Consider the following 144,179-nt stretch of genomic DNA (forward strand, 5'->3'; position numbering starts at 1 on the left):
TTTTCATGGAATTTATTGTGTAGCAGGACACCATTAGAGATGTTTCTGTGCTTAACAAGGAACTATTATGTACAAAAATCTACCTGGGAGAGAAAAACATAGTTGAAGCAATCAACAAAAAAATTACCACTTATTGTATTCCTGGTCCTTCTGTGCCTTTGAGATGAAGAAGTTGCATCTCCTGAAGTCATGTCTCTCACAATTTTGCATGTACCTCACAATTTTGCAAAGATGGATTAATTTGCTCAAATAAGGCACAAGGCAACTATTGGTTGTCTAAATGGTTGACATCCAATGGGATTGGGCTATATATTCAAACCTCACCCCTTCCTAGCAGGCTTTTGCCACCTGCTGCCATGCATTTTTTCTGTAAAATACTTCCTAACTTTATACTTTCAATATGTTTCTGTGTGATGGTGGGGTAGTGTCTGCAAGAGAACAGCATGCCATTGTGAATAGACTGTCATCTTTGATCTGCCAATGGACATGTGCAAACACCACTGATTGCTATACAGAGAGAGTAAATGAGCCAGTCTGGCAGGTCAACAATCAAACATACTTGGTTCCTACTGACAAAGCATCCAAGGACACAATGAAAGAATTTCAAACACTTTTATCAACTCCCTGCTTTCAAAGAGTTGATATTCCCGCAAAAAGAGCTGATATATAATTAATTTAGCTTATTATCATAACTATGGCTAATTCTCATAGCCATGTTTAGATGGTACAATTCTCATTTGTTGAATTTTTCAGAAGATTTGGTAGTGATTTGAGCACATAAGTGTTCTAATGTGTTGAGGCCATAACCATCTGCATTCTTGCTCAATTCTCTTTGAAAATCTTCTACATGGTAATATGCATGCTTAAGCATGCACGAATCTGCATGCTACAGAAACCAGTCAGAACAAATTATTTGTACTGCAATGCAAGTGCAAATTATTGTGGATTTGAAAGGGCTGAGCTAGAATAAGGTGGGTATAAAAGTAGGAAATGTGGCCTTGTGGTAAGCTTGCAATATCTCTGCAGTGTACAGAGAATCTGAATGGGGGAGGTGGATAATGTGAGGAAGCTCAGATATTGTCCCATTAAGTAGAATGAATGAGTGCTCATTTCAGTAACAATTGTAGAACATTTGCCCAGTACTGTAAACCGAGAACAGTCTTCTTAGGTGTTTTTTGATGCGCTCATCTCAGATTCGCAGAAGAGGTACATATGAAAGTATTCTTAGATTTACATTCTGAGATTTTATCGTCAAGAGCAGAAGGCCAAACTGCTAAAGGCTTATAGACTAATTAATTAACTGATTTAGCAGGTAAAGTAAATACAAATTTTATAGCAGCACATAGATTTGTTTAAAGCAGTATGAAGAGTAATATGACTTCACTATACTGATTTGTAGATCTCTAACCCTTAACCTCCTTGTGACTTCCATTTATCCTGAAAAATGCTAGTCAACTCATGGTATGAACGATGCCTACATTAGAATAGTCTTTGGATATTCTTGACTTGCAGCTTCAAAGATATACTAAAAGTGATGGATCTCCTAGCTTTTGGCACAATGTTATTGTTCAGAAACTTACTATTTCAAAACAAACCAAAAGTCTCATATTCAAATTCAAAATATTTACAAAGGAAATTTAAATACAAAAACTACACTAATATGAGAACATGGTTGTGCTATAGTGCTCTGAAAAAAAGATCTATTTGACAAAGGCAGCAAATTATTCCACCAGATCATCAGGGTTGTTTACCTAGGATAATGACATGAAAAAGTAATCTTAAGAATTAAGAATTAGACCTTCAGTGTGGCTTACTCCTGGGAAACTGCTGCCTTAGCAGACATTCCCAAGATCTGGGGTCAAATTTAAAAGGTTTCTTCCTTTGAAAATATTCCAATTTACAATACAATACAATACAATACCTTTATTGGCATAAAGCAGATAAGCAGGATAAACAAAGTTAGTCAGGATACGTCAGACAGTTTAAATTTAAAAACTGAGGACAGAAATTCAGCCGTAATAAAAGTGACGTTGGCATCCTTATCACTCAGTAAAAATTGGCAAATCAGGTCTCTTGAATGGTTTCTCCGTTTTGGTATGAGAGGTATGATGTGCCTTCTCTGTTCAGTGAACAAGGGACAATCCAGTAGGATATGTTGGATGGTGTCAGGAGAACTTGATTCACAGGTGCATAGTCTGTTTTCGAAGGGGATCTTGGCAAATCTCCCTTGTAATACTTTAGATGGAAAGGCGTTAAGCCGAGCAAGTGAAAACGCTCTGCGATGGAGGGGATTTGCCAAGTTATGGAAATAAGCCGGCATTATCCCGTGCTTCACTTGGAGACCAAGCGCACAAGGAGAGCAGATTGCTGGCACAGTGGGATGGATTTTTTGAAATTCCTGATCAAGTAGCCTTTGTTTGATCTGGTACATAATGGAGGATTCATTCAGAGATAAGATGTAATCGTAGTCAATGCCAATTTGTTGGAGTGTAGTCAGGATGGTAGAGAACCATTTAAATTTAAAAGTGTCTCTCAGTAAATAGGCCAATAGACTATCTGATCGAACCCTAAAATGCAGTTTTAGCCAATATTTAAAGGTGAAAATCCAGGCCTTAATTTCGAGAAGATTGTGTCCAGTTTCAAGACATAAAGAGGAGTAAGGGACGCAATTTGGAGTTCTCAAAATCTGCCGGAGAAAGGCAGACTGTAACCTCTCTATGTTTTTGTTAAAACCTGAAATCCACAGAGGGATACCATATAAAATTTGGGGAAGAATTTTAGAGTCAAACACATGACAGACAGCTGGGACAAACTGATTGCCTTTAAGGAAGAAAAAACGGTTTAGATGGGTAATTGAACAGTTAGCCTGCAAGGTAATCCTATTTCTGTGTTTGGTCCAGTGCAAATTATGTTGGAAGGTGATTCCTAGGTATTTGAAACATTTGACCTGCTCGATTTTATGACTACCAATGCGCCAGTTTGAGGGAGACCACTTCTGTGCAAAGACCATCACTTTGGTTTTTTTAAAGTTTATCGATAGGTCATTGAGTTGGCAATATTTGTGGAAAGCATTCAGATATCTATTCAGACCAATTCTGGAATGGGAAAGCAAAACGGTGTCATCAGCATACAGAAGAAGTGGGATTGGCAGTTTACCTAGTTTGGGTGGATGACCATTTATGAGTCTTAGGGTTTTTGGGAGATCATGTAGAAAGAGGTTGAATAAGAGAGGAGCAAGGACGCAGCCTTGTTTAACTCCTCTCAGGATGGGAATTTGATTAGTTAAATGACCCTTTTCAGTAAGTTTAACCTGACAGGTATTGTTGGAATGGAGGTTCACTAGAAGTAGTAATAGGCGCAAATCAATATTAAGGTCTTGCAATTTTCTCCATAGTAAACACCTGGAGATAGAATCAAATGCACCCTTGAGGTCAACAAAAGCTACATAGAGTTTCCTTCTACCTGTATGGAGATATTTGTCTGCAAGAGAGTAGAGGGTTAAGCAGTGGTCTAAGGTGGAACAGTTTTTAGTGAAGCCAATTTGTTCAGGACCTATTAGGTCATTTGAAGTCACCCAATCTAATAGCTTAAGTTCTAGATGTTTGGCATACATTTTGCTGGCAATGGATAGAAGGCTAATAGGGCGGTAATTTTCTGGAGAGCTGGAGCCACCTTTTTTATAAATAGGCACAATGATTGAGTTAAGCCAGGATTCAGGGAATATTCCCGATTGGTCGATGGCTGTAAAAAGGGCAGCCAGGAGTTTTTTCCACCAGTTAGAGTTTAGTTTAAATAGTTCAGCTGGTAGACCATCAGGCCCTGGAGATTTGCCTAATTTTAGTTCTTGGATAAGGTTTTCAATTTCATCTAGGCTAACAGGAGGCCAGCTAGGAAGAGAATCAGCAGAGGGTAGGCTGAGATGATTGTTTTGGATTGGGGAGGCAGCAAAAAGTGTAGAAAAATAATTGCACCATGTTTGGGAAGGGATGGAAGATTTAACTGGCCTGTTGCTTTCACCTAAGTAGTTTGCGATCGTTTTCCAAAAAGAGCTGCTGTTGTTAGATTTAAATGTTGCTAGAAGATGGTCCCATTTTGCCTGATAATAAGATCGCTTCTTAGTGTTTATTAAAGATTCATAGTGTCTTTTTTGGAGTGTATAGTTTTCTAACAAAGTGAGGTCTTTGGACAGACGAGCCTCATGGAATGACTTCCTCAGAGCAACTTTTGCACAGAGGCAATCATTATCAAACCAAGAAGAAGGTCGGGTTGTAGTAGATCTTAGGGGTTGGGCCTTAGTTCTGCAGGCCAAAGCAATTTGATCAAATGTTCTTAGAATCTCAGAAGGGGAACCAGTTCTAGTGATATCCTGTTTTAGGTTAGTCATCTGAGCAGAGTTAAGGAATAGGGTGAATTCACTGCCAACTTTAGGTGACCATCTAATTCTATTAAGGATCATAGTGTTTTCCAGGGGAGAGGGTTGAGTTTGGTCTGGAGTAATGGTATAAAGGGTTCGGAATGAGAGCTGGAGTGGTAGATGGTCACTTTCAGTGCGTGAGCCTATTGACAGACAATAAACTGATGCGAAAAAATTGAAAGAACATAAGCTATAGTCAAGTACACTCCTACCACGGGTTGTGCAAAAAGTGAAATCCTTTGAACCGGGAAATTGGTCGAGACCATTTAGAACAAGCAGATTGTGTGCCAGACAGTATTCGATCAATTTAAGACCTGCCCTATTCAGTGTGACATCCGAGGATGACCGATTGAAAGAAAATTGAAAAGGTATATGATCTTCAATGTCAATCCCCAGGGAGGAGGCTAGGTCTGAGTTAGATGCACCTATGCGAGCAATTTAGAGTGTCAGTCTTTTCAAATTTCAGTGTCTTGTACTCTGAAAGATATGTTTTAAATATGTACACTTTTCCTAACTTCTCACATATTTTTTAATTGGGTATCTGTAGTTGTAACTTTCTCATGAGAAGCACTCTTAAAATCTCCTGATCCTCATTCACTGCTGGCTTTTAATGTGCATTGTTATAAACAAACATACTTTGCGGGAACAACTCTAATTCCACACTTTTCATTTCCTTGAATTGGAATGTTACTGTGGTGATAATTTTCATCGAAGAGTCAAAAAACCAAAAGACACCTTCCTTTGGTGTTTATTGCCATGGCCCCTGAAGCCTTGCTGCTATGCATGTACAGTAGGTGAGATAGCTAATTATTTGTTTCTACAACTCAGAGAAGAGTCAAAACTCTACCATTCTATGACATAATAGGGTCCAAACACTACATAATCAACGTGAGGTTACACCAAGTCAGTTGAAATGAGAAAATGATTGGTGCTGTCAAGTTTATCCTCTGATCATCTGACCTTTACAGTCCCATCCTAGGCAAAGTTGTACCCTTCACAGAACATTAACTTTCAAGGGTCTTGGAACAGCTTGATTCTGCGTAGGATTGCCTTATTAAAGAAATCAAAGTGTTCCACATTTTATTTATTTATTTATTGCATTTGTATACCACCCTTCCCTGAGGCTCAGAGCGGTTCACATGGAACATAAAGAACAATACATCGAACTTAGTTTTGTGTCACGTAAAATGCAGCAATAATAATAATAATAATAACAACAGCAAAGAATAACTAATTAACAGAACAATCAAACAGGTCCATGGTTCAGGTACATGGATTCCTGGGAGGGAGGTTCAGGGGCCAGTCGACCTCAACCAAATGCCTGGTGTAAGAGCTCCCTTTTGCAAGCTCTGCAGAACTGTTTTAGTTTTGTTAGGCCCCTGATCTGCTCTGAGAGCTCAGTCCACTAGGAGGGGGCCAGGACAGAGAAGACTCTGGCCCTAGTTGAGGTCAAGTGGATTCTTTTGGGCCAGAAATCGCTAGCCAGTTGTAAGTGGCAGAGCGCAAAGCTCTTTGAGGGGGGTAGGCAGAAAAGCAGGTACACTGGTGCTCTGACCATGTATGGCCTTGAAGGTCAGAACCTTTAGCCTGATTATCTGGTTACTACAATCCAGTAAAATTAATATCTTCCATATTCTGCATGTGGGGCATTGACTGAAAGACAGACTTCTGTGCCTATGACTACCGATCAAATTCACATCAATAGTCAAAATCAAACCGGAGACAACTTGACCCCTGACTCTCAGCCACTACATCTCAGCCAACTGTTCCCTCCAGCATCTACTGGATTATAAATAATTCAATTTTATCTCTATTACTTAAAATAATAGCATAATAATCAAACTATTCAGTGCCTAAAGGATTTGACAGATTGTCTTCATGAACTCTCTCAGTACCAATCACCCCAGTGTTGCTACTGATATAAAATTAAAGATGACATCAAATTTAAGTCTATCTTACAGAACCATACAAGCTCTTTTCAGTCATTTCATCTTACCATACATCTCTGATTAAAATATTGCAAAGGGGGATGTAGTAAGGTACCATCAATATATATTTTACTATCGCTACAGTTGGTTTCTGTTTAGGAACACAGCAAGACCACAGGATCTGTTACACTGCAGAAAGTAGTCTATAGTGCTGGCGCCTCTGCCCAGCTCTCTGTCTGAATCTTCTGAGTGACAGGCTGATGGGCTGCTTTCCAAATTTCTCCATGATCTCTTTGATTCGTGCCAGGTTGGTTTTGCTGATGGTGAAGTCACATCGGGTTGCTCCCATTTCATAGCCCACAGCACAATTTTTGGTGGAGGCAGTGTAGCCCTCTGCTTTGGCAGTGACCACGTATTCTCCTGGATTTAGAAGGCGCCAATAATCTCCATCAGTTCCTGTGAAAGAATCAAAGAAAAAAAAAATAACACCTTTCTGTACACTAATATCTCAGGGTAATAGCTCAAGGCAGTTCTTTCCTTACACACTAATTAATTATTTCTGGAAGTGAGAATTCTCTCCCAGACTAAGTTATAACCCTGGAGATTGTTAATCTGCTCTTTAGTGTGCAACACAATTCTACGTTTTAGCTAGATGCCTTTTGGGCCTAGGTTTTATAAAATCAAGTTGTTTTATATGTTCCCTTCCCTGAGCAGTTGGAATTTCAAAAGACATTTTCTTTTTGATAAAAGAAGGCTGGAAAAGTGTGGTATCATTTTGCTGTCATACCTATAAGCAAATTTACAAACTGAACATGCATGGAAACCAATGCACAAGTAGTATGAAATTCCCCTTAAATCAGCCTCCAGACTACAAAAGACTGCTTCTCCCCAGCTCACCTTGCAAAATTGATTTGAGCCCCTACCAGGATACAAGACTATGACTTAAATTCCAGGTATTGAAAAGGCTACCTGCCTGTTGCACTATTTTGAACTGCAGTAGGAGGAAGGGATTGTCAGCCTGTGTCTAAGGCAGAGATACAGGTATTATACACTTGAGGGTTTAAAAAACACACTGTGTAAAACTCTGGGTCATTTCTAATTGCATGTGAAGTAATACTTAAAGGGTGGCAAATATCAATAAATAATACAGTCATAATAAAAACAAATATTATGAGTGGAGGATACATGCATTATGAGCCCAGTATTTTAAAACATCATTCTCCAGATTTCCCCTTGAGAGTATCCACTGAAAATCAGTTTTGGAGGGGAAACTATTTAATCTCTCCAGTGATTTTTGAGACACATTAAACTACACCCAATGTTAATTACTGGGAACACTGTTTTAGGGGCCTGTCACTATGCCTTAACATTTTGTGACACTTTATATAGGTTGAACAAAGTCCATTTGGCGTGACTAGTTCTATTCATTTGTTTATTTAGGTATTATTTCCCACTTACATCATTTGGGTGTCCTAAGATGCTAGGAGAAATGCAGGAATATAATATTTAAAAAGTACCTCCTCCATTTTATTCTCACAAAAACACTCCGGTGATATTGGTCAGGCTCAAAAAGAGTAACTAGCCTAGATCTTCTATAACAGAATGGAGGTTTGAACCTGGGTCTCCAGATCCTAGTCTGAAACTCTGACCACTACATAACGCTGACCTTTATCATTGAAGTATTTAAGAAGGAAAATATATAGGCTAATAAAGGTACATACTTGTAAATAAACAGTTTCTTTATACGTGGGGTAGCCAGTCCACAGCTGGGCCCTGGGGGTCCCCTAGTTTGGCATTTCCCCCTCTGCCTCAGGGGTTTTAGAAACTTGGGGAAATCTCCTCTCAGACCCATTATGCACGGAGGTTTTAGCGCACATTCGGGGTGGAATGGCGGCGACTAAAATCACGGATAACGCACGGAGCTGGCTGCAACCGGCTGCAGCTTCGGTGCATGCCGCCGAAAAAGCCACGTCAGTGAAACGCGGAAGAAAGCGCAGCTTCCGGGTGAGCGGGGCGCAACCAGAAGCGGCGCCCGGATTGGCGCGTGCATAATCGGTTACTCTGGGTTTTGCCGCCGTCGCGCCCCGCCCCGTGTATAACCGGTATGCGTCGCGTCTTCCCCCTCCGCGTTTTCCATGTGACCCGAAATCGCCGTTTCGGCGGCCGTGCATAATGGGCCTCAAACAGGCAAGAAGCCTGGAAAAAAGGGATATCACCTAACGAGGAAAAGTGGGATACACGAAGTCCAGCTAGGCATTGAAAGACGTAGGGTTACCTTTCCTAGCATTCTCCAACACATGGAGCATGTTCCCTGTGGGAAAGCAATATAACAACAAACTCTGAAAACTGGCTGGCTTTCATTCATCATGGGGAGCTGATGGGAACAGCTGATGGCATGCCAGCTGGAAGCAACTGGGTGGAAGTGGGGGCAGGTTTTTTAGGGAAATGTGCTGGCATTTTGGAACACTTGCTCCCTAATGTGCTTATGTCACTTTTGGGTTGACATCATGAAGCATGAAATAGTCATTGGCACGCCACGATTTTAAAACAGGAAAAGTCTTTGGCATGCCACAATCCTTACAGCAGTTAGAACATTTTCAAATGTAAATGCTGCGTTTTGAAGTATTTTCTATATTTTGGAGGCTTTTTTCCTGTGAAAGCCATGATGTATTCTATAGTTTACCTGGAAAGCCTCCTGAGAGTGCTTGTCAAGTGTTCCTAGGATGTAACACTATATACAAGCATAAACACAGAATCTCCCACAGGAAGAGTCATTTTCACACTCATGCAAAATGACACTGTTACTATTATTTGCTCTGCCCATGGGTAACTTACAACATCATGTACTGCCATAACACCAGGCGTTAGAGAAAAAGACTGCCTTTTGAGAACTGTGGGGCGGTTTGTGCTGAAATTGGTTCACATATGGGATGCTATATTTATGAGGATTAGAAATGTGACTCAAAGGATAGGTAAGCAATATGCCATGAGTCTGTGTAGCCTCAGTAAAAAATAAAATAAATCAAAGGGAAGAAATTTGCCTGGTGCATCTCAAAGCAATCAACCGAAGGCTGCCCATTACTGAGATGTCAAGCAGACAGACTTTCCACTGCATCTTGCCCAGTTATAGGCTTTGCATATCCCTCATATGTTTGGACCATTAAGTAAGTTGATCAGAATTCTAATACATACTTAACATCAAAACAAGCTTGCTTTTTTTAAAAAAAAGAAGCTGCATACTTCTACATTAATATTCCCCAAATATTTAATATTTGAAAGAGGTCCAGGGCACCAAAAATCCACTTATTGAAGAGCTCATAGGCCATGAGGAGTGTTGACTTAGGCATCTAGACATTGGTGAAATGAGTGAAAATGTAGAGTCAGGTACTTTTGACTAAAAAATCCACAATCAGGCATTATTGTATGAAGTAACCTAGAAAGCCAATAACTGCAGTCTCAAAATAATGTGGTGGGTGGAACTGACATTCCTTGGCACTGGAATTTGATTTGGTTGGGTCTTAGTTGTTTACGGTATTATGAATGGATACAGGCTGCTGATCAGTCAAATTATTCAACAAATTAGCCAAACATATTAGGGGGTTCTATCTTGAAAGAAGAGCCTCTTGTGGCGCAGAGTGGTAAGGCAGCGACATGCTGTCTGAAGCTGTCTGCCCATGAGGCTGGGAGTTCAATCCCAGCAGCCGGCTCAAGGTTGACTCAGCCTTCCATCCTTCCGAGGTCGGTAAAATGAGTACCCAGCTTGCTGGGGGGTAAACGGTAATGACTGGGGAAGGCACTGGCAAACCACCCCATATTGAGTCTGCCATGAAAACGCTAGAGAGCATTACCCCAAGGGTCAGACATGACCCGGTGCTTACACAGGGGATACCTTTACCTTTACCTTATCTTGAAAGACCTGAAATATACATGGACAATTCTCTTTTCAGTTGTTACAATGATTTCTAAAACAGAAAATACCAATTCAGGACTCTTAAGATTATGAAAAGAAATCAGATACAGCAAGGAACTTTGTTTTATGAACTAACAGTCAGCACTCTCCTGCTAGATTGCTACCATTTCCCTCCTCTCATAGGAAGCAGTTTACAGGGGTCAGTCATACCCTATTATGCATTCTGCTTGAAACCATGGAGGATATTAGATTAGATGAACAATATTTGGTGACAATAACTTTAAAAACAGCTGCAACCATCCCTCCAATTTTAAAATAATGGACTTGAAATTCTAGAACCCACCCAAATATATAGATTTAAATCCTGAACTAGTACTGTTCCATTTGAGAATTAAGAATAAACCGGTGCAGAGTTATAATGAACATTTTCTCACAGCACATCCTTAAAATATATTCTGCCCATAGTAGGAAGGATACAGGGCTAGCCTTAGATATGTCATACTCTACTTCAGGGGTCCCATGTATTAAAGGGAATACATAAATATATGTTGATGCACAGTATTACTTGTAGCAATAACCCATTCACAATTAAACAGCCCATTAACTAAGTTGCGTCCTTTTAAACTCAACGTCAATTGTGTTTTGGCTATCTTTTCCCCCTTTCCTTATAACGCATAGCTGCAGCATTACCTGTACGGATGTCATGGTTAACACCTTCTACAGAAATAATGGCATTTGGAATTCCTTTCCCATGTAGATCTCTCACAATACCTTTAATGCCACGGTGTACCTGTTGGTAAGATTAAATTAGCAAATGTATAAGGAATAAAAATGAAACAAAAAAAAGGTGTGTGTGGCTAAAGAACCTGCCATTTCTAGTCTGATACAAATAAAAGCTATCATATACACAATAAACAATGGAGTGGACCCAGCTTCTGCACTGAGCAAACTTTGAAACTTTCTTCCAGCAGATGTTTTTCTCCAAACTAAATGGCTACTCTTCAAACATGTATAAATGTATGCTTTCCCCCAAATGTTATCATTCATTTCTGGGTAAAATGGGAGTGCCTACTCATAAGACCTTCTTTCTTGTTAAGAGGTGATCCTTTAGTTATGCCAGTGAAGCCATGATCATAATGCCATGAGGATGCAAATTTGGCTACAAGCAAGAGGAGGAGCTTCTCATTGGTCACTTATACTCCATGTGGATAAGAGACTACAAATATCTCTTGGGAGCAATGAATTCCCTGTAAGTGAAGTAATAAGATTAAGTCTCTGCCCTGTGTACACTGCCCATCAGTGTACACAGAGCCAGAAAAGAACAATACCACCTATTTTTTACCATTTCCACTATGCACGGCAGCAGCCGCACCAGACTGCGGCCGATGCATTGCAGAAGAACAGCACGCTCTACCATTTCTTGTGTCCCCAAGGGGGATGCATGTCAGTGGTGAAGATGGTCTGCTGCTTTCTTTGTCCCGGCAGGGGACATGTTTTGGTGATGGAACAGTTCCACTGTTGAAATACATCCCCCCTGGAAATGCAGACATGGCAGAAAGATTCTGCCACATGGGGGGGGGCAGGGGGCGGGTTGCAGGAAGATGGGATTGCATGACAACACAATCCCAACTTCCTCCAAAATTACAACAACAACAACAACAAACCCTTTAACTCCACAGAGCCAAGTGAGGCATTTTCAATCCCTCCCCAGCCACCATAGAACAGGGCCTGTGCATGGGCCTGGCCCAACCTGGCTGCTGATGGTGGCTGCAGCAAAAAAGGGAATGCAGTGTTCCCTTGCTGTGAGCCATCAGAGGCCCTAAAGCTGGCCAGGACTGGGAGGGGACTGGGCCAGCACTGTTGTCATGCATATGTAGGGATTAACCCCACTGCCATGCAAGCACCAGTCCAGCCTTTCCTGCCCATACATTGTCTTGAGCTTCACTATCAGTTCCAGTTCAGCAGTCTTTCTAATCTCCCTTTGAAATGTTTTTGTAGAAAAAAGTGGGTAGTTTTGTGAGGTCCTTGGATTGGCATGGTTGGGTATGGCACTGGCAGCATGTCAAAAAGACCATGATTGTCTACAGGAAGTATCAAGAGATGACAATGGGAGTAACACTGGGCTTGGAGGGGAAGGTTGCTGTGTAGCAGGAAAAAAGTGGAGGGGGGACTTCGTACTGATAACAAGAGTATTAGTGAACAGTGGTATCTAAAGCTAGTTACTGAAATCTACCTTGAAAATGTTTATTTAATAGGATGAAATGTGAACTAGATGCTGCTTCCCGTATCACTTTTAGAAATACATGGACAAGACGCATGGAAATATAATATGGGAATGCAAGTATTTTGGAGAATAGAAAGGAATGAGGAATATCTGCTATTTTTTACCATTTCCATATTACATTTCTTCAATTGCTCCTGTGTCTTCAATAAACAATGTGAGATCTCAGAGCACCCCTGATCTTGCCCCACTAAAATGATTTATTATAGCTGTTTTAAAATATCATGTGCCAAATGCTTACCCTTCCTGTTTTCTGTGATTCAGGGTTGACCTAGAATTTCCTCCTCACTTTGACTTTTTAGGAGAGCTAAAGGGCTTATAATCACAAGGCATCTTGAATATATGTAAACAGAATCAGTTATACTTCTCTATGAATAATGTAAGCTTTGAAATACCACTGTTAACATAATATCAACCTCAGAGGCATGAAAAGCTATTAAATTCACTTGTTCATTCTTACAGCTACTCTGCTTATCTAGATTTGTGGAATCCCGATAAAGCAAAAATTAAATTCATTTTTATTTTAAGTTTTATTTATCAATACACTTTGAGATGTTAACATGCATTTTTACTTGCAGCAACTGAAAAAGCCTGAATTAAAAATTATTTGCCATTGTTTATGAAGGATAAGGTCTCCTTCCTTTGTGCCAAAAAACTATTGACACAATCCAAATACAGATAATAATTTGAAACCTCTCTGGGAAAGCATCATGCACAGTTCAAATGCACCAAACAGAAGCCGGGGCAGCTATCTGAGATCACAAGGACTATGTGGAGGACAGGCAAACTTTAGCAAACAAATTCTTTATCGGTTTGCTTAATGCTGTACGGTATTATATGGAGAAGGGGCACAAACGTTCAGTGACTAGCAAGCTTGTATCCTAAGGAAAATCAAATTGAATTTTCATGAATTTGGATTTAATATAGAAAGGCATGTGCTTACTGAGGGAGATACTTTCACTGCTGATATATTTTTCATAGATATTTTGCTTGACAGATAATGTAATTGACACTATTGATGTGCTCAAAGATGATGGTGTTCTAGGTTTCCACACTGTTGCACTGTTTTCAGGAGCATTCATGCTATGTTGCCCTTTTTTGTCATTTCCCCCAGTTTGCTGTAACTTTTCTGAAACCTGGTTTAGTGCAATATACTTTGCAGGTCAGCAGAAAGGAAGAAGCATCATTTCCTTTGCCCCAGACCCTTCTGGTGCAATTAATTGGCAACTGGTAATTAATTGTTATGATTTAAAACATTTTAAAGCTGCCTCTATATACAACTTAGAGTTCCAAAGGTGGCAAACAATAAAACATTAGAGAAAGCTTGAACAGGCATATATTTATATTTAAAACGAAACACAGAGACCTGAATGGGAAGGAGGGTCAATGGGAATGAGTAAGAGAATGCCAGGCAGAACAGAAAGTTTTCACTTGCTACCAGAAGGGGATAGATGAATCTTCCTAAGCAAAGAATTTTGCTGCCAAAATTGAAAAAAAAAACCCTCTTGGATTGTCACACAGATCTTCAGATGGTGGAAGAACCAAAGATCTGCAGTGTTTGGTAGGTTCATATGGGAACAGACTGTCCTTAAGGTATACTGGCTCCCAGCTTTATAGGGTTTTAATGGGTAATATTAGCTCCTTATACTGGAACTGGAAGCACATTAGGAGCTAATGTTGGCAGAATAAAATTGTAGTGATATCGACTGTATAACCACTCCATTAAGAATTATGGCTGCAGCATTCTAGACCAATTATGGCTTCTAGAAATTCTTCTAGGACAGTGTTATTTATACTGCAGTGGTCTAACCTAAATATTATAAGGCCATGCACCACAATGGCCAGATATTTGTGGTTCAGCAAAGGCCACAGCTGGCTCATCAGAAAAAGCACATGGCTAAAATTGCGACTTGCTTTTCCAGGAGGAGGCCTAGGTCCAATAGCATCCTCAAGCTATGAACCTGCTTCTTCAGAAGGGAAGGTAATCCCACCCAGAACAGAAGGCATCTGAATTCCTGGGCCAGTCCTTCCTCCCATCAGTAGCACCTCTGTTTTGTTGGGATTGATGTCAACTTGTTAGCAGTTATTTTTGCCAAAACTGTCCCCAGCTACCAGTGGTTTCCACATTCTTAGGTTCTTCTGGAAATGGATAAAGCTGAGTATCACCCATACATTGTTGACAACCCTGTCTAAATCTCTTGATAACATCTCGTAGTGACTTCATTAAGAAAAGAGCAAGATGGAACCTTTCAGGAACACTTACACCAGAGGTCAAGGGCCAAACTGCAGTTCTTCAGCAGTACCTTATGAAATGAAATGAAACTTCCAAGTAGGACTGAAATCACCACAGAATGAAATCTCCTAGTCCTAACTTTAAATGATCCAGGAAGATACCATGATGAAAAGTATTAGAAGTTCAGGAGAATCAATATGATCAGCTCTCCTAGTCCACCTCCTGTCATAGGTTATTCACCAGCAACTAAAGCTGTTTCAGTCCCCAAATCAGGCCAACCCATCAAAAATGTTCAAAACAATTTGTTTCACCCAATTATCCTTGAGCTGTCCAACCATCAGTGAGTCAATTGCCTTGCTCATGAATGGTGTATTTGAGACTAGACAGTAATTATTCAAGTATCCTTGATTCAGAGTGATGATGATAAATTACTGTTGCATTAACCTATTGGTTCTGAACAGCTGTACAATGTGCTACAACAACTGACAGAAATTTGGCTATGACCAGAGTGATGTGTTCTTTTGTTTGTCTTCCAGAAGCCACATCACCATAGCAGTGGTTGACAAACCTTCAAGAGGAATAATCAGCACATTTCTGTACTCTGAACTGATGCAGCAATCAAGTGGGATATGGTCAGTAGCAGGGTAGCTAAACTTTGGTTTCTCCAGATGTCCATGGTCTACACTTACCATGAGCTCCTGCCAGCATCATGCAGTCCATGGATATCTGGAGAAGCCACAGTTTGGCCACCCCTGGTCTATAGACGCTATTTTCCCACTGCCCCACAGGCTTAACCTTTCTGAGTATGGTTGGTTTATATAGCATCTGCTGGTAACTGCTGAAAATAGTACATATAGAAGTCTACATGTTAAAAGCTATTCTTGAACCTGTATGACAGATCTGACCCCCCCATCAGATTTAAGCATCCAAGAAAGCCTTTACCATTTTAAAAGGAAAGCATGTCAAGGACTTCTGTTGGTACAGGGGGAACTGAGGCAAGGAAAGTGTAGGAAACACCATCATATACCCACTACAAATACCTCTGTGGCAAATCATTCCTGTGTTGAAGCAGACTAGGAAAGATGCTCCAGATGCCCTTGATCAAAACAGATTGTTCTCATAGAACTCAGGATCAGCAGAAAGCATTTTTGAAGATGTTTAGCATCCGTTATTGACTACTGGATGCATGTTATTACATTTTTACAGAACTGGCGCAATTGTTTCTATTTGGTCAGGGTTCCTTGCTGAGCTCTCTATTCCTGACTCATAATTTGTTACAATTTAATGAGTGTGGGTCAAGTTGGCTCTCAGTTCTCTGCTAGTTCCCAGTTCTGACTAAACTACGTTACATTGCTAAGACTTGGTTTTCTAAGACAACCTCATTTGGCCAGGATTTGAAAACAACGAAGGGCTGGAAACCAAACCTAATTAAAGGAAAGGAATTTGTCATAAATAGATTAAAACAGGCAAAGTGTTTTATTTCATACCTGCTCCATGAAAACAATAAGGGATTCTCGGTTGTTTTCCCACTCTTCTGGTAACTCACTTTCATGAGGATATTTATCACAACCGACATATATAGATAGCTCAAAACAATTTGTATGTAGATAGCTAAAGTCATTTATACCTGTCAATGCAATAAAAAGATAAATAAAAATGAATGCAATAAAATCACTTTTATTGCATTTAGGGACTATACAAGATCATTCTTAATTCAAATTGTTCTAATACTCCAGTTTAAATGGATGCAATGAAAAAGCTTTTTGAGGGAAATGCAGGTATTTTATATAGACATCAATAATTTAAAATGAATTCATACAACATTGTGCCGATACAAGTGCTTTGAAAGTGGAATATTAAAGTATAAAATGTAGCTATGATACTTGATGCAGAACTTTCTTTCCTTTTAATATTTGAAGACCTATTTTCATTTTCCACTATTCAAAGATGCTATACAATGAGTACAATAACAATGCTATTTCCAACATTAAGGGACAAACTTTCCACTAAATCCCTAAGCTTATGTGTGAAAATCCTTGTGATAGTTTCTTAGTTTTGAGCAACTATTGAAAATCTGGGTCTGAAACATATTTAATGTATAAGCTGCTTTACATAGGAAAAAAACTTTTGGACATATTGGTAATGGTGGAAAGGACACCTTTTATCCTTTCTATAAGTTGCTCCCCTCTCTCTTAAAAACTCTGTTAGAATAAAACAGTTTCCTGAGGGTTTGGAACAGAGCAATAGTGTGTAGGGGAAGGGGTAAGCCCATTTCATAAATGATTCTCTACTCAAAATCCCCACAAAAACCAACTACATTTAAATTCACACATGGTCTCATTTCTTCATTTCAGTAACAATTATAATTATACAAATACTTAGGACTAACACATAACTCTGTGCCCCTGTTACCTGACCTGGTTTTAACATTACATGGAAAGATGGGCCTCCCTCAGCTGAAATAATATCTGTACTAAGTTCGTTCCAGATAGATGTCTTTGAGAACATCAACCGTTTACACACTGGGAATTTCACTGCCCCAGATTCTGTGCAGGAGCACAAATCGGGGGCGGATGAGGCACACTAGGCCAAATGCTCCCCCACATTGGGCTCAGGAAGAGGTGATGCAACCTGTCACTACTAAAACTCTAGCCTGCAGCCCAGCATGGAACCTCCAGTGCATAAATGGTCTTTGAGAACACCTTAGAGAATTTACGCTGGTTTCGTCTTGAGGCATCTGTTGAGTACTTCAGGATCTGGATCAACTCCCCAAACACCTGGGATTCTAAGGTGGCAGTGATCAAAAAATATAGTTTCCATTTGTTTGGTAAGCCTTTGATTTAATTTGAACTAGCCTGACTTTCCTTTCAAAATGGAGGATCACTGCAGCCCAGCCCTACCAAGGCAAGGGTCACTCACCACATAAATAAATTACTATTGTGTTTTAATAAAGTGTATTTTCCAAGAAACATTAAATTTACATATTCATTTATTAGTACTCTTGATAAAAATACAACAAATAATAATTGAAGAGAAGATCAAATGAATGAACTATCTGCCTGTCTGTGCAGGTTTTCTTGTATGTGGGGATTATAAGTGTTTTGTTCATTATCAAACTGAATTTCTAATTATAAGACAAGTTTTCTGCTAAGGGACAAATGAAGCTGAACAATTCATTTACTTCATAATAGCTAAAATGAAAGGAAAAAATGGTTGCAACTAATATGTTTTGAGTGAAGAGAATGGGGAGAAAATTCTTATTGACTTACTGCTTCAGTCAAATATTTAATGAGCCCCCAAATACCTTCTGCAGGAGAATTATGTAATAGAGATGTTAAGTTTGTTGATGGAGGAAGATTAAAGGATCAGCAATATGCTGCTGTGTTCTAGCCTTTCATTTTATAAGTTCCCAAACATTTTTGCCTACTAGTCATGTTCTGAGTGAATATTTTGCAGAAGGTAAATTATGTACTAAGTTTTAACAGCCTTTTTCTTTTTTAAAAAGAAAAAGAACGGAATGTCATGACAAACAGCAAAGTGATGTTGTTTCTGTCTTTCATATCCACCCAAACACATCAAGGAAAAAACTTATTTGTTGTTTACATCCAGATTCTCCAAAGCACACTGCATACAACCACCTCCTTTTTTATCACTCCTTAAGTGGAAGAAAACAAGCAAGCCCATGAATGGAACTTCATGCCACAGCAGAGCCATTTATTGCACATGAGTTAATTAACATTTATTTATGTATTGATTGATTTATTGATTTATTTCCTTTGATTTCTAGACCGCCCCTCTCCAAAAAGGCCTTGGGGCTGTTTACAACATAAAACTTTATAATAAAATCTTAAAATATTTAAATATGGAATCTTTTCAGATATTCAAGTTTTTAAAAAATGATTAAAGGATCTTTTACCAAATGAATGTGGTAGTTGAACTAATTTTGCCCTGGAGAACACAGCATTGGTATTTGGGAAACCAAAGCAAGTTTTATTTTTCCCAATCCTCACTACTCTACCAAATGTCTCTGGTTAGGGATGCCATTCACTTGCTGGTGGCAGGGGATCCCCCATTGCCAACAGGTGCTTCCGTATTGAAGAGTGGAAAATGGCAGGAAATCAGAAAACATTGGCAACATTCCAGTGTCCATTGATGTCACTCCCCATGCACTGGAAATGCCGCCAGTGTGTCACCAGTGGATGCTCTGGCTTCTGAGCAGAACTTGACTTAAGCAATGTAATGGCTAAGGAAATTTTCAGGACAATGAAAGGTATTGGAATTGTTCCTTTTGAAGTGGATGATCTGGTCAGGCCAGAAGTGATCCTGTGTGCCAGTATTTGCAAGCCTTCAGGTGAAGGTGTTTGAGGAATCAGTGCTAAGCAGCTCTGCTTGGTTCCATGTTATTCAGTGAGGCTTCTCTCAGGAAACTGTCCTTAGGATGCAGTCTTCATTTTTCAAAAGTAGAGAATATCAGTTATGGGCTTGGATTATTTCCTGTTATCCTAGAATGAATTAAAATATTCAGGACTTGGGAACAATTGTACTATGAGCACAAATCCCAAAGTAATGGTGCTAACTACTGGGAAAATGTGGACAAAACTTTATGATTTAACAATAGAGTTATCACCAATTACAAGTATTGTGCTTTGTTGGAAAACTTGTTGCTAACCAGATGCACATCATGAGTTAAATGTTCCAGGAGTTCCACAAAATAGATTCTTAGATTTATTGAGCACCTGCTGTGGTAAAAGCTGCTCTCATTCAATTAACATCTCTAAGCTAATTCCCTTTTATGTTCATTAATCTCAGATTTTTCCTACTGTATATCAAAGTAACTATAAGCAATATTTTAGAGCCCTCATGGCCCAAAGATCCAAAATATATTACAGTCTACATCTACAAGATGTAGATTGTTAAAATAATTCAGAATATCATATAGCTGTAAAACTAATTTGATGAATTAAATCCAGTGCAATAATTGCAGCTAAAAAATCAGACCATACTTAGCATTGGCTAAAGCCAGTTCTTCATTGTTAGCCAACGGCAATACAGCTAAATTGGATCAATTCATAAGTTTACACAGCACTTAAAAAAATTAAAGAAATAAATTTAGTGATCAGACAGCCAGTTCTGCATTTATAATGCACAGAATATGAGAGAGAGAGAGAGAGAGAAAGAGAGAGAGAGAGAGAGAGAGAGAGAGAGAGAGAGAGAAATACTTATGCAAGGTTTTAAAAAGTACATTCATAAAAATCTGTCACCACTTCAGACTGAAAAAAGATATTGTACATACTAGCTTCTAAATTCTTACATCCATAGCAAGATGAACTTGTTAAGGTCCAGTGTTATAAAATTAGCTATCACACTTTAAACTTGTTATTAAAAAATAATAAACCCTAATTTGCTGCAATTGTATTCTACATATTAGCAACAGAGATGTTCTCAGGCACTCAAACCCATTCATTAATTTGTTCATTCGTTCATATATTAGTCTGTTCATTTGTTAGGAGCACGGCCTTCTAATCTGGCAAGCCAGGTCTGATTTCCCGCTCCCCTACATGCAGCCAGCTGGGTGACCTTGGGCTTGCCACAGCACTGATAAAGCTGTTCTGATTGAGCAGTAATATCAGGGCTCTGTCAGCTTCACTACCTCACAGGGTGTCTGTTGTGGGGAGAGGAGGGGAAGGTGATTGTAAGCTTTGAGACTCCGTCTGGTAGAGAAAAGTGGTACGTAAGAACCAAATCTTCTTCTGTTTATTTACATGAATCTCTAGACTGTTGCTTGCATTATCATGCAAGATTTATTTATTTATTTATTGAGTAAATTTTTATCCCACTATTCATCCAAGTAACTCAGGGCAGTGTACACCATTTCCCACTCTTCCTTTAATCCTAACAAACCAGTAAGTTGGTTCGACTGGCTGAAAAGAGTGACCACAACAAGGTGATCCAGTCAATGTCACCATGGGGATTTGACCTTGAGTCTCCCAGTTCCTTGGACAGGGATCATGGTAATTGTGTCCATGGACCTCTGGAGAGCCACAATTTGTCATAGTTCAGCAAGCTAATGCTACAAAATTTCCTGGAGGTGCTTTAGTTTCCCCCCCTCTTTAGTGATAAGCCACAACAAAGTTTATATGTAGGTAAGTTGGAAATCATAGCAACACTTGATCACTTCAAGTAGATAAATCTACACACACCTAATATTTTCTGAGGGCAATTAGTACTGTAATATGTTCCTGATTTGGTTTCCAGTTGAGTTGTCAGTCAAAGTATAGAAGAATGTCTCTTCTCTGTTTTGCTGTGAGGTAGGAAACAGAAACTCTTGATGTGACTGCTTGAGCTGTGGTCAGCTGTGGTTGCTGAATGCTCATGAGGACACTTCAAAATAAATTGGAAAGACCTTTCATCAAGGCAGAATGGAAAAACTTCTCTCTTCTCCGGGTCTGCATACCATTCAAAATGTATTTTAATGTGTGATGTGATGCAATATATATTACTCAGCCTTCTTTGACATTTTGAAGTTATTTAAATACATGTACTTGTACTAACTTGTACTTGTACTTGTAATAGAGCCTCTTGTGGTGCAGAGTGGTAAGGCAGCTGTCTGAAAGCTTTGCCCATGAGGCTGGGAGTTCAATCCCAGCAGCCAGCTCGTTGACTCAGCCTTCCGTCCTTCCGAGGTCGGTAAAATGAGTACCCAGCTTGCTGCTGGGAGGTAAACGGTAATGACTGGGGAAGGCACTGGCAAACCACCGCGTATTGAGTCTGCCATGAAAACACTAGAGGGCGTCACCCCAAGGGTCAGACATGACTCGGTGCTTGCACATGGCCCATTATGCACGGCCGCCAAAACGGCGATTTTGGGTCACATGGAAAACACGGAGGGGGAAGACGCGAAGCAAACCGGTTATGCACGGGGCAGGGCGCGACGGCGGCAAAACCCGGAGTGGCTGGTGTCGAGGCGGCGATGCGGAGCCAAGGGGAAGCGAGGTGAGTGCCCCGCTGCATTGGTGAGAGGCGGAGGCCAGGAAGGGCGGAAGCAGCCTGCGCAGGCGCAGCCCTGCCGGGTTTGTCAGGCACGGAGGGGGAGGGAGCATGTTTCCCCTTCCCCTTAGTTTACTCCCAGTTCGCCTCTCCCCTTCTTTGCTGCCCCGGTTCCTTTGTATTGTATATCTGTGCTTTGTTCATTCACACTGTTTTATAAACTTTTTGTATTTTCTTAGAGACCTCGCCTCCGTTCTTGTTTGTGATTGGGGTGTGTGTTTGGAAATGGGTGGGAGGTGGGTGGCTGGCCTTTCTGCCATCCTTAGCCGCGGTGATCCCCTCACCCCCCTCCACTGTGAGCTCTCCAGCCACCTTTCCGTCCGTGTTCCCTTGGGTTCCCCCCCCGGCCTGCACCGCCGTTCATTCCAGCAGCCGCTTGAGTGGTCGCACCACCTCTGACCCTCCGGCCTCACCGATTATGCACGCGGTCAATTCGGCGCCGCCTCCGGTTGCGCCCTGATTGCCCGGGAAGCTGTGCTTTCTTCCGCGTTCCGCTAACGTGGCTTTTTCGGCGGCGTGCACTGAATCTGCAGCCGGTTGCAGCTGACTCCGTGCATTATCGGTGATTTTAATCACCACCATTCCACCCCGAACGCGCGCTAAAACCCCCGTGCATAATGGGTCCAGGGGATACCTTTACCATTACTTGTACTAACAAAGGCAAACACACATGTTTTGAGATGTCAGGGATGTCTCCTCCAGATTTCTGTTCTGCTAAGCAAAACCTATGATGCTATAATCTTCAGGTCCCCATGGTGAGGGAAAAATTATTTACAAGCCACCTCATCAGGAGGGCATTTTTGTAAAGGGAATATAGATATAGTACAAAGGAATTGTTCATGAGGATGCTTGTATAAAGGCAATAGAGTTGTAGTTTATTGCATTGTTTTCTGAACATATTCATTTCTTTTTATTGCACTGTTTTCTAATTCTGCAATTCAATTTTATTGAATATTTTTCTATATGTCTCATACTGTTTTTCTGGCATTACTATTAAATATTATAATCTGCCTTGAGTTGAAGGAAGGAAGGAAGGAAGGAAGGAAGGAAGGAAGGAAGGAAGGAAGGAAGGAAGGAAGGAAGGAAGGAAGGAAGGAAGGAAGGAAGAAAGAAAGAAAGAAAGAAAGAAAGAAAGAAAGAAAGAAAGAAAGAAAGAAAGAAAGAAAGAAAGAAAGAAAGAAAGAAAGAAAGAAAGAAAGAAAGAAAGAAAGAAAGCTCCAGAGCTATAATTTGCAAGGAATGCCTGCCCCAGTGTTCCTTAAATTATGATATTAAGACCAAAACTTTCACTATCAAGGAAAGCCAATTTACCAGCATCATAATCCTCTCTTCTTTGAGCCCCAATTTACAGCTCATTTTCTCCCTTCACCTTCACCCATGAAAATACTTTTCACTGTTAGAATGATTCCATAGATCCCATGTCTTCTTTTTGGAGATTTTTGAGTGAAAGCCTTTAGAATCTTATAAAACCACCAGTGTTTGAACAAATGTATAGCTCCTGCTCTATTTAACCTATGCCAGGTATTCTTTAAATTCAGCACACTGAATAAATGAAGGCTGTCATGCAAAGCAGTGGGAAGCTAGGCCCTTTGTGATACAGATTTGACAGCTCCTTGTCACTCAAGCGTCACCTTGCAAAACACAATGGGACAGAGTGATTAAAGTATTGTTTCCACTCTGTGTAGATGAGTGACAACCTTTAGATTCAAAGCACAAATAACAATCGAATTGGGGGGGGGGGGAGACACTTACTTCCTGCAACTGTGTGCCATGATGCTCCATTAACAGTTCCATCTTCCTTTTGAAAGTCCTCTGTGTGGCAAACTCGTCTCCAAGCATCTGTCATTAGTCGATGAGTGGATGCATAGGAATATGCCAGCCATCGAAATACGTGATCATCTGGGGTAGGAGTGTGCTCCTGTGTTTTCCATGTTGACCGCACCATATCATAGGGATAGGCAACAACTAGCTCTCCTCCCTGTAAGTTGCCCCCAAGCACAAATGGGTTTTTTTCCATCCATGCTATCACTGCTCGTGTTTCAACTGCCACCTAGAGGGCAGAAAGAAAAATAAAGACACCACAGAAAGGATGGTGAAGTCATCGCAGAATAACTGTCCCATCAAGTGAAGCTCAAAAAGAAGCAAAATCACAGTTTTTTTTTTCTTGTATTAGGGATTCGTGAAAATTCCCTATTTTGTTTCTGTTTATATTTTTGTGTGCAGTTTTGTGTTTGTTCCATAAATATATTTAGGAATGTTATACAGCTTTGACATGAAATTCCTGGCATATAATCATGCAACACACAACAGTAACATGTATAAAGTACCTACAATTTATTATACTGATTTACTGACACATACAAACAAATACATTTCTGACAGGACATCAGGTAAACAAAATGGCACTTTTTTTTTTTTTTACTTATCACCATGTGGATTTGTACAGTGAAATAGCATGGATAAGAAATTCTAGTTGATCTGTTTCTCATAAAAGAATCCTTAGAAATTCAGTGTGTTAAAATCAGGGTGTTTTTTTTTGTTTTATTGAATATTACAGAACTAAGTCCTTTCACTATAGATATATTACAAAGCTGAAGGAGCTACCGTATATACTTGCATATAAGCCAAGTTTTTCAGCCCTTTTCTAAAACTGAAAAAGTCTCCCTCGGCTTATATGCAGGTTTTTTTTTTTAAGCTGCCAGTCTAGACATGAAGGTGAGGTTGGGAGACAAGTATACTTAACTGAAGAAGCAGAGGCAGGAAGAGACATAGCAAGCCCAGGAGGGACAGTGGGAGGGGAGGGAAGAGCAGTCTCTGCCCCCCCTTACTGCCTTAACGAGGATAGTACGCTAGCACGAGGCTAGCAGGTGCTGCTGCTTCTGCAGGAAACTCTGAAGCCTCTGTCTCAGAGGGAGAGCAGAGAGCAGAAGTAGGAAACGCCCCTAAGAGAAACAGAACACCCAGCTAAGAAGAAGGGAATGGGATAAGAAGAAGGATTGGATGTAAAAAGGCAAGAGGGGTCAGAGGGAAAAAGGGAGGAGGGGGGAAAGAGGGAGGAGGGGGGTGGGAAGAAAAGGGGGGAAGATCCTGGCATGGAGGGGGACAAGTTGGACTCAGCCTTTGTATGTGGTCAGTTTCAGCAATAAAGCATTCTGCGTAGCCATTTGTATGTCTCTTTAATAAACTTCAGAAAATTATTTTTAAGACTCAGAATATGCCTTCTTGGGGAGAATTGCCATGGGACATGATGCTTTGCCAGTCAAGGACATTTTCTTTTCTTTCACAAAGTTACTCTATCTGCTCTTATCTACTCACAAAGAAAAAAGAAGAAGTGCTCCCCTACACTTTGCAGGTTTATATTCCAAAGGCAACTGGCATCCATTAATAGTTCATTTATTTACAGTTATTTTGGCCAGCATCAGTTAGGACCAAGCATACATTCATGCCTTCACATCACATTGCTGTGATTTCAGCTAAGAAACTGTGAATAGTAAGCAGCCTGGAAAAGAAATATCCACTGAAATTAATGTCTTTTACAAACCGTAATGTCATAATGTCAAAAAACCCTATAAACTGGATTTATATAAATGTTCCCCATTTATTTCACCTAATGTTTAGAACCACTGGAACAAATATTTAAACAGGACATGCAGAAATGAGGAACTATTGTTGCCCTATTAATTAAATGTTATGCAACAATTGAAGCCTATTAATCTGCAATATTAATCTGCAATATTATTATTAAGCCTATTAATTAAGCCTATTAATCTGCAATATTATTATTAGAAGATTTGCTGAAGGTTTTTTTTCCCCAGTAAAAGCTTTTCAGCCAGAATTATGCTTTGTAAATTAATCTGAAGTCTAGAATTCAAAGCATAAAAGGAAAGGGAGAAACCAAATACACATTACTGACTATTCATTGATCAAAGCCCTGTACTGCAGTGTAAGCAGCTATAAGAATTGCAGATTCATTCTCAATGAAATAAGTGAATAAATCCCAGTAATATAAATGATGAGCATTACCATTATTAGTTTTTTAATACAAGCCAAGTATTACATTAAGAATTCCATTTTGCACAAAGTTTCTGAGGAAAGAAGCAGGATGGTCATAACCTACTTCTTAAAAGACTGCTTAAAAGTTCTATGAGAAGGGATCATTCTTTTGTCTTTATCTTTGAAGATGCTTCTACTTACTGTAGCATTTTCAGACAGATACCAATCTGGAATTGGTATGTGATGATTAGGGACCTTCCTTTGATGCTTCCACCGATCTTCAGCTTCCCAAAGTAGAGTGTTTAAGTCAGGGAAATTATTGTTGATATCAATGCCATCCTCAGTCCACCGTCCTAAAGACCATCCTCCTAATTCTGAGCCCTGGAAAGCAATTATAAAATAATTTGATTTAAAATTTGTTATAAAATAATTTGATTTAAAATAGCCACAATTAATGATGCTATAGAGGCACAATCTTGGTTTAGCCATAAAATGTCTGCACTCAAAGGCCAAAACAACTCTGTCACCTTTTACTGGCAAAAATTAAAGCCTGAAGGCTGGTAATATTGTTATGGTTACTTAGCAACACCACAAAAGGAATTAATTCTTTAACGCTATAGGTGATGCTTCTATAATTTTTGAAGACTTTTAGCCTTCCCATTTATTTATTTTTCTTATTTTTCTGCCAAACAGGGGCTTTAATTAGGTTTGTAGAAAGATTTGTCCTGCCTGTCTGTGTACTCTTTCTCCAGATTTAAGTATCAATATATGAGGTCATACTGAGAATCAGAAACACTGATTGTAGGAATCAGTGCTTTTAATTGTATTTGGAAACAAACCGGTGAAGATTAAGTGTACTGGGGGTATAACTAAAGTCTGTGTAGATACTGTTTTACTTCAGAGTTCTATTACTTCGGAAATTTCACCCCCGATTTCACCTGACCCTCTGCGGAATAAAATATTTTTGTTAATTTGGAGTTTCAAAACACCTTGTGTGCTGTTTAAGTTCAAAGGGGCTCTCGATCCTTCCCTCAGGTTTCTGGGCTGGGCCAACAGTCAAAATATCATACTGTGACAGGGTGGGAAAGCCAAAGTTCATCAGGAAGAAGAAAACAGATACTCAGGGAAGTTCCATCAAAAAGGGAAAGAAAAATCGAGGGAAAACCCTGTCTCTGAGGGAGGGGGAGAGAGGCATCATACCTGCAGTTGCAAATACCAGTAATGCAAAGTGTCAGGAGTGAAATATACATTTTAAGGACACCGGAGGTCACGGGATATGTTGATTTCGATGGAACAGAGGCAAAAGGTAAATTCAACACAAACTGTTAAGTGTACCTCTACCCATGGTAAGCGAATGTCTGAAGTTTATGATTTTATGGATGACAGTAAAAACACTGAAAGTGGTTAATATGTTAATTAATATATTGCAGTTTTCTTAAAGGAAAAAAAATCTCTGATGCCAAAACTCACTGTTTGTAGATGGCATCAATTATTGACTTAATTATAACTTGAAGAGAAATAAACTCAATATCACTTAACTTTTTTTTAAAAAAATCTGTTTTAAGACTTTCTCTTGATTACTTCACTGAACCACTCTTATAAATTACACAATATCCTACTAAGGCATTTTAGTACTAAAGAAATGCTGATGCTTTGACCATGCTGCCAGTTTGAGTGAACTGCTGGAAGAAAGACAAATCTAAAAAGTAGCAGTTATATCAAACCAGGGCTGCAGGGGGAAAACACACAATTTCCAAATTTAATGAATATACAACTTTCAGATTTTGGATTTTGATATGGAAATTCTGACACTTGTTTTTTAAATCTAAACCTGGTCATCAAAACCTGAGTTGGGGGTATGTGAATGAATGAATGAATGAATGAATGAATGAATGAATGAATGAATGAATGAATGAATGAAATCTGTAAAAAATTCCACAGTCCTTGGCAGCTATACAATTCTGTCAAAAAAAAGATAATAAAGAAAGAAAAACAGAGAAAAATTGTTTCATTTTACACTTTTGGGGAGGGTGGTATATAAATAAATAAATATGACATTTAATATTATATTATATAATTTCTCACCTTATGTGTTTTCTAGGCTGTGTGGCCATGGTCTGGTGGTTTAAGTCAGTGACATTTCACCAGTAACTATGGCTGGTATCTTCAGAGGTAGGAGTTAGCCAGGTGGGAATCTCTCTGGGCCAAAATGTGGAGTGTATGAAAAGTTGATGGGCATTTTATTTACTTACTGGTGGACTTGCCAATAAACTCCACCCAGACACAGGTACACTATTTCCTGTTTCCAGTCCATTCCCTGGAAGACGCCCAGATAAGACAGGAATGTGATATGTTAACACACAAACACCCTGAGAAGAAAATAAAATACCTAGCAGCTGTTCACACACTTTACATTTTGACATGGAGAGATTCCTATATTGCCATATCCTACCTCTGAAAATGGAAGCCACAGTTGCTAGTGAAATGTCAGAGACTAAAACTATGAGATCACAGCCACAGACCCCAGGGGGGGGAAAAAACATTGATTCATTTTCGACAATTCACCAGTTCAAATGCTTTCCCCGCATATAGGAAAATCAATGTAGCCTGATTTTCATTATGTTTTTCCAATTATTCAAAAACATTCAACACCTTTCTAAAATTGTCCTTTACATTACAGTAATGCCATGATATGTTACAGAGCATTTGATGCCATTGCACTATGGATGAAGGAACTCAGAGCCCTAAGCAGACCTTGATGAGCACTGGGAAGTATGCTTGTCTCTTATTATTTGTCATAAGGTTTTAAAAGGTATTTTTTACATTAATAATGAAAGAAAAGTGTTTACTTCAACTTTTTAGGCTTAGTTAAGACAGGCTGGACATGCCTTCCAAAGATGGGGAAAATGAATGCACAGGCCAGCTTTCCTCCAAAATGGATCCATCCTCATGCTGACACTGCCAATAAAGTTGTGATTAAAGAAGCACAGAAAAAAACGGACACTCATAATAGCATGACTATGGGAAAGGTGGATTGGTGAAGCCATATGCAAGGTGGCTGAAGCAGTGGAGCAGATCTAGTTCAATCCCCTGCCACCTGTTGGACCCTGCCCCTACTAGGATCCTTGTGATTGGCCAAGAAGTTGGGGGGGGGGAGACAGAAATCAAACTCCACCCCAGTCAGGCTTCCTGCCCCATTCTGAACAAATAGGCCCCCGAAGTATGGGTCCTTGCTTCCGAAAGTCTGATGAAACCTGAGCCAGTTTGCTGAGAGGGCAGCATACAAAAAATAATTTTTAAAAATAAGCATGGCCAGATTTTTGTCTTTAAAAAATAACCTCTCAACTTAAAAAAAATTACACCAATATGAACCTAGTTTAGTCAATTTTCATAATGAAAATCACTTCTGTGTCAGTTTTAATGAAGTAAATTACTCCCTTCCTTACCACTTCATATGCTTTCTCATATCCATCTGGGTTGATTGAAGGAAGGAGATGAATTCTCGTATCTTCAATGAGGCGTACAATACGTGAATTTCCAGCCAGATATTCCTGGCACATGAACTGCATTAACAAAAGTAGCAGCTCTCGCCCAAGCACTTCATTCCCATGAGCCCCTGCCATGTATCGGAATTCAGGCTCACCTGTTCATAGCCAAAGTAAGATGTAAGCACACTGAAAACTGCATCTAACATTCACTAAAGAAATGGAACATTTCAGCCTAGAATTGAAATTTGAAAAGAAAGGAATATCCCAGTTCCTATATAACTTCCTTACCTCTCTAGTATTACATAAGAGTGATGGACAACTATAGGCCTAAAGGCCCAATCCATCTCTCATGGCTTTTCAACTATCCCTTAAAGTGTAATCCTTAGTCAATAGTAAATCCCCTTTTACTCCATGATGTTTATTCCCAGCTGAATGTTCTTAAAATTGCACCATTTCACATCAGAAGAACACTCACCTCCTCGCCTTTGCTGCCTTCAGGCAGCAAGTCAGGCTTTCCAGCCCCGGCATTGTGCTCTTGTGCGTGCACACGCCCACGCTATGATCACGTGAGTACACGGGAAGCGCAGGGGCATTCTGCCCCGGCGCAATGTCTGGCAGCAGCCCAGCATGGCTGCTGCTGTGCATAATGGGTCACGCTGAACAGGAGTGAAAAACAAGTCTCTCTAGCTCCTCTTCCTCCAGTATTTTCTTTCTTTTTCTGCTGTCAGGTTCTCTGTGAGGGTGGTGACTGAGGGATGTCAGGGAGGGATGCCAGCATCATGTGATGGTTGATTGCTTTCATATTTGGTTGGTGGGGGAGAATTGTCGGCATGCTACACTGATTGGGATAAGTGGAACATACGTTGCTATATTCTCAGCTCCTTGGAGTTGGATCTTTTTTGTTATTTCCTTTTTCTGCTGAAATACCACAGGATATGGACTAGCTAAGCCAGTGCCTGAGGCATAAGATTGAGCTGTAGAAACCTTACTGACTAAGGATCCACTTGACTACATCTGACAAAGTGAACTCAAGCCCATGAAACATCATGCCACAATAAATCTGTCTTCTGGTGTCAAAAGACTCTCTTTTTTTGTCTTTGTTATGACAGACTAACACAATTAGCCCTCAGGAAAATATCTATGATTATCCTAAACCATGAAGCCAAAATCCTTCATACACATGACTACATTTTGAAGTAGAATTCATTTTAAAAGATTCATCTGTCAAGAATATAAACAAGAAAAGAAATGACATTAAACAATCATTGTCAATGATGAAACGTACAATCTTTCAAGAGGAGCTAGTAAAGAAACAAGGGAAAGAATAGACTACATTCAATAAATTGAAACAGCTATCTTTGAAATGCTTTTCAATGACCAGACCCAATATAAACCTTTGATTTTGGGCATGCCAAGAGATCAGCAATGAATGGTTCAAAGAACCAGTTAGAAGACTGAGATGATACTTGCTAGCTGTGATAATTCTGGCTCATATTGTCTATCATGAGCCAAACCTAGAATTTTGACTGCTTTTTAGGTTATTGGTATACTTATGATTAATGAATAGATATGTACATAAGTTTTTCCAGCATTATCTTGTCATCCCAACAGTGACGTATTTGTAGTGCTTTAAAAATAAAATATAGGAGTACTCAAATAAGCAATTGGAAATATTTTGAATTTTCTCTAGATATAGAATACAGAATAGAATATAGAATACAGAAACAAGGATGGTCAGCATTGATTTTTCTAGATTATACTACAGTCACTTTCTGGTCTTGTTTCAGTTAGAAAAATATATATAATCCATGGGCACCAGGAAATCCGATCCCACCTCTTGGATGGTTATGATTTATGTACATTTTTATCCTTTAAACAGAACAATAACATCAAAATTCGCCCCTTGGGGATTCGCTGCCATGACTATTATAAGCACTTCCCCTCAGTGAATATATGGGTTTCTAAAAAGAGCAAACATTTTAAAGTTCTATCCAGAAGCCCAGAAATGGATTTTTATAACATATAATCCTAACCAACTTCATGTTCTCCTGGGTTGTCTGAGATCTCAACAGCATACAGTTTTAGTCCTTGATGACTCTTCCCAATATTGTAAATTCTTGTGATATTTGGACACATCTCATTTACAACTTTCATCAGCTGAAAAATAAACAAAGAAAAAAGTTATATAAAATAATAGACTGGCAGATACATATCTGGTATGAAAAAAACTGGAGGATTTCCTGCATGCAGAAAAACAACATACGTACAGCTAGAGCCTTATAAGCTCTTCCTCATATGTGAGCTTGTTTACTATCTATAATCTTTAACCGCTCCTAGTGGAGCGGATTAAATAATTCGCTAAGGGCCCCGGTGGCGGGCCCTGTCCGTGATGAGGAAGGGTGCCCGTAGGCCCCTTCCCCCGGACTGCAAAGCACCTGCTGATTGTCAGTCTGGCGGCAAGGGACCAATTGCGAGCCATGCACAGCGCTGGACTGACTAATCGGGAGGTGCAAAGCGCCTCCCAATCCACCCCCCTTCAAGGTCGCCTGCAGCCGCCCGCCAGCCGCCATTACCTGCCTCACCAGCATCAGGGCAGGTCACCTCCTCCCAGCCCCAACACGATGGCCTGGCGGCCGCAGCCCTATCCCCGGCACTGCCTCCAGCCACCGCATCCTCCAGACCTTGCCCCCACCCTGCACAGCAGGCGGCAGCCCACGACGCCACCCAAAGATCCAGGAAGCGGCTGCGGCGCTGGCACCCACCCCGCTCACTCCCACACCCTCTCAGCTGCCGCGCGACGTCGCCCGCCGCACTGCCCGCTGCAGGTACATTGCCGAACCTCTGCGGCCCTACAGCCCGCCCCACCCCTGACCACGATGCCGGCCCGCCATGCCACCAGACAACCACCCTGAAGACGGTGCACTCACCGACAGCTCCGCCGCCATTCGGCCCTGGATAGGCCGTGCCGCGGGCAGGGGGGGCAGGACGAGCCGCCTCCAGCTCATGCAGCGCCCCACGACCCCCCTCGAGTTTGGCCCCTCGCACAGTGCCCATGGACAGCCGGCCCCTGACACTCCCAAGCCCTGCTAGTGCCCGCTGCATTCAGAGAGCAGCGGGCTTATTTACTAGTAATTATATAAAAAGTAGAACATAAAAACGTAGCAATTGTGATATTATCCAAGCATATCAAATTAATTCATTCTACTTGTGCCTATGAAGAAAGGCAAATGAAATCTTGTCCACTTAAAAAAAACCTGCATTATGCAAGGGATTGATTTCTTTTTTAAAGCAGTGCAAGCAGAATAAGAAAGGGATCAATAATTTCAACAGAGAATCTTTACCTAAGTGGGCTTTTCAGATTTAACCCTCAGGATGTTTATTCAATGTAGAATAAACAATAGAAAGGATTCTGTGGGAAATTCTGATGTGTCCATTGATTCCAGAAAGTGCTGACTGGATATATTGGGCCACTGCAACATCATTGCCCTATATACCACACAAGACACCCACAGACCCATTATGCATGGACCAGAATGCCCATGCTGGCAGCAGCAAGGCATAGGAGAAAATCCCCAATTATGCATGCCCCCACAGCCAGCGCGGGCATGGCCCGGCCCTGGGCCACCGAAGGCACGCATTATGCAAACGCGGGCACTTTTGCAGTCCCTGGGATACCATGGGCACCGGCAGGGGCTGGGGCAGGCTGGTGCTGTGCATAATTGAAGCACCAGGCCTTTCGGCCCACCCGGCCCTGACCTACGGTGTCCCTGTAGGGACACCGCACGCCCCTGCAAGCTCCATGGAGTTGTGGAGCCAGCAGGGGCATTCCCCTGCCCCCACTGTAGCATGTGGGGGGCCTGGCCCCTCCCCACTCCTACCAGTGTCCTCGACTTCCTGGCCCCGGTGCACAATGTATGTGCACGCGCTACGCCAGGGCATCCCCATGTGCTGGGGGAACCCTGCCCACAGTGGGGCATCCTGCCCCACCGAAATGGCACAGCAGCTGCCCAGCATAGCAGCTGGCGTGCATAATGGGTCAATGTCACACATTGTAGGGAAAAGTCTAGATTAAGAGAACTGAATACAGCAGAGAGTATCCTTTGGCCAGGGTCAGATTGAATGCAGCAAGGGAAAAGTACAGTGGAATTAGGTGTTCTCCCTGGACCTGAAGCAGCATGTGAGTTCTGATGGCTTCTCTATATTTGTATATTTCATTGGGGCAAATCTCTGCATAGTGAAAGATGATGTGTCATGATTATTTATTTAGGATATGCCCATTTTATGCTTCAATTGAGCTCCTTGGATTGAAGATATAAGGAAGATTATATGCTATTTTATGCCCTTTGGCAACCTATAGAATAGAGAACTTTAATGTGTCCTGTGGTGCTCAGAAAATGGTTCAAACAAAACTTCAACTGTGATCAGAAATGCAGATTGAACCTGCACTTGCCCATAAAGCACTGGCTTTCTGGAAACAATTAAAAATGCTATTTCTCACATCTGGTGTCCTTATTACTTGATGGACTGCTGCCCGCAAAATATTCCATTCTATATTCTGAGTTCGTCCTACTTCATGTACTCCTAACTTCTAATGGAAATACTACATTTTTTTCCTTTTCTGGTTCGCCAGCTGTTGAACTCCATAGTCAAACAGGCTCACCTGGTAATTTTTTTTTAACTTTCAAGAGGTTGGTGGAAACCAAAGGTTATTTTCCAAAGGTTATTTCCTTTTGGAATCTTGACATGATTCTACTTAGAAACATAGAATCATAGAGTTGGAAGGGACCTCATGGGTCATCTAGTCCAACCCCCTGCAGGACACTCACATCCCAATCGCTCATCTACTGTAACGTGCCACCCCTTTGTCTTCACAGAATCAGCCTCTCCGTCAGATGGCTATCTAGCCTCTGTTTAAAAATTTCCATAGATGGAGAACCCACCACCTCCTGAGGAAGCCTGTTCCACTGAGAAACTGCTCTGTCAGGAACTTCTTCCGGATGTTCAGATGGAATTTCTTTTGAATTAATTTCATCCCATTCGTTCTGGTCTGTCCCTCTGGGGCAAGAGAGAACAATTTGCTCCATCCTCTATATGGCACCCTTTTAAATACTTGAAAATAGTTATCAGATCCCTTCTCAGTCGTCTCCTCTCTAGGCTAAACAGACCAAGCTCCCCCAGCCTTTATTAATATGTCTTGGTCTCCAAACCCCACAGCATCTTTGTTGCTCTCCTCTGGACACGTTCCAGTTTGTCTACATCCCTCTTCAATTGGGGTGACCAAAACTGAACACAGTACTCCAAGTGAGGCCGAACCAGAGCAGAGTAAAGCGGTACCATCACCTCCCTTGATCTGGACACAATACTCCGTTTGATACAGCCCAAAATCCCATTTCCCTTTTTAGCCACTGAGTCACACTGCTGACTCATGTTCAATGTATGGTTTACTAAGACTTCTAGATCCTTTTCGCACATCCTACTGCCAAGACAAGTCTCCCCCATCTTATATTGGTGCATTTGGTTTTTCCTACCTAAGTGCAGAACTTTACATTTGTCCCTATTGAACTTCATTTTATTCAGTTTAGCCACTTCTCGAGCATATCAAGATCATCCTGTATTCTGTTGCTGTCTTCAGTTGTGTTTGCTACCCCTCCCAGTTTAGTATCATCTGCAAATTTAATAAGTATCCCCTCTAATCCTCTACTTATTAGCTTTTATTTGACTAGATAGTGAAATTTCATATAGCTAGAGTGGTTTTGATTTTAGAATTTGTTTATTGTTCTAGCCTTCTTTTTGTGATCTATGTTTGATATGTTATTGGTTGTTTATATATTTGCCACTTTAAAAGCTGGGTAAACAATGAGACAACTTTTTAATGTGATAAATATATTCTATTTAAATAAATTCTGAAAAAGGTGTTTTTTGTTCATCTATATTGGTAGCTAATGATATTGAGTCTTTTATAATAATTCAGTGAATTAAAGTTGTGGGCACTTTTCCTTCTTATTTTTCATTGCTGCATAAATTGCATATTTGGCAGATATTTTGCCTCTGTTTGCAGAAACAGAGTAGCTTCTGATAATATGCAATCACAGCTATTAAAAAGCCCAAGATTATAAATCATTCCCAGAGTAAATTCACTAATAGACAATTATTATGAATTGTATGCAACAACTATTTATTTTATTAATATTCTGTAAAAAAAAAACCCTGCATAAATCCCCTAACAATATAAATTCTGTACTCAGAACAGTTTACTTCATTATGTAGCTGATATCTTTAAAACAATACCTCAGAAAGCCAAATGCAACACTGTTCTCTTGTCTGAATATTCCTTTCTAATTCCTCTTAATATCACAATCCTCAGAATTTACTTGGATTGACTAGGTAGACAGGCAAAAAAAAATCATTTTGTATTGCTCCAGGCCAGGCCTATCAGGGAGGAAGGAGAGGACACCTGAGCCCATTATGCACATGTTGCATAATGCACTTTCAATTATCTTTAGAAGTAGAATGTCCACTTTTGCACAAGAAAATCCAGCTGCAAAAGCACTTCGAAAGTGTATTATCTGACATATGCACAATGGGACCTACCTGATCTGATGAAGAAATAGTACTGAAGTATCAGCATGCAAAAGAGGCAATGGTGATGAATGGTACTATATATGTTAAAAAAGTGATTAGCAAAGATTTTTCTGGAAATATTTGAGCCTCTCTTTTTTGTCTGAAGATCCAAACAGGCAGAAATTTGGCTCAGTCTATCACGATATATACAAACATTTCTGTAAAGAAAAATAGGGCTATGCAGAATGACTACGAGTGGAAAAGAACAATGGAGGGCCACTTAATGATCCAATTACAAAGTCAGTCAACAAGCAGGCTACATAAGAGGCCACAATGAAGGGCATAATTCTCTATTGACCAATTACCGCATCCACTACTGTTTAATCCCATTTCTCTTCACTCCTTATGTAAGATCAGAGGAAACAATTTTCTCCTGTTTTGAGTTATTAGTTTCTCTGAAATATATTTCAAATCTGAGCAACCTGCCTTTGCACAATTAGGATCTAAAACCACATTTAACTTTATTGTTCTTGACACTAATTATGCCAATTGAGTTTCTACTCATCTAATCTGTCTGCTGCAAATATAGGCCATGAAATCTCTTGTGAGCTCAGAGTGTGACTCAGTACACAAATGCTCAATAAAAAATGAATTATGAGTCATTCAGTATAAATATGCTGAAGATTCAGCACACCAAACATGATTCACATACTTCAAGTCCTAATATATTATGTTTAGATATTTGAAGACAAAATCAGAAAGAAATATCTTTAGTATGTTTTACACCTACATGTATGGCAATAAAAATCTTGATTTTTTTGTTGTATGCTTTAAGTTAAGGGGAGACAATAATAGTTGGTAAATCTAAGCTTAGACTGGCAAATGTTCATGCTCATATGAATGTTGGTCATTTATATGCACTATCCTTCTGCAGTCAGTCACATTACCTGTCAATTCTGGATGGAATATGATTCATGTCTATAGTAATATATAATTACAGCTGTAGAAATGAAAGGCTGAAACTTTCTGAAGGTCATCTAGCATGAAGGTCATCTGGGCATGAACCTGGAAAATGTGATTTGGTTCATGGTACCCCAGTCCACCAATTATGAACCATCACAAACATTTTAGAGCTAAGTTTCAGTTCATGAGGTTTGTGGTGCAATAGAACTTGCCCCCCCCCCTCCCAGTGTGCTAGAGATACCACATTCACAGGTAATCTCTGGCTAACTATCCTCTAACTGCTCTCAAAGGTTGGTAAAGATTCAGGGGTCCAAGTTACAGCCTCCCCAAAAAGGTACAACAGGAAAGTACTCAGCATGAGCAGAGATACAGGGTGGCTCAGAACCCTGATTCCCCCGAACACCTAAACTCCAGAAGGAGAGTGATGTTCACAATCATAAAAAAACTGAACATGCTCTGCTTTTAGCAAGTTTGCTGCCTCTCTATCTAACAGCTACCAGGAAACAGAGGAGAGGCCGTGGAGCTGAGGCTATGTTGTTGTTGTTGTTGTTGTTGTTGTTGTTAGATTTATTTCCCGCCACTCTTGAATTGGCTCATGGCGGGTTACATCTCATAAAAACCCCCACTAAAACCCTCACTTAAAACATAATTACCAACATGGTGGAAAACCCCTCCCCACCTCCCACTATTAGAGCAAGAGGAAGGAGGAAAGATGGATATTCATACCTGGATACTCATACCTGGAGGGGGTGTGTGGATCTACCTCACCGACCCCAGCCTCAACCATAAACCTGGAGGAAGAGCTCCATTTTACAGGCCCTGCGGAATGCCGTATATAGCATCCTGACCCACAGAGCAGAATGGGAACTATGTTATTGGCAACTAGCAGTGCCTGCTAAGCTTTGGAAAGCTCCTATTGGTGTTTCCAAGGCTGAAGAATAGAGATGGGCATGAGTGAACTCACAGGTCTCTGCAAACCCACAAAACTGGGTAATTTATGAGTCATGAACCGGGCTCACATGGACATGCCCCTGATGACTACACATGGCCACATAGGGTCTTACCCCTGTGAACATTCATGGGCTTTTTGGGAGGGGGGCAGAGTTTTCTCCTTTGGTGCATGTGCGTTGAATGTGGGAAATGCATGGAAATCTCTCTGCCGGCATAGATGGGGCTTGGGAGGGTTGACTTTTGATTTCTGTGGCTACTCCAATGATTACCCATTTAGCTTGATTAGAATCCTCATAAGCCAAGAGTACTGCTCCCTTTGGTTTCAATGAAAATGCCTTGCCCATGTGAGAGCTCATTGCATTCTTTTGCTCTTGGAGGGAGAGGGTGAAAGGAAGACATACGTAGCTATTTGGAGGGAGATAATTTTGCGGGATGGGTGGCAGGTTTAGAGATAAGGAGCACCTTCAGCATTACCTGTGGGTCTTCAGCTGCTGATTTCTGCTTGGCATTCAGCCCCCCTCCCCCAAGAGGCTGATTGCCCATCAATCGGTGCCTCAATGAGTGGAGGCAGATGACTTTTATTTTTTGGCTTGGGGAGGGGATTTCGTCTTGGGGGGAGGATTTCCTGGAAATATGTTCTGGGTTAACTCTCCTAAGTTTTCTACAAAGTGCTTTTGGGAAGGTGTGGGTAAAAGCCAGATCTAGATGATTTCAAATGGATCCTCATGATTTCATATGATTTTTACAATGAAAAGAAATAAAACCACATTCATTCTGTAGAGCATTTCTTAGACTATAGGCAACACCACAAATGTCATGCATCTACAGTGTCATGGTGCCACAGTGGGGCAAAAGGGGTTAAAATACACATATCCTCATGGATCTTCATGATTTTTGCACTGGGACACCCCAAATTCACTATAAGATCACTTTTTCTATCAATAGCCACAGTATACAACACAAAAATAACAAATCCACACCTTCCAGGCCACACCATGGAGAAAAAACAAGGTTCCAAAGATTGGATCCTCAGGATTTTTTGCATCCAGTCACCTCAAACTCACTCTAAGATTATCTATTCTGTCAACAGCCACAGCATATACCACAACAATCAACAAACCTTTTGGGCTACACCACATAGAAAAAACATGGTTCTGAAATGAAATCCTCACAGATCCTCAGGGTTTTTGCATCTATTCACCCCAAACTCAACATAAGATCACTTCTTCTATTGATAGCCACAGCTAACACCAAAAAATCATAGATCCATGCCTTCTTGGCCATGCCCTTGAGCAAAAACAGGGTTTCAAAGCATGAATCCCCTGGAAACATGGAGTTTTACTTTTAGTTACTCCCAAATTATTACCCAATTACATATCATGGCTATGGGTTTGGGCACCTTTAGCATCACAGAAATCTCCAAATGGACATCTCTGCGGCTCTGCCATGGTGCTAAGATTTGATCCATATTATCCTCATAGATCCTCAGAACGTTTGTGTCATGTCAACCAAAACATAACTCCACCTATTATTTTCTTTGCCTCATATTTCTACGTAGGAAGCATGCTTTGTGCAGTTGCTATGGTGGAAATCCATAGTTTCAAAGCATAAATATTAAATCAGAATATTCCATTGGTTCATATTTCATATTTTGTATTTGTCTAGTTTGCATTTCTTTAGGATGTCTAATTTCTTTCTCCTGGTGCTGCAAATCCCCCTTCGCCCATTCCTTTTGCTTGTCTGTGCATGTGTGTATAAAGGCACAAATAGAAGAAAAAGATAATACAATAACAGTCCCTTCTCCAACCATTTCTCTAAGCTAATACAGTTATTAACCTAGTTTTCCATATCGTCTATCAGAAGTGCCAATGTTCTTGGAATTCGTCAAAAGCCACTTTGCCTATTCCTTAAGAACTTTTGGTTGTGCCCTTGCAGAAAAAGCATTCCCTTCCCTCAGGAAATTCAAACCAATGCTAAATTTGATTTAAAAATGGGTCATGGAACTGCTATCCTTACAGTGTGAGAGAAACAGCAAGTGCCGATGCCTTCTGCCTAAAGGGGATGCAGTCCTTTTTCTTATTTAATACAAATCAATGAAGTAAATGCTCTCTATGGACAACATGGAACAAAGACACAAGTCTGAAGTCACGAAAACCACTGGGCTTTTCTTAATGGTACTTGTGATTACAGCCCTTCCTTTTGTTCCATGCAGATCACTGGACCCAAAGGGTTCTACTTACTTGTATGGAAACAATTTGACAGCTCTTTCAATACTTTACAGTGTGGGGTACTTCAACAATTACAGAAGTCAGCCATTCTGTCCAAATTCAGCTTTTGGGAACTTTACAAGATAAGTCTCATTTTTTTTTCCTTTTTAAATAATGAAATTATCCCAATTATTGATGAATACAGAAAGCCAATCTTTGTGTAAGTTTTTACACAGCCTAACTAAAGTTGTTTTCTTTGTTTTCAGTTGTACAAAATCCATAAGATACAGTGCAGGTGACTTTTGATAAAGAATTATAATGTCACATTGAGAACGCAACATCTTTTCTGAGCATGCTGCATTTACAAAACTTTTCTCTGGTAAATGGGAGTGCAGCACTATTGATCCACTGTTACACATGATAAAAAAATATGCATGCACACACATTCCTTATGCCCTACCTGCCTCATTTCTTTATAGTTGTGGTGCTTAAAATCAAGGTTGTCTGTTGTCATCATTTCATTTCTTCTGTGATAATAATTATTTGGATCTGTGATACAAATATTAATATGATGGTTACATTTGCAGAGGAAATATAAAGGGACCATAATGATCAGTCTAAAATATGATCTCATACAGATAAAAGACTTCCCCTGCTCCTCAAGAATTATACTTGCTAGCAGTCATTTAAAGAAGGTGTGATGGTTGCTCCTTCCTTCTGATTTATTTGTGGGAAAGCCTGCTGTTTTATTGATATCATGTTTTAGATATATAAGATTGTTCTCCATTCTGACTAGACCTCTGTGAGGTTAGTCTGTGAGGGACTGGCCCACCATCACCCAGCAGGCTTCCATGGCAAAGGGGGGGGGGGCTTCAACCTGAGTCCTCTTGATCCTAGTCCACCACTCTAACCACTTCACTACACTGGTAAAAATCCCCCTTTCCTCAGTATGCACAGTAATGAGGTAAAATGTCCTTCTTTGTTATATTTAAATTATCAGTTATTGGCTGGCTTTAAAGAACTGGAGGCTCACTCACACAGGGCTTCTTTCCCACCTCCCTCTTTTTGCTGCAGCTGTCTGATCCTCTGAAATGAAGTTTTGAAGTCTGGAGGATACTTTGCAGTGGTATGGGATGCAGCACAGGGATATGCAGTGGCAAAGGGGGAATCAATAGAAATTGCAGCCAGTCATCCAAGCTCTCTCAGCCTCACCTACCTCACAGGGGTGAATAAGGGTATTGTAAGCTGCTTTGAGATTCTTTTGGGCAGTAAAAAGCAGGGTACAAAACCCCAGATCTTCTTATATGAGTAGAAGTACCTCTCCTCAAGTGGAAGGATAGCTTGGATCTAACCCAGTGAGTTCTAATGCAGAAGAGTGTTTCAGTCTTGCCTTTTTTGCAATTCTTCACAGGACTGGTAATGTATATTCTTAATAAAATAATAAAACAGTTTTAATACAATTTAAACTTTCCATGAAACTTTCCCGAGACTGGTGCTTACTTGCAGTTTACATTTGTTCCAGAGGTTTTCATTAAAGGTAATGTTTGAAAAAAACACAGCAAATTTGAGTAAAGCATCATCTGTTATATGAGATTTAAGATTACATTGTCAACTGTTGACAAGATATGCATTGAAAAGGAAAGTGATTCACTTATACCCCTGGTTGAAATAACATCTCTTAGACCCTTATACAATAGCCCAAGAATGGACAAACTTGACTTTATTCTTATAATCTTTTCAGTGAGACAAGATTATAGTTGACTTCTTTCCACAGACTAAAAGTAATGATAATGTGATTGTGCACGTAACCCAAGGGGGGGGGGGTGGAACTAAAACAATTATGTTGTGGTTTTATGTACATATTGTCCATATACATAACTGTTTCCCAAAATGGAAAATAAAATCATGCTAACAAAGGAACAGAAAGCTTTGACCAGACCAAAGTACATCTGTCCTGTGCAGCAGTTTTTGCAAATCCAGGCCACAATGATGTTGTTTGTTTGTTTGCCATCAAGTCACAGTTGACTTACGGGTTTTCAAAGCAAGAGACATTCAAAGTGGTTTGCCATAATGACCCTGGTATTCTTTGGAGTTCATCCATCCAAATACCAGTCATGGCCAACCACTCCACAAATGAAAGCAGAGATCTGGAAGGGATTTCAAAACAGGGACATTTGGAAGTATTGCTGCCCTAAGCACACTACAAAGGTTGTGGTATTTAATTTAATTTGAAATTTTCTGCTATTGAGACATGTAATATGTGGGAAGTTACAACAACTGGTTTGGAAATCATACTCTTCAAGGAGCTATATTATTCCCCACTAAAATTAGTGAAATGGAATCCACGTAAGCATTTGCAAACAAAAAAAATGCAATCATTGGTTTATCAGCAAAAAGTACACAAAAAGAGGATGTGAAAATCAGAATTAATATGGTTGATTCATGAAGAGCTTATGTCAGGGAGGTCTCAACTATGCGTTGCATTTACCCCTTTTGTGGCAGGAGACCAGTCATGTGTTTTCTCCTGGAACAATTCAGAAATGCTGCATTTCTGGTAGTGGCCATGGGCCAGGGGGAGGAGGGGTTCCTGTTATTCCCCCCATGAATTTGCATCCCATACAGACAGGGCAAACAATTTCCCCAGAGTCATTTATAATCATAGTTGGAAAAGACCTCCAGGCTCATCCAGTCCAACCCCCTGCAGAATGTAGGGATTTCATGTCAGGAACAGGTGGGGGAGGGATGGAGAAGGAACTCCTTCTGCCTCACATGGCAGTCCCAATCCACATTGGGTCCTGAGGAACTTCTGAATTGAATTCCCACAGGAAACTCACAGCTGCTGTCATAGGCCTATTATGCACGGCCACTGAAACGGTGGCATGGAGAACGCGGAGGAGGAAGAAGCGAAGCAAACCGTTTATTCACGGGATGGGACGCAACGGCGGCAAAACCCAGAGTATCCGATTATGCACGCAGCTACTCTGGAGCCGCTTCTGGTTGCGCCCTGGTCCTGGGAAGCTCCACTTTATTCTGCATCTCACTAACATGGCTTTTTCGGCGGCATACGTTGACTCTGCGCCCAGTTGCGTGTATAATTTGTGATTTTAGCCACCGCCATTCCACCCCGAATGTGGACCTTCCACTCCGCGCATAATGGGCCATACTGCAAATCTCCATAGTATATGTAACACAGTTTTGACTGAGATTAAATACCAAACATAATCTGAGAACAGTAGCCTGGCCACTTTTTTGCCATTTAGAACAGTGGCAGCCCAGCCTGCAGCCTGCAGCTAAAGTAGGATCTAAATGCATGTTTAACGGCAACTGATATCTACTGGGTCACCAGGTGTCTACATGCAGATGAAGATTATCATTCTGGGAAAAATACCATTCTGCCTTGCAGCAAGCTCTCCGACAGTCATAAATAAATCAATTCAGTGGGTGCTCACAGGCATCTCCTTCCCTGTCTGTAGCTCTATATTTAAAAAAAACCAAAATGGGATATTTTCTGCTTTACATTTGATTTGTGAAAGAACTGGAAAGAAAAGTACATCTATCCCTTTCGGGCAACTGCAAATCCCTATGTGTCATTCTGCATCCATCTGCACAGCATTAAAGCCAGAGAGAAAACTGAAGTGCCCATGTGCCTTCTCTATCCTCTTCTTGCATGAGTCCTTATCATATTGTGTCTGCACTTTAGGAAGACCATTTTGCTATCCCTCCACTATTTAATTTATTTATTTATACTCCAAGGGACGCAAACCAACTGAAGGACTGAATGGTTTTTTGTTTCTGTTTTCCCCCCCTTACAGTAAACTGCCTAGCATATTTAACAAATAGCTTTCTCTTGGCACAGAAGGATCAATACAGGCTCTGAAAACATCTCCAATGGATTGCCTGGATCAAGGGAGATCCAGTGCTTACATTATGGACATCAGAACTGTGTTTTTCGTTTGGATGGCTCATTCAGACATAGTTTTGGTGTCTGCGCCCACTGGAACAACTCAAGGGAACCACACTGGGTGGTGCTACAATTTGTCTTAAAGATGTTCTTTTACCTGGCAGAGGGCAACCTAAGATCTCCAACCTCATGCATATGCTTCCGTCTTCATACCATGTTCGGGGGTTTATCCGAATGTAACGTGCCACAAGTGGTACAGGCAGTTCGTTGAGTACTGGGATCTCTTTTTCATCATTGCCTTCAAAAATCTGTTTTGATGCACAAAATAGTGTAGTGGGTAATTAGTGACTACTAGCATAAAGCAACCATCAGATTTGGTTCACAGTCTAAACACCCTGGACAAGGAATCTAGCAATACATTACCATTCAGGATAACAGTGCTTAGACATCAATGCAGCCTAACTGCTGAATGCTTAACTTGGGGCACAATTCTTAAATAGAATTACAGTATAGACTTAACCACTTCTTCTACCATTCAGGTCTGTATTTCTGCCTTGGGATTACACAGAGGCTTTTCAACCAATCATCCAAACAAAAGTCTCATTTGTACTTATGGATTGTTCAGAAGAGAAGTTGCTGGCATGCAGGAAATCAATAAGTGAATGACCAGCCTAAAACTGCACAATGAGTTGTTAAGGCTAAAAAGATGGTGAGAAGCAGGAAAATACATATTTGTTTGTGTATTTTAATATTATGTTTCTACCCTGTCCTTCTATAAAGATCCCCGGAGTAAATTACAAAGAGGGAAATGATAATGCCAACCTGGCTATGGAGGCAAGGGTGGCTCACATTGCCAGGTGACCAGGGTGATCTAGATAGAGGCTTACATCTGGTGGGTCCCCCAGGCAATCACTCTCCAGGTGGGATTACCAGTGGCAAGGGAAGCCATAATGTGGGAAAGGTGGTAGTGGTCTCCCCAGGGTGCCACTGGAATCCCGGGTACCCTGCAGGAAGAGGATCCTTTCCGTGCCTTGCCAAAGCTCCTGCTGGACCGTTTACACACTGGGAACTTCACTGGCCCAGATCCCATGCAGGAGCACAAATTGGGGGTGGATGAGGTGCACCAGGCCAAATACTCTCCCGCATGGGTGCAGGAAGAGGTGGGGCAACCTACCATGAATAAAACTCCAACCTGCAGCCCGGCATGAAACCTCCAGTGCATAAACGGTCCTGGAGATGAAATAAAAATGTGGCCTACTTTATTCCAACCACTTTATTGTGCATCTTCCTACAAGCCCAGAATGCCATCCAGCTAGGCAAATGTGTACCAAATGTCATGAGGTTGAAAGCTGCAGTATCACTCTGCACCCATCTTCACAAGAGAAAACCTGCTATTTCCTCACCCTTTGTGTATATGATATCATTGCAGCTAGAGAGCCTCAATACCACACAGGGTTTTTTTTTCTCACTCTGACCAATCAGTTGTCATCAAGCCAATGCTGTACCAAACAGGCATGTACTGTAATGTATACAGGCTTTAGGGGACCCTCAAAGACCCTCAACAAAAATGTATCAATTGAAAATTTAATTTCTGTTGACCAAGTTACAGTCCTCAATGTATTTTTAGGATGAGTAAGCAAAGCTCTTATAATTGTTTCTAGAGTAGTTCTACATGGATGTTATTAATGGGTGGAAATATTAATTAATTGTACATGTTGCTTAACTGCTCCATATGATACATGTTTCATTATTTATTTATTTTCATTTTTGTAGATTTTTATACTGTCCTCCCATACAGCCCAGGGTGGTTTACATTGGAACATCATGGGATAACTAGAACGTCATACATTAATAACTGTCACAACAACATATCAGTAACAATTCTAGTAATAAATATAAGTTTAGCAGATTACCATAATTAGCAGATTACCATAATTTAACAATTTCAATATAAAAACTTTAACAGAATGCCTAGGGAGGTCAGAATCATTCAGATTTTGGAGAGTATGGCTTGAGGGGACCACCGGATGCTTTTAGATCTGATTAACCTCAGTTGATTGCCCGGTGGAGGAGCTCACTTTTGCAGGCCCTGCAGAATTCTGGGAGTCCAACCAGGGCCCTGATTTCTTCAGGGAGCTTGTTCCACAAGGTTGAGGCCTGACATACTTCTTTGGAGCCAAGGATTACTAGCCGGTTGGTGGTGGCAGAGCGTAGTGCACTTTTGGGGATACAGGCAGAGAGATGGTCTCTCAGGTACACTGGGCCCAGACTGCATATGGCCTTGAAGGTAATTACCAGTACCTTAGCCTAATCCAGAATTCAATTGGGAGCCAGTTGAATTGTTAGAGTACTGGCCAGATGTGGGATCTCCATGGTGTATTTGTTAGGATCCTGGCCACGGCATTCTGAACCAATTGCAGTTTCCAGATCAAGGATAAAGGAAGGCCTGCATAGAGTGAGTTGCAGAAATCCAGTCTAGAAGTGACTGTCACATGGATCACTGTGGCTAGGTGTTCTGGGGCCAAGTAGGGCACTAGTAGCTTTGGCTTGGCTTAGATGGTAGAAGGCCTGCTGTGCTACTTTTGTGACCTGGGCCTCTATGGAGAGGAAGGCATTGAGGCTCACACCCAGGTTTCTGGTGGAGCAGGCTACTGCTAGTTGTACTCTGTCCAGGTTAGGCAAGCACACTTCCTTGCTTGGTCCCTTCTTACCCAGCCACAGGACATCCTTCTTTGAAGGGCTGAGCTTCAGACAACTCTGCTTGAACTACTTCATCACTTCTTCCAAGCATCTGGCTAAGGATTCTGGGAAACAGTCAGGGTGGTCATCCATCAGGAGGAAGATGTATACAACTCTGAACATCAGGATCCAATAACCAGCTATCAGAGAGCATCTTAATTTAATTACATGGTCCTTAACACAATTACACTTAACCATCTTCTAATTATGAATGCCCGAGATAGAAATTTCAGTTTTTATTTGAAATAGTAATTCTACAGAACTAATCCATTCTTGGGATAGTTTATTAATATGAAGCACCTGCTAAATGTTGTGACTGGTGAAACATTATGTGATGTGATACTAACCATGTCTCCAGATCCATTTTTGACAGTGATCCAGGTGTGACTGTCATTGCTCACCATTACTTTGTAAGAGGTTACCCAGTCACTCCTAGAAAGAAGCAAAAAGTAGGAGTGTAACTATTTTCCAAAAAGCACTAACTCACTCAAACAATAATAGTAATAGTATTTAGTAATAGTAACTAAAGTCTTGAACTGCAAAACTGTCTAAATCTGAAAGAGAAAACTGATTTTGAAAATCATATTGGCAGGTAATGCAAGAACAATTAAGTGTCCATTGAAATAAACAGCAGATACAGAAGAACACTACTACACATTGCACAGATTCTGTTTCTTATGCAAAGGATTCTGCCATCCTCATTTTTCTGGAATAATTTATTTCTTTATCCTTACCTGCCATACAAGTTATATCCCATGCATACCAACATGCTTATTTTTTGTTGTCTCAGAATAAGACATAAGACTAATATTGGCTATGTTGAAGCTTATGCTAAACTGAACAAACTGATGGGGACTGATAGGAGAACGAGACTTCTGATAGCTGGTACCCTCTTATAGGTCGTCACAATGGATTTTTCTCCTTTACACTAAAAAACCTGAAGTTTGTTGATTTAGATAAAGTGGAGCATAACTGGACAGTCGTCAGTTATCCCAGAAGATATATGTAGGAACTAATAATTAGGAAGTATGAGGACATGCTTACAGAAGCCTTCTGTAAGAGACATGCTTACAGAAGCCTACAAGTGATATATGTTAGGAAAAAAGTACCATATATACTCGCATATAAGCCGACCTGCATATAAGCTGAGGCACCTAATTATACAACAAAATGCTGGAAAAACTTATTGACTCACATATAAACCAAGGTTGGTGTTTGGATAGTGGCTTTTTCTCCTTTCCTCCCCTCCCCCCTGTTTTGAGCAGGATTTTTTTTCCCTTTTCTTCCCACCCTCCTTCTCCATCCTCTTTCCCTCTGACTTCTCTTGCCTTTATTCCTTGCTTTAGGAGTATTTACTCCTTCTGCTCTCTGCTCTCCCTGTGAGACAGAGGCTTCAGAGCTTCCTGTAATACATGCCAGCCTCGTGCTAGCCTTGTTAAGGCAGGGAGTGGGGGAGGCGGAGACTGCTCTTTCCCTCCCAGGCTTGCTGTGTCTCTGCTGTTCCTGCCTTTGCTTCTTCAGGCAAGTATAGTCTCCCATCCCCACCCTCCAGTCCTGTCTGGAAGCTGTTTTTTTAAAATATCCGCATATAAGCTGAGGGAGGACTTTTTCAGCTTGAAAAAGGGCTGAAAAACTCAGCTTACATATATGGTATGTAAGAAATATGAATTTCAATGAGAAGAGGAGAAAGGAAGGACTAAGGGAGCTAATTTTGACCTGGATGTTACATCAAAGGATGTAATGCAGCTCTCCCCAATGGGACCAAGACAACCACCAATACTAACAACTTTTCTAGAAACACCCCACACCAACCCCACCCTCTGTAGGCACTGCTCCAAACTGGGGTTGGTAACCTGAAGTACAACTTAGTTCTTCAGATCACAATGGTACGCTATTATTTTTTTACAAAAAAAATCCTTTAAAAAGCTGGATGGCAGCAGGTTACAATCAAGTCATATATGCATTACAATTAAAAAACATTTGTTGTTAGGTGCGAAGTTGTGTCCGACCCATCGCGACCCCATGGACAATGCTCCTCCAGGCCCTCCTGTCCTCCACCGTTCCCCGGAGTCCATTTAAGTTTAAAAAACATAGAAACTATTTTAAAAAACCCAAATTAAACAATGCTTGACAAAATTACAGCGGAGAATAAGCACATTTCCCCCTCTAACTCTGCAGCCTTTCTTGACAGCAAGGCCCATGCTTCAGCAGGAGTAAGATAATGTCAAGTGTCTGGATCTTCCAACAGAGAAGAGAGAAAGAAGGGAGGAAGGGAAAACCAGGATCTTTCAGCCCAACCTCAACCAAATGCCTGGTGGAAGAGCTCTGTCCTGCATGCCCTGCGGAACTGTGATAGCTTTGACAGGGCCCTCAGCTCTTCCAGGGGCAGATTCTACCAGGTAGAAGCCAGGGCTTGAAAGGGAGTTGGTAGGAATGCAATGGATTCTTCCCCACTGCCACGTTCTGTGCCCAGTTCTGGAGAATGGAGACCAGTCATTTGAAGGCTGTTCCCTGGATTCAAGGTCCTGATTGGTTCTTTTGGAGACTTCCTGCTCCTTTGAGAACACTTCCTCCCTCCTAGCTTCCAGAAGGAACAGATTGCAGAACAGGACAATTAGGTCTTTCTTTCATTCCTTTTTTGATACACAATAAAGCTATTTTATTAGTTTAAATGGTTTGGTGCACTGCCCCTCTTGGCATATTTAAACTCTACCAACAAAATCTGCACATCACTGGGAGCAGCATGGTGACAACATCTGTACCAGGTAGGAGCCTTCCTCTTAACCTCCACCCCTGAGTTACAGAGCCATTTTACACAATAGGCAGACAAGCAGGCCAGCTGCCTGGAATATGCCTGACAGAGTTGGCTCAGGACAGCTTGAAGCAGGCTGACAGAGAAAGCTGCACCCAAGAAGTCAGACGATGAACAATGGCTGAAGGCATCAAGATGGCCAACTAAACAACTGGGAGTAGAGCATGTCTGTGCCTGAAGTTGTAGAGCTTTGGTGGCTGAGGGGAACTTATGGGCAAGGCCAGTTTATGGAACATTCTAAATAACAAAGTGTTTATTGTATTTGGAAAAAACCTAACCACTCAGCATTGAAGACATGTTTATATACAATTTTGATGAAAATTAGTTCTCTCTCCAAGGTTACTTTAATCTTGGATGACAAAATTAAGGCAAGTATAATAGTACAGGTCTGCTCCCACTTAATATGCTAAGTAAGGAACTGAGTTCACAAAATTACTGACTTCCCGGCTTCTAATGTAGCTATTATAGAAACATTTTTCAAAAGAAATTAACAGCCAACATGTACGATGTGGGCATGCAATTATTATAAAAATTAAGACTTCAGAATTCAAGTGGAACCAAAAATTTAATCTGGCCAACTTTGGCTGATTCAGTCCTTCCCTTGTATAATTCCACTAATATACTTCTAGGGTAAAAACGCAGGAGCACCATACAGACAGGACCCCTTGGGCCTGTTCTTAGTTTGTGAGTAATGGCAGAATATGTTTTGATGAACAATAAGGGGTGTTAATTAAACTGCCTGCTAATCTTTGTATTAAAGGTTTTCTCAGGAAACAAACATGCCACAATAAAAACTGTACAGCTTTAAGCTAGATCAAATAAGACTATTAAAAATAGCCTGGCTTCACTCCTAAAGCAACAAGTAGTAGCTGGAAACAAGGAGGACTTTTATTAATCACAGCTGCCATCAGATCTCTTCTGAGATATGGCAACCCCATGAATTAATGAACACATTCTATCGTAAACAGCTCAGATGTTGCAGACTGAAGGCCATGGCTTCTTTTATTGAGTCAAACCATCATATGTTGGGTCTTCTCTTTAACTTACTGCCTTCAACTTTTCCTAACATTATTGTCTTTTCCTTTAACTCTTATCTTCTTATAATGACTGATATACAATAGTTCAGTCACTATAGTTTAGTCACTTTCTAGAGAAAGTTCAGGCTTGATTTGATCTAAACTCACTTATTTGTCTTTTTGGCAGTCCGCAGAATCCATAAAACTGTCTTCCAACACCACATTTCGAAGGAAACCACTTTCACCCTGTCCAGCTTTTACTCCTAAGCATAGTATGGAGAAGCTATAGATTGAAGCGGCCACCAGTTGACAATGTGGAGGGTCCGGCTAGCAGGAAGATACGAGGGCAGCTGGGGCCTGGCGGCATGTGTGCTTGCCTGGGCGGCTCAGCAGCAGCATGAAGGGCGGAGCATGAGCACTTATATGAGGCATCATGTGGAGCGCTCTGCCTCTCTGATGCATTTTGCCACCTGAACAGCTCCCCTACCTCCCACCCCTTTTTGCTGCCTCCTGCAGGGTCTTCTTCTCTTCTTCTTTGTACACTAGTCATTGCCCATTCCAACATTATTCACCTTCATAATAGTAGCTCATACAAGTTCCTTCAGATATTTAGCAATGACTTATGGGCTATGGAAACTGATGGTCAGGGTAGGAGGACACACTGCAGTAATAAATTCTTTATGCTGTGCAATTCACATCATGATTTGCAATGATCAATTATCATAAAAAGTTGTGACCAGGACTCATGCCCATGCTTCTTTTGCTGGCTCTGGGGACAGGGGGATGCTGAGAAAGACCCTGCAGTCCGCTGCCAACTACATGGTCAGGCAAGGAGTGGGGTCCCATGGCCTCTGGGGGCCAGTCAACCCCCTCTTCCACTTAAATCTCCATCCCAACCTGATAGGGAGGCAAAGCCCAGTGAACCCAGGAATACACTGGGCACTAGCACATACACCTGCACTGTGACCTTCTTGGGTTCTGCCCCACCCCCACCCTGGTACTCCCCTCTTGATCTTGAGATCCAATGTGGTGAAGTGCTTAAAGAGTAGCAGACTTTAATCTCAAGAGATGGGTTTGATTCCTGACTCCTTCTCCATATGCAGCCAGCTTGGTTGCCAACCTCCAGGTAAGGGCCTGGAGACATTCAGGAATAACAGGAATAGCTGGTTCTGGGAGTGTAGGCATATAAATAAAATGAATCAGTCAATTAAAAAAAAGACTGATCTCCAAGGAACAAGGAGAACTGATCAGGAAGGAAGGAAGGAAGGAAGGAAGGAAGGAAGGAAGGAAGGAAGGAAGGAAGGAAGGAAGGAAGGAAGGGAAGGGAAGGGAAGGGAAGGGAAGGGAAGGGAAGGGAAGGAAAGGAAAGGAAAGGAAAGGAAAGGAAAGGAAAGGAAAGGAAAGGAAAGGAAAGGAAAGGAAAGGAAAGGAAGGTGTAGTGGTTAAGAGCATTGGCTTGTAATCTGGTGAGCTGAGTTTGATTCCTCACTTCTTCACATGCAGCCAGCTGGGTGAACTTGGGCTTGTTACAGCCCTGAAAATGCTACTCTCACAGAGCAGTAACATCAGGGTTCTCTCAGCCCCACATTCCTCACAGGGTGTCTGTTGTGGGGAGAGGAAGGGAAGGCGATTGTAAGCCGCTTTGAGACTCCCGGTAAAGAAAAGTAGGGTATAAAAGCCAACTCTTCTTTCTTTCTCATGCTGACCAAGCCTTAGAGACTTTATATTAAAAGTGGTGTACCCATGAGGCACAGAAGGCAAATGTTCCATTGACTGCCTTGCCTGCCCTCCTCTAAACGTCTGTAATATACCATGAATTGTCTGAAGAGAAATTTAGCTTTTTCTCTAGAGAAACTTACCTTGAAACTCATACATAAAACACACACATGGATATAATTTGAACTAACTGCATCCAGATTTTCTGAGCAACCCCAAAGTCCAAGTGCTTTTCTCAGACAGTTCAGTATGTCAAATGATATGTTTCTAAATCCATGAATATCAGATTCTCAAATAATGTTTATGTCTCAGGTGATAATATTTTCTTAACAATCTTTTAAAAATACTGAAGCAAAATCTTCTGTCCAGGCATGGACCAGACTCAGACTTCTTTTACTTCAGCAAAGTTGGAGCATCCTTTATTTATTGCTATATTTTATTTTGTACATTTTTATCTTGGTGTTTCTATTAAGAGTTCAGGAAGCATATGTCATAAATGTTAATGCCATAAACATAGGAACCTACTTTGTGAAATACCATGAGCTTTTAAAAAAATACTTTGTGTTACCATGAGAATTGTGTATGATCTTTTACTCTGAAATACTGAGTATTAAAATGCTACTGTATACTGTATATTACCCTGATATGTGTATTAAAATGCTGCTGTATACAGAAGACAAAAACTATTAATCAAATTTCAGTATGGCTTTAAAAATTCCCTCAGTGAGAATTTAATCTCAAGGAAGCCTTTACCTTTCACGTAGTCTTGCTCCAGTCAGGATAAATAACAATTTGCACTGATATGACTGATCTTAACAACTCCATATGACAGTGAACAGTAACATCTTCTGCTGAGAAAGTGTTTAAATGAAAAAAATCAAGACAGTTCCCTGGTCTTTGTTTTCATTTCCTTGGCATAATGCAGGGTCCTCTCAAGTCAATAGCACAAGCAACCTTTATATTAACCTTTTCTTAGGAAAGCAAACATGGTTTGTCAGGAATATCTGTGTGATGCTAGCAAATGCTAACTATATTCACCTTATTCACAAAGATATATTCAAAGACTGCTACAGAGAGTTTATCAGGGAGTGGAGTAACTCCATTCTACTAAGGTTTGTGTTCTTCCACAACTTGGCTTGAGTTTTGTTGCATTGTTAAGAGATTGAAAGTTTGTTTTATTGTCACAACAGTGGTATGAAGCACGGGGAGGAGCCTGTTGGTAGGGAACCCCATTTATGCACTTGGTGCCCTGAGGTTGGGGGTCTCAATAAGAGGTTGGCTGGGGTGAGCGTAGACTCCCTGGCCATGGGCTCACAGCTGGGCGACCAGGGTAGCTGATGGAGACTGGCAGCTGTTGCCCTCCATTTCTAGGTCACTTCCCTGATAAGGGATTCCAGGTGGCAAGGGACCCACTTTCCCAGCTGTGGGCACCAATGGACCCTTGGTATGGATCAGCCAGATGGCTGTGGGTTCAGGCTCTCTCCCTTTGTGTTCCAGGCCAACCCTCTGGCTGGGGGTGCAATAATAATAAAGTTGTGGCCACATTTATTTCCAAACTGGAGTGCCATGTCTGATTGGGGTAGAATGCCAGCCTGCCATTCAATTGACACAATCAAAAACTGCCTGTATGTGTGCATTCTTATGTGGCATCCACCTGGTAAAACAGCCTGCCTGAGATGTCAGGAAAGCTCCCACTCTTCTGACATTCCACAAACTACTTAAAACAGATTTATTTAGGAGGGCATTTATTTAAAGGTTTAAATTATAATGGCATGTTCAGGAAAGGCCTGTATAAAGGGGGAAAGGCTGTGGACTATAGCATTTTGTACAGAACATAATAGCAGTTTGCTATATGTATTATTCTGTGGTCACTGCATTATATTTTACTGGTTTGTTTTATTGTATCTCCATTCTGTATACTATCCAATATTCAAACCTTATTTCAGGTTTCCTGGACCTAGTACACTGCTTATTAGTGTCTTATTCAATTGACTTCATCAGTTCACAATGTATAATCTGCTGTGAGTCTGAGAAAAGTGGATTTTGGGTTGTATCAAAAGAAGTATAGTGTCCAGATGGCACAAGGTTATGGTGTCACTTTGCTCTGGTTAGACCTCGCTTAGAGTACTGTGTTAGACCTCACTTACGGTACAATAGAACAAGGATGCAGACAAACTGGAGTGCAACCAGAGGAGGGCAATGAAATTGGTGAGGGGTTGGGAGACCAAAATGTAGGAGGAATGGTTGAGGGAGCCTGGTCTGCTTAGCCTGGAAAAAAGATGACTAAGAGGTGATTTGATAACAATCTACAAGTACTTGAAGGGCTGTCACATAGAGCAGGGGTAGTCAACCTGTGGTCCTCCAGATGTTTATGGACTACAACTACATTTGCTGGCAGGGGCTCATGGGAATTGTAGTCCATGAACATCTGGAGGACCACAGGTTGACTACCCCTGACATAGAGGATGGAGCATATTTGTTTTCTGTTGCCCCAGATGGTCAGACCAGACCCAATGGGATGAAATTAATTCAAAAGAATTCTTGTCTAAACATCCAGAAGTAGTCCTTGACAGTTAGAATGTTTACTCAGTGGAACAGGCTTCCTCAGGAGGTGATGTGTTCTCCTTCTTTAGAAGTTTTTAAGCAGAAGCCAGATAGCCATCTGACAGAAATGCTGGTTCTGTGAACTTAGGCAGATTGTAAATGGGTGGGTAGAAGGTGCTTGGCTCTTGTGGCCCTTTCTGGAATGTCTTGGGAAAGGCCAATCACCACTTTAGGGTTGGGAGGTGAATTTCATCCAGGCCAGACTGGCCAGGGATTCTGTTTTTTTTTGGGGGGGGGCATCATCTGGACATGGAATTGGGGTCACTGTGGGTGGGCAAGTAGGTGTGAATTTCCTGCATTCTGCAGGTGGTTGGACTATATGACCCTGGAGGTCCAACTCTATGGTTCTATTATTCTATGACTATAAATACAGCAAATGAATAAAACCAAAGAAAAAAGGAAGGTGAAAGGTAAAACAAAAAGGACAGATAGGGAAAATGGTGGTCAAACATGCACTGTAGGTCAGGGGTAGTCAACCTGTGGTCCTCCAGATGTTTGTCGACCACAATTCCCATGAGTCCCTGCCAGCAAACGCTGGCAGGGGCTCATGGGAATTGTAGTCCATGAACATCTGAAGGACCACAGGTTGACTACCCCTACTGTAGGTGACAATACCCAGGAGCCTAAAATAACTAAGGGTGAAGAGAGACACAAAACAAAAAAGAGTTCTCATGTATGCTCTTCAGCTGTATGGAAAGCCTGGTTCCCCACTAACCTGACAGATAAGCTTTCCAGTTAATTGAATTCTAATTCATGCAGTCAGTTGGGCCACTACTCATATGCTCTCTTTTTCTCTCTCTGGTTATGCACTCACAATTTTTCATCAAAGTCAAATCACTGATGCTGTTAAATCACTCCTTTTTAAATCACCCCTTTTTAAAATGTGCATTTGTGGGGGAGTTTGCATACCATAGTAGACTGAAGTAAAGGATTATGCATTTGAGAGAGCTTTCTTCAAGTAGGAGGGTACTTCATCCATTGTACTAGGAGCTGATTGGTAGGCTGTGGTCAGCAGCAATGTCACCTGACTGACACATGCTGTTGGCAGAGCCTCATGGGAATCATAGTTCATGGACTTTCTATTCAGCCATTGGTGTAAGACAACTCAGGGGAAGAGACAGAAAACACAGAAATGTTTATGCATGCCATAAAAAGCATCCCTGGAACTGGCTTAAAGGGGGGAAATATCATAGCAAAACAAGTTTACAATACTGTGAGGAAACGATGCATTTTTGTGAGGTTTCCTGTTGTGCATAATCAACCTGTGACATGCTGCTGACTCCTCTTCTATCACCAGAAGCTGACAGTTGGGCTGTAAGAGAAGACCTGCAGCCTTTCTTCCTTCCAGCCCCCTTATGACAGCCATGGCAGCAAAAGAAAGAATAGAAAAGCACCAGGGAGGGAAAGATGGAGGAACCAGGGAGGGAAAGATGGAGGAATTTATATTTAAGTCACTTGACAGCTGGTTGGTCCATTGTTCAGTGGTGAAACATTGCTTGCAACACAGCTGAAGGATGTATGAAGAGAGTTTTTCACACACTGTGTCTCTCAGATACGAATCTGGAGAACAATAGAAACATGATAATATTAATTGGATCCTAGAAAAGAAGTTTTCACCTTCCAACTTTCACCTTCCATTTTTTAGAATCGAAGATTTGTACCAACAGTAGCTAACCACACAGTTAAGCTTTTGTGCAATCTATGATCACAGTGTCAACCAAACACATCACCAGAAGAATGTGTTGCCAAGCAACTGCTGGTTGTAAAGATGAATGGATGTCAATATCTCAACTTATTCTCCTTTGACCTATGTAAAGCTGATTCCTGAAATCATGGGTTTCATTGTAGAAGGCTGCTGAAAAGAGGAGAGCTGGGAGAAACTCCTCCTCTCTCTTCTTTGAAATTATGAGTAGAAGAGAAGAGGGGGCAATTTTGCTCAGTTCCCATTCATCACCTCAACCCTTTTCCCAAACTGCATAGTTTTTGTCCAGGGTCTCAGAACTCTAGGCAACATGTTTCTGTAGGTCATAAGGGACTGCAGGATGGAGAACACAGCAAAAAATTCATGCACATTGTTTTCACAGTTTGTTGGATTCAACTCAATGTCTGCGTTAGCTCCAAAGATAGAGCCATTATTCAGTTCAAAATGAAGGAAAAAGAATAAGTGGGAAAACTCTGTAAATGCTGTTCCAAGGAAAGCTGAACCTTACTAGGCCAACTGACTTCAGTAGACTTAGAGGAGTGTGATTCTACTTAGCGTGGCACTGTAAACTCTCTAGTTCCCAGCTTACAAATCTGTGCTTCCTATCTCAAAATACTGAGAGCTCAGTTTGATACATGACAGAAAGTAGCATTGGTTGCTAGTAGCTGCATTTCTATGGTATTGTGTAAGCAACATTTAATCATGTTGTATGTAGTTATTTCAGAGTTGTCTTTCTGTGCTTTTCTTCTGCCCTCTGTATTACAATTTCAATTGAAATGTTCCTTAGAAAGTCAGAAATGAATATACTTACAGCCAGAGAGAATTCCTTCCTTGTGTGATAACGCCTGTGAACTTTGTTAGCCTCCGAGCATCTACTTCAACCCACTGGTAGGGATCATTCCGTCCTGCACACCAAGCACCATCATAAAAATCATTCTCATTAACACCTGCCTGAAAAGAAGGCACAGCCACCTTTATAAATCTGAGCTGGTACACATTTTATGGAAACATAATCAGAACATGAAGTTAGAGCTCAGTCTAGTTACTTCTTTCCACATATTTATATTTGGCTCTCATGTATAACCTCAGAGGTTAGTGATAAAAAAAGTTTCCTCCAGAATGAAAAGAAGATGGAACAGCTCACATAAAAGAGGGGACACTGAAAGGGAAATGAGAATAGAATTGTACAAGCTAAGACAATTCTTTTTTGATATTTTTAACTCAGCAAGTCATAAGAGAAATGGAATGAATTCCGTGTTGCTTTAAATTTCAAATACATGGTTGCAATGTTTTTAACACTTTATTTAAACAAGTTCTTGCCTGTATATTTCTGAGGTTACGTACTGGGGTAACGATTTACAACAAAACATCTATAAAATATGACCCATAGTTAAAACAATCAATAACCAAGCTAAATAGTTAAAATAATCAATTCAAGGTCAGGCTTCTGCAGAAGGATAGAATAATTGGGCAGGGGATATCAATGTAATTTTTTTTCTCATGGCAGCCCTGGAAGGGTTTCCCAAATGGATGGAAGCTAATTAATTTTTAATTTTAAAAAATGTGTTAAATATTTATAGGTGATATGTCCATATATGATCAAGTGTTGCTGTTCCCCCTTCCAAAATGGCCAATGATGGGTCTGGAGGGGGTGGGAAGGGGAGGAGCCCTAGGTGGGCACAGCTAAGCTTCCTAACCATATTTTACACAATCACATCATTTCTGCAGTTTCTAAGAGCCTATACAATCTTTCAGGGGTTTCTCAACAGTAAAAAAGTTGAGAAAGGTTGAGAAAAAAATCCTTTTTATCTAGCCTCTCTAGATAAAAAGTCACATATAGTAGAACTTACATTGGTGACCTAAATTGATAGGCAGGTACATGTAGAGAGGATGGTCCTTAAGTAAAGGACATGCTCAACAGTTACCACACCCCTGAGTGGTTGTAGAATAATTTCAACATACACTAAAACTAGGGTTATACAATCATGCCAAGAATGAGTCGGGTCCTGGAATCCTGTAACATATTGTTCAGTTGTGTGCATAAATTGATACAGTGCATTAAAATTAAATATGTTCACCTGCAGTACCAAAGAGAGTAACATTTATTGTATGAGGCTTAGGGCCATTGCAACTAAAACAGACAAGAAAAAATATAACATAAAAAAGGAATTAACAGTAGATAAAAAAAGAGTTTAAAACTCATAAAACAAACCTACCAAAATGTATATGTTTACCATAGTTCCTCTAGTTCCCCTATATATTTTTGAAATGCCCATCTGGGCGGTCCTGTCTGGCCTCTGTCCATCCGCTGTCCGGGCACTGTCTGGACACAGGAACCTCCTGTCCGGGCAGTGCTTCTGGCCTAGCGGGCCAATCCTGGACGGTGAGGACACAGACATGGTGAGAGCCCTTTGTGGGTCAGCCACCACCTCCGGAGGTGTGCAGCCGGCAAGAGGGGGCTTTCCTGCCCCGCTTGGCCCATGAAGGGCTCCGGGGGTGGCCCAATCCCCTTCCTAGGCCCATTTTTTAAATGGGCTTTGCTGCTAGTAGATATATAAAACAGTTTAACCTTCAAGAACAGCTTTAGGCTGCAATTTCTTCTATACCTTAGTAATCTGCTTAGAACTAATAAGAAGCAGTATGAGGTAGATTGATACTATCTTAGCCATCAAAGCAAAATGCACCACTCTATTGCAGACAAACTGAACAGAGAATAAAAATTAATTTCTGCTTCACTGTAGAAGGATTTGACATCTTCAAAATCTCAGCAAGAAATTTTCTTCTAAGCTTTATTCAAAGAGCGTAAAACAAAATATAATGTGGGAGACCACAGAGACTAAAGAGCAGGCATTAATCGTGGCTCCTCCGAATAATTTGTAAGGACTTGGCAATCTCCCTTATTTGTTTGATAATTACAGATCAATGTAGAGTGAAGAACTGAATCACAGGACAAACTCCAGGCTGAAAGAACCTGCTCTCAACCTCTAGTTAACCCACCTTCAAACAAAGCTGATAAGGGGTATCATATTGTACACCATAAGAACAAGAATGGACATCCAAAAAGTGATTAATATGATAAAGGAAAGAGGCATTCTCAGCACGTGAGCTGTGGATCTGTAGATATTGCAAGATTAGTTGGTTGCCATTTTTGGGAGGAATTTTTGGGGGGTTCCTCCTGACTGGGTACAGGGGAGGAACACTTTAGTGCTTTCCTAATGATAATGGGGGAAGTGTGGTGTTGGGTGTAGTTGGCTTTGGATTTTAATTTTCTGCCATCTGTTGTTGTTGTATATATTGTTGTATGGAGTTTTATGGAAATTTTATATTGCAATTTCAATACTTGTTTGTGAACCGCTACGAGACAACTAGTCGTGAGTGGCGGTATATAGAACATAAATGAATGAATGAATAAAAATGATTTAGAGCAGCTATTTTTAAATAAACTAGTTAAACCTATATTGGGTCAGTGTCTTTATCTGGAATGCTGGGTAAACATTTCAATGCACAATGACATGGCCATTTGTTTCCACCCTATGTATAGCTGTGTAAAATAATAATTTCAAATTCTCTGTGAATGAACATTTTTTCCTGTTTATATATGCTTTTACACTGATGTTGTATGTTTGTACACTGATGTTTATATATTCTTGTACACTGATGTTGTATGTTTGTACACTGATGTTTATATATGTTTGTACACTGATGTTGTATATGTTGTACACTGATGTTATATTGTCTCAAATACACCATCCAGATTTTTGGATATAATTTTGAATGTTCCTGTCATCCCCTTGTCTTGCTGCACTCTACTTTGTTTCACTGTCTTCTGTGCATTGTTTAACGATACTGTCCATTTATTCATTCATATAATTAATAACAAATTGGGGGCTGGAGATGGAGGAAGAACGGCACTTGGAGAAAATATCCTCTTTCCATCACAACCCTGAGACAGACCAGGTGCTCTTACAGCTGCTTTTCACATTTAAAAAATTACAATAGGCGAAATCAAAGCTCTACAGTCCAATCTAATCTGACCCTTTAATCTAGTCATTAAAAATGACACCAAACAACTCAAGCAAGTTGTGTAATTTGAAAATGATGAACACTATTGATTTGAGAGCAGAACAGACTTATAGGAAACTTCTGATGAATGGCAGGACTACATATTGACATAAATTGTCAGTATTAGTCATGTTGGGTCATCTGAATGGCTGATCTGAATTATGGATTCAAGCGGGTAGCCGTGTTGGTCTGAAGTAGCACAACAAAATTTGAGTCCAGTGGCACCTTTACGACCCACAAAGATTTATTCAAGGCACCAGCTTTCATGTGCATGCACTCTTCCTCAGACAATGACTGATGGGATTTCTCCCTGATTATCTGTCTGCCACACTGTAAGTGTGCAAATCCAGGCTTTGCCAAGTATGTCTATTAAAGATAAAGTTGTATCAGAAAAATAGGTAGTGTTTGAACAGGAACAGGCAGACAGATAAACCCAAGTGATTAAATATTGCACTGAGTTTAGGAACTCAAGTGTCAGTTATTGACAAGTGTTCCTGGGAGATTAGAATCAAAAGTGTATTTAAGCTGAAAACTGATTAAAGGAGCAGCTTAAAGTTCATGAAAAAATGGAAGATGCCATAGTAGTACAAACCAACTGAAGTACAGAAATGGAAGAAAGTATATGGAACATCAGGACACTGGTTGTTATCATGGAAGACACAAGTTAGACATTGTTTTTAAGACCCAGGATTTTGTTGGGTACTGATAAGAAACCTTATTTGTGCAATAGAAGAATAAATCTAAATGCCAGAAATAATTAATACAGCTCTTTATTATCAGGCTGTCTCCTGCACCATCTCAAAATTATTTCTATGGATCAACTGGTAGAATTTTAAGAGGTCACTTATGCAAATAATACTGTGAACAAATAGACAAATTATTGTTTTAGGTTGGCTGGGCTGATGGATAAAATTACAAACCAAACAAGCAAGGATGGCCTTTGCATTGGACTACATCAGGCTGTAGCTTCTCAGAGACCTGGGCATAAGGGAGCTATCATCACACACATTCCTTGCCACTTATGGTGATTCCCTGTGCTTTCTGCAATCGTGAAACTGCTGGCCATTCACTGTTGCCCCTTCCTCAATAGGCTGTATGCTACTTTTTGGTGCTTCTTGAGAATGGAGTAACTGTTATGGAGATCTAGTCCCAGATTTGATATACACTCCAAACTTTTATTTGAAGTGGTTTCTTTTGGATAGGGTTATTACAGCATATGCAAGCTACCTCAAATACTCATTAATTTTAAGGAGATGACTTAATGTAAATCAACTTACTTTTTCAGTACAGGCACACTCCAGTTCTCCAGAATTATCTACCCTTTGTCAATTTTAACCCTGTGAAGCCAAAAAAAGGAGCACACGGGATGTAACAAGTAAACCAATGAATCCGTGCAGGCTCAAAAACATTTTACTAAAAAGACTCCTAATTGGAGAGTACCATTCCTAACTGCATGAGCAATTGCCACTGCACACTCCTAGAGGCGGAGAGAATTAGAGCATTTGCCAATTATGTCTCTTTTTGACTATTTGTGAGATTATATTTGACACTGACAAAGCATATCGAAAGAAGGGCAACTCACCGGGACCTGTTGTTGAATATTATATTGTTTAAAAATTGTGATGAACTTTGGGACTCTCCAATTAGGAGTTTTTTTCAGTAAACTATTTTTTGAGCCTGCACGGATTCATTTGTTTAATTTTTATCCCATGACTAAAGGGAATAGGACATGCACAATGCTTCTAAAGAGCACCATGTAATCCACCTTAGCTGTCAGTAAAAAAAGGGGACTATAAAACTTCTAAATACATAAATACATTTTATTGTGAAATAAATAAGACCTGGAACGTGCATAAATGGTTGGCAGAGTTTTGACATGCAAGGAGGATGAAGCACCAGGCTGCTTAAAAGAATAAATGTTTTATTGTGAAGAAAAACTTTGTATAGAAAAAGGAAGAAGAGTTGGTTTTTATGTGCCACTTTTCTCTACCAGGAGTCTCAAAGTGGCTTACAATCACTATCCCTTTCCTCTCCCCACAACAGATACCCTGTGAGGGAGGTGAGGCTGAGAGAGCCTTGATATTACTGCTCGGTCAGAACAGCTCTGTCAGTGCCATGGCGAGCCCAAGGTCACCCAGCTGGCTCTATGTGGGGAAGCAGGGAATCAAGCCTGGCTCACCAGATTTAAAGCTGTTATTCCTGACCACTACACCAAGCTGGAGAGAGATATTCTTAACTGTCAAAATGTTCTGTTCTGTATTTATTCAGAGCTCAAAGAAACAGGAAGTCTCCAACTGAATCAATCAGGATACTTTATTCAAAAAATACGAGGAAATTCCTGTTCTAAATATGCAAAATACAAATCTCCAATGCCCTTGTAGGATATTCTTCATATCCCTTTGAATCATGTGCACTACAGATCTTGCATATTCCAACAAAAACATCCTTTCCATTAGTGCTGACAGTTGCTTTATGAAATACTGAAATCACTTTGTCTATCCACAGTGCAGAACCTCCCTATTTTCAATAAATCACAAAATGCACCTGCTCTTTCTCACTCCATCACTTTCTTTATTTTAAAGAATCTGACGAAGATTTGACTTTTGGATAACAATAGTGTCCACGCATTCAAATAGAATAAATTAAATGAAACAACATTCTAGTGTAAAAAAGTCCCATTTGTTAAAAAATAGTTCTGAAAGCATGGTCAAAAGTTAGAAACATTTCCTGACATAATTCACAGAACAATCTATGCAAAGTCAATATTCTATCCCACTTAAAAAGAACAGTGATGTTACCTGAATATTTAGCCGTGCCCTGTGGGCCCCAAGGCCATATCGCTTAGTTGTAGAGGCATGGAGCTGGAAGTCACTGATCTTCAATGTTTCAAGACCGAGGGGAGGACAGCCTGGAAAACAAGGTTTCACATCTTTGATACCAGTATCCAAAGTTCTAAAGTATTTATTAAAATGAAAAAGTTTACAGGGATATTTTTAGCACAGCACCAGATTGAGCGAGGGATTCTAAAAGAAATTGGGTAAAAACACAATCTTTCTTCTTCTCTCTACTGTACATGCCCTATCAAATGTTAAAATAAAGGACCGGTTCCTTAGCTTAATAAGATACAGATCTCTACAGAGGTTCCACTACCTTAAAGCTTGCCTCAGTTCTCCAGGTGACCATATGGTTAACGGTTGCCTGCAGAGCTCACATGAGATTTCTGTCCCCCTAATGGACTCCATACCAAAGAGCCCTCCTCCCTGCTGCCAAGAGGTTTGCCCAGGTCAAGATGGGTCAAATCCAGGTGATTATACCTGGAGACTGTCTGTTCTAAAGTCCTCCAGATCTCTGTCCCCTGCTTGGAGTAAGGGAAGCTTGTCCCATTAATGACCACTAGCTATCCAGTGGTCCCCAACCTTTTTATCACTGGGGACCGGTCAACGCTTGACAATTTTACTGAGGCCCGGGGGGGTAGTATTTTGCCGAGGGATGTCACCGCTGCCTGAGCCCCTGCTCCACTTGCTTTCCTGCCGGCACCCCTGAATTCCCGCTGCCCGCTGGGGGGTGCTGCCAGCTGCAGCTGCACAGTGCCATACTGAGGGGGATCCCCAGCCATGGCGGCCACTGGAGAGCACCAAAGGTGAGCCAGCAGCAGAGTGGCAGGGTAGCCCCCGAGGCAGCAGCCGGGGAGGAGGACAAGGAGGAGCCACGGCCTGGTACTGACTGATCTATGGACCGGTCCCGGTCCCCGGACCGGGGGTTAGGGACTACTGCCAAACCACCTCTGCACATCTCTTGCCTTAAAAACCCTATGGAATCGCCATAAGTCAACTGTGACTTGATAGTACTTTCCACCAGTCCCATTAACAACCGGACTGACTTCCTCCCCTTCTGGAGGGAAAAAATGTTTAAATAATAATTTCAAACATGCAGGAAACATGCATTGCTTCACAAGGACACTAAGACTTTAACATTCTACTACTGTAATAGAATGGCACATATCTCCTGTTAGACCCATTCCATGCTGTTTTTAATCTCTGTATGAAGAATATAAGAGCCTCTTGTGGCACAGAGTGGTAAGGCAGCAGAAATGCTGTCTGAAGCTGTCTGTCCATGAGGCTGGGAGTTCAGTCCCAGCAGCTGGCTCAAGGTTGACTCAGCCTTCCATCCTTCTGAGGTCGGTAAAATAAGTACCCAGCTTGCTGGGGGGTAAACGGTAATGACTGGGGAAGGCACTGGCAAACCACCCCGTATTGAGTCTGCCATGAAAACGCTGGAGGGTGTCACCTAAAGGGTCAGACATGACCTGGTGCTTGCAGGGGATACCTTTACCTTTACCTTTACCTATGAAGAATAGGTAGCAATTTCTAGCAATTCCTGCGAGACCGGAAACCTGTGGGGAACAAATGAAACGCTACTGGATTCCACTACAAATGAAGGTATGCAGAACGCTGAGATTCCACTATTTAAAATAGCGTTATTGCTTTGTGAAACCAATTGGCAACATTGGTCCTTGTGCGGAATTGGCCTGGATAAACTGTTTGGAAACTCATGGGGTTTTTTTTGCAGGTATCTGTTATTTATCTATCTTTCAAAGAGATCAACTGGGCTAAGTAATGATGAATTCATTTGTGTGGCTCAGTGATATTTACTCCTTGTTTGACCTTCATAATTAGTGTTCAACTAAATCTGCCAATATTAAATTCAGTATTAGTAAAACTTTACAGTATGGTTAATTGGCTACTTGATCTCTGCCATTTGAAGTAATTGACTTTTCACTGCATTAAGTAAAAATGTGAAGCAAGAGGAACAAAATCAAATACTAGTTATTTCAAATAAGTATCAGCAAGGATAAGTATTATGTATTGCTTTTGACTGAAATAAAAAATAGTCTGAAAATCATGTCAGATCCAGATCTGTTAATGTATAGAATTATTCTGTTCTCAAGCCTGATCAAAGCACCATTTTGAATGTATTGATACTCTGGCCTTCTTTTGTCCTCTAAGATTTAGAAATATGCCACAGTCTTACGAATTTTGCCAACCCAAGAGGGGGTGGACAATGGGATAGCAATGCAACATCCACTGACCCTCTGTAAATTGTTGAGATCTGTGACCAATGAAAATCATTTGGCAGAGGAGGCTGCTCCCACATTTATAACTCTGACTTACAGTGCCCCCCAGCCTCCCCCACCCCCGGAACAGCCTGGAGGAGAAATACATGCTGTGATATTTCCCCAAGATGGGAGAACTCTAGTTCACCATTTTATCACCGCAAGTCATGATCAGTTCCATTCAGTTTAATCAGGGAAAGTGTCCAAGAAGCCCACTGGCAAGCGAAGATTCTTTCTACTTGTTTTCCACTTTTTTTCCAACAGTAAAAGACCAGGGATGCCTAACCTTGTGGGAAACAGCTAATAAATTGTCACAGAAATTTCAGAGCAATGTTAGTGCCCATTTAAACACCAAGGGGGATAATATGAAATATGGGATGTAAATTGCAGTTTCCAAAAAATAAAAAAATAAACTTTCCAGCTGGGAAACACTTGACAAACTTTATTGATATTGTACAGCTGACAAAAATATGTTACTTGTTTCAGAGTAGAGGAGGTTTGGTTAATCAAAAAATGCCACTTTCCCCCACGTTGTGGGGGAATGCTGCAAATGGCAGCATTTCCCCACAGGACCAGATGGGGTTGCATTTGGCCCGTCAGACAGTGAGCAACACCCTTTTCTCACTTGGTAATGACCTGCTACAAGGCCAGCTTGGACCAACTATGCCCTCTTTGGGTACTGAATGAATGAAAGTTGATCTTATTGTTACTAGAGAATGCCTGCCTCAAGAAATGGGGTCTCCTGGGCTCTAGAGAGAAGAAAAATATGTGTAACAGAATGTTGGCCTTTCCTAATTACAAGAAAAAACACCGGTCCTTGTTATAGGTATAAACCATGTTTGTTTTCCAGCCGGAATTACAACATGTGTTCAAACAGGAAAGGAAGAAAATGTAAACCACATGCTGCTTCGTGACTATGTTTTAAAGTTCTTTCCTTCAAACAAGGCTTCCTGTTAGCTTGGTCAATTCTTCCTGTCACATCCAAAACCACAAAAACATTCCTGATGTTCCCATCTAGCTAGAAATCATAAAGGATGTGAAGCCAATGGTTACACTGTCCCAACAGACTGCAGCACTGAATCGCTATTCCTATATTGTTGGTGTTTGCTTAGGTAAAAAAAAATAGGCTTTCAAATTGAGACATGAAAGCTTTCATAGAAAGAAAGCTGATAGTTAGAACAAGAAAATGTCTTTCTGTGTTTTAAAAGCACTGGGGAGCTAGGGTTGCCACCCTTCACGGGCCCTGGAAATCTTCCAGAATTTTATCTAATTTCCAGTTAAGTGAATTACCTCTGATTTCCAAATTCAAACCACTCAATCTGCACAGTTCTGGGGTACGGACAATGCACACCCTACCCGATGAGCCTTCGGTGGGGATATGCTCCCAATATAGAGCAGGTAGTCCCCCACTGAGGACCAATCACAAATCTTCTTTGTCCCTGTCCTGCTCCTCCTTACTGCTGCTTCCAGGCACTTGGGAGGAGGAAGAGCTGGCAGCAGGTAAGCCAGGGTCAGGGGGAAGACATCAGCCATGCTGTTGGCCCAGTCCCATGACTGAGCCACCATATTCCCAGACCTCCTGGAGAAGCAAGAAGAGGATCGCCAGCTGTTGTCCATGGTGCTGCACCTGCCTCAGTGGCCTAGATCCCCTGGCCATGGTGTCTGCTCTGTCCCAGTTCATCCGAGAATGTGAGGGAAGAGAGCTGAGCCATTATCCAGCCCTCACCACCCAAGACCAAGGGAGGGGAAAGAAAGTCAGTCTGCTTGCTAGCCCTGCGGCAGCATGCTCGACCTCTGCTCTGCCCCAGACCTCAGCTGAGCTCTCCCACCCACCTGTGAGACCAGAGAAAAGAGAGCCAGCCTGCTTGCCAGGGCTGCAGCAGTGAGCACAGCCTCTGCTCTGAGCCAAGCCTCAACTTTTGGAGAAAATGGTGGCTCTGGAGGGTGAACTACATGGCATTAAGTCCCAACAAGTTCCCTCCCCTTCCTAAACCCCACTCTCCCAGGCTCCAGGCTCAAAACACAACTAGAGTTGATAGTCTAAATTCCCCTGGTGTTGCAGGGGCTAAATTGAGGGGTGTGGTCTCTCCTAGGTTGTCTGGGTTGCTGCTGCTTTGCTGGTGTTTTTATCTCCTGCAGTGGGAGTGGCTCTTTTCTGATTAACCAAGCATCCCCTTTCTGCTGCAACTGCACTCCAATAGGAGGTGGGGGGAGTGTGGGCTCCTTTTTGTTGTTCTGTGGAGAGGGGTGTTTACTTAGGTACTGAGATTGTATAGCAATTTTGTTAAAGTTAGATGGCAGCACATCACCTGCAAATTTGCAAATTATAAACTAATCTGGAGCCGTATATAGTGTCTTTAACCTTTGTTTTTGATTTGGAAATTCCTGGAGATTTGGAGCAAAATGCATCAACTTTGCACTGCCTGTTTCCTCATTTCCAAAAACAAAATGTGTGTATCTCTCAGCACAACGGCAGGTACGACCTGTCTATGCTTACCATTGTTAAAGGAAAATAGAGAATGCAAGTCAGTTAAAAAATGGGAAATAGAGAGGGGAAGGAGATAATGCTATTGGATAAACTCTTATTATTATCACCATTGCCTCTTACAGAGAAAAACTGTGTGGGCACGGCAGCTCCCAGCCTATACTACACTTTAGCCTTTTAAAGGTTTTTTTTACATTTCAGTTCAATAAAAACTGGCCTTGAGTGTAGCTTACAAAATGTGAAATTATAATGACAATAACAGAACAGAATCTAGTTTCAATATTTCCAAAAATGAAGGATAACAGCCATAAAATCACAGTACTAAAATAACAGCTTTTCCACTTTACTTTTTCCATGCCCCATTTTTTCTTTACCATCCTGCAGTGTCCCAGAAATTCATTATAACAACAACAATAACAAAAGATGGCCTGAAAAGATTGACTTGCAAGAAATTTGAAACTTGTCATGTGCTGTACAGAATTTTCTGTATATACCAAACAATGTGAGCATTTTTTTCCTGCCTGCCAAGCAGCTTTTTGAGCTGGAAATATGGTTTGATTGCTTGGTGTTGTTAAACACTGCCACGGACAGCCTTTGTGGAGGCTGGTTGAGATTGAACAACATATTTTGCACAATTGAAATAGTATGTCTTATTTATAGTTGCAGACAAAATAGGCGGAAGGAGAGAGAGAGAGGAATTGCCCACAAATTCTGCTGCCTTCAGAGTAGATATTCTCAGAGAAGTGTCACATTTCCATAGATATCCATGTCTTGCTTGACTGATGTTGTGTCAATCTGAATTCATATTATGGGTTTATTCATTTATAGGCTGCCTTTCTGGCTGAGAGTCAAAGTCTGGGCATCCGAACACCCAGGCTGGGCATAGGATGGCTCTTCAATCCCCTCTTATCCATGGGTCCTCTTAATATTTCAGAAATTGGCTGGGGTAGTGGAGCATGTCCAGCCCCCAGCGAATGTCCAAGGTCAAATCCGACCCAATCAGAGTGGGGCCAGCTGTCTGCACCCTGATTGGGCCGGCCCTTTCAGTTGCCACCTTCCATCACCAGCTGCTCGCTACTCTGCTCGCAGACATACCTGGCTGCCAGAGCCAATGTGTCTGCCACAGTCCACAACTTCACCCGGGGGGTGGGGGTGGAGCACAATGTGTGGCTGCAGTGGCGAGGAGGGCCCCCCTGAACCAGTGCTGCCAAAGAGGGCGACCCGGCCACAGCGGACACAGAAGATGACTCAGCAGACTGTAGCGGGCTTCGAGGCTAATATATACATATATATATATGCATATAATATATACATACATATATATGTATGCATAATAGGGATCTTCAATCTATGGCCAGCTTATGAATTCTAAGAAAGCTTGGTGGGTGCAGCTACAAAAGATTTGCCACAAAATAGCTGCTGTGAGAAGGGACAGTCAACCCTAAAATGGTTGCCACAGCTTTCTTTAGGTTGCACAGTAAAGATCCTTCTGCTGTGGTGCCAGTTGCTGCCAAAACAACATTTAAAAAAAACCTCTGCACAGTCAAATCGATATTTAATGGCCAGTCATTAGCCCTGTTGGGCAAAAGACCCACTTGGCTTCACCCACTTTCTAAAAACATTTGGTGGGTACCAGGAATGGTGTTGGTTTTTACCATGGCTCCCATGGGCACTGTGCTAAGGACCTCTGATGCACAAGATTATTATTTTCTTGCTTTATGTAACTTTAGTCCGACATTGGAAGGAAGTGAGGAGTGTGGTGCCACAAGGCTCAGTACTGGCATTTTTGGCATTTTTATCTATGATCTGGATGAAGAGGTATAGGGACTACTCATTACATTTGCAGATGATGCCATATTGGGAGGAGTAGTGAACACCTCAGAAGACAGAGTTCAATGAGATCTGAACATGCTGAAAAAGTGGGCAAAAAAGAACAAGATGCAATTCAATGAGAAGTTCAGAGTTTTACATCTGGGTCACAAAAATGAGAAACATGTATGTTTGATGGGAGATACACTTCTGGGTAGCAGTGTGTGTGAACGAGATCTTGGGGTACTTGTGACCTGTAAACTAAATATGAGCAGACAGTGTGATCCAGTTGTAAATAAGGCATATGCAGTATTGACTGCAGCATCAGAGGCATCACATCAAAATTGCAAGGTGTCACATCTCATTGGTCATACTGCATCTGGAGTACTGTGTGCAGTTCTGGAGACCTCACTTCTTAAAGGATGAGGACAAAATTGAGAAAGTGCAGGGGAAAGTTACAAGAATGGTCCTCAAACCCTGTAAAGAAAGGTTGAGAGACTTGGGAATGTTCAGCCTGGAGATGAGAATGTTGAGAGGGCACATGATTGCTCTCTTTAAGTATTTGAAAGGAGGAGGGCATGGAGTGGTTCCTGTTGGCAGAAGAGGTTGGACACACAGTTATGCGTTTAAACTAAGCATAGAACAGTCCTGGTTAGATATCAGGAGGAAAAAAATATCAGTCAGAGTAGTTCAGCAATGGAACTGGCTGCCTAAGGAGGTGGTGAGCCCCCTCATGGTAATCTTTAAGCTGGACAGAAACTTATTATGGATACTTTAGGTTGATCCTCGTTGAGGAGGGGGTTGGACTAGATGGCCTGTAGGACTCTTTCCATCTCTATGATTCTGTTCTATACTGAGTATTCATGAGTCATGTTCAACATTTTAAATGTTTTATGGTAATCCTATTATGACTCTTAAGATAGTTAGACAAGAAGTCCTTAAATTGTTACTTACGTTTCTTAAACAGCACTCAGCCCATACACCTCATAAAACATGATGTTAATCTAGAAAATGGAAAATGTATTTGGGCATGGTAATGGAACAAAACTGTATGTTGAACAAAAGTCCCCCCAAACAGGACCCATTCTTTTTACCTGTTTCATGCTACAATGGCTGGTGTACGTATTCAATAATAAGAGAAAGATAAGAGAAACAGACTAACAGAAAACTAGATATACAGACAGATAGCTAGATAGACAGATGGACAGAGAAGATACAAGAAAGGGAATACTCAGCCCAACACCATCTTGAAGGTATCAGGAGAGGTATTACTGAAACACCTGTCCAGTGATACACCAAAATATATTTTAGTGCCAGAGTGGGAGGCCTATATGCTCTCCATTTATTGTGTATATACTTGTGTATATTGCATTCCTAAGGACAGTGTGGGGCCCCAAGCAAGGAAAAAACAAGAACTGCACTGAAGTAAACAACACACCAAGTAAAGATAGAGCAAAAGCAGGCCTATTCAGTTCAGAAGTGGAATAGGCTGCCCAAGGAGGTGGCAGTTCAGCAGTGGAATAGGCTGCCTAAGGAGGTGGTGAGCTCCCCCTCACTGGCAGTCTTCAAGCAAAGGTTGGATACACACTTTTCTTGGATGCTTTGGGATGCTTTGGGCTGATCCTGCATTGAGCAGGGGGTTGGACTAGATGGCCTGTATGGCCCCTTCCAACTGTATGATTCTATGATCCTATGATTCTTTATTGATTACAGCATTCAGAATATTTGTTGCTGCATAGGGTATCATCCAAGTATCATGTGACCCAACTAACTGATGAACTCCATCCCCGCCAGGAGTAACAAACAGGTGGTCCCACAAAGACACAAGCCCCTTGCCACCTGGGAGTAGAGCTAGGCAATCAGGGAGGAGCCAGCAAACAGCCAGCACTTGACCAGCAGTCCTGGAGACCATTATGTCCCTCAGAGGCTCCAGCAACAGCCATGGGCCAAACGGAGCTATACCATGGTGAAAACATGTGCAGCCATTCGTTCATCGGGAACCCCAGCCCTGCAGCCACAAAGCAGCCATCAGTAAATCAGGGGGCAGATTATTTTTTAAGGGATTGATTAGAGTGGTTGGTTTGGATTTTATTTGCTAGTTGATGATGATGATGATGATGCCGATGACACAAGCATCTGGAAATACTTGTAATTGCATACCAGATTATAATACAAATGGATGATTTATGTGTGAGTATAGTTATCATGTCAAAGGATCCCTGGTTTCCTGTATAAACTAACATCATCTGGTCAGGATTGATTTATATTGTTTCTTTTCCAGATGTATTTCTAAAAGCTATGCTATATACTACTGATCACTGAAGAAGGCCTTTGAGGACAAAATGTAACTGAACTTCCGCTCATTTGATATTTATCATCAACCTTGTATTATAACAGTGTATGTAAAGCTTATTCTTAATTATTCTTAATGTAGCCTGATTTTGGGCCCTAGGTTTATAACTATGTTATGTATAGAATAAACATATTACTTTTGATACAAATTTTCTTTGCTGTTGTTCACCCCTTATAGCATTCTCAGCACATTTTGGGTTGAGCTAGCTTTACTATTCTACTTTGTCTGTTTGTGAACAAAACAAAATCATGTTGCACGACCCACTCTGCACACATTAGATAATGCACTTTCAATGTACTTTAGAATTAGATTTTCTTGTTCAACACAGAAAAATCCACCTGCAAAAGCGTGCTGAAAGTGCATAACCCAATATCTGCAGAATGGGCCTATGACAGAACAGAGAACTTTACAGACAATTGTACAATGGGAGCATCAGAAAAGGTATCCCATATGTCTTTGCACCGTCCCTTCATTTCATGGCATAAAGAATATTAACTGCAATCCCTCTTCTCCAAAGTGAAGCAAACGTTTCGTATATTTAGAAAAGCTAAACTATTTAGTCATCATCTTCAAATATGTGCTGCTTTGCGCTTCTAGGTTCCAGCTGACTGTGTGGATGCCATTTTTTTTTAAATGTTAAGCTTCTGTTATGTTGGCAAAGTTGAAAGAAGGAATTTCCAGTAAATCTGTTCTCATGAGATTTTTTTGTCCAAGTTTTCAGACTCAAGAGGTTCAGCTAAGCTTCAGATAACAGACCACAAGATAACTTAGAAGCTGGCATTCAATTTGCTACCGCTCCCATGTTGTTTCTTGGTAATATAATTTTAAATGGTAATAATGTGAGAACTTTACATATCAAAATACCCAGTGAATGGCAGATTTCTGGACTTATTTAATTGTCATGAATGGAACTTAGAAAAGAGGGTGTGAGAAAAGCAAAATGCAAGCACTGAGAAGAAAGGAGTATGTTATTAGTCAGGGTTTTGGGAGGCCCTGGACAGAGAGTTCCTAGGCCCCTCCCTTTCCTCTTCTGCCTACCATCTGGCCCTACTTACACCCTCATTCCCTCCCACCCATCATTCCTCCCACCTGCCTACACTGTTTGCAACCATCTCTCTGATGGTACAAGCAAGTCCATGCAGCTGGGAGGACAAGCACATTGATCACTGGCTGACTGGACAGTCCTTGATGGACAGAAACTACAAATGGTGCAGAATGCTGTGGCCAGGATTCTTACTAATACATCATGGAGATCCCAAATCTGACCTGTACTTCAACAACTTAGCTGGCTCCCAATTGAATTCCAAATTAGGCTTAAGGTTTTGGTATTTACCTTCAAGGCCATACACGGTCTGGGCCCAATGTACCTGAGAAACCGTCTCTCTGCCTATACCCTCAAAAGAGCCCTATGCTCTGCCACTTCCGACTGGCTGATGATCCCTGGCCTCAAAGAAGCACATCAGACCTCATAGCTGACTAAGGATTTCAAATGCCTGGTCTGACACCCTGACATCTACACCATACCAGCTCTCAGGACAAATGTGACAATAGGACAAATATGAATATAACTTTTCAGCTACGCTATGAATTCTTTTTCTTACCAAAATAGCCTCTGTGATGTCTGTCTGTCCACATATGATATTTCTGGTAAGGGCTTGGGGGAGGAGCGGCTTAAGTGCCGCTTAGCAGTTAACATCCACTCAGGCAGCTGTCCTGCCCCTGAGGGTTTCCTCCTCCAACTGGCTGGCCTGTCTGCCCAGTGGCCATCCAATTGCCTTCTGCCCCCTGACTACCCCTTCCTCCTTCCACTGAGCCTTTGAGGCTCAGAGGCTTCTGATCTCTGCCATGTGAGAGCTGCCCATGCTGGTGAGTTCCCTACCTGCAGCCTTTCCAGGTCCTGGAGGGAGGGGAAGGCCATCCTCGGAGTCCTTCCACTGCCCCTCCCCCAATCTAGCACCCGTTGTATTCCTGAATGCAATGGGATTGGCCCCAGTATAAATATAAATGTCAATGCTCCACCCCAATTGGTATCCAGCTTCTCTCATGTAATCCTTGACAGAATACTTTATCAATTTACACGCTGCTTAAAAGTAAGGAGTAAATTATATTTCATTTTACATCACCTCTATTTTATTTCAAGCAGATCTCAGTTTGTGAAATCTATTTATCTACCGATCAAGATACCAGTGATTTGATACAGTCTATTGCACATTAAGGTAAGAGAGAGGAAAGGGAAAGGAAAATTGCTTTTCATCAAGATAACCAATATCCCAATCAGATGAAAAAATAATATTTTCCTTCTATCCTAAGTGTTTCTATTTGCTTTCTGCCAAAATCATCACTGACTTCCTTATTTAAGCTGCCTTAATAAATCTTCAGCTTTGCCATGTACAACAAGGAAAATTTTATGCTAGTTTTTCACAGAACAAAACTGAATGATAGAATGCCTCTTGTCTACCAGAGCAAGTGGAATGATACATATACAAATATATTTTGAGGGATATTTATCAGGCAACACCTGCGCCAGCTTTAGGATTTTGCAACAGGTGAAGACCCAGCAGCTGTAATACAGAAGAAAAAAGTCTCAAGCTGGAGATTGCGAAGTGATTTAATGTTCAAACCAAATTCACAATATTCAAAACAATTTCAAAACGGATTCCCAGGTATATGTCCGCTTTCGATTTCTTCATCAGTGAATTCTAAATCTCAGGGCCATTCCACACAGCATTAATGTTGCTGAAGTGTTACCATTGTGTAACGCTATTTATTTTTCGTTATTAACAACGTCGTACACAATCTGCAATACTCCTGCAACACTCCCGCAAAAATTGCTTCATTATAACGCTTTTGGGGGAATCCCAAACAACAACAACAAAAGTGGATTACTCCTAAAAAACCCGCTAGACTCTTGAGAACAACCTGCAACACATCTGAAAATGACATGTGCGTTCTCAGTATAGCTGTAGCAAGCATGTCCCTTAGGAAGAGCTCCAAATGTAGCAAAGGTGACTCCTCAGAGAGGGGGAGAGGAAGTAGATGGTCTGATGTTCCTCTTCAAGTTCTTTTAGCAGGAATGTAGCTATTATTTTTGACAATATCCAGAAGGTGCTAAGCTTCAACCTTTAATAAGAGACTGATAAAACCTGTAGTCCTTCTGAGTCTGGCACTATGATGCACTCTGGCATGGTGTGTTAGGCAATGTTAAGGTCAAGAGCACCTGTAGGGTAACTTTGAATGAGTCCAATGAATGTCCATGAGATTCTTGGCTTCCCAGCACTCATCTTAAATGGAGCTGACAAAAGGGAAAAGCCCACTGCATTTTTTTCACACCTGTCAATTAGTGTGAGGGTTTCTTCTGGAAAAAAGCCAAATTTAAAGCTGATATGGCTGGGCAAGAAGAGTGAGCTCATGTGGGCACAGCACATGCCTGACATTTCAGTAAAACTTGTGTTGGCAGTGTTTCAATATGTGAGAGAAAGTAAAGCACCAAGCTACTTAAAACAATACAATAGTTTTTATTCAGAAGTGAATCTAGTATATACAGAAAGAGGAGGGGATAGACCTAACTGCCTTAGCTATCTGTTATCTGCAGCCATGTAACAACTTGGACTTCTGTGAGCAACATTAACAGTGCCCAACTAGGTTACAGTTTTTCAGGTATCTTAACAGGGCACACATTGTGACTACTCACCTGTTTTAAACTATATCGTGAGTATGTTGTTGTTAGGTGCAAAGTCATGTCGGACCCATCACGACCCCATGGACAATGATCCTCCAGGCCTTCCTGTCCTCTAAAATTCCCCTGAGTCCAATTAAGTTTGTACCTACTGCTACAGTGACTCCATCCATCCACCTCATTCTCTGTCGTCCCCTTCTTCTTTTGCCCTCAATCACTCACAGCATTAGGCTCTTCTTCAGGGAGTCCTTCCTTCTCAAGAGGTGGCCAAAGTATTTGAGTTTCATCTTCAGGATCTGGCCTTCTAAGGAGCAGTCAGGGCTGATCTCCTCTAGGACTGATTGGTTTGTTCACCTTGCAGTCCAAGGGACTCGCAAGAGTCTTCTCCAGCATCAGAGTTCAAAAGCCTCAATTCTTTGACGCTCAGCCTTCCTTATGGTCCAACATTCACAGCCATACATTGCAACTGGGAATACCATAGCCTTGACTAAACACACTTTTGTTGGCAGGATGATGTCTCTGCTTTTTAGGATGCTGTCTAGATTTGCCATTGCTTTCCTCCCCAGGAGCAAGAGTCTTTTAATTTCTTTGCTGCAGTCCCCATCTTCAGTGATCTTGGAGCCCAGGAAAATAAAATCTGTCACTATCTCCATTTCTTCCCCATCTATTTGCCAGGAATTGAGAGGACTGGATGCCATGATCTTTGTTTTCTTGATGTTGAGTTTCAAGCCAACTTTTGCACTCTTCTCCTTCACCCGCATCAACAGGCTCTTTAGTTCCTCTTCACTTTCTGCCATTAGAGTGGTAAAGGTAAAGGTAAAGGTATCCCCTGTGCAAGCACCGAGTCATGTCTGACCCTTGGGGTGACGCCCTCCAGCGTTTTCATGGCAGACTCAATATGGGGTGGTTTGCCAGTGCCTTCCCCAGTCATGACCGTTTACCCCCCAGCAAGCTGGGTACTCATTTTACCGACCTCGGAAGGATGGAAGGTTGAGTCAACCTTGAGTCGGCTGCTGGGATCAAACTCCCAGCCTCATGGGCAAAGCTTTCAGACGGCTGCCTTACCACTCTGCGCCACAAGAGGCTCTAATTTAGAGTGGTATCATCTGCATATCTGAGGTTGTTGATATTTCTCCCTGCAATCTTGATCCCAATTTGTGACTCCTCTAATCCCGCCTTTCTCATGATGTGCTCCGCATACAAGTAAAATAGGCAAGGTGACAGTAAACAGCCTTGCTGAACTCCTTTCTCAATTTTGAACCAATCAGTGATTCCATGTTCAGTTCTCACTGTTGCTTCTTGACCTGCATATAAATTTCTCAAGAGACAAATAAGATGCTCTGGTATTTCCATCTCCTTAAGAACTTGCCACATTGTGTTGTGCTCCACACAATCAAAGGCTTTAGTATAGTCAATGAAGCAGCAGTAGATGTTCTTCTGGAACTCCCTGGCTTTCTCCATGATCCAGCATATGTTGGCAATTTGATCTCATTCCTCTGCCTCTTCGAAATCCTGCCTGTACTCCTGGAAGTTCTCAGTCCACATATTGCTGGAGCCTAGCTTGTAAAATTTTGAGCATAACTTTGCTAGCATGAGAAATTAGTGAAATGGTGCGGTAGTTTGAACATTCTTTGGCATTGCCCTTCTTTGGGATTGGAATATAAATTGACCTTTTCCAATCCTGTGGCCATTGTTTAGTTCTCCAAATTTTCTGGCATATTGAGTATAGCACTTTTACTGCATCGTCTTTTAAGATTTTGAATAGTTTAACTGGAATGCTGTCACCACCACTAGCTTTATTGTTGCTCAGACTTCCTAAGGCCCATTTGACTTCACATTCCAGGATGTCTGGCTCCAGGTCAGTAACTACTCCATTATAGTTATCAGGGATGTTAAGCTCACTCTTGTATGGCTTCTGTATAATTTTGCCACCTTTTTAAAATCTCTTCTGCTTCTCTGAGGTCCCTACCATTTTGGCCCCTTATCATGCCCATCTTTGCATGAAATGTTCTCTTCATATCTCCAATTTTCTTGAAAATATCCCTGGTCCTCCCCATTCTATTCTTATCTCTTCTAGCTTTTCTCTGGAATTCTGTATTCAATTGGGTGTATCTTTCTCTTCCTCCCTTGCCTTTCACTTCCCTTCTCTCCTTAGCTATTTGTAAAGCTTCCTCAGACAGCCATTTTGATTTCTTGCCTCTCTTTTTCTTTGCTATGGTTTTAGTTGCTACCTCTTGTACAATGTCGCAAACCTCCGTCCATAGTTCTTCAGGCACTCTGTCTATCAGATCTAATTCCTTAAATCTATTTGTCACCTCTACTGTATATTCGTCGGGGATATGATTTAGTTCATACCTGAGTGGCCTAGTGCTTTTCCCTACTTTTTTCAATTTAAGCCTAAATTTTGCAACAAGAAGCTCATGATCTGAACCACAATCAGCTCCTGGTCTTGTTTTTATTGAGTGTATACAACTTTTCCATCTTTGGCTGCAGAGCACATAGTCAATCTGATTTCTGTGTTGACCGTCTGGTGATGTCCATGTGTAGAGTCATCTCTTGGGTTGTTGGAAAAGAGTGTTTGCTATAACCATTGCATTCTCTTGACAAAATTCTACCAGCCTGTGCCCTGCTTCATTTTGTACTCCAAGGCCAAACTTACCTGTTATCCCAGTTATCTTTTGGCTTCCTACTTTAGCATTCCAATCCCCCATGATGATAAGCACATCATTTTTTGGCGTTGCTTCTAGAAGATATTGTAGGGCTTCATAGAACTGGTCAACTTCATCCTCTTCAGCAGCAGTGGTTGGGGCATAGACCTGGATTACTGTGATATTGAATGGTTTGCCTTGGATTCGAACTGAGATCATTCTATCATTTTGGGGATTGTATCCCAAGACTGCTTTTCCTACTCTCTTATTGAATCTTCTGCGAGATTCTAGTCCACAGTAGTATACCTGATGGTCATCTGAATTAAATTCACCCATTCCTGTCCATTTGAGTTCACTGATTCCTAAAATGTCGATGTTCAGTCTTGTCATCGATTGTTTAACCATGTCCAGCTTGTGTTGATTCATGGATCTGATGTTCCAGGTTCCTATGGAATAAAAATCTTTACAGCATTGGACTGTCTTTTCACCACCAGTTCCCTCCACAACTGAGTGTCCTTTCGGCTTTGGCCCAGTCGCTTCATTCATTCTGGCGCTACTCGTACTAGCCATCTGCTCATCCCCAGTAGCATATTGGACACCTTCTGACCTGAGGGGCTCATCTTCCGGTGTCATATCATTTTGCCTTTTGAACTTGTCCATTGAGTTTTCATGGCAAAGATACTGGAGGGGTTTGCCATTTCCTTCTCCAGTGGATCACCTTTTATCAGAGCTCTCAGCTATGACCTGTCCGTCTTGGGTGACCCTGCACGGCATAGCTCATAGCTTCACTGAGCTACGCAAGCCCCCTTGCCACGGCAAGGCAGCGATCCTTGAAGGGGGATATCATAAGTATACCCAGTGCAAAATGTGTTACATTTGTGTCTACCTGTAGTTCACTGTACAGCTCATGGACAGCTCCCCAAGTTTGGGAGATTTGTGTAAGCTACTGATGAAACATAAGCAAGTATAGGAGAAGTAAGAGGCAGAATAACTTCCAGAAGGTGAAATTTCAAAACAGCCCAAGACTAAATTTCTTGTTCAGTGCGATTCAACCACCTCTGCAAATGACTTCACTTTCAGTTAATCAGGTCTAAGCCCTGCAGGATAGCTCAGTCTGAATTGCTTACTGCACAGCTCTCTTCAAAGGACAAAGGTTCAGCAGGTAAAACATTGTAAGTACTAGAAAATTAGATTTTTGTTTCATTATCTGATGGCAGCTTGAAACCACTAGCCAACGTCCTATATCAATTGGATAGCAAGGTGAAACAAATTAGCAGTCTCAGATATCCACAATACTTGTCATTAGCTTGACAAGGAAAATGTAATTGCCATCCTGGGCATAATTAAGTCGCATGGTTACATAGCCTTGAGGGCCACCATCACTGCTAATAAACCTGCATGTGGACAAGGAACAATGGATAAGGGTCTTAAACAAGGGGAGAGGGTTTATTCTGGTTCAATCTCTGGCATCTCCAGTTCAAAGTATCTCTGGTTAGCCAGTTTGAGGAAAGACCTTTTTAAAATAGAGACCTCAGACAGCTGCTGCCAGCTGGGTGTTATTGCTTAGATGTTACTAAGCAGAATGGACCAGTGAGCTGACATCCTAGAATAAGGTGACCAGATTTTAAGTTTGTTAAAGAGGGACACCATTGGCCGGGGGATTACCAACCTCCAGGCACAGCCTGGAGACTAGCTTCAAAGCCCATTTATGGAAAATGGGCTTTGAAAGGGGATAAGAGGTAAGATAAGGAGAGCCCCCCCCCCCACCCCACAGTTTACCTGGCAGGTCCTGGCAGCTGGAGCTGGAGAGGCGGCCTGGCAGCGAGCAGGGGTGGCAAAGAGCCGCCCCTGGGTCAGGGAAGGTGCGAGCCGTTCACAAGCCCAGGGATGGATAAAACTCCCCAAACACTGTCTGATTCATATGAAATTTCTCTATATGGTCCAGTAAAGCCACTTTAGACACATTAGTGGCAGCAGAAAAAGAAGAGGTGTTTTAACACCCCGTTTTTCTCTAGCTTACAAAATCTCAAAGTGGCTTATAATTACCTTTCTCTTTCTCTTCCCACAATAGGCACCTTATGAGATATGGGGGCTGAAAGAGTTCTGAGAGAACTAAGACTGGCCCAACGTCACCCAGCAGGCTTCATGTGGAGTAGCAGGGAATCATACCTGGTTGTCCATATTAGAGTTTGCTACTCTAACTACTACACAGGGATGCCAGACTCCATGTGGCACCTGGAGATCCCTCAGAATTACCGTTCAACCCCAGAGATCAGTTCCTCTGGGGGAAAAAATAGATGCTTTGGAGGGTGAGCTCTATAGCCCTGCATCCCACTGAAGTCCCTGTCCTCCCCTCACTTCATCCCCAGTTCTCCAGGAGTTTCCCAACCCTGGATCTGCAAGGCCCCAATCCTCTGCAAGTGGACATGTGGAATCTGGCCACCTTACTACTACATCTTGCTGGCTCTCAGAAAAGAGCCTGGCCTTAGAAAACTGTTTTCACAATTCCAATGGAGCCACACGCTGCCAATAATATTGTGTCACAGGTACAGTTCAATAGATACTTGTTTGCATACACCATTTGTTGACCAAAGGCCATTTGGAAACTTAACACATCTAAAGAAAACAAGCTCAGTTCAGCTCAGCTTGATTTAGAGCCTACCCCTCTCCAGGTTTCCTTCAGTTCCCTTTAACATACTGACTGAAATCAACAGCAGAATCTCTCTGTCTGCTGACACGTAACATTGCAACCTTCTGCCCCTCTGGGATTCTTGTGACTTCTGTAAATCCATCACAAAGAAACTGCTGATGCTGTTGCAAGATCCACCAGTCTAATCATACATTCTGTGTAATGTTGTAGTGGCAAATGTGAGCAAGATGGCTTCTTTTGGTGAACATCATGTTGACAGTTCAAAAGAAAAGAAAAAGAAAAGGGGACAAGCTGTTGCATTTTTCTGTTCCAGCATGGCATCGCGTACACACACATACGCGCGCGCACACACACACACCATTATTTGCATCCTCCTTTATTTCTCAGGATAAATGAAAAGTAGCATAAGTATGAGATGGAAGGACTCCCTGGAGAAGAGCCTAATGCTGGGAGCAATTGAGGGCAAAAGAAGAAGGGGACGACAGAGAATGAGGTGGCTGGATGGAGTCACTGAAGCAGTAGGTGCAAACTTAAATGGACTCTGGGGAATGGTAGAGGACAGGAAGGCCTGGAGGATCATTGTCAATGGGATCGCGATGGGTCGGACACAACCGCACCTAGAGAACAACAAGCATAAGTATGTGTTTTATTGTGTTCCAATCCATGGTTGTCAAAATTATCCAAAAATTACAAGTAGCCATAAAGGTGATTAATGGCCATAAAGGTGATTAAAGGTAAAGGTAAAGGTATCCCCTGTGCAAGCACCGGGTCATGTCTGATCCTTGGGGTGATGCCCTCTAGCGTTTTCATAGCAGACTCAATAGGGGGTGGTTTGCCAGTGCCTTCCTGAATCATTACCTTTTACCCCCCAGCAAGCTGGGTACTCATTTTACCGACCTTGGAAGGATGGAAGGCTGAGTCAACCTTGAGCCGGCTGCTGGGACTGAACTCCCAGCCTCATGGGCCGACAGCTTCAGACAGCATTTCTGCTGCCTTACCACCCTGCGCCACAAGAGGTGATTACCAGAACCTTAAACTTGATTTGGAAGTCAACTGGTAACCAGTGCAACTGTTGGAGTGCAGGCTGGATGTGGGCCCTTCTGTGATGTTCCTGTAAGAACCCTGGCTGCTGCATTTTGCACCAGTTGAAGTTTCGGGATCAGGGATAAGGGAAGGCACACGTAGAGCAAGTTGCAGAAATCCAGCCTAGAGGTGACCATTGCTTGGTTAGGTGTTCTGGGGCGAGGTAGGGCACTAGTAGCTTGGCTTGACACAAATTGAAGAATACCAGCCAAGCTTCTCTTGTGATCTGTTCCTCCATGGAGAGGGAGGTGTCAAGGATCACACTCAGGTTCATTTGGACCTTTCCTACCAAACCACAGGACCTCTGTCTCTGAAGGATTAAGTTTCAGACAGCTCATAATTGCTTCCAAACAGCTGGCTAGTGAGTCTGGGGGTAAGTCAGGATGCTGGTTCATCATGAGAAAAAGCTGGGTCTCATCTGAATATTCATAACATCCCAGTCCAAAGTTAGATGCAACTTGCCGGTGCTTTTATGCACAAAGATTAAACAACTGTTTGACAGCCATCAGGCACAAGCATTTCATTAAAGGCATACCTGAGATCTCTGTAATATATACATCAGATATGCCTATATAAATAAAATTGCTTTTTTATATCATAATTTTTTTAAAAAATGGTGCCTTGTAAAGTATTCAATGATAAGGTTGTAAAGAACTTTGGAACTACAGGGACTGCTAATTCAGTAGGACAACACATTTGAATCCACAACTCTGATACATTCCCAAACAGGTTATCTTGACAGTATAAACAAAACCAGAGGAAAGTTTACTTACTGGTAGAGCAAATGAACATTTTTCAGGAGAGAGGCTTTGGTTTGATACTTCCCTCATCTTTATCACATTACTTTATCCATTTTCGTGAATAGAAATGGAATGGTTGCTATGTTCATTTTCTTGCCAGTAGAGTACCACCAGCCCCTCAGTCTCAGACCCTGGTTATCTGCAACATAGGTGCCTTTATATTAATTAGTACTTATAAAATGAATGGCCTCTGCTTTCCAGGTAGCAGTTCCTTTCCAGTTCCTTTATATGGCTGGCCAGAAATTCCTTGTGACTCAGTGGAAGATGTGTAACTTGCCAGCTGGGTTACTTAAAAAAAAAACTAAGCTCACACATCCAAAATAAGAGTTAGATGTGGTTCAGATTTCTTAACTAATAAGAGAAATGCCTCCTAAAACAAAAGTCTTCTTCTGATCCATATTCTTATAGATAATATTTAAATTTTAGCTGAAAGAGAGGCATTAAAACTCTTTAGAGGTGTTTGTCAAACATTATTTCAGAGAAGAACTTCATACTTCCAGTTCACTTCACTTTATTTTCCTTTTCCCTCAAAAAGCAACATATCTGCCTGTTTCACAATTCATGTGCAAGCTGTTAGTAGATAGACCCCTCCTCTTGTAGCAGGGCAGACTATAGCTTAGAGCTATGAAAACCATGAAGGAGTCTCAAAGCAGCTAACAACTGCCTTCCTTTCTTCGTTCCACAACAGGCACCCTGTGAGGTAGGAGAGGCTATGAGAGAACTGTGACTGGCCCAAGGTCACCTAGCTGGCTGCATGAGGATGACTGAGGAACCAAATCTGGTTCTCCAGATTAGAGGCCACAATTTTTAACCACTAGACCAGGAGTAGTCAAACTGCGGCCCTCCAGATGTCCATGGACTACAATTCCCAGGAGCCCCTGCCAGCGTTTGCTGGCAGGGGCTCCTGGGAATTGTAGTCCATGAACATCTGGAGGGCTGCAGTTTGACTACCCCTGCACTAGACCATGAGAACCCTCCCCCAGTGCCATAGTCTGGATTCATATCACCACTAACTTCTGTTCAGCTTTTTTAAAGAGCAAAAGACATGCTAAGATTCTACTCACAAAATTCCAGTATTTTCATCTCAAGCCACTATGCACTTAAATATTGAAATAAAAAAGCATGCTCAATTACTCTTTCATCCCAATTGCACTGCAGTTGTACAGCTATGCAAAAACAGCCTTCTACATTTCCTTAGAAATATTCAGAGGCCCACAAGTATGCAGTGCTTGTTTAGTACTATGTAAATCACTGGAGAATAGTTTGTCATTGATCTAATATGGCTTACAGTTCCCTGATGATTCATTTCATCTGTTCACGGCACTTAAATAACATCATTCCAGAGTTATACAACATGTATGGCTTTTGACAGTAGAATTAGTGTCATATAGCTTTGGTAGATCTAAAATACAAGTTAATTTTTCTATGACAGAAGTCATCTTGCTTATTTTTCCAGTGGCTGGAGGAATCCAGATGTTTTGAACAAATAAGCTGCATTGGGGGGAAACCCACTTTAGAGCAGCCAAGTTCACAGCCCTGATATTTGAACAAAATGCTGGCTCTGTCAGAAATGTTCATTCTGAAAGAGGTAAGGAACAGCTGGATTATACATTTTTATATTGAATAATAAAATGAGAATCCTCTGGGGAACCCTGAGGTCCTCCTATTCCCACAACCCTACTTTCCCCCCAGTCCCTCCCCATACCCCCGTTGTCATTCTTGCACAACAATCAGGCTACAGATATATGCTGCCGTGGATAGCTCTCATACAGTGGAGCCTATTATCTAAGCACCCAAGTCCTGAGATCCCATCCAAAGCCTGATTGCTGCACTGTGTAGAATGGCCTGTGTAGAACTTCCCTCCTCTTGTAATACCACTTGGAATTCTACTTACCCAAGTCTGTACAAGTTTAAGGAACCAGACACCATCACCCTGCAACCTGAATAATATTTTACTGGAAGTAAGCCCAACTGAATAAAATGGGACTTACTTCCGAGTAGATATGCTTAGGATTGCTCCTTGTACGAGATAAACTGGAACAATGGCATTCCACAACTGATCAGAGTTACCCTATATACAAACAGGGACACCATGCACAAACCCACACACACACACAGAAATAGCCTTGAGTCTCTGGCCTGGAATATGAAAAGCAGCCAACGAGCAGTGGATTTCTGTGCACACTGAATGATTTATAATACAATGCAAACCCAAAACCAAAAAAGGAACACAACCCAACCATAACAGGTAGGAACTCAGAAGTTGAGCTGTACAATAAAATAATGTGAAACTTGTTAATTATTTATTAGACTGCACAATTAAAAACAGAATAAAAACTTCATAAAAACTATACAGAACTAACAGCACATGAGACCAAATGCATTTCGACCCTACTGGGTCTTCCTCAGTGGTCAGAACTGTGATAATACACTCTATATAAAAATATCTATATTAGACTCTTTATAAAGTGTAGCTGAGTGGTTGAATGGGATCCTGGAAGATAAATAGATATTGAAAAATATCAGAATGAGCATGATTAAAAAGGAGAGTCTAATATGTAAATCATTCAAATATGAGTGGTGACTTACTGTAAATACTGTATAATACAAAACATGGTTTGCAAGGATCCTTTTCATTTTTTTGTTGAGAAAATATTCATCAAAGAAATATAATCTCAAGTCATTCTGGCTTACTTTCTCGGTGATCTTCATACGCATTTTGTCTTTCATAGTCGCCATCTGGTGCCCTTTCAATGCCTTTCTTGTTTTTCTCACCTTTCCTGTTGCCATTTTTAGCTGTAGGCATAATAATTAAAAAAAACAGTGTATATTATTTCCCCAAACACATACTCTCAAATGTGATGATACAATCAGTAATTATAACTCAAAAAGAAAACAGTATGGCATTTTAATTTCTTTGTGTTGTTCCCAAAAAGTAAGCAATATCCCTACTTCTTATGAACCATCTTGGTATTGTGGTTAAGAGTGGCAGCTTCTAATCTGGTGAGTCGGGTTTGATTTCCCACTCCTCCACGTGCAGTCAGCTGGTTGGCCTTGGGCTACTCACAGTCCTGTTAGAAGCTGTTCTCACATAGCAGTTTCTCTCAGAGCTCTTTCAGTCTCCCCTGCCTCACAGGATGTCTATTGTAGGAGAGGAAAGGAAGGCAATTTTAAGCTGCTTCGAGACTCCTTCAGGTAGTGAAAAGCACGTTATAAAACCCAACTCTTCTTCTTTTTTGCGTCATGTGGTGATAACTGTATAAACTAAGCTTACTGTTCCTATTTGGTTTGTGTACCTGTTGAACATCTTCATTACGCTGTATGCATCTCAGGAAGTGCGTGTGCACAAAAAAGCTTACACCATGAATAAACTCTGTTCTGCTGCTTCAGACCAACATGTGGACAACATTTATTTCATATGTTATATTTTCTTAAAATACTTGTCTCTCCACTATCACTTCTTGGCCTAAGAACTCAATGACAGGAGGGAGGGGATTTAAATATATGCAAAAAACATTTTTGTAAAATAAAACAGATTTCCAAGTTACAGCTTGGTGTAGTGGTAAAGAGCAGTGGACTTGAATCTGGAGAGGTAGGTTTGATTCTCTGCTCCTCCACAAGCAGTCAGGTAGGTGACCCTGAGCTAGTCATAGTCCTGTTACATCTATTCTCTCAGAGCTCTCTCATCCCCACCTCCCTCACAGGGTGACTGTTGAGGGAGGAGGAAGGGAAAGCAATCGTAAGCCACTCTGAGACTCCTTCAGGCTGTGAAAGGGGGGGTTGTAAAAACCAACTCAGAGTTGGGCACTTTGGCGTCAAAACGGCCATTTCCACCTGAAGCAGCCAGCCCCGCAGTGTGGGGGGGGGGAGGGGAGGCACGGGTGCTGGTGTGCCAATTGGTGCACACGCACAGAGCTCAACCCTAAACCAACTCCTCTTCTTTTCAAATGCTACAAAGCTATATGGAACATTGGGTGGACTTCAGAAAAAGCACATGCTTCAAGCCTCAATAAAATACATTATGCAAGACTGAGAGCCATATACCCAAACTCCTTCAATAGGCTTCCCACTTGCCAATCCTTGGTGGGAAATTGCACATCTGAGCCTCATTCTCCCTCCCCAGAAAAACTGTGAGGGAAAAAATGGCCACCGTTCAGTGGGACTCTCTCCTCTTAGTCTCTGTCTTCTTTATTATAAAAACCATGATGGCAGCAAAGGGGTGCATGGCAAAGAAGGGCAAGGCAGCCTACCTGATCTCCCCTTCCCAAGGATAAAGCTATATTCAGTGTAGAAGCATGTATTTTGTAGAACTTCCCAGCATTTTGTGATTGGACACGGCTTTCATTGCAGTCATTTTGTGGTGATGCTCACTACATATTTTCAAAATGTTAGTGTCAGCATTCCTATCTATATATACCACTGATAAAGGGAGCGTTGAACCTTGAAATCTGATACCCTCTGAATCCTCTTGGTCTCTAAGGTGCTACTGGACTCACATCTAGCGTGTAGGTAACTGAACTTGGACAACATCTTCTATTGTGTTTGCACTCTCAAAACCTGCAAATGAGTGCTCAAATACATATCACAACACTTCCAATTGCCTGTCATGACTTGGCAATGCAACATTCTCAATGAATGAAAACTGAGAAGAAAAGAGAAGAAAATCAGTGTGCTGACATAAAATCTATATCTCTAAATTTCAACTTTAACACCATTCTGGGTAGAATTCTTTAACTATTAAGAGTCTCATCTTTTATTTCATTTTTTTAAACCATGAATGACAGGAGTTACAGAGATTTCCAGAGAGGCCCAAGCAAATTCTAGCATCTATCAAATGAAAAAAAAGCAGCTCAGATTGATAGCTCTGAGTGTTTTTAAGAATTCTATAAAATAACTGGGAGTCTTTGAATTCTGTGTACTTTGATCCTATCAGCAGCAACCTGTGCAAGCCAGGTAATCCCTACTGTATTACAGCACAGGAAATATCAAATATTTAGCCCACATTTCCACAGATCTTGACAGGTTCAACGGTGTCACTCTTCTTTTTGACTTTCTCTAAACATCAAATGGTGAGTGCAGCTGGGCAAATTACTTCAGCCTCCAAATTATGTTGAATGTATTTCTTACTTCCTGTTAGATAGGTTGCTTAAACTCAAACTTTGACTTCATTTGGGCTTACAAGAAAGTTATTAGTTGTCTAGTTTTGAGTGTCATGGTGATGGGCAAACTCTCAGATGAACACACAAAGGTTGTTCAGAATGCAGCTACCATGGCATTCATACATCCAGCCAATTTTGCAGCAACTGCACTGGCTTTTAATTGTTATCTGGGTCAAATTCAAGGTGTTGGTATTAACCTTTAAAACAGTGGTCCCCAACCCTCGGTCCGGGGACCGGTCCCGGTCCATAGATTAGTCAGCACTGAGCTGTAGTTCCTCCTTGTCCTCCCCGAACGCTGCCTCAGGGGCTGCCCTTCCACTCTGCCACCAGCTCACCTTTGGTGCTCTCCAGTAGCTGCCCTGTCTGGGGCTCCCCCTCAGTGTGACACTGAGCAGCTGCTGCTGGCAGTGCCCCCCAGCGGGCGGTGGGAAATCAGCGGCACCGGTGGGAAAGCAAGTAGAGCAGATGCTCAGGAGGTGGCAGCAATATCCCTCAGCAAAAGACTATCCCCCCCCCCCCAGGCCTCAGTAAAATTGTCAAGCATTGACCAGTCCCCAGTGATAAAAAGGTTGGGGACCACTGCTTTAAAACGTTAAATGAGTGTGGACTAAGGTGACCAGACTGTCCCAATTTTGGAGGGACATCTGGGGATACCTGGCAAATTGTACTTACGTTGAAATTTAAACATATATATTACAGTACTATTTTTGCAGTCTATGTGTTCTATGAAACTTTTTGTTGCTCCATATAGACCACATTTTTAATCAAGACCCCCCCCCCCCGGTCAATGGTGTCCCGCTTTACCAATGTTAAAATCTGGTCACCTTAATGTGGACCATTATACCAAAAGGGCCGTTATACTTGTCTACATGGCTGGAAATAAACATCTTGGAGTTCCTCCTAAAAGACCATCTGAGGCAAAGCACCTGATTCTTCCCAATGGTTAATGGTAATACTAACAGGCATATTCAGTCTTGCAGGTATTAGTAACTGGGCCTCTCTGCCTATATGGCCCTTATCATTTTCAAGGCTGGAGTCAGGAATGGGATAACTGGCCCTTCTTGAGCACCTGTGGCCTACAGGTTGGAAGGGGGGAACAGGGGTGATGATGTAACCTTCTAAAGGATTCTCATGAAAATGTGCCCCAATTGGATTATGACTATCATCTGATGCTAGTTGGCTTGAGAGTATAATTGAGCTAAAAGACTGGGAGAAGGAGGCTTGAGGCCTGAACTATGATATGCCCACATTTAAATGGACAGTTATATCGAGAAGTGTCCATTTATGGCTTAAGCCATAGGGGTGTTTGGGGAGTTTGAGTTTGTGCCATCGAACACAGTGCATAAATGTGTTATATGTGTCTGTGTTTGGATGCTGTGACACAGTTTACTAATGTAACAGGATTAACTTTTGCTAATATATTCCTACTGTTATGATGGTCACTTCTTAGTCTGAGGAAGAGTGCTTGCACTCAAAAGCTCACGCCTTGAATAAATCTTTGTTGGTCTTAAAGGTGCTAACTGGACTCTGATTTTATTATATAATAGAAGTTAGCTTTTCTTGTTTTTCTTTGCTGTAATGATTTTAGAGAGTTGTGCTGCCTTGAGATATAAATATTAAAGAAAGTAGTTAATAAACTTAATATATTTTTATTAAGATCTGCACACTAGCCCTGAGGACTTCAGGGTTGAACTTCTTGACAGACTGCATCTCCCACTATGACCCCCTACAGTGTCTTTGTTCTGCAGCATAAGAGCTGGCTCTCAGTTTGCCCATTTGAGTGTGACAAGGGCAAGGCCCTTTTCTATTGCTTTGTCTGAGGAGACTCTTGGGTTGCAAGAATTGTCTGCTTTCTGCAGGGCATGTAAGACATAATTTTTCTACCAGGCATTCCACGAATGTAATTTTGGTGGACTCTACCATCAATGGTATTGATATTTTTATGCCAAAAGTGTTAATTTGCTGTGTGGTTTTAGTTTTGTTATTGTTTCTGTTCTGACATGTTGTTAGCCACTCCAAGCCCTATTCTGGCAAAAGTGTGAGATAAAAATCTAATAAATTTTGTAAGAATGAATTAATAAATAAACCTGAAGCTACAATCAGACCGTTGATCCATCTGTGTAAGTACTGTCTACCCAGGCAGGAGCTGTCCAGGTTCTTGAACAAAGGCCTTTCTCATCATTTGCTACTAGACAGGAGGAGCCAGAAGTTAAATCTGGGACCTTCTGGATGCCAAAAAGATGCTCTACCACCAAATCATAGCCTCTCCCCATGCCCTCTCCTTGCTTTACTTTGATTTCCATTCATTTTGTATTGATTTTCATTGAAAATGTTCAGTAAACCCTAGTAAACAAGAAGTGAGTCCATGAGCTGCAGAACCAGTCCTGTCAACAATGTATTTTTTTCTTTTTGCAAGTGTGGTATAGTGGTTAAGAATAGGGGCTTCTAATCTGGTGAGCTGGGTTTGATTCCCTGCTCCTACACCTGCAGCCCGCTGGGTGACCTTGGGCTACTCACAGCCCTGACAGTGCTGTTCTGACCAAGCAATCCTGCCAGAATTCTCTCAGTCCCACCTACCTCACAGGGTATCTGTTGTGGGGAGAGGAAAGGAAGGCAATTACTAATGCTTAACCCCAGGAATATTTTAAATGAATGACTGTGTAATTCAAAGAAAATAAAATAATCCTTACCATGGACAAAGTGATATGCCTAGGATCTGTAGTCTCTACAGATTCCAAATTCCATGCTTCAGACATTGTTATTTTAACATCGGGTTGCATTTTCCAAGAAAAAGAACTAATTTCAGCCCTCATATTTATTTATAGTGACAAATATTTAAAGAGTCCTAGAGATACCATGCTGTTATGTCTACTTCTTCAGACACAATACGAAACTAATGGCATAAGCATTTTCATTTGAAAGTTCATGGCCAGATAAACAAATTATTCCTACATGTATGGCATAACACTGAAGACGATGCTACTAAATGTTCAAGGAGCAACATTAATAAAGGTCTGAAATCAGAATAAGCTGTTGGATGTGGAAAACTCTCTTCTATAACTGGCAAAGAGAATAACATGGCAGGCTTCCTATTTTCTTTGCCAAACACACCCAGAGAATGAGTTTAAATTCCATCTGGGACACCAAACAAAGAGACAGACTGTCTTTGAATTATTATGGCTAGAGTGTGACTAAAGTGGAAATTTAAGTCATGATTATCACTAATTTGAGATATAATTAACTATCATAACAATCCAGGTGTGTGATTCATTGCTAGCAGTGTCACAAAAATGTGGAGACAATATTGTATAGTCTTATAAGCATTTTTCCATTCAGTGGGACTTATCTCTAAGTAAATTAGCATATATTTCTCTTTTAAGGTATGTCTGATTGCTCTGAATCTCCATAATCTAGTGATTAACAATCTGGAATTCAAAAGAATCAGTTTTCACATGTGCCACTTGAAAATTGTTGATCATTTTTCCTCTCTTGGATCATATGCACAAAAGGACATTGTTTAAAAAAATGTTGGGATCAGATTTCTAAAATACCATGACTAAGATTTACTCATAATCCATAAATTTGATATTTAAAAAATAACACTCAAAAATCCAATGTGAGAGCATTTTAATCCTGACCAAGGAGTGGCAGTACTCCAACAGAAAAGTGCCAAGGGGTGTTTGAAGCATGAGATTGCAATATTTGAAAGATTGCACTCTTTCACAAATTCAGAACAATGGACCACCTCCCACCATGCCTTCACTTCAACACTCCTCCCACCGTTTGCTAGTGGAATAAGGACTTCTTAAGCTCTCCATTCCAACTTGTATCTGATGATGGGAGTATTGACTCTTGAAAGCTTATACCCTCTAAAACATTTTGGTCTCTAAGATGCTGTGCTGTCTGAGTGACTGAAGTTGAATGTAGCTGTTCCACTGCATACCAACATTGTAACTATCAGAATCCAAGTCTACTCAATAGGGCTTATTCACAGGAAAGTAGATCAAGATGGGCAAGCTGCATTTGTCTGTCCATATCAGTAAACAAGATCAAGGGGCTTTTTGCACGCCTTCAAAATAGCACAATGGTTGCCAATTGAAAATGCTACTGATTTGCTGTTATGCACAACGTCGTCGACAATCTGCCACACACCTGAAACCAATCTGCAAAAAGCGCTTCCTTGTAGCGCTTTCAGGGAAATCCCCAAAAGTGGATTCACCCTCCGGAAAGCGATACACTCCTGCAACCAATCTGCAACACTAGCGAAAAAGACCTGTGCGTTAACATTGTTGCGGTTTCTACAAAGTCCCTCCCCCTGGCTCTCTTCTCTGATCTTCCGGCGAAGCGATCGCCATTTTTTTTTCTCCGAGCGAGCGGGGATAAACGCACCAGCGAGCCTCTTTCAGTTTAGAGGCTTCCCCGGCTTCAGTCCCTCCCCTTCAGTCACTAAACACAAAGAACAGAGAAGCCCGTTTGCTGATGTATTTTCCCTTTATTTTTTACACATTCATTCAGCCGAAAATCGGGCCCGTGAGAGGGGGGGGGATTTTTTTTTTTCACTCGGAGGGAGCGTGGCAAAGATCAAACGACAGCTCAAACACACCAGGCAGCTGGATGGGTCTCTCCGTTGCAACGAATTAACACAGATTCGTTGCAATGGGTCTGTTTTTTTTTTTTTAAACCCTTTCTTAAAGGGAAAGGGGCTGTTCGGGAGCATGCCCGTTGGCTGCTTGATGGCCAGGGGCGGGACGAGCTCGGCAATAGCGCTTCCTTTCTAGCGATTTCTGCCGAGACCGGAAGCCTGTGGGAAACGCTACAAAACGCAACTGGATTCCACTACAAAGGCAGGTATGCATAACGACGAATTCCACTATTTTAAATGGCGATTTTTCATTCAGTGACCAATTTGCTACAAAGATCCCGGTGTGTAAAGCCCCCAAGAGTCCAGTAGCAGTAGCACCATAAAGATTAACAAAATTTGTGGCAGGGCATGAGCTTTTCTGAGTCACTCCTCACTTTTTCAGATACCAGGAAAGTGTTATTATGAATTCACTGTAAATCAAGTTATGAATGAATGGGGTGAAAGGTTCCAGGAGGGAGAGAGACAGAACATAACTGGTAGACAGAGAAGGATAAAGAAGAATCATACATGGTTAGATAGTCAACTTAGCATTTTGGTTCAAGTTCAATAGGGTAGTGGAGGGAGGTGTTTCTTTGAGGAAAAACTAGCCTGATTTGATGAATATGGCAGTCCATTTTTAGCCCCATTTCGATGGGCTTTTGATCATATGGAATTAAAAGAATGAACAGAAATTCCAGTTTCCAACTTGGAATGTCCTATTTGTAGAAATTACAATACTGGAGGTCACTGTGTGATTTACCATCTTTAAACCGCCCGCGGACTAAATAAAACGCTAAGGCCTGGTGGGGAGGAGTTAGGGCAAGCTCTGTCTGGGATAAAAACTTGGAGGAGTGAATCAGGAGCCGCGAAGCAGCTCCTGATTTGCTCCTCCGAGTGTCAATCCTGGACCAAGGAGGCAATGGGGAGGCGCGCTTCACGCGCTTCCCCATTGCCTCCTTGGCTGCCATTGCCTCCGCCTCACTGCGGGGAAAGGATCAGGGCTGCCGCGTCGAAGACACGGCGGCCCTGCTCCTTTCCACCCGCACACCTGCCCAGCTCTGCCTTCCCGCAAACGCACAGCCTTCCCGCCAAAGCACAAGAAGCCTCCTGCGCATGCACAACCTTCTGCCGCCGCTTCCCCACTTACCCCGTGCTTCGCAGCCACCACGGCAACAGCCTTCGCCAACATAAAATGGCACCGCTGACTCAGGTGCCGCCACCTAGCTGGTCCACGGTCACCCGGCCCCCGAAGCCTCCCCCTCCCAACATGCCGCTGCTCCATGGCCGCCCGCTCCGGAGCCTGAGCTGCCCGTCGACACCGCCGCACCTGGCCCGCCACCGCCCAGAGCCATGTCGCCGACCACCTCGCACCAGCCAGCGAGACCCCGACGCGACACACACGGTAGGCCCACTTCCCCAATGCAAACCCCAGCCCCGCAGAACCCTTCCCCAGTCCAGGTGGGGGGGGGGCAGGAGAGACGCTTCTGCGCCCTCCCAGACCCGCCCCAAGCCATCTAGCGCCCATTTTATCACCAAATAAAATGGGCTTTTTATCTAGTAAAGATATAAAAGGAGAGGACTGTATATTTTGCTATTTAAGCTGCCTGGCCCCAAGGAAATATGGCTGGCCTCAACCAGAGCTCCTGCCTGGTAGACTGAGCTCCCAGCAAGATCAGGGCCCTGCCTGAACTATTTGATTTCCACAGAGCCTTCAAGATGGAGCTCTTCCACTGGGCCTATGGTTGAGGCCAGCTAGATAATAGCTATATGAAATACTGAGTCTTCCTCCTGCCTCCTCTGCTCTCCTGTCCTTCCCTGCCCCACCCTATATGCTAACATCTTGATGGGTACAACTTGACCTCAGAAATTAAAATTGGTTCAACATTAAAAAGCAATTTTAGATCACTTAACATGGTTTCTATCTTCATGAATCATTATTTTCTTTTTGAGTGATAGCAATCAATTAATCAATAAACCTTTAATAGCATAGCCTATAAAAGAAGTAACATTAATCAGAATAAAATAGCATGTATTTTGAGTATCAGTGCGCTATAAGAAAAAAACCAGCAGGATACAATCCATTAAAAAGCTACCCCAATTATACAAAGAAATTGCATTCTGAAATGGATTTCCCATCAGACTGAAATATTAGTTTTATTTTCTTTATTAAAGAACCGTACTTGCCTTTTTCTGATGACATGCATCCCACTACTTTTGCACATCTCCAGAGCAGATTCCTAGTGCATGATGCCTTCAAAGGGGCATATTTGCAATAGGAGCAAACAACACATTTTCTTTCATGCCTGCAATTATTTATCAGGAAACTTTGGGGAAAGGCTGTGGCTCAATGATGGAGCACATCCTTCAGAGGAAGACTACCATGTTCAATCTGCGGGATGTCTTCCTGAGACTCTGGAGGGCTTCAGTGAAGCAGCATAGGCGAGGGACCAATGGCCCTAGTTGAAGTAAGGCATATTCATATGTTCAGTCTTTAGATTTCTAACAATGCAATCCTTGCCTCAAAAATCCACACCCATGAATGGGAGCAGAACCCATGAATGGGAGCAGAAATAGACAAGTAATGGAAATCAAACTTTAGACTAGAGGCGTCAGTATGGTTGTGATTTAATGTAGAACTTGCTACATATAGATCCTTGACCTTTCTAGGGTTTTACACAGTATTGAAAACTCAATGTGAGGTTTGAAATCAACATTTCAAAAGTTGGCAATACAATGGAATTTGTAATCCCTTTCCTCTAAAAATCTCATGGAAAAGAGATATTTTTAAATAAAGTGTCTTTATCCTATAGCATGGAGGCATTTTGGAATAAGGAATGTTCCCTTAAATAAAATAGATCTGCCAACCCTGGCTTGGATGGAAAGCACAATTCTCATACTGTAATGTTTCCTATGCAACTTTTTCCTGCCAAGAAAATCTTTATGCTTGGGATAGAAAGAGCACATTTTGAAAGGTATTTTTTCAAACTGCAGTAAGAGTTAAGGATGGGCATGAACTGCTCCAAAACCTTAAATCTGTCACAAATTTGAACAGTTCATGCCTCTTCAAAACCAGGTTTGGGGGAGGCACCTCCCCTGAAAAATTCCCAAAACTTTTGTTTGGTTGGGTTTCGGGTTCAGACATTTAACCCACACATACTTCATTTTGCTTTCCCCCTTTTGGTTTGGCGGGGGAAGTGAAACGGAGGTTTTAAATGGCTGGCAGACATTTCAGCCTCACAGCAGACCAGCATGCACCCCCTGTTGTGAGGCTACAAGCCATTTCAGAGATTAGCTTCACTTCCTCTTGTTTCCAAATAGACAGCAGCCATTTTGTTGCTCCGTTTCACCCCCCCTCCCCCAAAGTAAATGGACTGGCCTGAACCCAGTCTCTTTATTTTAGGGCTTCTGGGCCATATGAAGAAGAGTGGGTTTTTATATGCAGCTTTTCTCTACCAGAAGGAGTCTCAAAGCAGCTTACAATCACCTTCCCTTTCCTCTCATGCATAGTATGGTCATCCACAATAACTTTCTTTGGATCGACCTAGGTGCTATGCCTGCCACAAGTCAGATCATGGTTGTCCAGCTCGGTTTGCTAATGTCCCCAAGGGTTCCAGGGCCTGATTCACCTCAGGAGAGTGGCATGGAGGAAGAGGAGTTTCAGTCTCCCCTGCAATTTTTCAAAGCCAAAATGGCTGCAGGAGTCCTCCCTATGTCATGCTGCCAAGATGAATTGGGCTGTGCAGAATTTGGAATGTTAGTTACCCAATGTCATGATTACCTGTAGAACTAGTTGGGGAACACTGATCCTGTTTGTGGCACATGTATCATGTAGTCTGGACCATGGTTTGTTCTGGCTTGGCCAACTGATCTTTTTTAATGCTTTATCAACTTAGTGAAGAATGTGGTTTTATTTTGTTCTATGATTTTTATATTGCGTTTGTGACTATTTTGGATCTCTGTTTCTTTTTTAAATGAAACCTTGAGCTGAGAAAATGTACTGCTTAAATAAATCTATACAGGACATGAATAATGGGTAAAAGCCCTTCCATATGTAGATATTTGATGCCTATCATGGATGGATTGTGCATGTAGCAACCACACCAGGCTGCTGCCGGGTCCTTGCATCAAGGTGGCATGCCCCACTGCTTCCCACATATGCATGAGGGAGGGAATCCCCTGGCCTATGTGGACTGCCCCAGTGTAGTGTGCATGCACATGCAAATCACCAGGCCTGACCTAGCCCCCGATGGTGCCCACAGCATATCAGGGAATGTGGAATAATCCGTGTTTCCTTACTGCGGGCCATCCAAGGGCCTGAGTTGGGCTAGGGCTGGGCAGCAGCAAGGATGGCGGCATAATCAGGGGTTAGCCCTACAGCCCTGTTACTGCCAGCCCGGGCATTCCACCCTGTGCATAATCGGTCATGGTCATCCACACTGAATGTATCAAAATATTTACATCCAAACTTTCCTCATGGTTCAAGGTGCCTTACAGTAACAGATTTTCAGTTTAAAATCAATAATAAATAGCATACCACAAATCTCCCTTCCCCTTCCTCTTTAAATGATGCTTGCCAATTCTGGCTCCCTCAAATGCAAACAGGCAGGACTTGCAGGGCCTCCTGAAGAGCTCTAAGGATGGGGGACCCATCACCTTTTCAAATTCTAAAGCATAAAACTGCAGCCATGATGAAAAAATCACCCTAAATGGTGGGAAAGGCAAGAAATGGCTGTCAGGTCACCATAGTTGACATGCAGGGACATATGGGAACACACTGTCCTTCAAATATTTGTAACATTACTTTCAGTCAATGGTCTGAGCAGGTATACTGCTGGCCTTCTAACATAAAAATATCCTGTATATATAGTAAATGCAGTTAAGTCTGACTGGAAACACAGGGAAATTTATACAGTAAAAGTTTACCTATGGCCTGCTTCCTGGCATTTTTACCCTGATATTGCAGATTGCTAAGATTGCTAAGAACTCTAACATCCTTATCCATGAAACTTTTGTTTCCACACTCCTCACAATTTATTTTAATTGGAATTATGTGACTGTTATTACATAACTCTATAGTATGACACACCCAGGACTCAATAGAGACAAAGGCTTTTTTAATTCATGCTAACCTTGTTCAACGTGTATCCATATTCCTCACTATGTATTTTATTTGTGATAATATGACTGTAAGATATGGCATTGTAAGGGAATTTTGAGTTTGACTCCCTGGCCTTGGGAAGTGACCAGCAATTCCCTGGGAGGAACGTCTCACAGTTGTATGGAACAAGCAACATATAGAGAGGTGATAGCCTTTGATCTCTCTACCAGCAACACTTTGGTTTCTCTTTGTAAAGTACACTGAATTCTAGGGGATTCATTGGCTGTTTTGACAAAGGATTATCATTGGCTGTATCTGGTTGTGACACAGATGTAACAGAACTGATTTTTGCTATATATTTCCTGTCATGTAAGAAGAGCATAGTCTGACGAAGGGTGCTTGCACTCAAAAGCTCACGCCTTGATTAAATCTTTGTTGGTCTTAAAAGTGCTACTGGACTCTGATTTTATTGTGCTACTTCAGACCAACACGGCTACTCATTTGAATCTATTCTTATCCAAAGTTACTCCATATATTTGTGAAACAACCTGGGGGGTGGAACATGTCTGGGGTGTCTGAGTTGGAATAGGGCCAATCAGGGTGCATCCAGCTTTGCTGGCTGCACCCTGATTGGCCCTGCCCCTGCAGCTCTCGCTCTCTGTTTCTGGACTCTAGCCTCTTTGCTCTCAGACCCTTTCAAGGCCCATTCTTAGGAACAGGCTTTGAAGCTAGTAATCTATATAATGTATGAGTTAAATATGCATTTAAACTTGTTGTTTGATAACTCAGTCCCCCACATTGGTTGAATAATTTACATATGTCTAGGATGTGCATTGTAAGATGTGGATGGAGAAAATGGAGCACATGGTGCATCTCTAGATGCATGGCATTGTCAAGGCCTGCCAGATATTTATTGTTTGTGAACATGCTAAGTGTAGTGTGGGCTATATACAGTCATGTCAACTTGCCCCCTCCTTCCAGAATGGCCATTGATGGGATGGAGGGAAGGGTTCCTGGTGGCCATGTTCACAGTTCTGCTGGAGTTTCTCAAAGCCTGAGTTTCTCAAGGGGTTTCTCAATGGGGTTTCTCAAGGGCTTTCTCAATGAGAAAGGCTAGTCTAGTGGCTCAAAGGCATGGTGACATGATTATTCCAGTTTGCTGTTATTGGTTGCAACCAGGGCCGGATTTACATGAAAAGAGGCCCACTTATGTGGCCCTTTCACTTCCCATTTTTAAGTTTGTAAATTACACGAGAGATAATAAAATACATCATTACTGTGATATATATCAATATGTTAAATGAAACATGCTGTGATTGGTACTGACCTTTATAAAAAACGTGGAATAGAGGCCCCTTTAGATTCTGAGGCCCTAGGCTAAAGCCTAGTTAGCCTATAGGAAAATCCAGCCCTGGTTGCAACTGTACATTTAGAAAACAAAATTCTTAGCTGGTCCAAATCAGTAGAAGGGTGGGGGAGCTGAAATGGTCCTTTTGTTTCCTGCATAGTATTGGAAACAGCTGCCTTTGAGCCCATCTATCTCCATTAGTTTACTTTCGTCAAGTGCATATTGCATGTAGCTTTCAGCTATTATGAATTTTAGTCCAACTTTCATTCAAAGCAACCACTGATCAGTACCAGCTGCTCAGCCAAAGGATAGGTCACATGTTCCTATCCTTCAGCTTTGTTTCATTCCAGCTCAAACTCAGCTGATTGTTTGCAACAAACATCTAATTAATCCAACATGCCGTTAGTCCCATTGAGCTAAACAGAAAATAAGGCTTTTTAAATACTTGCCAATTTAATTTTGTTGGTACACTCTACTAGTTTGCTCTTGAATGCAAGATTACAGAGGCAGGCCATTATCCCTGCAGCGAGAGTCACTGCTGTAAATTAATGTTAATGATAGCTTATCAGTATTATCCCATACTTGCTTTTTTCCCTGCCCTTAGGGTAGATAATATAGTTAGCATCCTATGTAATTAATTAGTATAAAAGAATCTGTCTTGATTAAATTGCTCAAATGAAGTGCAATTATAAAACTCTCCTACACCAAAAGAGATGGATACTCCCTGAAGCGAGGGGAGGGAGTATTAACATTGTTACATGTTTGGGAGGCAAGATTATGTGTTTTTTTAATACAGGTATACCCTCAAAAGTGTTATATCAGCATATTTCTTCCACAGAACTGCAGTTCACTTCATGAAATCAGTCCTAAGAAGACATATCTGTATGTGACACCTTGGGTATGAGTTACCTTGGGTGGCAAAGCATTCTTTTAGTCATCTTGACCCATCACAGATATTTACAGTGAAGATCAGTTACAGAAGAATTGGGAAAGCACCTTATGTACTGAAAGTACAGGAGAAATTACTGAGCCACCTATATAGCTACCTGCTGAGGCAATCAAAGAGTGAAAAAACAGCAGCCCTGCAGCCCTCCATTTTGCGGGGAACAAGCAACATTCATAAAGTGTGTCTATAAATACTGTTAGATTTTGACACACAAGAGAAATCATAACAGAAACCTAGTTAATGAAAATAATCTTTAACATTAACATCTGGTGCTTCAAAGGACTTTAATATGAAGTTGGTCAGTTGTTCACATGCCAAAGTGAAATAAATTCTGGACCCCTATCCTGAACCTGGCTCACAGACTGAGTCCCAAACTCACCTCATTTCTATGTTTCATTATAATAAAACCTTCTTTTAATTAACTATTCTATATAATAATGAAAGGGGGGGGGAAATCTGCACTAGTTGTGTGTTTGAGTAGGAAAACTTTTCTAAATCGCATTGAGGTGAAGAGAGAATGGGAAGGGAGTCTTCCCAGTCTGAAATATTTTGATTTTCCCAAAATCTATGAAGACTGAGGTTAAAATTAGAATTTCCAATTAACATGGTCACTGTAGCTGCTTTTGTACATATGATGTATGAGGGGAAAAATCCCTGTGAGCTCCATCTGAAATCTCAACTATTACACATGAAAGAGAAAAGTTACCTGGTGGTGTCTCAAGAGTAGATTTATCTTTTCTGTTGGCTTTCTTTGATTTTAACTCCTTCTTGGCTGGTCTAAATTGTGGAGGCTCTTCCGTCTCTGCAGGGAGCTCTGTTTCTTTTGGCTGTTCCGTGAATAGTGAAAATTCATCATCAGGATCTGGAAAAGAATAATAATGATCCCTGTTGATGATTTCCTGTAGGTAGTAATCTCGATCTTCCATAGGTAGACCCCATATTGTATCCCTCGGCAGTGCCAGACCAAAAACCCAAAGTACAAGAAAGAGCTGAGATTTCTTGCAGAGTGGAATCATTTTTTAAAAAGGAAAAAAGCTCCTTTGTGAATAATATCCAATTTAGGTTCAATGAAGAGGAAAAACAGAAATCTTGGCAGCTAGTAAATTCCCAGGATAAAGAGCCCCGTCTGGGATAAGAGCTTCTGCTTTGGACTAGTTTTCAAAAGTTGCAAGTAATGAAATGAGAGTGAGGTGGAAGGAGGGAGGGTACAGGCTGAGGTTCATGTGATCTCCAAGGCTCCCCAGCCCGACACATCTGCAGGCATACAGTAGAAGAGCAAGCTGACACTTGGCAGGTGTGATTCTCTGAAGCCTTGATAATGTCTTTTCTTCTCTGTTTCACTCCTTTCCCCCACCATATGAAAACTTTGTCAGCTCTTGCTTCATGATATGTGGTAGGTTTAGTCTCCCAAAACACTGTTTATTCAAAGAAATAAAAAAATTGGCCACAAGCCTTAATGTATCGTCTCTTGCCAGCACTTTGTATAAAAATAGTGTGTTCAGAGGAAAGAATGAAAGGAGAAATATTTTCTCCTGTGGTTTATGGGATTTTACCCTTAAAGAATATTAAGATTGTGTTCAGATTATATGAAAGAAAAACATGCTTGTGAAAATTCCTTCTCCTCCTACAGGGTTTGATATAAAACAGGTGGAGACAATCAACAGCTTAGAAAGACATGTTTTCTCATTCATCTTGTCTCTCCACTAAATAAGCCTTTCTGGGTCAAGAGGTTAATAGTCAGGATATTGGGCACAAGTAGTATTTTTCTGTCTCTGGCACTTCTAGTTTTTCATCCAAATCTACTCTTCTGTTTATTATCTTAGGCTCCTTCCGTTCAATTTTTGTGCTTATCTGGTGGTCCTGGATAACAGCTCATTTACCCAAAGCCTTCATTTTCCAGAAACTATGCAAAACATTTCCACTTCAGGAATTTTCAAAACAGAAACATGAGTTGAAAGCATTAGAAAATGCCTCTGACCTTCCAAAACGCATTTTACTAAATAAATATTAAAGGCCAGCACTTCTATCTCCACAGGAGTCCTAGATCTATTTCCTTTCAAAAAATAAAATAGATAACCTTCAAGGATATTCTATTGCCCCAGTCCCCAACCCCCAGTCCTCGAACCTGTACCGGTTCGTGAATCAGTTGGTACTGGGCCATGGCTCCTTCTCGTCCTCCTCCCCAGCTTATGCCTCGGGGGCTGTCCTGCCACTCTGCCGCAAGACTGGGAGGAGAGGGTGGAAGTGGATGAGGAGGAGGAGGACCTCCACCTCCGTGCATGCTCAGTACACTCTCTCCCTTCAGTGGCAGTCAGGGCAGGGAGGAGGAGCAGGAGCAGGAGGAGGGTGGTGGTGGTGGTGGCAGGAGCATCAAGAAGAACCACGTCAGATCATCTCTCCGGAGGGCGCATCCCCCCTTCCCCTCTCTCTCAGTTGGACCTGCCTGCACGTGTGTGGCCTCCCCCCCCCTCCTCTTCTTGTCAGCGGCTGGGGGTCGCCGCCTCCCCTTCCACCCGTGCATGCACTGGGCCTTCCCCTTCGCCCCAGCAGCAGCAGGAGCTGCTGCCTCAGCCTCAGTCTCCCTCTTCACCACCGCCACCACCACCACCTTCCGCTTCTCCTCTGCCCGCCTCTCTCACTTTCTCCACTCCTGCCGCAATGTCGGAGAAGCGGCCCGTCGAGTGGCTCCCGGGCTCTGTCTCAAGCCGGACTTGATCACTTTCGAGGGGAAGCTGAAGACCTCTATGGAGGTAAGGCGGGAAGGGGAGAGGGGAAGCGGGGAAATCCCTGTGAGGGAGGGCAGGAATGGGGATGCCAATGGTATGGGTGGGTGCTTTGGGGTGGGAGCCATGGGACAGGTGATGGACATGCGCTTGGGAGGCCTGGGGAGGATAAGTGTAGCTGCTGGGGGAAAGAGGCAGGGAGGCATGTGAGATTGGGGGGTTGTTGGAAGTTAGGATAAAACAGGAGTTTTGAGCCCCCTTCCAGACTTTTCCCATTTTTGCTACAGTCCAGTAGCACCTTTAAGATTAACAAAGTTTTATTCAAGGCATGATCTTTCATGTGCATGCACATTTCCGCAGATACAATTTGTTCTGCTGCTTCAGACCAACATGGCTACCCACTTGAATCTACATTCATGATAGATAATTTTTCTCCAGTCCAAATCAGTTCTATCGGGACTTACTCTACAATTACATTTCATTTCATGCTAATTGAAATATGGAGAAATAACACACATGCTTCATAAAATGCATTATTTTAGACTGCAGGCTTTGTTAGATTGCACCGTCATGTTCAAAGAATAAATATGTGACTTCTCCCCCTCCAGCAGTCTAAACTGGAACTGTCCAGGAAGTACTATACCTGCTGCACATATATAGTTGTTTATGTATGTTTCATAAGTTCTAAATCATGCATTCTGAAATTCTCCCTCACAAATAGGTTGATATACTATCTGGAAGTCCATTATTGTGACAACAAAGACAAAATTTTATATGTAGATCAATGAATAAGAGCCATCCATCTGCATACCAAAGCAGAGTATTATGCATTTGAAGTTGAATGTTGTGTAAAAAGTTAATTAGATACTTCTGAAAACCAAATCAACCAAACTGGGGGCTTTTCTGCACACTATAAATATAGTGAAATGCTTACCTTGAGAAGACGCTATATTCCAGCCATGCCACATGATGTCGCCAACGTCCCGCATCTGGCCAGCAAACTGCTCACTACATCCTCCATTTTAAAGTGCTAGTTGGGGAATCACATAAAGTGGATTCACCAAACTAAAAGGACTTTCCTCCAGAAGACAACCAGCAGGCTACCAGCAAAAGAAAGGTATGGAGGTAAAGAAGTGCTATGTCTGCTATGTCCCACTCTTGCACCCACTTCCTTCTCCCTCTCTTCTTCCTGAGGATGGGAAGTGCTTTTTAAAAATGGAGAACAGCCTGGAGCAGTGAATAGGCGGATACATGGCTTGGCTGAGATTGTGTGTGCCTCTATGAAGATTCGGATAGGTGTTTAAACTAATAAGTCTTTTTTTAAAAAAAAATTTAAAATGGTGATTGCCGGAAGTTCATCTGTCAATCAGCCATGCCGGGAGAGGATTGGCTGACTAAAGTGATTGACAATTGTAGGTAGGCCAAAGCCAACAAGACTAAAGCAGGAAAAGTGGCCAGAAACAGCTTGTTAGAATTAGCCATCTCAATTTTTATTAGCTGCTTACTAATTTAAAATACCACCATTAACCCTTTGAGGTAGTACATATGGTTTGTATATACTTAGGCCTCAAAATACTGTTAAAATAACACACATACCCCAAGTAGCAGAATGTTTTCTGTGCTTCAGTACTTAAGAACTGCATTAAATTGTGAACTATAAAATAGAACAAGAAAATGGAACTATATTTTTTTAAAAACTCAGGGTGCTTTTTCCCCCCAACAATAGCCATTTATTCCTGCTGTCAACAGCTGCTTACCACCACAGGGATAGTAAACTTTAAAAGTCCTTTTGAAAAATACAATGAAATCTGTGTTTAAACTTTGAGGCCATGCTTTTAAGAAGCCAATGTGACAAGGTGCTCTTTCTCCATAATTTTGAGACCTAAAAACTAATCTCCAGCTGTTTATAAGTCAAAGGCTTTAAAGGCTGGTTTCCATTCATATATAACAGATTGCTGTAGGAACAGCTTTCTTCAACAGAAGTCTACACAAATGCTTAGCTGGAACAAAGGAGACCATTTTTGACATGAGTGCTGAAAATCACTGACTTGCAGGCTGGCATGCTGGGCTGAAGTATGACGCTCACACACACACTTTCAACAAACAGACTGCGGCTTTATTTAACAACATGGGAACCCATCCCAGTCCCCAGCTAAACCCACAGGTTCCACTTGCTGTAGGGCAGGGGTAGTCAACCTATGGTCCTCCAGATGTTCATGGACTACAATTCCCATGAGCCCCTGCCAGCAAACTCTGGCAATGGCTCATGGGAATTGTAGTCCTTGGACATCTGGAGGACCACAGGTTGACTACCCCTGCTGTAGGGTATTCATCCAGTAGAATGCATCCTTCTTCGAGGAGAGTCAGGCCCCTGGAAAGGGCTGCTAAGTTCCCAAAGCCTTTGAGAAAATCTGACCAGTGTGCCCTCCACCGCACACCTCGCATACATTGAAGGTGTTTAAATACTTCCCTAAACTCAGTAGGGCAGTCCTGATCCCTTCCTGGGTGCCCCTGGGTGGCCCTGCCTTCCTCTCCTTCTGCTGCCTTATACTCGGCCCCACTTTGACCAACCACGAATTGTGGTGCTTGAGATCCCACCTAGCAACCGAGTTGTCCAGCTCCCGAAACTCTTTATCATAATCAAGTGCTGCCTCCTTGCCCCCAAACTCTTTTGTCTCCAATATGTTCAAGAGATGTTGAGCCAGGTGCCACCCCCTCTTGGGTAGGTATTAGCTATCAAAGCTAGGTACTCCACATACCCATGAAACCAGTTGCTGAAATTGTGCTCACAGCGCGGAGCCTCACTATTCTTTTTGTTCTTTCAGTGACCCATGTCACCCCCTTTCTCTGTCTTGATGAATTCAAATAAATCCACATAATAGCCCTCCAAAGCCCTCCCTCGGAGCCCTCTCTCGGAGGACGTTCTAGAACTTGTAGACAGATTGCAAGCTAGCAAATTACCAGGGCTAGTTGATATACACACTAGAAATCAAATGTGAAATTGTCTCTTTAAATCAATCACTACTGAGCACAGACAGAATGATGCTGTGGCAAGCTTTCTAATTTTGTTTGCTTGGTAGCCACTGTGTGGAATGCTGGACTAGAAGGGCCATTGGTCTGAGCCAGTATTTTTTTGATATGTATGCTGTAGATACTTGTCCATACATAATGGGAGCATGCTGAGTCTCCACACAATGCCAGTACTTTATGGACTTACATCAGATATATCTCTCTTGAACCATGTCCCTCAACTTCTCCCTTGACACCAGGTCTACCAGTGCTGCCAACATCTCAGGTGCTCACCTTGGATGCTTATTTACAAAACCAGTTCTGCATGCTGAATAAAACAATTAGGAATGTGTTATACGACATACTAGGAGCTGCTTGTCCCAAACTTGGGTTATTTGTAAAAGTTCTGTTTTGTGTTTCTCTGCCATCAGGGGGTAGAAGCATTGAACAGTCCTCCCAATGATATCCTTTTTCAGCCTGGAAAACCCCAGTTCAGTTTTACTTTGAACTGGTACAAATCAAACCTGTGATTCTCTATGTTCAGACTGTTTTGTGTTCCACTTATTGAATTTTTCCCATATAATTATTAAAACATTTTTATCCATCCTTTCCCCAAAAAGTCCGAGTGGGTAGAAAACTAAGAAATCCATCAAATGAAAAACTATAAAACACACGGCACAAAGAACCACTAAAATAACAATAATAATTAACACTGATAATGGCAGAAAACAAAATCCTAAGAGAAGTCCAGGACAGATTTAGCATCATACACCAGGGCAGTAAGATTGGGTCCCTTCCTCTCTTTGTGATCTGTACCCACCCACCCCCCTCAGGCTAACATCTCCTGGGGTCATCTAGTGGGACATGACGACTGTGAGTAGAAGAGTCGAGGGTCTACAGGGTAGAGTAGACTGTTACCGCCATAAATTGTATTGGGGTTTTAATGTTGATTAGGCCAAGAGTGGTGGTCTGTAAATCTAATAATTAATAAATAAATAAATATTCATTCAAAGTCCCTTAAAACAAAAAGAGGCAGGCTGTCTTCACTAGTCATTACAGATTATTCCACAGGATCAAAGCAATCTTTTTATTATTATTTATTTAAAATGTTTTAATGTCACCTTTCCACCTCATCATGTCTCCAAGACTGTGAACAGAAAAGAATTAAAACATTTGAACAATTAAAAACATTTAAAATAAAATAATAAAAACCCATAAACATATATAACCATGACCTGGGAGAAAGCCAATTAACTGTTGAAACATAGAAACATAGAAAACACCAGTAGGCCAAAGGAAGGATGAGGGGACAGACAGCAGGAAACTAATCCATGCCCAGATTTGTAACACTCTTCTTCCTTATGTAAATCAGCACTATACAATGTATGTATATAAAACATGTCAGTGACATGCACGTATGTATAAATACCATTAAAGTTATGCATAGAGCTTGTAGAACACAAGCAGTGAATTGAAACAAATCTGCTAAAACAGCTAAAGAAAATTTATAACAAGGAAATTAAAAATGAAGCATTCAGTCAGCCTTAATTTTGTAGCCCTGGTAGTTTTATTATTGCTGGCAGATTTATGAGCTTTATTGGCCCATGGACTTGGGGGGGGGGGTTACTCTGCTTGTTTTTAATGTTTCTTTGATCACATTTTATGCTTTTTACTACTAGTAAAGCTGGTTGCATGCTGTAATGCAGTGGGCACTAGCTCATTGTTTAGTGTGGGTTTAGTGCCTCACTCTGGCCCATTATGCACGGGGAGGATAGCGCACATTCGGGGTGGAATGGCGGCGACTAAAATCACCAATAACGCATGGAGCCGGCTGCAACCGGCCGCAGATTCGGTGCATGCCGCCAAAAAAGCTGCGTTAGCGAAACGCAGAAGAAAGTGCAGCTTCCAGGTGACCGGGGTGCAACCAGAAGCGGCACCGGGGTCACCGCGTGCATAATCGGTTACTCTGGGTTTTGCTGCCATTGCGTCCTGTGCATAAGCGGTTTGCTTCGCTTCTTCCCCCTCTGCGTTTTCTATGTGACCCGAAATTGCCATTTTGGCGGCCGTGCATAATGGGCCTCTGTGCACCGCAGTCCTGACCCAAGTCAGGTTCAAGCACACCTAGGAAGTGTGGAATCCCAGAACACATATATATATACAAAATCTGTTAGCCATTATCAGCTTTGATATTATCAGTTGTTAAAAGGTGCCTTGTTTCAACTTTACCCTAAAAAATTTCAAAGAATAGCAGAAGGCATTTTGAAAAAAGTAAATGTAGCCAATGAAAAATTGGGTTCACATGTAGATCATTCTTCTTGGAACAAGGTGATAATACAAGTAGGAGATGCCTTTTTAATAAAAAATTGTGACTCTTGGGGATGGGGAAATCAGCTGAGGCTGCATTAATTATGCTTAAAGGCTAACAGCAACATTTGTTTAAATTAAAAAGTGATCAAGAAATTATACACAACTCTTCCCTGATAAAAAATAGCATTGCACTGAGTTTTATCTTTACCTTTTCTTCATGTTGTCTTTCTACTTGTATGGAAAAAAGGAGCCCAGATTGCCATGGCAACCAAAGCTTTCTGATTCTTTCATCACTGCATGACATCTTTTTAAGTAAAAGAGATGGGGTGGGTTGCATAATTTCAGCAATTATTTTTATATCTCTGGATATATATTTTGAATCTTTCTCTGTTGAAAATATTTGGGGATCAGTAATCTGACTATTTCAATGCACAGTCCAACCATATTTTTATATGTATTTATTTAACACTACTGTAGTCAAGCTGAGAAGGAAAATAACAATTTCAGAAAGTAGAGTACATTTGTGAAGTAATCACAGAAGATCTGAACAGTGTTCAAAACTCTTCTAGCATCTTTGAAAGGATACAGACTATTTCTGCACTAGTGCAAACCTCCACAACAGCATTCTTAAATAATCAAAACTTGTAAAACTATCAACACATTTTTTTGCCTCTCCAGATCCACGTTTAGTGCCCCATAACTCCACATTTTCTGAATACACTTTTTCCAGAATTTTTTTTCATTCAGATCTGAACTCATAGGTTACCATTGAGAAATCCCCAATCTTGAATTCCCCCCCACACACACTTTTTGTACTGTCAGTGCCTTCCCCCTCCCCCCTTCTCACTCCCATTTAGGTTGTTCTCTGAGCAATCTACTATTTTTAAAAAGTGTAATGTTGATTGCATTATGATGTTAATTTTTTCCATTAGAATATTACAATGTTATAACATTGGGACAAAATGTGCAGCAAGGTTTCATGTAACTTTCTCCATGCAATTAACCATCCATGAAATTGCTTTCACTTCCTTTTTTCCCATGGTTTTGTTGCCTTGTGCTTATGTTCATTCTTCCCCATTCTATTCCCCTATAGCTCCCAGTTTGAAGACAGTTCAGTCTTTTAAATATCTAAAAATAATGGAATTATATAATTGATTAGTGTATCTAGATCCATGACTGCAAATAGAATATTATTTTCATTAGGATTTTGTGGGAATCTTTGCTGGCCATTTTCTTAGCTAGTGACTAGGGAGGAGCAGAGGACCTTTGAAATGGCAGCAACCATGTTGTTTCCCACAACACATCCAGCCCTTTTCCCCCCGTTATGATTTATACAATTACTACATTTGCAAATAAAAAGAATTTCTGTTGTTGATGAAGTAATGTAGACATATTTAGCGTGTCACAATTATTGAATAACAATGTTATGGATTGGTTGTATCCAATTTGATGAATTGGTGTGTCCATTTCCAGCCATTTTCTTAGTTGGCAACTAAGGAGGAGCGGGACATGTCTCAATAACTATTGATGGTGAAAAGATCAAATGCATTCAAGAATTCATTTTTCTTGGATCACAAATTGAGGTGAGTGGCGATTGCAGTATGGAAATAAAACGTCAAATTGCTCTGGGTCACTCAGCAATGATGAGCTTGAACCAAACATGGAAAAGCAAGACTATAAGCCTAACTTACAACTGTAGATTAGTTAGATATATCATATTTCCAGTAGCCAATTATGGCTGTGAAAGGTGGATGATGAAAACATCAGATAAGAGAAGAATCGATTCATTTGAATTCTGGTGTTGGAGAAGGCTTCTGTGGATTCCATGGATAGCAAAAATCACAAACAAGGAAATGCTATAGTGCATAAAGTCTGATATATTATTGGTAGGCAAAATCATGAAACTCCAGCTCACTTACTTTGGCCATATCATGCAATCCAACTCAATGGAGAAAGTGATTCTGTTAGGATTGGTCAGTGGAAAAAGGAAACCAGTCCAACAAAGAACATGGTGGTTGGACATGATCAGAGTGGTCACTGACCAGAACACTGCATGGTGATGGAGGCAATGTGGGATCAAGGATCATGGTAGCAGCTGTGCCATGGGATCAGCAAGAGTCGAACATGACTGAATGGCTGACAAAAACAACGACCCATAATTAATGTCAGTGGCAGCCACTTCTCAAAAGATATACTAGTAGAAAAGAACCTGTGGCAAAACAGTACTAGTTCAAAGGCATATGAACATTAAATTCATGTTTATCATTTTTAAACATCCAGAGCAGCTGAAAACAATGCAAGTGTCCTGTCTTGTGGCCCCGGAAATCACATTATGCTTTTCTCTACCTGAAGGAGGCTCAAAGCAGCTTACAGTCGCCTTCCCTTTCCTCTCCCCACAACAGACACCCTGTGGGGTGGGTGAGGCTGAGAGAGCCCTGATATTCCTGCTTGGTCAGAATAGTTTTATCAGTGCCTTGGCGAGCCCAAGGTGATCCAGCTGGCTGCGTGTGGGGGTGTGCAGAATCGAACCCGGCATGCCAGATTAGAAGTCCGTACTCCAAACCACTACACCAAACTGGCTTTCAAAGATTAATAAGAAAGGCCTCAAGATTAATAAGAAAGAATAAAGAATGGGTGCTTGTTAATTTTCTTCTAAGGGAGATGGTGGATGGCTGCCTATGACCAACAACAGGCAAAGCCATCTTAGGTAAGAAAAGATGCATCTTCAGCCAATAAAAATATTAATTATTTAAAGTGGTTCTTCAATAATTACTTATTGTATCAAGAGTTTAAGTCTACCATTCTTTTCTAATGTGAACTAATCCTCCTCCAGATGTGAGTTTACAGGCAAGGGCCTGTTTCTATTTTTACATAACCCATCTCTGGTTATAACTTTGAGCATTGTCGGTCTCCAGCACCACAAAAGAAAGCTGCATTTCCATTTGAAATAGCTAATCAAATCTTTATTCTTGGCTAGGAGACAGAGCATTAGCATTAGTAACTTGGGTGGTTTCAGTAATTGGAGGAAATAACTGGAATTAGTATTAGTAACTGGGGAAAATATCTCCCCCTAGTCGGAAATTTCAGCACCTTGCTCAAATGCTTTTTGCCATTAAAGCTAAAAATCAACCAGGTATGAAAAAGGAAGAATCTGAATATGTTCTCACATGCCATATAGCAAGCATCAAAATCAAATTATAGGTTTACATTGCTAGATATGACAATATAATTTCACAGCTGTATAATAAACTTGCTCAAGCCTGACTTGTAGTCATTAAACATGGACTTGTGCCAGCATGTTGGATAAAGCTGCTTTGAAAGTTGAAATTATAGACTCTATAGATTCAATGGGGCTTTAAAGACAAAATATTTCCTAATATGTTCTGTATACCTTAATATAGGGCTTGGGAAATATTTTTGCCATACAGATACATGTTCATTACTCTCGTGACAGATGTAGATTTTTAATGGACTTAATTGAATTGTTATGAATTGTTGCTTAACCATGAGACAGAAGTGGGGATGTGTTTATCAGTGATTCATTGAGATTCACCAACATTATGCTGACATGTATATGAACCCAGCTTGCTGCCCGACTTACATGTCTGCTTCATTCATTCTTGGGGATAGCCACAAACTTGAAAAATGCAGTTCATGTCAATTTGTGGTTCATGAACCACATGAACCAAATCAAACCATCATGAGCCAAATCGAACCAGAAAGTTTGTTTGAAAACCAAATCAGTTCATGGCTCAAAGTCCCACAAACCCCATTGAAAAGGACCATAATCCCTTTAAATTGAGTTTTTAGAAAACCCAAAAAAACATCTGTGGGAGCAGCCTGCTCCCTATCACTCATCTGCTTTTCAGGATTTCTTGTGCAGTCCTTTTAAAAACCAGCTCTGCTCCTCTTAATTTCCACTTCATATATAACATTGAGCTATCCAAGTAACATTTCCTAATTCTACAAAAATACCGTATATATTTCATAAATATATAATGTAACCCACTAATGGAAAAGGGTTGTATGCTGTTTCATTTTAGACAACTGCATGCACTCAGTTTTTTATGCTTTATATACTGATCCATTTTTCCCTATTGTTTAAATGCATGATTTAAGCTCTACAAACTGGCAAAAGATACAGGGGGAAACCATGATCAGACAGCAGTATCTTAGTCTGGCATATATATACACGTTTAATTCCTTTTTTACGTCATTAAAACCAGGTGGTGAAGATACATAATACACAATAAAGACTCCAGACAACAGCAGTGAAATGGTCGCTTGTCTTCTTCATGATTGCAATGACTGGATGCAGCAGCTGATGCTTGAATAGCTCCTTTATTTAAGACAACTCTCCAACACAACTATCCAGTAACCAACAACAACAGAACTAGCAGCAACCCTTATATAGGGTGGGTTCCCTCCCAAACTGCCCTCACTTGAGGAAATGAAATTGATACTACTTAAGTGGGAAATGAAACTCAAACTATTAACCTTTCCAAATATACAACAATTATTTTAAATAGAGCTTGAAAAAATATACAAAAAATTTAGTTCTGAAAACAGAAATAAGGATGTGTTATTAAAAACAGGCCTTATAAACAGATTTTAGAAGATAAAAGCCCTTACGCTAAAAATCTAGGTAAAAAGGTATGTTTTGGCCTGATGTTTAAAGGACAGTAAGGCAAGTACCAGGCAAGCCTGAGAAGGAAGGGAATTGGAAAGGTGAAATCCCACCACTGAAAAAGTATTTATTTAGTTGGCTCCAATTGTTTCCTTCCTCTAAGTGAGGAATCTTCTACTGGAAGAAGATGTCCTCTAGTGGAATTTAGCATTAGAAATGAAATTTAATCTATAATTAACAGGCCCTATATTCATAGAATCATAGAATCATACAGTTGGAAGGGGCCATACAGGCCATTTAGTCCAACCCCCCGCTCAATGCAGGATCAGCCCTAAGCATCCTAAAGCATCCGAGAAAAGTATGTATCCAACCTTTGCTTGAAGACTGCCAGTGAGGGGGAGCTCACCACCTCCTTAGGCAGCCTATTCTACGGCTGAACTACTCTGACTTTTTTTTTCCTGATATCTAGCCTGTATCGTTGTACTTGAAGTTTAAACCCATTACTGCGTGTCCTTTCCTCTGCAGCCAATGGAAACAGCATCCTGCCCTCCTCCAAGTGACAACCTTTCAAATACTCAAAGAGGGCTATCATGTCCCCTCATGGTGGGGTATACTATAACCCCCCCATAAAACATGATAAAACCCCATCCCTTAACAAAACAACAAAACATAGATAAAAGAGGATAAAACAAGATTAACGGTAGAATCCCTCCCCCCATCCCTGCAGCCGTCTACCCCCCAGGGAGCGGTAGGCTGGATGTTATTGTGTAACCTGAGGAGGATCCCCCATTGTTCCTGGCTTTGACCTCAACCAAAGACCTGACGGACCCGTGTGTTTTAATTTTAGGAATCAAGATACATTCTACAATGTATTTAGGGTTTGTCCTCCCACAGTAATATTTTTAGGTTTCTTCTTTTTTGTTTTTGAGCCATTGCCACATGCTATCCTTGTGCAGTTGTCAAGAACTCTTTATTCTGTGTTTGGATGCTGAGACAAATGCAGCCACAAATTTACTGCTTGATTCGTTAGAACTCCCACTCACAGAACTCCCTGTAAGTTCAATTTAGGTAGCACAGAAAATCTCTCCACTCCCTTGCACTATGTCTTAATTTCAAATGTAAGACAGGGGAGTTGAACCGTGGGAAAGGAGGAAAGGATTCAATAATACCACCAGAGGTAGTTCAGTAAATTGCCATGCCTTCTATTTGTCTCTGTGTCTAAATCTTCCCCTTTCTCTTTCATTCCCTAGTTCTCCCTCAGGGTCACTGGATGTCAGGATTCATGATATCTAGGAATTGGAGGTAAATTAAGCCTTCTCCAGTACTGCATTTTTTAGTTAGCTAAATGAGCATTTAGAGTGATAAAACAGCTTCCTGTCCAACTGCAATATACGGTTAGACACCTCACAACCGCCTGGCCATTTTCCTGGTCTGTTCTTAACTAAATTTTTTCAGAAGAGTAACTTTAGTCTGCTACAGCCAAAATAATGATTAACCTTGTGGCACACTAAAGACTAACAAATTTATTATGGCATAAGCTATCATGAGTCAAGAGTTCTCTTCATAAGATGTGCACAGATCTGACAAAATGGGCTCAGACGCAGACTCATAAAAGTTTTTGTCACAACAAATTCATTGCTAAAAGTGTCTCAAAAATCTGTTGATTTTACAGCTTGGCCAATAAGTTCCACAATGATTCTAGCTCTCTGAAGATAGTCCAAGGCATAAATTATTTCTGGAGAGTAATTTCAATCAGCACTATTCAGAAGAGGCTCACAGTTGCAGGATGCTACTTGTGGCATTCTAAATTTATACAGTCAAGGCAGTTGAGGCAATAAGTGCCCAACACAGCATTTTGGGACCAACTCCAAGATGCATTTCAATAGTGTAAAGTTTAAAAACAAGCTGTGGATGCTGCAAACTCAGCCTGTATGGTCCCCTGGAGTCATCGCATCCCCTGGGCAGACGTCATGGAGAGCAGTAGCTCACATTCCAGGACACCATTAGGCGGGAGGCTTCCCACACCAGTGCCCTGTCGACGACTGAATGTACATGGCTGCAGATGCTCTCTTGCTGGACCTGACGACCCATGGCAAGGCCTCCTGGGACATAGACAGTTGGTCCAAATGGTTGGACATTATGTACAGGGGAGTGTATGTCATCCAGGATAATGCTGTGTGTGGCCAGTGCTGATCATGCAGCAGGATAAATAGAGGTCATGCACCTGGGTCTTAGAACCGGCATTCAGAAACTTGGCCAGGATATCAGGGTATGAGGTGGCCAGACTCTGGTGCTGGTCCGTTGGAAGGCCCACAGCCCAGGCACCCTGGGTTATATCGGTTCATCTGGGGCTAAGTTTCCCTGGAACAATGAGATCAAAAGAGTCTGATCATCAGATTGGGCTGTGATTCAAGGGTAGTGATATTTGGACTGCCCTGTAGGCTAGCTGTTCTCCCCAGGCAATGGGGTCTGATGGCCAGACCTGGGAGCATCCAAGGAATGCTGGGGAAGTTTTATGCTCCGCTGGAATGGAAGTGGTTCTAGGAGGGTTGGCGGGAACGAGGTCTGTTTGGCCTCGTTCGGTGGCGGGTTTGCATGGGATGGAGCCTGTTGGCAGGGAGTCCGGTGTGCGATCGGACTCCCTGGGGTTTGGGGCCTCTCCTGAGGCAGCGCGTATACGAGCGCGGCTTACCCAGCTGGGAGGCCAGGGGCTCGTTTGCCAGGTGGCCTGGGGGCAGTCAAAGCTGGTTGACGCCAGGTGGCTCCCCCACATAGGTCGCTTCCCTTAGTGGCAGACTTCAGTAGGCAAGGGGATCTGCTCTCCCGGCTGGGAACGGTGCGGGTCCCCAGGGCGCCTCTGGACTCCGTGGGTTGTTGGTGCAGTCTGCTGACTGCTAGGTCAGGCTCCCTCTCCCATGCTGCGCCAACTCTCCCGTGGGGAGGTAATAAAGCTGTGGCCTTGTTCATCCCAGCATTGGTGTCGCGTCTTATTCCAGCACATAATGCCCTCCTGCAAGTCAAAAACCCGGCCGAGACTTACCTCAGCCGAACATTGACGCAGCAGAGGGCTTGCTGAGAGGAAGAGGCGACCACCCAGAGGCCCTCTAGTGTGCGTGCTGCCAAAACGCAGCACGCACAGCGTCAAAAGGCAGGGCGGGACCCGTGGCAGCTATTTAAGTCGCCACGTGCGCGGGTCTCACCCTCTTTGCCAGGGAACGCCGCGGGAGCTGCTTCCCTCCCACCCACCCTATGTTGTATACAAAATTGTTCAGGGTTTTGAGGTGGATGTTTTGTCAATACTTGTCACAGCTGTGGGTTTGCATGGGATGGAGCCTGTTGGCAGGGAGTCCGGTGTGCGATCGGACTCCCTGGGGTTTGGGGCCTCTCCTGAGGCGGCGCGTATACGAGCGCGGCTTACCCAGCTGGGAGGCCAGGGGCTCGTTTGCCAGGTGGCCTGGGGGCAGTCAAAGCTGGTTGACGCCAGGTGGCTCCCCCGCATAGGTCGCTTCCCTTAGTGGCGGACTTCAGTAGGCAAGGGGATCTGCTCTCCCGGCTGGGAATGGTGCGAGTCCCCAGGGCGCCTCTGGACTCCGTGGGTTGTTGGTGCAGTCTGCTGACTGCTAGGTCAGGCTCCCTCTCCCATGCTGCGCCAACCCTCCCGTGGGGAGGTAATAAAGCTGTGGCCTTGTTCATCCCAGCATTGGTGTCGCATCTTATTCCAGCACATAATGCCCTCCTGCAAGTCAAATGGGAGGAGAAAGTATTATTCCTATAAGGCAGTCCACGAACCTGCACATGCAGATTTATGTGGATCTGGACAATAAAACTGACACTGATCAAGCATTTCTGGTTACAATTAGATATATGCAATATGAAGTCATCATGCAAAAAATCTCATATTTGTAATTATATTCTGCCCTTAGCCAACTCAAGAGAACCTTCTCGCTCTACAATTATGAACAACAGATTAGAGAATCTTCAATATATTTTTGTAATCAAAAATTATTTCCATTATTTTTCCTGGCCTTTGGGGTATGGATCAAGGGCTTCCAACATTTTTCTTTGTGCTCAGTTAATCAAATATTCAAGGCCAACAAGAAGACTTGTTGGGCAAATATTCCAACCAGGCATCAGGAAAAGTGTCTGCAGACAATATGGAGTCATAGGTGCCACACTGTAGATCCCTGGTACAGAGGACCATAATGATTCCCACACAAAGCATTTAAGCATTTCTTCCCCACCTTCTTCATTTACTTTGGCTTCTAGATGAAACACATTTAACATAAATGCAGCTAAGACTTACCTAAAGCCACCAATGATGCAGCAGCGGGTGGACGGGAAGGAGATGGCTCTTGAGGGGAGGGGAGTGTGCGTGGTGTGGACATCCCACATCACGTGTGAGGTGCAGGCTCTCAGCACCTTAAAAGGCATCATGTGCTTCAAGCCTGGGTCTTCTCCCATGGCAGCCAAGCAGATCACCCTCCCACCCTGGTTTATTGGTGAATTATTATGTGTTTCTTAAACGGGTGTTATACAATGCAAAATTTTGTCACAGATGCAGGGGATAAGGGGATGGGGTCTGTCAAGGGGATGGGAGTCCAAGAAGAACTATGGACTCCCAGAAAGTCAAGCAGCCACCTGATGGAGGCATCAGTTGGATGAGAGCCAATCTGGCTGGGTTGGCTCAAGGGGCTTCCTAAGCTGGGTGACTGGGGGTGGGCTAATGGAGGTCTATGCCTCCTGGAGCACCCCAGGCATTCACCTACCAAGCGGCAAGAAGACCCTTGGGCTTGGTAGGATACTGGGATGGAATCTCCAGGGTGCCACTAGGGTCTAGGGGTATTAAGGGTATAATGACCCAGCTACAAGCTTCCTCTTCCCTTGCTGGTCAACACATCTTTGGTTATATGTTCAATAAAACTGTGGCCTGTTTGCCAAAAAAGTTATACATGCATGAGCATCTCCTTCAGCCCAAAATGCCCACCTGCAAGTCAACAACATTAACATCTTTATATAAAACCCTGCAAAATCATAACTTATTTTAATAACCATTCTCTCTGACACTCAATCATAGAATTAATTAATAAAAGAATGGCCCTGGAGCCTTGGGGTGGGGTGGACTAGTCCTATACTAGAGTCATGTTAACCCTGAAGCATTGGAGCCACTATAGAACAGGTCCAAGACCACCCATAGCTGTCCTGACTCCACAAATGGAAGTCATCACCAAAAGGGACTGACATGAAAACCTATTGTGGCACGCAGATTCATGCAGGGAGAAATACTCCTTGTGTATGTGGGCTGCAGTCATTAAAACAATAAAGGTAAGAAGTTGAATTGTGAGTTGAACCTGAAAGTAAATGTGCAGCCAAAATGGCTGTTTCAAAACTGGCTTAATATGCTCATAATACCCAGCAGCAGACATTTGGTAATCAGCTGCATTTTGTACCAACAACAACTTCTGAGTTGTCTTCAAAAGCAGTTCTCAATAAAGCATTTTGCTGTAACCAAGCCTGGAAGTCAACTATTGTCAACTGTTCAATAAAACTGTAGGATTGTTTGCAGACTATGGAAATGAAGAATGGCACACCTAGTAATATCACCAATTTTCTTTTCCAAAAACCCTCAAAATAGTCATATTATGTATCTATATCCCCCTTCAAGGATCGCTGCCTTGTTGTGGCAAGGGGGCTTGCGTAGTTCAGTGAAGCTATGAGCTATGCCGTGCAGGGCCACCCAAGACGGACAGGTCATAGCTGAGAGCTCTGACAAAAGGTGATCCACTGGAGAAGGCAATGGCAAACCACTCCAGTATCTTTGCCATGAAAACTCTATGGACAGTTCCAAAAGGCATAACGATATGACGCTGGAAGATGAGCCCCTCAGGTCGGAAGGTGTCCAATATGCTACTGGGGATGAGCAGACGGCTAGTACGAGTAGCGCCAGAATGAATGAAGCGGCTGGGCCAAAGCCGAAAGGACGCTCAGTTGTGGAAGTAACTGGTGGCGAAAAGACAGTCCGATGCTGTAAAGATTTTTATTCCATAGGAACCTGGAACGTCAGATCCATGAATCAAGGCAAGCTGGACGTGGTTAAACAAGAAATGAGAAGACTGAACATCGACATTTTAGGAATCAGTGAACTAAAATGGACAGGAATGGGTGAATTTAATTCAGATGACCATCAGGTATACTACTGTGGACAAGAATCTCGCAGAAGAAATGGAGTAGCATTCATAATCAATAAGAGAGTAGGAAAAGCAGTCTTGGGATACAATCCCCAAAATGACAGAATGATCTCAGTTCGAATCCAAGGCAAACCATTCAACATCACAGTGATCCAGGTCTACGCCCCAACCACTGCTGCTGAAGAGGATGAAGTTGATCAGTTCTATGAAGCCCTACAACACCTTCTAGAAGCAACGCCCAAAAATGATGTGCTTATCATCATGGGGGATTGGAATGCTAAAGTAGGAAGCCAAAAGATAACCGGGATAACAGGCAAGTTTGGCCTTGGAGTACAAAATGAAGCAGGGCACAGGCTGGTAGAATTTTGTCAAGAGAATACAATGGTCATAGCAAACACTCTTTTCCAGCAACCCAAGAGACGACTCTACACATGGACATCACCAGACAGTCAACACAGAAATCAGATTGACTATGTGCTCTGCAGCCAAAGATGGAAAAGTTCTATCCAGTCAATAAAAACAAGACCAGGAGCTGATTGTGGTTCAGATCATGAGCTTCTTGTTGCAAAATTTAGGCTTAAATTGAAGAAAGTAGGGAAAAGCACTAGGCCACTCAGGTATGAACTAAATCATATCCCTGACGAATACACAGTGGAGGTGACAAATAGATTTAAGGAATTAGATCTGATAGACAGAGTGCCTGAAGAACTATGGACGGAGGTTCGCAACATTGTACAAGAGGTAGCAACTAAAACCATCCCAAAGAAAAAGAAATGCAAGAAATCAAAATGGCTGTCTGAGGAAGCTTTACAAATAGCTAAGGAGAGAAGGGAAGTGAAAGGCAAGGGAGAAAGAGAAAGATACACCCAATTGAATGCAGAATTCCAGAGAAAAGCTAGAAGAGATAAGAATGCCTTCTTAAATGAACAGTGCAAACAAATAGAAGAAAACAATAGAATGGGGAGGACCAGAGATCTTTTCAAGAAAATTGGAGATATGAAGAGAACGTTTCATGCAAAGATGGGTATGATAAGGGACCAAAATGGTAGGGACCTCACAGAAGCAGAAGAGATCAAACAAAGGTGGCAAAATTATACAGAAGAACTATACAAGAGCGAGCTTAACATCCCTGATGACCACAATGGGGTAGTTACTGACCTGGAGCCAGACATCCTGGAATGTGAAGTCAAATGGGCCTTAGGAAGTCTGAGCAACAATAAAGCTAGTGGTAGTGACAGCATTCCAGTTGAACTATTCAAAATCTTAAAGGACGATGCAGTAAAAGTGCTACACTCAATATGCCAGCACATTTGGAAAACTCAACAATGGCCACAGGATTGGAAAAGGTCAGTTTACATTCCAATCCCAAAGAAGGGCAATGCCAAAGAATGTTCAAACTACCGCACCATCGCACTAATTTCTCATGCTAGCAAAGTTATGCTCAAAATCCTACAAGCTAGGCTCCAGCAAAATGTGGACCGAGAACTTCCAGAAGTACAGGCAGGATTTCGAAGAGGCAGAGGAACTAGAGATCAAATTGCCAACATACGCTGGATCATGGAGAAAGCTAGGGAGTACCAGAAGAACGTCTACTTCTGCTTCATTGACTATGCTAAAGCCTTTGATTGTGTGGAGCACAACAAATTGTGGCAAGTTCTTAAAGAGATGGGAATACCAGAGCATCTTATTTGTCTCTTGAGAAATTTATATGCAGGTCAAGAAGCAACAGTGAGAACTGAACATGGAATCACTGACTGGTTCAAAATTGAGAAAGGAGTTCGGCAAGGCTGTATACTGTCGCCTTGCCTATTTAACTTGTATGCAGAGCACATCATGAGAAATGCGGGATTAGAGGAGTCACAAATTGGGATCAAGATTGCAGGGAGAAATATCAACAACCTCAGATATGCAGATGATACCACTCTAATGGCAGAAAGTGAAGAGGAACTAAAGAGCCTGTTGATGCGGGTGAAGGAGGAGAGTGCAAAAGTTGGCTTGAAACTCAACATCAAGAAAACAAAGATCATGGCATCCGGCCCTCTCAATTCCTGGCAAATAGAAGGGGAAGAAATGGAGATAGTGACAGATTTTATTTTCCTGGGCTCCAAGATCACTGCAGATGGGGACTGCAGCAAAGAAATTAAAAGACGCTTGCTCCTGGGGAGGAAAGCTATGGCAAATCTAGACAGCATCCTAAAAAGCAGAGACATCACCCTGCCAACAAAAGTGCGTTTAGTCAAGGCTATGGTCTTCCCAGTTGCAATGTATGGCTGCGAAAGTTGGACCATAAGGAAGGCCGAGCGTCAAAGAATTGAGGCTTTTGAACTCTGGTGCTGGAGAAGACTCTTGCGAGTCCCTTGGACTGCAAGGCGAACAAACCAGTCAGTCCTAGAGGAGATCAGCCCTGACTGCTCTTTAGAAGGCCAGATCCTGAAGATGAAACTCAAATATTTTGGCCACCTCATGAGAAGGAAGGACTCCCTGGAGAAGAGCCTAATGCTGGGAGAGATCGAGGGCAAAAGAAGAAGGGGACGACAGAGAATGAGGTGGATGGATGGAGTCACTGAAGCAGTAGGTGCAAACTTAAATGGACTCCGGGGAATGGTAGAGGACAGGAAGGCCTGGAGGATCATTGTCCATGGGGTCGCGATGGGTCGGACACGACTTCGCACATAACAACAACAACAAATGTATCTATATAGAGATTTAATGCATTTTCTACCAACCCTTGCCCAAGCTTTGGGTTCAACTGAAAAACATTTTGTTTAAACAGTCTTCTATCTTTTGCAGTGGTCTACAACTCTCATACCTACCCAACAATATAACTCAATGAAAGCTGGAGAACAGTCAGGAATCACAAGGGATAATTTAGAATCCTCCATAACTTGTTCCCCAGGCTTCTCAATATCCCATATCTCCAGGAACACACTGAGTCTTTGACAGACTGGGGAGGGATATGGTTAATTGAGACAAATCATATTTTCCTGTATATCCAGGGAGTTCCTGAGAAAGTATAAACCCCTACCATGTCTAGTTTTGCTTTTCAATATTATAGGGCAAGCTACATTATTAAGGATGATTTCTTCAAAGATTTTTCAGAGGCCAAGGTCATTTTCCCAAAGCAAAGCTATTTTTCTCTTGTTATACACAATGATATATAAATTACTTCTTCATATTTGCATGCAAATGTCACATGCATTAAACATGCATGAATCATTTTGAGAGTGAAACTCCACTGGGTTACATTAGCAAACACAGTGCAAACAAACAACGTATGCTCTTATGTCGTTAAACAAAGCAAGACAAACTGCATTCCAGAACCTCTGCCAAATGTCACAGAAAATTATAAATAGTCCAAAGGGAAAACCAGAGAAGACCTTCTAGATCGCCTGGCATCCTTGTTTATCTTGTACTTCCTGAAGTTCTAACTAGGCCATCTGTACCATGGCATGAAGTATTGTGGCAGTGGAATAAAGGCGAATGGGTGAAATCATATGTTTCTCCCTAACCCAGCTCTGACAGGCTAAACAGAATTTACACTCTGGTAATAAATGCACTGGGTTGAATCTAAAGTTCATTTCCTGCTGGCATAAAGCATTTCCCCCCCAGCAGAATGGTGTTAATGTAACATAACAATCCATCAGCCCTGTGATAAATTGTGGGAGTCTTAAAGGTGGCACTGGACTTCTTGGGTTTTATAAGGCATTTTTACCCATCAAAGAGTGGAGCCATATTTGCTGACTCATTCCCTACAATGCCCCCTAGCTCTGTCCCCTCTGCTGTCCCTGAGGGTCTGCCAAGACCAACATTTAAGAACATTGGGGAGGGGTCAGTATGAGCTGGAGAAGCAGGACAGAGCCCAAGCAACAGCACTGGTTGCACCTCTGTAGCTGAAAGTATGGTGATTATGTTTTAACATGGGCAGACTGGCTGCTTGGTGGGCAGGAGCAAGCAGAAACAAGCCCCGCAACTCTGTCAATGCCTCAGGGATCACTTGGCTCAGACCCTTCATCGGCTATGACAATTTATGTCAGCTCACAAATTGTTTCCTCCCACACAGCTGCCAGTTTGGGAAAGAATGCAATCAATGCACCCATACCCACTGTTGGTCCCATCTTGGTTAATCCGTCATGTGTCTCATTCTACACAGTGATGACACTTTTTACAATATTTTCTCCACATTTCATTAAAAAAATTAAATGTTGTAGAATCCAGTCGCCTTCAACACTTGTCAAGACTTTAGGGTTCTTGTACATCATGCGAATTGAAGTTTAGTTGTACCATCATTCATAGGTGAATGCAGAAGACCATTTAGCAAATGGTAACTTAATCATAGGTTGCACTGAGCTTTTGGGTTAGCTAGGAATCCAAAGAGAATAGTGTCACAATTATGTCTGTCTTCACATAAGGAAGCAAATGGCACGCCATGCATGCCGTGGCAAGTTGCACTGTGTCTGTGTTACTGTTCAGTTGCCCCTCTGTACAGCTCTGCAGTTTAAATGAGTTCTGCTTCAATTCAAAGCATTGCATGTAATGTAAACACTGGGCAAATGGAATGTTGCAAGGATTAACTTTCTAAAACCCAAATGAAATACTATTTCGATTGCACTTACACTCATCATTGGACATGTCTGGGGGGAATTTTGGAAACCTGGAACATTAACTGCAGGGCTCTCATTTTATCATGTCTTCAGCTATATGCTTTTGCTCCCTAAAGACACTTTTGCAACATTGACAAATGCACTGAAATCCAAAAAATAAAACAAAAATTGTTCTTGATGTGCCTCTTTTTTTTTTTTTGCTTACTGAACAACACCCCCAATTTGCCACGTTTGTAGAAACATGGGTTCAATAAGTGTGATTTCTTCAGTACCTTGCTAAAAACTGTCAAATCAAAGAGGGTATAACTTTCACCACAACCTAATATGCCAATGCCAAACAATATAATATTTCATTAATCTTCCAAGCAAAGCCACCAGCAAAGAAGATACTTAGAGAAGAAGACAGGAGAAACAATAGTCACCTTGTACTATCCTGGACTACAGAAGGCATAGTCCAACACAGACAGTGTAAAAGGATGAATTAAGAACATATGCTCAACCTCTCAACAGATAACGTCAGATGAGCAGGGAGTGGTATGACTCCTCCCCCACCCACTTTTCCTGCAGAGACATGGGGGTGCCTTCTGATGATGACATGACCTTACCTGTGGGAGGAAATGAGAACTGACATCATGCCTCTCTAGAAATTGCCGTACTCCATGGTAAAGCCATAGTGATTCCTACAGTGGACTGTTTTTTTCCAATCTGGTAAAGTTGGTGTTTCTTTTTTCCTACCCAAAGGCAAAATAAGAAGATGGCAAGAGATCTTAAGGTATGTTTTGTACTTCTTGTAAAGTGCCAGTTATGCTGTAAACTGTTTGCTCCTCTCCTAGGTCATATATAAGGGATGACAGCCATATGTTGTTCAAGGGACATATGTTACACAGACCTCCTCTAGTTGAAAGAAGAGGTATGTTCTGTTTATTGACTTTGTAATCATTTTTCATTTTGTCTGTCTCCAGAGCTGATACCAATAGTATGTGTAAACATAAAATGAGAAGGTAATGCACTCAAAGGAATTGAAAAAGTTCTCTCTCTTTACTGATATTTCCTTTCATTCTACCAAGCACATGTTTTGATGAGAGAACAGAAAAATGGCCAGCTGTCTGCCTTTCACATATGATAGGAGAGGAAGTATATGGATAAGATATCCAAACATTGCTATTTTCCTGCCACTTAAATCTTAGCTTCTTTGCTTATCAGTAGGAAGAATTCTGCTTCCTGTACTGCAGTGGTTATCATATTACTAAAACATTATTTTTCTTTACCAAATTGGGACTTCTGCTCTCCAGTTTCTAGGCTGACAGAGTCCATAAAACCCTGATCCACAGATCTAAGTATCCACAGATCAGTCATGTTGAGAATTAGATACACACAGATATCTGCAGATATCCTTATACATTGGGTGTATGAGGTGTCTGAGTTGGAATAGGGCCAATCAGGGGGCAGCCAGTGAAGCAGGACACACTCTGACTGACCAGGCCCCTACAGCTCCCACCCTCCCTTGCTGCTCCTGCACACCTCACTGCGGATCACTGTGCACGGCTGCGCCAACCCTGAGGGCCTGTCTCCGCCCAGCCCACAGGACATGCCAACCCAAGTGCCAACGCCGTGGGACACAAGGTGACGGCAGCACCCAGCGAGCTTCCCATCTGCTCAGGAACTGATTCTCCCTGCCCCAAACAAGATGAGCCTCCTGCTGCAAACACAGGAGCCCATCCAGCAACCACCCCACCCACCAGCCTGCTCAGCACTCCACGAGACTCTCCCAGGTGCCAGGTCACCAGCCTGGAATGGCAACCGTCTCCAACTACTCCCAAAGACCCACAGCCCTCTTTACACCACTCTGCAGGGCTCTGGAAGGTGGCAGGGATAAAGGGGGAAATGGCCGCCACCTCCCCATACTCCCAAAGCCATGCGGCCTCCGCAGGGATCGGGAGCATCACAGCGAGGGGGGGGGGTAGCCACTGCCTATGGGCTGAATTAACAGAAGATCCTCTGGCTATGGAGCAAGGTAGGGGGAGTTGCAGCTGCATCCCCTGGTTCCCAAAGCCCAGCGGCTACCTCTGCACCGCTCTGTGGAGCTACAGAGCATCATAGTGAGGGAGAGGGGTGGTGCTCTACAGGACTCCTGATGGTGGCTGGGAGGGAGGGGAAATGCCCTCAGCCTTCCCTGGCCCCCAAAGCCCCATGGCTCCCTCCACATGTTGCCATGCGGAGTTCTGGAGAGGGCCAGAGAGGGAGGAGAGAATGGCCACTTCCTTCCCCCGCCCCCCCCATTCTGTTGCCACCTGCGTGCTGCTGGTGGGGGTCTAGTACCCATTGTATTTTGCATACAATGGGTTTATCTGCTAGTCTGGAGATAAAGTCTGGAGTTCAGGCCAGTGCAGGGCTGTCAGGAAGAAGGCTGCAAAGAATTATAATGACTGTTGGTAAAACAAAATGAAAATAATAAAAAAATATTTTTGCACTAAAGGAACCCACAACTACTAATTATGCAAAAAAAATGCCCTTTTCTGACAGGTTGGCACATTTGCCTACAATTTTCTGAGAAATGGTTTCTGCTTTTAATGATTAAAATATAATTGGAGTTTTTAGCCCTTTTATGTAAACTGAAAGGAAACAAACATAATGAGGCAAAAATAACCCTCTGAGATTTTTTATGAAGGGTTTTAATGCACAAGTTCATAACTATGTGACACAAACAAAGCTGTATGGGTCCTATAATTACTTCTTGCCTTACATTCACAAATGTAGAGGACCAGATCTATGAGCAACCAATGTAATTACCCCAGGACAAGGTGAAGCAACACATCTATTAATATGGTTTTATTCCACATTCCATTCTTCTTTGTCTGTAAAAGATACTTTCAATATAGAACTAAACAAATTAAATATGTACCCTCCCTATACTGATTGGAAATTGATTGTGATGGATTAAGAGAGTTTGTTTTAAACTACTTCTGTATCCCAGTAGACCCGTCATGGGTTGCATATTTAAATGACTTTTCTTGTGCATTTCTAATGGCTCCACCATTAAAATAAATTATATCATGCCTTATATCATCAAGGGCAAAGAGTTATTTTGTTGGTCTTAAATTGTGGTGTTTTTAACTGTAACTTGTAAGCCATCTCAAGGCTTAAGATTTTTTAAACTCAATCCCACTTTCTTGAAAATATTCTTTTTAAAAAAACCTGCCACCACAAAATGTGGTAGAACCTTTCTGCTCCAGAAGCCTCATGTGGAGGCAGTAATCTAAGGTTTACCAGGTCCAGCAGGGAAAATCACAAAGAACTGCAGCACCACCAGTGCAGAAATGGTCTATCTCTGTCTCTGTGTGTATGAGAGAGACAGAGAGAGAGAGAGAGAGAGCTACTTATACATAAGATTTTATCATCAGGATCCAAAGAAAAAAGCAATCAACAATCCCTCCTACTGACAGAACGACCAACATTGCTATCTGCTATAGCAGCTTGATAAGGAAAGAACTGGAATTGGCAGCCTTCAGATCTTGTTGAACATATCACTAGGACAGCAGATCAGATAGCTCTCTAAAAGTGATTGTAACCCCACTTTGAGCTCATTTTGTCCTTCTCTCCTGAAAGCACTGGTATTTTTGCCAGTGCAACATCATTGACTGCATGTTTTCCAACTCCAGGCTCAGTGACTGTGTAAGGCACAGGTGATAATGTTTTTCTTTGAGCTGTGAAAACACCTGAAGATTGCAGCATATCATGCTACTACTGAAAGTCCACGAAGATAGGTAGCTTTATCCCTGGGATTTGTTGTTGTTGTTGTTGTTACGTGCGAAGTTGTGTCTGACCCATCGTGACCCCATGGACAATGATCCTCCAGGCCTTCCTGTCCTCTACCATTCCCCAGAGTCCATTTAAGTTTGCACCTACTGCTTCAGTGACTCCATCCAGCCACCTCATTCTCTATCGTCCCCTTCTTCTTTTGCCCTCAATTGCTACCAGCATTAAGCTCTTTTCTAGGAAGTCCTTCCTTCTCATGAGGTGGCCAAAGTATTTGAGTTTCATCTTCAGGATCTGGCCTTCTAAGGAGCTGTCAGGGCTGATCTCCTCTAGGACTGACCGGTTTGATCGCCTTGCAGTGACTTGCAAGAGTCTTCTCTAGCACCAGAGTTCAAAAGCCTCAATTCTTTGACGCTCGGCCTTCCTTATGGTCCAACTTTCACAGCCATACATTGCAACTGGGAATACCATAGCCTTGACTTCTGTTGACTTCTGTTGGCACTTCTGTTGGCAGGGTGATGTGTCTGCTTTTTAGGATGCTGTCTAGATTTGCCATAGCTTTCCTCCCCAGGAGCAAGCGTCTTTTAATTTCTTTGCTGCAGTCCCCATCTGCAGTGATCTTGGAGCCCAGGAAAATAAAATCTGTCACTGTCTCCATTTCTTCATCATCTATTTGCCAGGAATTGAGAGGGCCAGATGCCATGATCTTCGTTTTCTTGATGTTGAGTTTCAAGCCAACTTTTGCACTCTCCTCCTTCACCTGCATCAACAGGCTCTTTTTAGTTCCTCTTCACTTTCTACCATTAGAGTGGTATCATCTGCATATCTGAGGTCGTTGATATTTCTCCCTGCAATCTTGATCCCAATTTGTGATTCATCTAACCCTGCCATTCTCATGATGTGCTCCGCATACAAGTTAAATAGGCAAAGTGACAGTATACATCCTTGCCAAACTCCTTTCTCAATTTTGAACCAATCAGTGATTCCATGCCCGGTTCTCACTGTTGCTTCTTGAGCTGCATATAGGTTTCTCAAGAGACAGATAAGATGCTCTAGTATTCCCCTCTATTTAAGTACTTCCCACAATTTGTTGTGCTCCTCACAATCAAAGGCTTTAGCATAGTCAATGAAGCAGAAGCAGATGTTCTTCTGGAACTCCCTAGCTTTCTCCATGATCCAGCGTATGTTGGCAATTTGATCTCTAGTTTCTCTGCCTCTTCGAAATCCTACCTGTACTTCTGAAAGTTCTCAGTCCACATATTGCTGGAGCCTAGCTTGTAGGATTTTGAGCATAACTTATCTAGCATGAGAAATGAGTGCAATGGTGCAGTAGTTTGAACATTCTTTGGCATTGCCCTTCTTAGGGATTGGAATGTAAACTGACCTTTTCCAATCCTGTGGCCATTGTTGAGTTTTCCAAATTTGCTGGCATATTGAGTGTAGCACTTTTACTGCATTGTTTTTTAAGATTTTGAATAGTTCAACTATTCAAAACTTTATGGACAGTTCCAAAAGGGATTTCTATATTGGCCTATATATTGATAAATTTCCTGTTCAACTAGTTGAAGGGTCCCATTCATTTCCATTGGCATGGTTCACCTTCTTTGACTGTTCAGAGGGTGTCACAGACATGGCTGATTAATTTCCAGCAGCATGTTGCCTATGCTTACATCCCTCACACACAGTGGTTCTCAGCGTGAGCTGTACAGTATCCTGGGTAACTGAACACAAGCACATGCTATGCAGCTGTCTCCATAATCAACTATAATTGTAGCTTAGATAAATTTTAATTTATGCTTAGGGTTGGAAGGATCCAATTTTTATTACCAAATGTCAATAAACACCTTTTGCACTGCATGTATTCAACCCAATGAATAAATAATAACTTCCTTCCATGAACATCCAAGGAATAATTTCCCTAGAATGCACATCAGGATAAAAGTCTATCAGCACAGAGACTTTCTTCTCATTCATTTTCTTTTCTTTATCCTATTTGTTGTTAATATTTCAATATCCCCACCCATCTACATAACCAAAACAAATGACAGAATTACATTTTTACATAAAATGACATCATTATCACCACAATAATACTGGTTGCATTAAAAACATAAGTGGAAATGTTAAAATACACAAACGTTAAACAACAACCGGCAAATACAGGATTCAAATTTACAGGACACCATAAAGTAATCAAAATGTGATAAAAGGCTAGATGAAACAGCTGCTGCTCCACTGCCTTCCTAAAAACTAGCAAGGAGGAAATGTGGACCATTTCCACATGGAGGCGTAAAATGCAGGCCACCTCCTGCTTGCAAACGCACAATAGGAAACCGCACATTTACACGCTTCCTGATGGGAGACCCCTCCCATGTTATCCTTCCATGTCATCACAGCTTTTTGCCTCCCGATGACATGGTGAAGAAGCAGGAAGTGTGGACAACCCAAAGTTTCCCCACAGCTCTTCATGTCGTCAATCAATGCAAGCCACCAATACCTTCACAAAGGTTGTTTTGGGGACTCAAAATACCGTTTCCCCCATGTTCCGAAATTAATTTTAAAAAAGGAAATACAATTCCATGTTGCTATGGGGAAACACCACAACAGTAAAATGTTTTTTTTAAACTTCCGTGTTGTTATGGGATCATGCAACAACAATAAAACATTTCCTTAGATCCCTTTTCAGGATACTTTGTATAATGGTCTGTCTTTATGTTTGGATAGATTTGAGATAGGCTGGCCATGGTAACTGGACCCCGATTATGGTGTGTTCACAATAAAGATTTAAAACACAGACAATGGATGCCAATCTAAAAGGGAGAGAGCTTCTTCATCACACGCCCCCCCCCTCTTTCCCCATTCATATCTCTCCGCTGGAAAACACAAACAGGAATATGTTTTAGCTGCTTGATCCCAGTATTACCATGCACAATAAAGAGAACATTTTATTTGTACTGAGGGCACATCGCTTTGCGAATCCATAGGAATGTGGAATGCAAAGGGTTTTTTTTTAATTAATCCAGAAATGGAGAGAGGAAGGCAAGTGCAAGGGCAGGGTATTTTAAGTGCTTTTTAAACCTGTAAATTAAATGAACTTATTGTTGCATGCCTCTTGTGGTGCAGAGTGATAAGGCAGCCGTCTGAAAGCTTTGCCCATGAGGCTGGGAGTTCAATCCCAGCAGCCGGCTCAAGGTTGACTCAGCCTTCCATCCTTCCGAGGTCGGTAAAATGAGTACCCAGCTTGCTGCTGGGGGGTAAACGGTCATGACTGGGGAAGGCACTGGCAAACAACCCCGTATTGAGTCTGCCAAGAAAACGCTAGAGGGCGTCACCCCAAGGGTCAGACATGACTCGGTGCTTGCACAGGGGATACCTTTACCTTTACCTTTTATTGTTGCATGCAGCCTTGAGTGGATAAAGGTGATAAAGAAATTACAGAAAGAAACAAAATATGATAGTGTCATTCCTGTCAATATGTCTTAAATAATGCATGTGGGTTTTACATTCTTTTTTCCCATATGTATTCAAGGAAGGAAGGGAGGGAGGAAATTGTTGATTAATTTCAGGAAATGATGCCCTTCACTTTCTAACATGCTGATCTTCCACTGAGCATTCCACCAAACTTAGTTGTGAAGATATATTATTGTCAGATTGGTATGACAATGTAATTAAAAACATGAAGAAATATCTTTCAAATTAAAGCCTCAGTACTGTCTGCCTCTCTTTGCCAAATGTCATTCATAGAACATGAAGTAAGCGATTGTAAATATAGTCCAGATGTTTTTGGTCTCAATTGACAGGTGATTAATTTTAAACCTATCTATAAGTTTCTCCACTTTCCAGACATATTCAATGGACTGGATTTAAGTGCTGACTAAGAATAGACTCCTCTGTTTGCACTTCTCTGACAGAATCCAAAAATGACAAGTGTTAGGAAACAATATGTGCAGCGATGCCTGATGATATTTTCCAAAACAGAAAATGCTATACAGCAGTGAAGATTATTATGTGGATATTTATGGTATAACCATTTGATTATAATAAACTGTGAAACTCTGCAGTAAGAATAGTCTCTTAAAATCTATGAAGGATAGGCAGCCCCTGTGCAGCTCCTGTCTCTTGTTGCAGGCACAAAATGTTGTGTAGAAGATAAGCAGTAAAGCTGGAATTATAATAGCTTTGTAGCAACAAAGCAGGAAGCCATTGCTTCTTCCACTCAAGAATTATTTGATTTTTGCAAATAAGGCTTTGGAAGATGTGCTGATTTCCTTTCAAGTCAAGCACTTCATATAATCACACTGATGGCTGTTAACAATTCAAACTAGTGTTAAATTCTGGCAGCACTCTACATGGTGGTTAACTGGGTAGCCTCTGCTTGCAGTCACTCACAATTTACCGGCTTAAAGTTCAGGATCATCTTTGATGATGAAAGAATATTAGGTTGGTGGCATGCTCAAGGCACATAATGCAGCTGTCTATTTGTGTATGCACCTAAGAAACAAAGTTACACATAGAGTCTTTTTTCTTTGAAAAACTAATACAAAGAGCTGTATTGTTGTACCCCTCTTTTTACCACCTCAAGGAGAGGCTCACAATCACAGGCACCCTGCGAGATAGGTGAGTCTGAGAGAGCTCTGAGAGAATTGTGACTGGCCCAAGGTCATGCAGCTGGCTGCATGTGGAGGATTGGGGAAGTGAATCCAGTGCTCCAAAGTAGAGGCTGCTACTCTTAAAGGCTATACTACAATTACTTTCCTCTATGAGTCCTTTATTATAAGGAACTCCATTCTAGACCGGATAGACAAGATTCTAATCTAGTCTAACTAGCTGGATAGAACTATTCAAAATCTTAAAGGACGATGCAGTAAAAATGCTACACTCAATATGCCAGCAAATTTGGAAAACTCAACAATGGCCACAGGATTGGAAAAGGTCAGTTTACATTCCAATCCCAAAGAAGGGCAATGCCAAAGAATGTTCAAACTACCGCACCATTGCACTCATTTCTCATGCTAGCAAAGTTATGCTCAAGATCCTACAAGCTAGGCTCCAGCAATATATGGACTGAGAACTTTCAGAAGTACAGGCAGGATTTTGAAGAGGCAGAGGAACTAGAGATCAAATTGCCAACATACGCTGGATCATGGAGAAAGCTAGGGAGTTCCAGAAGAACATCTACTTCTGCTTCATTGACTATGCTAAAGCCTTTGATTGTGTGGAGCACAACAAATTGTGGCAAGTACTTAAAGAGATGGGAATACCAGAGCATCTTATTTGTCTCTTGAGAAATTTATATGCAAGTCAAGAAGCAACAGTGAGAACTGAACATGGAATCACTGATTGGTTCAAAATTGAGAAAGGAGTTTGGCAAGGTTGTATACTGTTGCCTTGCCTATTTAACTTGTATGCGGAGCACATCATGAGAAAGGCGGGATTAGAGGAGTAACAAATTGGGATCAAGATGGCAGGGAGAAATATCAACAACCTCAGATATGCAGATGATACCACTCTAATGGCAGAAAGTGAAGAGGAACTAAAGAGCCTGTTGATGCGGGTGAAGGAGGAGAGTGCAAAAGTTGGCTTGAAACTCAACATCAAGAAAACAAAGATCATGGCATCTGGCCCTCTCAATTCCTGGCAAATAGATGGGGAAGAAATGGAGATAGTGACAGATTTTATTTTCCTGGGCTCCAAGATCACTGCAGAGGGGGACTGCAGCAAAGAAATTAAAAGACGCTTGCTCCTGGGGAGGAAAGCTATGGCAAATCTAGACAGCATCCTAAAAAGCAGAGACATCACCCTGCCAACAAAAGTGCGTTTAGTCAAGGCTATGGTATTCCCAGTTGCACTGTATGGCTGCGAAAGTTGGACCATAAGGAAGGCTGAGCGTCAAAGAATTGAGGCTTTTGAACTCTGGTGCTGGAGAAGACTCTTGCGAGTCCCTTGGACTGCAAGGCGAATAAACCGGTCAGTCCTAGAGGAGATCAGCCCTGACTGCTCCTTGGAAGGCCAGATCCTGAAGATGAAACTCAAATACCTTGGCCACCTCATGAGAAGGCAGGATTTCCTGGAGAAGAGCCTAATGCTGGGAGTGATTGTAGGCAAAAGAAGAAGGGGATGTCAGAGAATGAGGTGGCTGGATAGAGTCACTGAAGCAGTAGGTGCAAACTTAAACGGACTCCGGGGAATGGTAGAGGACAGGAAGGCCTGGAGGATCATTGTCCATGGGGTTGCGATGGGTCGGACACGACTTCGCACCTAACAACAACAAAGCTGGATAGATAGACAGTAGAAAAATGTGGCTGACCACTAGCTGGGTTAGATAGAGATGCAAGAGGCCTGTCCTTCCCTCATGCTTCCAAGATGGAGAAGTGTGGTGAGAGAAGGTGTCCCCAGAACACAAAGAGTAGCAATCTATACACCAAAGAACAGTAGAAAGGATGCTCAGGCTTACCTATCTACTCTCTGACTCTCTGTAGTCCCCTTCTGAAGTCTGAGGCTTAGATACAGCACAAAGTCTTCCAACTGATAAGGGAGGCATAATTTAAAATCAACTCCATTAGGATGCTGTTATTTCTGCACAGATGGCTGCTTTTATCGGGTGGCAATATTTCTCTCCTGATGAACAGCCGGCTAGATCTCCCCCCAGATGCTGTCCAGCCGATGCTGAGACAGCTGCACTGTTTGCTGGTTAGTTTCCTGATTAAGTTCAAGATTTTGTTTTTGACCTTTTCGAGGTCTCCAGGAAGTGGGTCTGGCCTTGATCCAGGCCATGGCCTTTTCGGTCCTGGCCCCCATCTGGTGGAATGAGTTCCCAGAAGAGCTGAGGGCCAGATGGAGCTCTTCCGCTAGGCATACGGTTGAGGCTGGGATTAGATCTGGGAAATTAGGTCAGGTCTCCCCCCCTTTTTGCTAGTTTCTCCCTAGACAAACACTATGGGGCATTAGTTAGAAATGGAAGAGGTGAGGCATTATGGTTGTAGTGGAGTAGGGAGGGGATTACAGCCATCAAGTTGTTGTCAGTTGTAATTTTTATTGTATATTATTATTGGGCTTTGGGTATATTGAGGGGTTTAAAATGTTATATAATTGTATACCACCACGAGCCGGCAGGACCAAGAGTGGCTGTATATAAATCAAATAATAATTTACAAATAAATAAATAAATATTGGCACATGCTCAGATCTTGGTGCAACAAAATACAGTTTCTAGATGGTAAAGCAACAATGCATTGAGTATTTTTTTTATCCAATTCAGTCAAGGGTGGGGGGAGTTCACACAAAAATCCCCTGCTTTAGGAGGCAAGCAGGAATACCAAGAAAAAAACAATGCAGCTCCCTTCGCCAAAGGGAAGTTTGCTTCAGACAATCAAGGATGACTCCTCTTTTGTAACATGATCTTTGTTTTTGTTTCTTCCCTCTAGTAGCTTTGGCAGATGGAGAAAGGGGGAGCTGCAGACAATTAGTGTGAAACTGCTCCTGAGCAAAACATTTTCACCATCATCAAACATTTTCACCATCATTTTATAATATAATTTAGAAAAATTTCAAATAAACAGAGAAAGCACACTGCTCAGAACATTTGAGGTCACCAAATTTGAACAAAAGGATGTGGCAACTCCACTGCTGTTTCTATGCTATTCCTGTTCCCTTCTCCCTTTGCTGATGCCCCCCTCTCATCTATCTGGCAGAGGAAACAGGTTCAAGGCATCATTTAAAGGGATTTTTGCATCCCTGCCAGTTACATACCAGGTCATATGCAGTCACCTGTTCAAGAAGACTTATCTCTCTACTTAGAATGTATAAAAATAATTCTAGCAAATGTTCTTGAAATACAATATGTTCAATGGAAGACCTTCAAGTGTCATTTTGCCTTATGACTGAAATTTCTTCTCCTAGCCACATTCACAAGCCGCTGAAATCTGGACCAGTAAACTTCAGTCACTGATATTTCCTTTGCCGCTGTTCAAAAAGTCCACTTAACTCTCTGAAAGTCTTTAACCTATTGCCCAGTCTTATGCAAAGTTAGGCTGTGAGGCACAGCACAAAAGGTTAACATGACTATTAGTGGACTTTACACCTCTGCAGGTTCTATAATTGGCCCATTTTACCTGCACTACAAGCCTCTTGTGGCGCAGAGTGGTAAGGCAGCAGAAATGTCTGAAAATTCTGCCCATGAGGCTGGGAGTTCAATCCCAGCAGCTAGCTCAAGGTTGACTCAGCCTTCCATCATTCCGAGGTCGGTAAAATGAATACCCAGCTTGCTGGGGGGTAAATGGTAATGACTGGGGAAGGCACTGGCAAAACCACCCTGTATTGAGTCTGCCATGAAAATGCTAGAGGGCATCATCCCAAGGGTCAGACATGACTCGGTGCTTGCACAGGGGATACCTTTACCTTTACCTGCACTACTTTCAAGGCCAGAGTTGAGGATGTAGTAATTAGCTCTCCCATAAGATGGGAAGGGGGAGAGAATACTCCAGTGAGTGTATGCCCTAATTGCATTTGGAACATCGCCTGATGCCAAAGGACAAAAAGATATCATTAAACTGTAGGCAAAGTAAGAGTAAGTTGACTTTTGATTTGATCAAGTACACAGTATTGTCTAATGGTATACTTTTTCCTTTTGCCATTCAAATAAACCTTTTCTTATTTCTTTAAAGAAAAAGTCTGGTTTCCTGTGCGCAAAACAACTTCAAGATTCCCCCAGTCTAAACACTGCTGGCCTATCGTGGGTAGGTTGAGAAGGACTCAGACTACAAAGGCATACCTAATTCCCATTCAACTTCAGTCAGCATAGGAAGCCTTGAGTCCTTGTTGTTTTCAACAAAATCTAATAACCAACTTTTTAAGAACATAAGAAAAAAAACATTTACATTTTACCAGGGTCCTCACTGCTAAGTTGCCTCAGACAGTTCTCTATGGCTTGTCTCAAAAGGTGTAAGTGATAGCATTTATTACACATACAGCAACCTCCAAAAAGTGTAAATCCTTGGATCCCTGGGCTGAGCTGAATTCCCCTCCACCTTAGTACGCTGTCTATGAAATGCACCTTCCCTGCTGTTAGTTTTTTAAGAAGGCTGTGAAAAGGACTATCTTATCAATGACACTGGTTGCAATTCTGTCGCAGCTGAATACCTTTTTCTCTCACCCCTTTTCAACCCACAATGCCAGAGCACAATTCTCCCCAGTGTTTTTGACTTCATAACAATGCCATAGACAAAGAACTTTCACCATGTAAGGACTCTTGAAGCTAAAAGAGGGGGAGGACAATGTTTCCTAACCTCAGCCTGGCATTTGGGGCTTAATTAATAGGAGGGGGAAAATGGCATTTTTGAGTCTAAAACTGCTATGATTATACATTATTTAGGAATAAAAATTTAAAATACTTGAAGTACTCAGTGACTGGAGAGATGTCCGGAGAGGGATGATAAAACCAATAAAGAAAAGAAAAGAAACAGGCATGGAGGATTTGTCTAGATGATTTTGGAAAAGAAATATATCCCAGAGAATCCAGAGATTAGTTTAGCAGGAACAGCATGATAACTCTTCTTCTTCCTCTATGTTCCTTTATTTTTTTAAACCTTCCACTCTAATTCATTTATACTCCTTTCCATTTTGATTCCCTCTCTCTTTTATATTATCTTCCCATCCCAGTTATGTTAAGGAACTTGTGCTCCTGTGCTATTTACATCAAAGACACCTCTAGCAATCCATCTATGCTGACAACTGACCCCAGAACACCTTTTATTCCAGTTCCTTTCTGACAAAAAGGAAACATCAGAAGGGAAATCCCCAGAATTACAGGAGATACCTTCCTTGTCCTTTGGGGAACCAAGATTTTCAAATGTTAGCCATGGTTAGCTATATACCAGCTCTAGCATAGGCCCATTATGTACGGAGTGGAAGGTCCGCATTCGGGGTGGAATGGCGGTGGCTAAAATCACCAATTATGCACGCTGCAGGCGGCAACCGGGCGCAGTGTCAACGTATGCTGCCGAAAAAGCCGCATTAGCAAGATGCGGAAGAAAGTGGAGCTTCCTGGGACCAGGGCGCAACCAGAAGCGGCTCCGGAGTAGCTGCGTGTATAATCAAATACTCTGGGTTTTTCCGCCATTGCGTTCCATCCCGTGCATAATTGGTTTGCTTCACTTCTTCCTCCTCCTCATTCTCCATGCCACCATTTCAGCAGCCGTGCATAATAGGCCATAAAGAAGTTTCTGAAATTTCCAGAAAAAAGATCAGAAGGGACGTGGTTTTTGCATAAACCAGAAGGTTTTAATCATTCTTCCTAGTTGCAAAATGTGTGCCTCCTTGAAGCCATGAATCCCAGTCCATCTTACATTTTATCATGCAGGTAGGTGTGCATTGCACTGGAAGCAATAGCAATAGCAATAGGGACGGACTGTGTTCAGAACTGAATATGCATTTGCATTCACATCTGTTTTTACCTGACCATGGAAATCATCTGCACTAAGCATGTATATTAGGTCATAACTAGGCATAGAAACAAACAGAAAAAATGTAGTTTGGTCTGTGGTTTGTGGCATGCCCAGTGCACACATGAGGCAGTGTGGAATATAAATTTTATAAATAAATAAATAAAACCACAAATCATGAACTTTTAAGAGCCAGGCAAACTGGTTTGGTTTGTGAGGTTTGTGGTTTGGTAAAAACACACACACACAAACACCAAAAAAGCATGCTAGAGACACCAAACATTCTGGCTGAATCTTCTCTACCTATCCTCCAAGTTTGATGATAATTGGATTTACGGAGTCCAATTTATAGTCCCCCAAAGAATATGCCTCTATTGTTTCCAATGGAAGGGGAAATAGCCAAAGAAAAAAAGAGGGGAAAAGAGCAAGGACTTTTGATAATGATAGGCCTGAGAAAAGATACTTGGGGAAAGCTGTTCCTTTACATTGTAACTGTTACCAACTGGAGATAAAGAATGTTCCCATCCAAGGGCAATTCCGATTCCCATGAGAATGGTTTAGAAATGGGGCTCTGATGCCCACCCCTAACACCAGAGTCAGGGTTCTATTGACCTAACAGAGCAGAATCCAAACAATGGATCTGATATCGCACCAACTCAATATCATCCTAAATATTTACTATTTGCCCATGTACCAATTAATGATGGATGCTGTAAGAGTATAGGGTCAGACATGACTTGGTGCTTGCACAGGGGATACCTTTACCTTTTTTAATGTCCCCTTTATCAAGGTCTATTTTGCTTCCCACTGCTTCAAGGGAGGGAAGCAAAATGGTGAATTCAGCAATCTGTTAGATTTAAATAGCAGGCAGACATTTCAGTGGTCTGTTTTACTTCCCCCTGATTCTAAGCAAAGAGAAGCAAGACATACTGACCCAGACTGGCTGGTTCATTTCAGGACTTTTGGTTTGGTTTGGGAGCTCAGTGCAGGAACACTATGAAATCTGAACTGGAATTTTCCAGTTCATGCCCATCTCTAGTGCCACCCCTGATAGACACTCAGAAGGCCACTTCCATCCATAGATTTCCTTGGTTGAGATCTTTCGGGAGTGGGGTAAGGGAGTACATGGGTACAAAAGAAATTTCCTCCTTCTCCTTCTATATGATTTGGAGTAGAAAGTGCCAAAAAAGTAGTGAAAAATACAGAAAGTATTAAAAAGTTGATCTATCCTTGTACGCAACAGTTGAAATCAACTATGTTAGAAAATGAAAATTTTCCATTGAAATTATACTAACAGACACCTGAGAGTATGTGCTTTTCTGAAGATGTCTTATTAAGCCACATTAGCTAAGTAAAACTGCATATTCACAGAGGCCGATTGACTGTAAAAAGATTTGACTTAAATCATTCATGCTGTCTGAGTGATTAAAATTCTCTAGATTCATCTTCAAAATAGAAAGGTCAGATAATTGAATCTCCTGTAAGAAATACATTCTTTCTTGAGGGTGTGGGTCCATATAGATGCTTGGTCTCTCTTGCTCTCTCTCACACACACATACACAGATATGTACATGCACAGACATACAAGTTCTATGTAGATCATATTTTGATTCTCAGATGTTTTATAGGACTGGTGTTGCCTTTTTACCTATGACATTTGGTGTTGTTATAAAAGTGCAAGCCTTTTACTAGAAAGTTTTTAAAGTTGTGTGCTTGGGCAGGGCAGAAGCCTATGGCTCTAGTGTTAGAAATTAAGATGATTTTGGTATCCTGGGACTTGTAGCTATAGGGAAAAAACAATGTAAATATTTCTCATTTTAGACTTTTTTCCCTCTGTGTGTCTGCATATGGGAAGAGGAGTTAAAGCAGGCTCCCCAAATATGGAAATACTCTAATATTTTCAGGTAATGGTATCTGAGAAGCCAGTATGTACTGTGGATTCTGAGATGCATGTAAAGATTCCTACTGAGTATCCAGTATGTAATGGATACTCGGAGAGCCAGCGTGGCTTAGTGACTAAGAGCAACAGCTTCTAATCTGGAGAGTCAGTTTTGATTCTCCAGTCCTCCACATGCAGCCAGCTGGGTAATCCTGGGCTAGTCACAGAGCAGTTTCTCTCAGAGCTTCATCTACCTCTTGGGGTATCCGTTGTGGGGAGAGGAAGGGAAGGCAATTGTAAGCCACTCTGAGATTCCTTCAGGTAATTAAAATCAGGGTATAAAAAACACTTCTTCTTCTAGGTGGTGTAGTTCTCACCAAACCTGAAGTAGGAGTTGATGATGATGATGTTATCAATTCAGTCATATCTGATCCTTGGTGATTCTATAGGAAAGTCTTCGCCATGCGTCTCTGACTGCTTCTTTTAATTGGTTCACGATCATCCCTGCATTGGCTTTGATCGTGTCGAGCCAGCAGTGAGAACAAAAAGGCAGAGTTCATTGGCAAGATCTGTGTTGGTGTTGGTCAGGCATGATATTTCTAATGACTTATGGCAATAGTCCCCAACCCCCGATCCGAAGATTGGGACCGGTACGTAGATCAGTCAGTACCAGGCCGCAGCTCCTTCTCGTCCTCCTCCCTGGCTGCTGCCTTGGGGGCTGCTCTGCCACTCTGCCACCAGCTCACCTTTGGTGCTCTCCAGCAGCCACCATGGCTGAGGCTCCCCCTTGGCGTGGCACTGCGCAGCTGCTGCTGACAGCACCCCCCAGTGAGCATTGGGAAGTCAGGGGCACCAGCAGGAAAGCAAGTGGAGCAGGTGCTCAGGCGGCGGCAACATCCCTCGGCCAAAAAGTACCCTCCCCGGGCCTCAATAAAATTGTCAAGCATTGACCGATCCCCAGTGATAAAAAGGTTGGGGACCACTGACTTATGGTATATCCTTATGGAAGATGTTGTTGATGGTCTAAAATTGAAGAGACCAGAGTTCAAACCACCACTGAACCATGAAGCACACTGCGTGACCATGGGTCAGTCACACATTCTGAGCTGTGAGAAAAAGGGGAGGGGGAAGAGTATTTCCTTTCAGACTCCTCCCGGATGCGTCTTTTACCTGTGCGCCTTCTCGCTGCCCATGCCACCATCCGTCAACTCATGGCCCTGGTAATTCAGGGCCTTCATTTGATGGCATATGATTTTTATGGAAATCTAAATAATTTCTTATTGAACTATTTTAATATAGATACTAAGTATGGGACTGACCTTTTTTCTAAACTGTGCCCTCAGTATGGCTCAGCCCTATAAAGCTCCCCCACTCTAAATCTCAGGGCTCTACAGGGTCATTAATACACTGTATAACTCAAACTGCCTCTATGCTGAGTCTTCTTTTGATATTATTAGCTTACTGTTTACCTGCTTCCTTTAGGTCATTAACCTAAAAAAAGGAATTTGAGATAAATGGTGTTTAAAGGGAAGAGCAGACAGGCAGAGTCATTGTCTGGCTATATTGGGTCTTTATGATTTCTAACTTCTGTCAGTTCCATGAAAATTTCCACTCCACATGCCAAGGGAAATGTCACAAGCAATTATGGTTTGTTTCTTGTATAAGATTTGTTTTTTGTTTTGTTTTTAATTCTAGAAACCATGTGATATTTTTAGTCATATCCGGTAATAATTCCACAACCATCCCCAAAGTAATAATTATTATAAATTTTCATGCTCTGTGTCAGTCTTCCAAATTATTCTTACTCAATTATATCAAGTTGTACTGGTTTCATAAGGTACACAGAAGCATGTATAAAATAGCAAATTCTTTTAATGCATAGATGGTATGAATTGTGCCTGATTTGACAGAGTACCTTAAATTTTATTTCTTACATTAAGACTTTCAACTGATTAAATATGGGTAGATTTTTGAGAAACCGAGGGAACCATTTAATAATTTCCATGATATATATGATCTCTATTATTTCATAATGATACAATGTTATTGTATTAAAATGCTAAATTCAAAACTATTGATGTATTATGTTAAATGTTATTTGTCGATCTTAGAAGTGCCATTTTGTTCTATACTATATTATGTTGATGCTATGCATTTCAATTCTCCAGTCAAAACATCTAATTAATATTTTGTGCCATAAAATATAAAGTGTTTCTTGCTCTAACATGAAATAACAGGGAGCAGCTCCTGCCTTTATTCTTTTGAGGGTTATTATTGGACTAGAGCCTCTTGTGGCGCAGAGTGGTAAGGCAGTCTGAAAGCAAAGCTCTGCCCATGAGGCTGGGAGTTCAATCCCAGCAGCCGGCTCAAGGTTGACTCAGCCTTCCATCCTTCCGAGGTCGGTAAAATGAGTACCCAGCTTGCTGGGGGGTAAACGGTAATGACTGGGGAAGGCACTGGCAAACCACCCCATATTGAGTCTGCCATGAAAACGCTAGAGGGCGTCACCCCATGGGTCAGACATGACCCGGTGCTTGCACAGGGGATACCTTTACCTTTACCTTTTATTGGACTAGGGTTGGAGATTAAAAGAGGGGCTTTTTTTATTCATTTACTTTTTAAAAATAGTTTATTTTGATAGAAAAATAAAAAATAGAAATAAAAACGAATACATACAAAGTTTTAAAAGTACAAACTACAAGGCTACCATAAAATATCAGTAATGCAAGCTTGAAACTGATTTCTCATTCTAGATAGGAAAGCATTCCATTTTTCAAATTTTTCAGACTTTTGTCCATGTAAAGGTATCCCCTGTGCAAGCACTGAGTCATGTCTGACCCTTGGGGTGACGCCCTCCAGCGTTTTCATGGCAGACTCAATACGGGGTGGTTTGCCAGTGCCTTCCCCAGTCATTACCATTTACCCCCCAGCAAGCAAGCTGGGTACTCATTTTACCGACCTCGGAAGGATGGAAGTCTGAGTCAACCTTGAGCCGGCTGCTGGGATTGAACTCCCAGCCTCATGGGCAAAGCTTACAGACAGCTGCCTTACCACTCTGCGCCACAAGAGGCTCTTTGTCCATGTAGTAGGCAGGTTAATATACATAAATGAATACATTCTGCTAATTTCTCTAACCAATCCCCTTTTTTTAGAGTTATGTTCTTTCCATTCTGAGCAAAAACTTTGCTGATGTTATGACATTAAGGACAAATTCATGAACATCTTTAAAAGGGAATTCTACTTGATTTAACAACAACAACAAAAAGCTCTAGGGGATAATGGTAGCAACAATTTGGTTAAAAGTCCTGAGTTCTGACTTCAGGGATTTCAGGACTGGTATTGAACTGAGGTTGTGGTTAAGAGGACTTTTTAAATTCACTTCCTTTATATTATACCTTTTTTTGCTGAGACTGTGCATGGAACAGTGTTTTACCACCTTGACTTAGATATGCTGAAAACACCTGCCATGTTGTTTCTTTGGATTAAACAAATAAGCTCTTTCTAGTGAAGCCCTTGGTTTACACTGGAATTACTGAAATAAAACACATGAATCCAGATCTCAATTGCTGTTCAACTGGAACTGCAACCATTGCTTGCACTCATATCTAATTTCCAAAATGGATACTGTTCCTTTTACAGAAGGATTTTATGTTTCTGATCTCAGCTAAGGTATCTATCCACTGACAGATGTTGTGATCCTAGTTAAGCAAAGACCCATTCATGCAATTACATTGGTGCACTGACTATATGCAAAGGAACTGTAATTTCTTTAGTGCATGGCTGGTTCACAAGTCAAGCACTGCACATCTACAACCGTGCTAAACATAAACTGGGCACTAAAAATGAATGAAAAATTGTGATCTGAAGGAAATGTTTCTTTTTGGAAATGGAGACAAGTGTGCAACCAGGGGGCTGTTGTAGAACAATCATAAATAGCTAGCTATTATAAAGCTCAGTATAATACATGGTTCCGGTTCCCCAGCTGATAACATCTAAATTGAAGCTAACAGAATTCCACAGGGCCTGCAAACTGGAGCTCTTCTGCCAGGCATTTCGCTGAAGTCAGTAACAACATCTATTGGGCTCATTCAGATATGCCCACTCTGCAGAGTCATAATGTTCTACTGTTACTTATGTTATGGTTATTGCTGATGATGCCTCATTGTTGATGATAAAGTTACCGATCTTATATTATACTCTGTTACACTATTCATGGTCTCTGTAAACTGCTCTGAGCTGAAAGGGAGGGTGGTAGATGCAAAAATTAATGAATGAATTCATTCCTATTTTGTGATCTGAATTGCTTCTGTAAAAAGTAATAATGCCTTCCCAGTTC

The 144,179-nt window shown here is 41.8% G+C and overlaps 1 protein-coding gene across 2 annotated transcripts; it reads right to left on the bottom strand.

The window, feature by feature from the left end:
* Nucleotides 1-5,492: 5,492 nt before the first annotated feature.
* CPXM2 (carboxypeptidase X, M14 family member 2) lies at nt 5,493-101,798 on the bottom strand. Of its 2 annotated transcripts, XM_077350022.1 has the most exons (14): nt 101,024-101,798; nt 85,840-85,941; nt 63,327-63,436; nt 57,278-57,417; nt 46,964-47,048; nt 44,035-44,185; nt 40,437-40,525; nt 31,328-31,451; nt 29,253-29,449; nt 26,008-26,187; nt 23,566-23,863; nt 16,254-16,393; nt 10,943-11,042; nt 5,493-6,798 (listed from the first exon to the last, which is right to left on the bottom strand). In XM_077350022.1, exons 1-14 carry the CDS (start codon nt 101,331-101,333, stop codon nt 6,527-6,529), a joined length of 2,298 nt encoding a protein of 765 aa, XP_077206137.1. In that variant the 5' UTR covers nt 101,334-101,798; the 3' UTR covers nt 5,493-6,526. The 2 variants fall into 2 exon arrangements, with proteins under 2 accessions (XP_077206137.1, XP_077206138.1); XM_077350023.1 differs by lacking the exons at nt 85,840-85,941; nt 101,024-101,798 and having other exon boundaries at nt 57,278-57,371; nt 63,327-63,366.
* Nucleotides 101,799-144,179: the final 42,381 nt, after the last annotated feature.

Source organism: Paroedura picta, chromosome 8 (assembly GCF_049243985.1).
Source record: "Paroedura picta isolate Pp20150507F chromosome 8, Ppicta_v3.0, whole genome shotgun sequence".
Classification (NCBI taxonomy): Eukaryota; Metazoa; Chordata; class Lepidosauria; order Squamata; family Gekkonidae; genus Paroedura; species Paroedura picta.

What these genes read in the sequence shown, in the direction of transcription:
- CPXM2 (XM_077350022.1), bottom strand. Translation starts at nt 101,333, where the DNA reads ATGATTCCACTCTGCAAGAAATCTCAGCTCTTTCTTGTACTTTGGGTT. An exon ending in GGGCACGGCTAAATATTCAG is followed by an intron (nt 57,418 to 63,326) that starts GTAACATCACTG and finishes CCTTCTTTTCAG; the next exon opens with GCAGGTGTTAATGAGAATGA. An exon ending in TTATTGTTTTCATGGAGCAG is followed by an intron (nt 11,043 to 16,253) that starts GTATGAAATAAA and finishes TCTTACCAACAG; the next exon opens with GTACACCGTGGCATTAAAGG.